This window comes from Heteronotia binoei, chromosome 8 (genome assembly GCF_032191835.1).
Source record: "Heteronotia binoei isolate CCM8104 ecotype False Entrance Well chromosome 8, APGP_CSIRO_Hbin_v1, whole genome shotgun sequence".
In the NCBI taxonomy this organism is placed as follows: domain Eukaryota; kingdom Metazoa; phylum Chordata; class Lepidosauria; order Squamata; family Gekkonidae; genus Heteronotia; species Heteronotia binoei.
The window spans coordinates 125,516,031-125,658,382 of NC_083230.1; the positions used below are offsets into that span (position 1 = coordinate 125,516,031).

The following is a 142,352-nucleotide window of genomic DNA, read 5'->3' on the forward strand; positions in this document are numbered from 1 at the left end:
GCCTTTCACCCTCCCCCCCTCGTGGAAGGAGGGAATGGCCTTTCTCCCTTCTGCCCCCCCCCAGCCTCCTTGACAGTTTCCTTCTCCCCCCAAAAAAACAACCATGGATGGAAGGAATGGCCTCTCTCTTCTGCTTCTCCCCCCCCCCCCGCAGGACTCCTTGGCCTTTCACCCTCCCCCCCTCGTGGAAGGAGGGAATGGCCTTTCTCCCTTCTGCCCCCCCCCGCCTCCTTGTCAGTTTCCTTCTCCCCTCCCCCCCCCAAAAAACAACCATGGATGGAAGGAATGGCCTCTCTCTTCTGCTTCTCCCCCCCCCCCCGCAGGACTCCTTGGCCTTTCACCCTCCCCCCCCTCGTGGAAGGAGGGAATGGCCTTTCTCCCTTCTGCCCCCCCCCCCCGCCTCCTTGTCAGTTTCCTTCTCCCCCCAAAAAACAACCATGGATGGAAGGAATGGCCTCTCTCTCTTCTAGTCCCCCCCCCCCGCAGGACTCCTTGGCCTTTCACCCTCCCCCCCCCATGGAAGGAGGGAATGGCCTTTCTCCCTTCTGCTCCCCCCCCCCCCAGCCTCCTTGTCAGTTTCCTTCTCCCCTCCCCCCAAAAAAACATGGATGGAAAGAATGGCCTCTCTCTTCTGGTTCCCCCCCCAAAAAAACATGGAAGAATTTTACCCTGCTTCTTTCTGTTCTCCTCTCCCCAGTCTCCTTGTACCTCCCCCCCCCATTTTGTGTACTTCTTACACCCTCCCCCCCATTGGACTTCTTGTCATTTCACCTCCCCCCACCACAAACATACACAGAGGGAAGGAATGGCTTCTCTCCCTTCTGGGCTCTTCCCTCTTCTCTCCCCACCCTCCCCGACTCCTTGTGAGTTTTCTTCCCCCCCAGATGGAAGAATTTTTCCCTGCTTCTTTCTGTTCTCCTCCCCCTTCACCACCCCTGGGTTCCTTGTCATTCTCCAACATGGAATACCCTTTGCCCCCCCCCCCTGGTCTTCTTGTCATTTGCCCCCAACATGAAAATTCCCCCCCCCCCCCAATTTTATGTGGTTCTTATTCTCTCCCTAGACTCTTTCTACCCCCCTCCCATTCTGTGTACTACTTCTACCTCCTCCCCCTCCCACTGCACTCCCTCTTGTCATTTGCCCCCAACATGGAAAAAAACACTATTTTAGGTGGTTCCTATTCTCTCCCCCCAGACTCCTTGTACCTCCCTTCTGTGTACTTCTTCCATCTCCCCCCACTGGACTTCTTGCCCTTTGCCCCCAACATGACCCCCCCCCCATTTTATGTGGTTCTTATTCCCCCCCCCCCCAACTCCTTGTACCTCTCCCCATTCTGTGTACTTCTTCCATTCTTTCCCCCCCACTGGACTTCTTGTCATTTCACTTCCCCCCCCCTCCCCAACGTGGAAGGAAGGAATGACCTCTCTTTCTCCTGATTCTTCCCTCCACCCCCTCCTTGTCGGTTCCCCCCAAGGTGGAAGAATTTATCCTGTTTCTTCTTTTTACTCCCCCCGCCCCTCAGGTTTCTTGTCATCCCCAACATGGAATGCCCTTACCCCCCTCCCCAATTCTGTGTACTTATTCTACCACGCCGGGCTTCTTGTCTTCATTTGCCCTCAATACGAAAGAATCTTTTAGAAACCCCATTTATGTGGTTCTTATTCTCCCTTGTCCCTTCCCATTCTAGTAATTCCTCCCCCCACTGGACTACTTGTCATTTGCCCCCAACATGAAAAAATCTCCCCCCCCCCCGCATACTGTGTATTTTCTCCACCCCCACCCCCTTTGGACTCCTTGTCCAACATGAAAGAATCTCTCCTCCCTCCCCCCATTTTATGTGGTTCTTATTCTCTCCCCTGGATTCCTTGTCATAGAACCATAGATTTGGAAGGGACCTCCAGGGTCACCTTGCCCCCTCCCCCAATGTACTTCTTCTGCCACCCCTCCTATCATTTACCCCAACATGGAAAAACCCTTTGCTCCCCTCCCCACCATTCTATGTACTCCCCCCCACACTGGATTTATTCTCATTTGCCCCCAACATGAAAGAATTTAACCCCCCCCCCCAATTTATGTAGTTCTTATTCCCCCCCGACTCTTGTCATCCCCCAACATGAAAAATCTTTTGGCCCCCCCCATTTTATGTACTCCCCCCCTACACACACACACACTGGACTACTTGTCATTTCTCCCAACATGAAAAACTCTAAAAAAACACCACCCCAAACCCATTTTATGTGGTTCTTATTCCTCCACTGAACTCCTTGTCATCCCTCAACATGAAGACCGCCCCCCCCCCCCGCCGTGTACTTTGCCTCCTTCCCACACACACTGGACTTTCTGTCATTTCCCCTAACATGAAAGAATCTCCCCACCCATCTTATGTGCTTCTTTAAAAAAAACAACACTCTATCATCCCAGTATGAAAAATTCAGCGTCCTCACCACATTCTGTGTACTTCTCCCCCACCCCTTTAGGGACTTCTTGTCATTTGTCCTCGATATAAAAGAATATCTCCCCACTTCTATATACTTCTTTTTATCCTTCCCCTTTTGTCATTCTCCCCTATCTAAAAGAATCTTCCCTCCCCCCCCCCCAGACTCCGTGTAATTTCTCCCTAACACAACAGAATCTCCCCCCCCCCCCGCGCCCATTCTGTGTTCTTTCTTTTTACACCTTCCCCTCGACTTCTTGTCATTCCCACCCCCTAATATTGAAAGAATCCCCCCCTCCATTCTGGAGCCTCCTTTTACCCCTCCCCCCAACCCCCCCCTCTTTTTTCCTCCCAATGTGAAAGACTGCTCCCCCTGTTCTTAGTTTTTACAGAGCCAGTACGGTGTAGTGGTTAAGTGCACAGACTCTTATCTGGTGTAGTGGTTAACTGAGTGGACTCTCATCTGGGAGACCCAGGTTTGATTCCTCACTCCTCCACTTGCAGCTGCTGGAATGACCTTGGGTCAGCCATAGCTCTCTTATCTGGAAGAACCGGGTTTGATTCCCCACTCCTCCACTTGCACCTGCTGGAATGGCCTTGGGTCAGCCAGAGCTCTCTTATCCGGGAGAACCGGGTTTGATTCCCCACTCTTCCACTTGCAGCTGCTGGAATGACCTTGGGTCAGCCAGAGCTCTCTTATCTGGGAGAACAGGGTTTGATTCCCCATACCTCCACTTGCACCTGCTGGAATGGCCTTGGGTCAGCCAGAGCTCTCTTATCTGGGAGAACCGGGTTGGATTCCCCACTCCTCCACTTGCAGCTGCTGGAATGGCCTTGGGTCAGCCATAGCTCTCTTATCTGGGAGAACCGGGTTTGATTCCCATTCCTCCATTCGCAGCTGCTGGAATAGCCTTGGGTGAGCCATAGCTCTCACAGAGTTGTCCTTGAAAGGGCAGCTGCTGCAAGAGCTCTCTCAGCCCCACCCACCTCACAGGTTGTCAGTTGGGGAAGGTAAAGGAGATTGTGACCACTCTGACATTCAGAGTATAGGGTGGGATATAAATACAATATCTCCCCCCCCCCCGCATTCTGCCCTCCCCCTGCAGCTGCCTAGCTTGCCTTTCCCTTCTCTCTCCGTCCAGCCCCGGTTTTTAATATCCTGCCCTTTTTATCCTCTCCCCACCTTTCTGCTTTGCTTTCCTCTGGGCCAAGGTCCTCCTGTGAACCATAGGGCAGGAGGAGGGGATTGGAACCTGCAGGCCACCGTACTACAGCCTTGGGGGTTTCCCCACTCCCTTTTTCGGGGCATGAACTTGCTTCTGTCATTTTTTCTGTTATTCTCCCGCTTCCCCTTTCCGCTTTAGGGCACTCTCGCCCAGAGATCTGGAGAGTTTTTTCATCTTTCTTTAGCAGCGACTCAGTCCCATTCCCCTCCTCCCGTATTGCTAGCCTTTCTCCCCAGCCCTTTTCTGCCTGCCTAGTGTCTTTCAGGGCATGTGGTTATATATTTTGGTCATTCCTGTCTTTGACAGCGGCCCCCGCCCCCACCCTTCTGTGCCCCTCTTTGCCAGCCCTTCTCTTCTATATTCCTCCCCCTGAAATGCCTCTGTCCTTAGAACATAAGAGAAGCCATGTTGGATTAGGCCAATGGCCCATCCAGTCCAACACTCTGTGTCACACAGTGGCCAAAACCCAGATGCTCTCAGGAGGTCCACCAACAGGGCCAGAACTCTAGAAACACCCCCCCAACACCAAGAAGGCATGAGAGAAGCCATGTTGGATCAGGCCAGTGGCCCATCCAGTCCAACATTCTGTGTCACACAGTGGCCAAAACCCAGATGCCCTCAAGAGGTCCACCAACAGGGCCAGAACTCTAGAAACACCCCCCCCCCCAACACCAAGAAGACATGAGAGAAGCCATGTTGGATCAGGCCAATGGCCCATCCAGTCCAACATTCTGTGTCACACAGTGGCCAAAACCCAGATGCCCTCAGGAGGTCCACCAACAGGGCCAGAACTCTAGAAACAACCCCCCCAACACCAAGAAGACATGAGAGAAGCCATGTTGGATCAGGCCAGTGGCCCATCCAGTCCAACACTCTTTGTCACACAGTGGCCAAAAAAACCCCAAGTGCCATCAGGAGGTCCACCAGTGGGGCCAGGACACTAGAAGCCCTTCCACTGTGCCACCCTCCAAGCACCCAGACTGAAGAGTGTCACTTGCCCCAGACAGAGAGTTCCAACGATAAGCTGTGGCTAATAGCCGATATCATCATCTTTGTAACCTCTTTTTTTTTAAAGTTTATTTTAAAAATTCCAAGTTATGCAGAACTTTGTTGGATGAAGTAGTATGAAGTAGGTTAATTCCATAGATAACAAAATTCTACTATGCATGAATTACCATGGTGTATATATAACAGTGTAGAACACCTTATTTAGCATTTAAGCTAACATCCATTTCGCCAGTCCATCAATAGATAAATAAGTAAATATCCTCTTAAGGATAAATTAACTGGGAATTGGGCTAGAATTTTGGACTCTTAAGCTAATAATGCCTTGCTCCATCGTAAGCCGAAAGGGAATATTTAAATAGAGAAAGAGGGGATAGCATAAGTTGGAAAGAATTTTATAGGGAGAGAAATTGTAACCTTTTTGAGCTGGAGTGTGCTGGTGCTGTAGTCTCGCTTTCCACCCCTCCTGGAATTCATCCAGGATCAGCACATTCCGACATTCCACCCAGAACCCCTTTGCTCCGTCTGAACAGGCCGTTTTGCCAGTTTACCCTCCTCCTCTGGTGTTCGTTACAAGCCACCCAGGTCCAAGAGGACAGGCAGGGTGTGGAAATGTTTCGATACAAGAATAGAGAATCCCGTTTGAAATCTTTGTGACCCCCCCCCCCCAAGCCTTCCCCTTGCCCCCTTATCGTTATTGTTAGGGGCTGTGCTTCACACAGCTGTGCACGGTTTGCTGTATGCTGCATTCTGCTATGTTGTTTCGCTTCAGTAAATGTGTCACGCTGTTTGTTTTAGCTCTGGGGTTTTTTTTTGTTTTTTGTATTTCTGGTGGCTTCCACAACCCAAAGCCCGCTTCGTTGTGTATTCCCGCCCTGTTGATTTTATTAACTTGGGCCCCAGCGCGAAAGGCAGGCTGTAAATAAGGTTTAAAAATCTAGATTCCCGGTGCCAGACGCCTTATTGCCTCCCGAAAGCCACCCCTTTCTCCTCCTTTAGCTGCTCTTCCCCCTGTGTTTTTTCTACTCAGGCTTTTGTGGTTGTGTAACCGCACTCTCTTCCATCACTTTTCCCCCCTGCTCCATTTCCAGTAGCCTCTTCTTTTGCCTCTGTTGCTGGTGTCCTGCTTACAGCCTCCTCCACCCCTTCCCTTGGCCCGTCTGGTCCCATAAACAGCACCCGTGCTCTCTTTACCACCTTCCTTTGCTGTCATGCCTCAGTGCCTGTGTTTCCTGTTTCTAGCGAAAGTCACTTCTCCCTGCAACCTCAGTGGCTCCTTTGAGGGATTTCTCACGAGGAGACACCCTTCTGCTTATCTCTCTCGATACAGAGAACGTAAGAGAATCCATGTTGGATCAGGCCAATGGCCCATCCAGTCCAACACTCTGTGTCACAAAAGAACATAACCGAAGTCATGTTGGATCAGGCCAATGGCCCATCCAGTCCAACACTCTGTGTCACACAGTGGCCAAAAAACCAGGTGTCATCAGGAGGTCCATCAGTGGGGCCAGGACACTAGAAGCCTTCCCACCTCCAGAAGTCCTCCCACTGTTGCCCCCGCCAAGCACCAAGAATACAGAGCATCAATTGCCCCAGATAGAAAATTCCATTTATACCCTTTGGCTAATAGCCTCTGATGGACCTCTGCTCCAGATGTTTATCCAATCCCTTCTTGAAGCTGTCTATGCTTGTAGCCGCCACCACCACCTCCAGATTAGAGTCTGCCATTCTTAACCATTGCGCCAAGCTGACTGAGGTCTTCTCCTGAGGTTACCTCCCAGCATTGGAAGTCGGAGGGTGACTTCCTCTAAACATGGAAGTTTCTTTAGTCACCATGGCTACCAGCCACTGATAGGTCTATCTTCCACAAATCCGTCTGACACCTCCCCCCCCCCGCTCCTTTAAAGCTGTCTATGCCTGTGTGGCCATCAGTACATCCTCCGGCAGCGAATTCCACACTTTAATCACTCTCTATGTAAAGAGGGATGTCCTTTTGCTTCAGCAGTGTAGTTGTATATGCCTTACAACAGAACCAGAGAATGGGGGCCACTCTTGTGTTCCTGATCTGTGTAAATGCGGTGTTTTCTTTGGAGATGGTGGCGGCTACAAGTATAACCAGCTTCAAGAGGGGATTGGATCAACATCTGGAACAGAGGTCCCATCAGTGACTATTAGCCACAGCGTATTGTTGGAACTCTCTGCCTGGGGCAAGTGATGCTCTGTATTCTTGGTGCTTGGGAGGGGCAATAGTGTGAGAACTTCTAGTGTCCTAGCCCCACAAGTGTACCTCCTGATGGTACCTGAGTTTTTTGGCACCTATGTCTTACAACAAAACCAGAGAATGGGGGCCACTCTTGTGTTCCTGATCTGTGTAAGTGCAATGTTTCTTTTTTCTTTTGGAGATGGTGGCGGATACAAGCATAACCAACTTCAAGAGGGGATTGGATCAACATATGGAGCAGAGGTCCATCGGTGGCTATTAGCTACAGTGTATTGTTGGAACTCTCTGTCTGGGGCAGTGATGCTCTGTATTCTTGGTGCTTGCGGGGGATCACAGTGGGAGGGCTTCTAGCGTCCTGGCCCCACTGATTGACCTCCTGATGGCACCTGGTTTTTTTGGCCACTGTGTGACACAGTGTGTTGGACTGGCTGGGCCATTGGCCTGATCCAACATGGCTTCTCTTATGTTATGCGACACAGAGTGTTGAACTGGATGGGCCATTGGCCTGATCCAATATGGCTTCTCTTATGTTCTTCTGTGACACAGAGGGCGTTTTCGCACTCACCTTCAAGTGGTGCGACCACCCTCCTCACGCCGGCGGATCTGCAGGGATTTCGCACCAGAAGCGCCAGCGCACCCAAAAGAACCGGCGACTTCCGTCGCGAAACCAGCTCAAACGTTTTCCTGCTTCTTGGCGGTTTCCCTTTGAGCTGGTTTCGCGACGGAAGTCGCCGGTTCTTTTGGGTGCGCTGGCGCTTCTGGTGCGAAATCCCTGCAGATCCGCTGGCGTGAGGAGGGTGGTCGCACCACTTGAAGGTGAGTGCGAAAACGCCCACTGTGTTGGACTGGATGGGCCACTGGCCTGATCCAACATGGCTTCTCTTATGTTCTTATGTGACACAGAGTGTTGGACTGGATGGGCCATTGGCCTGATACAATATGGCTTCTCTTATGTTCTTATGTGACACAGAGTGTTGGACTGGATGGGCCATTGGCCTGATCCAACATGACTTCTTTTCTGTTCTTGTGTTCCTTCCTCCAAAGGCATCACGCTGTTGGTGCCCTTCTCTCCCTCTTCCAGTCATCCCACTTCTCTGCTATTCCTTGTGTCTTGTTCCTTCCATCCTCTTGGTATCTTGATTCTCACCACCACCCCGCCCCACGTTTCACACTGTCCGGCACACCGGCCCAGTTTCTTGTTTCACCTCTTCCTGGCACTAGTCGGTCTGTAAGAGAACAGCCAGCTGACGCTTTCTGACCCTTTCTGTTGGCTCTTCCGGTTTCGTTGACAGATGAGCCAAACCACCCTATTTATATGCAGGGAGGGATTCGGGTTTCTTCAAATATTGACGCTTACTCATTTTTCTGTTGCTGCTTTGCTTTTTCCAGAAGCCTGGTGTTAGACGTTCGCGGGGTTTTTTTTGCTTCAGTTGTCTTGGTTGTGGGACACTAATAGTCTGTTTGGTTTCATAGGAGGCCGTTGGGTCTTAATCTGGTAACGGTGCGCTTTGATTGTGGTTCGTGCATAAAAATATTTCATAAAGCTGACCGTTTTCAGGAGCTCTCAGGAAGTGAGCATGTTACCAAGCAGAGAGTAACTTGCTGCTACAACTTCGTACTCCTGAAAGTAGCTTGCTTCTAGCTCAGGGGTGTCAAACACATTCGTTATGAGGGCCGGATCTGACATAAATGAGACCATGTCAGACCAGCCAATGTGTGTACCTATTTAAGATTAAGTATCAGAAATATAAACTTTATAAAGGACACACACAAACACAATTAAAAGATTTTTCTTTTTTTAAAAAATATGCTTAAAACATTACCACTTCTTGGTCTTAAAGATGCTTTCTTTGTATCTCTCCCATGTGATTCAGGGAACTGGGCAGAGGAAGCTCTGGCTCTTTCCTTCCTTCCCCAGGGGACCAGGAGGGGAAGGAGCCTCAGCCAATAGAAGGCAGAGAGGCTTGGCTCAGTAGCTCTGCTGTGCGATTGAGAGAGCCTGGCAAAGGGAGCTATGCCTCCCCCCTTCCTCCCCAAGGGAGGAGCCTCAGCCAATGGAGAAAATAGAGGCTTTGCTCTGTAGCTCCTGTGCAATTGAGGAAGCTTTGCAAAGCAAGCTGTGATGCAGAAGGAAGCAAGAGAGAGGGAGAAGGAAGGAGATGACAGCCAGTTGCTCAGGGACTGATAGGAGCCCTCTGTGGGCCTGATTTGGCCCCCAGGCCACATGTTTGACACCCGTGTTATCTAGCTGGTCTTTGTCTTTTCTGCCCTGGTGATTTCCACTTCTGTACAGCAGGATTCAAAGCCAGTCAAAGGCACCCTAATGAAGCCGTTATGTCAGAGGTTGTTGTCTTTGGGGAGGAACTAGATTTGAGTTTAGCACCTTGGAGCCCAAGAAGCTTTTTTTTTTAACAAAAAAAAATTATTTTGCGATATATTGAAAAGTATTCTACTATCAAAATCTAAATATAGTTCATCGATGCATTACACAATTTCTTACCCCTCCCACCCTCCAAATTGTGACCTCCGCCGGTATACAAAACAAATAAAAGACCTTTTAAAAGTAAAAATTCACATATATAGAATCTTAACTAAAAGTTATTATTTACTTAACTTTATCTTAACTCCAATATAACTACTATTCTTATTCTTTTACTCATTACTTCTTCTTAATCTTAAGCAACAGTGATCCATGCAACGGTCACCTCAAGGTTGGATTACTGTAATGCCCTCTACATGGGGCTGTCTCTGTGCCGAACCCGGAAGCTGCAGCTGGTGCAGAACGCAGTGGCTAGGCTGTTACTAGGGGTCCCGAAATGGGAGCACATACAGCCGGGGCTACGTGGACTGCACCGGCTGCCAGTTGTATACCGGGTTTGCTACAAAGTGCTGGTTATTACCTTTAAAGCCCTATATGGTCGAGGACCTGACTATCCCCGGGCCGAAGGAGGCAAAATTAAAGAGTACTCATACACGGGCCTTCTCCATTGCAGCTCCACACCTATGGAACCAGCTCCCGGAAGAAGTGCGGGCCCTGCGGAGCCTTGAACAGTTCCGCAGGGCCTGCAAGACCTTCCTCTTTAGGATGGCCTTTACCTGACTGAATGACTGATGGACTCGTCTTAAGTGATTCCGCCATCATACATACTTGCGTCTAATAGAATAGCACCAGAAATGTTAATTTTAAATTGGAATGTTTTAAGTTGAATGTTGATTTTAAAATTTGTTGTATAACTCCTTGTACAGACTGATTATGTTGTTAGCCGCCCTGAGCCTGCTTCGGTGGAGAGGGCGGGATATAAATAAAATGTTATTATTATTAATCCTCAATATTACAGGTTTAATCAGATAACCATAATCTATTCTTCTTTGCACTTTTAAAAATTCAGTTATTACTTGTTAAACATTAAACATATATTTCATAGTCCTTAAATCATCACTAAAAATTATTCAAATCTTAATCGTATCTTAACTCACATAAACTTACTATATAAACTCGCTACTAAAACAGTACTCAGTAATCACAGTCCTTTTTCTCTTTTAGAGTTCAGTTAATATTATCAAAAACTACTAAACGTCTCTTCACCTTCTATTGCATCTCCACATAGTTTTGAAATTTATTCCAATCTTCTTTAAAGTTCTCCAAATTATATTCTTTTAAGATTCTAGTAAGTTTGTCCATTTCACTCCAGTTAAGAACCTTTTAAGACCCAGTCCCACTTATCAGGTATTTTGTCTTGCTTCCACATTTGCGCATACAGTGTTCTTGCAGCTGAAAGCAAATACCACAGCAATGTCCTATCTTGCTTCGGGAAGCTTCTATTTGTAATCCCACCAGAAAAACATCCGGTGCTCTCTTGGCATTATAACCCAAGATTTTCGATATCTCTTGTTGAAACATAGACCAAAATTGTTTTGCCTTCTCACAAGTCCACCACATTTGGTAAAAAGAACCTTGCTATTTTTTACACTTCCAACACCTATCTGAAACGTCATTGTTCATTTTTGCTAGTTTTGCAGGTGTCATGTACCATCTATAAAGCATTTTCAAACAGTTCTCTTTTATGTTATAGCACGTTGATATTTTCATAGAGTTCTTCCATAGGTGTTCCCACGTCTCCATTTGTATTTCTTTGTTAAAATTTATTGAGGTTTTACCACCTCCTCTTCTGTAGACCATTTCAGTAATAGCTTATAGATCCTTGAAATCAATTTTTCATTTTCACCCAACAGCACTTTCTCCATTTCTGTTTTTTCACGTCTTATACCTGTACTTCTGAAATCTTTCTCTACCAAGCTTTTAATTTGTAAAAATTGAAACCAATCAAATTTATCTTTTAGCTCTTCCACCGACTTCATTTCTATTTTGCCTCCATGAAATTTTAGCAGTTGCTCATAGGTAACCCATTTCTCTTCCTGTGAACTTTGAGACAGCTTTATGACTTCAGTTGGCACTATCCAAAGTGGTTTCCTCTCATCACCATATTTACTATATTTTTTCCAGGTATTCAACAAAGTCCTCCTTATATATTGTTGTGAAACAAAACCATTCAACTTTTCCTTCCCAAAGTACATATACGCATGCCAACCAAAAACATTTCCATGGCCTTCTAATACCAATAGCTTTTTGATAATCAAAGTCATCCAGTCCTTAATCCATTATTGCATTATGGTATATATTATGGTATAACAATAAATCAGGTACTTGAAAGCCGCCTCTTTCTTTCACATCTGTCAGAATATTCATCTTAATTCTTGGTTTTTTACCCGCCCTAATAAATTCTGAAATCTTTCTTTGCCAGAGATGGAATTGTTTCTTATCTTTCACTATTGGAATAGTCTGAAAGAAAAACATAATTCTTGGTAGAACATTCATTTTAATTACGGATATCCTCCCCAACATGGATAAGTTCCATTTATTCCACTTTAGCATTATCCCCTTCAATTTTATGCCAGAGCTTTTCATAATTGTTCTTGTATAGATCAGTGTTTCTCATCGTAATCTCTACACCCAAATACTTTACTTTTGACACAACTTCACAACCAGTAGCATTTTGTAACTCCTCCTGTTTACATGATGACAAATTTTTACTAAGGATTTTAGATTTTTCATTATTAATATAGAAGCCTGCCAGCTCACCAAACTCTTTAATTTTTTTCAACAACGAAGGTGTTACTTGTAATGGATTTTCATTGATAAACATCTCGTCATCCGCAAACGCTCTATATTTGTAGGAAAAACCTTTCAACTTCAGACCCTCTATCTCATTATCTTCATCAATTTGAGTCAGTAAGACCTCTAGGGTCATTATAAACAACAGCGGGGATAGAGGGCAGCCTTGTCTTATACCTTTGCTGGTTATCATTTGTTCAGTCAAATCATCATTCACACAAAGTTTGACTTGTTGTTCTGTATAAATTGCTTTAATCATCATAAAATCAGCTCCTAATCCCATTTTTTCCATCACTGCAAACATAAAATCCCAATTAAGATTATCAAAGGCTTTTTCTGCATCTGCAAAAAATAAAGCCACCTCTCTTTCTGGGTGTTTTTCATAGTACTCTACAATGTCTATTACTGTTCTAATATTATCTCTTATTTGCCTTCTGGGGAGAAATCCTGCTTGTTCCTGTTGAATAGAAATGTTCAAATGCTGTTTGAGTCGTTCTGCTAGAATTCTAGCAAATATTTTATAATCATTCCGTAGTGAAATTGGTCTATAGTTTTTCATTCGTGGAATCTCTTTCCTCTTTCGGTGTAAGTGAAATTACAGCTTCTTTCCATGTATTTGGTACCCTCCCCTCTTGCCTGATACAGTTCATCAATTTTTGAAGTTTGGGTACTAATACTTCTGTCAAAACTGTATAAAATTTTGCTGAAAAACCGTCAGGACCCGGAGCTTTACCTGCTTTCATTGAACAGATTGCTGCTTCAATTTCCATTTTCTCAATTGAATCATTCAAAATTTTTTCCATGCTTTCACTTAAAGGTTTCACTTTTATTCTTTACTTCTTCAGCACTAGAGTTGATTTCTTTTCACTGCCTGTTATTAATTCCTTCATTGCCTTTAATAATCTTGTTTCCATAGCGTCCAATTGTTCTTGGACTTGTTTAGACATTTTCCCTTCTCCCACTGAGGCTGCTCTTAAACGTGTAACTCTAGATCCCATCTTCTGATCAGACATTTACTGTCTGCCCATTGCTTATAATGGGATCTTAGTTGGTCTCACCAATACACAATCCAATGGTTGCATTCAATAGATTGGAGCCTGCCCTTTCCAGCAAGGCCAAAATCGCCGTCCTAGGAGCCTCCTAGCTCCAGATATTAATTTTTAAAGTTCTTAAATTCCCCAAAATGGCAGCCGCAATGTTTTCAAGCCTGTTTTAAAAAGTTTTCCTTTCCCCCCTAGGGCTTAGTCTTTATTTCCAAATATATAGTCCAAACTGTTTCGCCATTTGAGGATGATTTGTGTTGGTTTTAAACGTTTTTATAGTCCAAATCCAGTTTATTTTTAATAAAACTTTGGCCTTTCTGTAATGGCCTCTCTATGGTTCCTGGTTCTGGAATATACCCAGATGTTTGGAGATTCCTCTTCTTTCGCCACTTGCTTCCTGACTCTCTGGCAATGAAGTCCTGTTCTCTATGATTGTAAATCTCACAATACTTGAAGGAGTCGTCACTTCCTGCTTCGTCATGAGAGTCTGCAGCTTTGTTATGGCTGCGGGTTTTTTTCAAAGCCACAAAAATTCCAAACAGCAAGTATTTTTCTGCACTTTACTGCTTTCTCTTAGCTCCAAAAATTCCTCCTTTACCCCCTTCCACTTCTCCTTAATTTCTTACTTTGACAAATGGTTCTGGATCTTAGCACGTTTCTTTGAACAGTCTTAATTTGCTCCCGGAGTGATAGATAAGAATCTTTAACCTTAGCGCCGTCTAATCTTGCTCATACTGTCCAGTTTTCCTTCAGAAGTTATTATAGTCTATAGAAGGCTGGAACCTTGATGAGTTTAAGTCAATTCAGTGACTCCAGAGATTCTTTGTAGACGATCTCTCATCGGGGGTTCTTCAAAGTCGGAAAAAAACCCCTCCTGGCGTCTCTCGTCAGCCAAAGTCTCTCCCCTCGAGATAACAAGCATGTCCTAGACAAGTTCCTTTATTGGAAACAGGTAGACAGCAGGCATTAAAATGCCTTTTATGTCCAAAACAAATAATAATAATAATAATAATATTTTATTTTTATATCCCGCCCTCCCCGCCAGGCGGGCTCAGGGCGGCTAACAGACATGGGAGACCCATGATTCACATAAAACAACATAATGGACATGGGAGTCCCATGATTCGCATAAAACAACATAACAATTTAAATATCAATTACAATTAAATATCAATTACAAATAAGTTATTTAAAATAGATAAAACATATAAAATAGGTGCTAAGTGCTGTAATCATGATGTACACAAGATGGCTGGGTGTCTGCTCATTAGTTAATCAGGTTCTATCGCGAAAGCCAACTGAAAGAGAAATGTTTTGCAAGCCCTGCGGAATTGGTTCAGGTCCCGCAGGGCTCGCACCATCTCTGGAAGGTCGTTCCACCAACGAGGGGCTATCACCGAGAAGGCCTGCTCGTACTGCCCCTCTGTGAGAGACAGGTCAGCTCACCATGTTCCAACTCCAGAAGCCCGCTTCTCTATCGAGCCCAAGAAGATTTTTGATGTGTAAGTTTCCGCAAGCTCAATGCTCAGGGCTTTGCTCTGTCGCTCCTGTGCAATTGAGCAAGCTTTGCAAAGCAAGCTGTGATGCAGAAGGAAGCGAGAGAGAGGAAGAAGGAAGCTGATGACAGCCAGTTGCTCAGGGGCCAGATAGGAGCCCTCTGAGGGCCTGATTTGGCCCCTGGGCCGCATGTTAACCTCACCTGGTTTAGTGGCATATGCCTTACAAGAGAACCAGATGGCGAATCTTTCCCCTGCTTGTGGACTCTGCACCTGTGGGTGTTTACCATATACAAGCTAACCAGTGGAAGCCACGGGAAAAGGCGGGTCACCTTGATCCCTCGACGCCTTGCACGTGTTCTGCTCACAAAATGGCATTTCCTCTTTCGCTACTGAGCCGAGATCTATCTGCTGTGTCTTTAGCACCCGTAACCGTCAACGCCCGGAGTGAAGAAACTGATCTTGATGAATGGTGGGTGGCAATTCATAGGAGGAAAGAAGAGCCATTGTTCCTCTCACCACTCGGGAGGAATAAATATGGCAGAACGAACGAATCCAAGCTTCCTGCGATTGCAGAGGCCAGCTGTTTTTCCTGCTTTTGTTCTCCTAAGCTTCGTTTGCACCAGACGGGGCAGAGCAGAGAGATTCCTGCGTTTGGGCCGTGAAACATGCTCTGCATTCCTCACTGACTTTTTTAGGCCCCCGGGTGGAATTCTGCTAAGAGCTGTGTGCATTTCCAGCGGTTTCAGCGCTTTTGCGGTTAGCCGTCGGATGCGGGAGTTGACAGGACGGCCGTTAATAGCATGCGGAATCTGCCCCGCCTGGGCAGATGGTTATGGGAATCCATTTTGCCGAGTGCATTAGCACAGGCCTGGTTTCTGGGATGTGGGGAATCGCCGCTTGCTGTCTTTGCAAGCGGCTGTCTAGAGTAAGCAGGTGACGCAAGAGCAGTCTGGTTCTCTCTCGGCTAGAATTCTCCACGTTTTGCGACGTGGGATGCCCGCAAGTGATGACTCTCCCATATTCTAAACAAACGTTGAGCATGACCTTATAATTCGAATGATATTTTTCTAGCTGGTAAAACTCTTGCATGTACTTCGCTGTCTGAAGCAGGGGGTCCCCAAAGCAACTCCCCGGGGGTACTGCGATGTCTGCCTAGCTTTTTCAGATAGTGGATGGGGCTCTTGCCGAGCACAGCTTCTGATTGGCTGTGCAGATTGGAATGGTGTCGCTTCGGTGGCCTCTGCTGCAAAAGTCTCAGCTTTATGATGTCACTCCTCACTCCAAAGTGTATAGCTTGTTATCCCTCTTCTTAGCTGCACTGCTGTCTGGGTGTGGAGCTCCTTCTCCTGCAGCAGCCATTTTGTGACACTGCCAAAGGTGCCCAAACCATGAAAAATGTTGGGGACTCAAGACTGAATTGCCATTTGGCTTATTGCCTCTTGTCTAGCAGATCTCAGCTGGGAGGACTGAGGGTGTGTTGACACTACACTAAATAATGCATTTAACATCTGCATTTTTGCTATTTTTACACAGCAAAATCTGGATGTAGAACACATTTAGTGTAGTGCAGAGAAGGCCAAACTGTGGCTTGGGAACCACATGTGGCACTTCCACACATATTATATGGCTCTTGAAGACCCCACTGCCCTGTTGGCCAGCTTAGAGAAGGCATTTGTCTTTTTAAATCACTTCTCCAAGCCAAGCTAGCTGGCAGCTTGGAGAATGCATTTAAAGTTAAAAGTTGCTTTCTTTCTACCTCTCCCTCCCTCCTCCCTATTCACTTTCCTCCCTCCCTGTCTTGCCGCTCTCAGACATTTGACGTTCATGTCCTGCGGCTCTCAGGCATCTGACGTTCATGTCCTGCGGTTCTCAGGCATCTGACGTTCATGTCTTGCGGCTCTCAGGCATCTGGCGTCCTTGTCTTGCGGCTCTCAGGCATCTGGCGTCCTTGTCTTGCGGCTCTCAGGCATCTGGCATCCATGTCTTGCGGCTCTCAGGCATCCGGCGTCCATGTCTTGCGGCTCTCAGGCATCCGGCGTCCATGTCTTGCGGCTCTCAGGCATCCGGCGTCCATGTCTTGCGGCTCTCAGGCATCCGGCGTCCATGTCTTGCGGCTCTCAGGCATCCGGCGTTCATGTCTTGCGGCTCTCAGGCATCCGGCGTTCATGTCTTGCGGCTCTCAGGCATCCGGCGTTCATGTCTTGCGGCTCTCAGGCATCCGGCGTTCATGTCTTGCGGCTCTCAGGCATCCGGCGTTCATGTCTTGCGGCTCTCAGGCATCCGGCGTTTATTCTGTGTGGCTCTTAATTTAAGCAAGTTTGGCCTCCCCGGTGTAGTGTGAATGCACCATTAGACTTGAGACTTTTCAAAGATGTGTAAATGCTGATGACACAATAGTTCTCCTTGATCAGCATTGCAGATGAGCATAACAAAGCAATGTGACCGAGGCACATGTTGCAGTAAAAGATGTTTTGTGTTAGGAAGTAGGTTGTGTACCTGGCACATAGTACAAGAGACCTGGTGCAACCCTGGAATCTCAAGCTTGCCCACAGAGTACACAGTGAGAGTCTCTCACCTTGCAGTTGTGAATCGGTGTGTGCAGGGGTGTCAAACTCATTTGTTATGAGGGCCAGATCTGATGTAAATGAGACCTTGTTGGGCCGGCCCATGTTGGTTTGGGCCAAGCCATTTCGGGCCATGTGCGTACCTATTTAAGATTAGGTAGCAGAGACATAAACTTTATAAACGACACAGTTAAATATATATTTTTAAAAAATTTTAAAACATGCTTAAAACATTAGGACTCTTTGGTCTTAAAGGTGCTTTCTTTGTATTTCTCCCATGGGATCCAGGGAACTGGGCAAAGATGCTCTGGCTCTTTCCTTCCTTCCCCAAGCAATTGGGGGGGGGGGGAACCTCAGCCAATAGAAGGAAGAGAGGCTTGACTCAGTAGCTTCACTCTGCAACTGAGAGAGCCTGGCAAAGCAAGCTTTTCCTCCCCCCTTCCTCCCCGAGGAAGGCGCCTCTGCCAATGGAGAAAATAGAGGCTTTGCTCTGTAGCTCCTGTGCAACTGACCGAGCCTTGCAAAGCAAGCCGTGATGCAGAAGGAAGCAAGAGAGAGGAAGAAGGAAGCAGATGACAGCCGGTTGCTCGGGGGCCTGATAGGAGCCCCCCAAGGGGCCTGATTCGGTCCCTGAACTGCATGTTTGACACCCCTGTGTTAGAGCTTTGGTCTCGGCTCTGGGAAACCCAGTTTTAAATCCCCACCCTGCCATGTTCACACACTGGGCGACTTTAGGGGTAGTCACACACACTTAGCCTATCCTGCCTCACAGGGCTTTTTTTGTGGCAGGAGCTCCTTTGCATAGTAGGCCACCCCCCCCCCCCCGATGTAGCCAATCCTCCAAGAGCTTACAGGGCTGTTCTTACACAGGAGGATTGGCTACATCAAGGGGGTGTAGCCCAATATGCAAAGGAGCTCCTACCACAAAAAAAGGCCGGCTGCCTCACAGAGTTATTGCGAGGATAAAATGGCGAACGGTGTAAGCTGCTTTGTCGGGAGTCCCCCTCAGGGAGAGAGGTGGGGGGTGTAAATGTTAGGGAAATAAAACAGATATTGGGGAGTTTGTTTTTTGGAATGCAGTCCCCCACACTTGAAAGCCATTCTGTCTAGGACAGAATGTTGGACTGGACGGGTCATTGGCCTGATCCAACATGGCTTCTCTTATGTTCTTATGTGACACAGAGTGTTGGACTGTGTGACGGAACCGGCCCGATTCTGCCTTCAGACCCGGTCCCGTCAGCTCCCTATTGAGTCGCCAACTCCTGGAGGGAGCTATTTCTCCTCCTGCCCCTTGGGCTCGCTGCCACCACCTGCTCAGTCTAGGGGTTCAGATTGAGAGGAACAGGACTCCCAATCCCCCTCTCCAGCTATGAGGCTAGGCCTCAAGGTCCTCTGCCACCCTGCACTTGGGTTTCACAGAGACCTCAGCACTTCTTTGGGGCACCCCTGGAGGATTGGCACCTTATCCAACTGCATGCCTTCCTCCTTGCCCAGGGCCCCCTTTATAACACAGCGTGGTCTAGAGCGGTTGGGGATCTATGTGGTACAGAGATGGACTGCCAGCATTTAAACAGTAAAAATATATTTATTTACAAGAGAAAAAGAAAGGAAAAGAAAAACAAAACAAAAACAGGTGCATTTAAAAAGTTAGCACAGCACCCGCACAGCACACAGCATAACAAAGAAAAGTTGATTATAAACGCATCCTGCTGGCCCTGATCTAAACATGCCCTGCCCTTTTGGATGACTTACTTTGTCTTACTGCCTGGAGGCCTCATTTTCCTGAGCAGGCCTCCCCCACAGGCAGGAGTCCACAGGCAAGCAACCTCTCTTCCAGAGCGCCAGCTGCAAACTAAAAACTCTTCCTGCTTAACACACATGCAAAGAACAAAGGCACTTCCTGCCTCTCTAGGAGACTTTCCCCCTAGAGTTGTTGGTTTGGCTCTGGAAGGGAGGGGGGGAGTGAGGGAGGCTACAAAGCCTGCTGAGGGATTTTACTGATCCCTGCCAATGAAGCACCAACACTCGTAAGATGGCGTTTCTCCACAGACTGGATGGGCCACTGGCCTGATCCAACATGGCTTCTCTTATGTGACACAGAGTGTTGGACTGGATGGGCCACTGGCCTGATCCAACATGGCTTCTCGTATGTTCTTATGTGTCACAGAATGTTGGACTGGATGGGCCACTCGCCTGATCCAACATGGCTTCTCGTATATTCTTATGTGACACAGAGTGTTGGACTGGAGGGGCCATTGGCCTGATCCAACATGGCTTCTCTTATGTGACACAGAGTGTTGGACTGGAGGGGCCATTGGCCTGATCCAACAGGGCTTCTCTTATGTTCTTATGTGACACAGAGTGTTGGACTGGAAGGGCCATTGGCCTGATCCAACGGGACTTCTCTTCTGTTCTTATGTGACACAGAGTGTTGGACTGGATGGATCACTGGCCTGATCCAACAGGGCTCCTCGTATGTTCTTATGTGTCACAGAATGTTGGACTGGACGGGCCAATGGCCTGATCCAACATGGCTTCTTTTATGACCTCTGCCTCTTTCTAAATAAGGGAGGCAGAGTGTTTGAAATCACTAGCAGACCAACGCATGATCTTTTAGGGTTCCTCCCCGTCACACAGCAGGGCCTTCTACCAGCTGTCACCACTTTGGTCAGGGTCTGTATGGAGGGCCCAGAGCACCTAGCCACCCTTGTTTTCCTTATTAATAAACACCTTCTAATTGTAACCAAGGAGACATGAGAACCCAGGCAGCACAACAACAAAAGGAAGTTAATTATGAGTGCTCTAAAACAGTAAGTGGATGATAAAGGTATAGCAAATATGAAACAGCAAAGGTTGCTGCAAAGAAACAAAAGCCCTGATGGGTTTAGCTAGACAGTCCTTACTCTAATACCAGAACTCACCACACTTCCCTTGGGGAAGGGATCTTTTCCTGCCGCGTATTCCAGAGAGCACTTCTTCTCTGCCTGCAGCCTTTCCAGGAAAGAACACACCCTGTTTGGGCTTGGCTCTTTTATGCTCTCTTCCCAGATCCCACCCGTCTCTGGGCTAGTTTCTCTCCAAAACCTTGCCACGCAATCAGAGGGACAGGAGGTATCCTGGGAAATGTAGGCTTTCTGTAATACTCTGAGGCAGGCTTCTCTAGAATCTGTAGGCCCAGGATCATGACACCCCCGTTCTACAGCGCTTCTTCTAAACATTTCCAGCTCACCTAGCATTGCAGCTGGTGGCAGTGGAATTGGATTTTGGAAGCAAACCCTGTTCTAGTTCCTCCAAGGAAGGAGAGCCCACCACCTCCCGAGGAAGCCTGTTCCTGACCGTTAGAGCAATTCCTTGGTGGAACAGGCGGGAGGTGGTGGACTCTCCTTCCTTGGAGGTTTTTCAACAGAGGCTAGATGGCCATCTGAGAGCAATGAGGATCCTGTGAATTTAGGGGGAGGTGTTTGTGAGTTTAGAGCGGTTCCTCCGTGGAACAGGCTTCCTCGGGAGGTGGCGGGCTCTCCTTCCTTGGAGGTCTTTCAACAGAGGCTAGATGGCCATCTGAGAGCAATGAGGATCCTGTGAATTTAGGGGGAGGTGTTTGTGAGTTTAGAGCGGTTCCTCCGTGGAACAGGCTTCCTCGGGAGGTGGCGGGCTCTCCTTCCTTGGAGGTCTTTCAACAGAGGCTAGATGGCCATCTGAGAGCAATGAGGATCCTGTGAATTTAGGGGGAAGTGTTTGTGAGTTTACAGCAGTTCCTCCGTGGAACAGGCTTCCTTGGGAGGTGGCGGGCTCTCCTTCCTTGGAGGTCTTTCAACAGAGGCTAGATGGCCATCTGAGAGCAATGAGGATCCTGTGAATTTAGGGGGAGGTGTTTGTGAGTTTACAGCAGTTCCTCCGTGGAACAGGCTTCCTCGGGAGGTGGCGGGCTCTCCTTCCTTGGAGGTCTTTCAACAGAGGCTGGATGGCCTTCTGACAGCAATGAGGATCCTGTGAATTTAGGGGGAGGTGTTCGTGAGCTTCCTGAATGGTCAGGGGGTTGGACTAGATGACCCTAGAGGTCCCTTCCAACTCTTATGATTCTAGTTCTTTTAGGAATCTACTCTGTCGCTGCACTTTGTTAGATCTACCATTATTTGTCCTCTTGCTTTATTTTGTTTCTGTCCCTCAAGGTAGCAGAATGGAGCGGTAGGTAAATTGCTGATGATTCATGGTGAATGGTGGTTGATCCGACATCTGAGTCCAGGCTGTAAAGCCCAGGAATAGTCCAGTTTGCTGGTATCTGAAACAAAACCTTCAAGAGCAACCGTCGCTGTGGTTTAAATGCAGCTGTCGGCTTGAGGGCTTGATGCTTTCCATCACGGAGCAAGTCCCGTTTCGCTGTGTAACCTAGCAGAGGCTCAGACGCGAGCAGCAAGTCATGAGCCCGAGAGCGGTTGTGGCCGGTGGAGCAATATCTGGGTTTGCAATCAGTGCCAGCTTCCTCCTTGCAGCTTCTTGAGTCTGCAGAATTTGACTTGAGGCCCAGCCTTTGAACTCTCCTTCATGGTGAAGGAGAGCAAGTGTATTCTTGGTGCTTGGGAGGGGCAGCAGCGGGAGGGCTTCTAGTATCCTGGCCCGACTGGTGGACCTCCTGATGGCACCTGGCATTTTTTGGCCACTGTATGACAGAATGTTGGACTGGATGGGCTATTGGCCTGATCCAACATGGCTTCTCTTACGTTCTTATGGTGGAAGCGAGCCCTCGCGCAAGCATGCCTTATCGCAGCTAGTGAGGCTGCTGGCTGGGTTAAAATTACCAGTCCCTCCTATATGGCTTGGGACCAAGTAATCTGACCACCTTCCCCATACGTTCCTGCCCAGCGGTTAAGGTCACAGGGAGAGGCCTTCCTGGCTGTCCACCAAAGAAGCTCCCCTGGTGGGCACACAAGACAGGGCCTTTTTAGTGGCAGCCCCATGATTATGGAAGAGCCTCCCTGGGGAGGTGTACTTGGCCCCTTTACTTCCAATGTTCAGGAGGCAGCTGAAGATGATGATGAACAGTGGAACAGGCTTCCTCGGGAGATGCTGGGCTCTCCTTCCTTGGAGGTTTTTCAACAGAGGCTAGATGGCCATCTCACAGCAATGCTGATCCTGTGAACTCAGGGGGAGGTGTTTGTGAGTTTCCTGCATTGTGCAGGGAGTTGGACTAGATGACCCTAGAGGTCCCTTCCAACTCTATGATTCTAAGAATTTCCTGACAGTTAGAGCGATTCCTCAGTGGAACAGGCTTCCTCGGGAGGTGGGGGGCTCTCCTTCCTTCGAGGTTTTTCAACAGAGGCTGGATGGCCATCTGACAGCAATGAAGATCCTGTGAATTTAGGGGGAGGTGTTTGTGAGTTTCCTGCATTGTGCAGGGGGTTGGACTAGATGACCCTGGAGGTCCCTTCCAACTCTGATTCCATGACTTTGGACCAGTCAGACACTGGCAGATACCTGCTTCACAGGGTCATGGAATTAAAAGTGGAAGACAGAAGAATGTAGTACGCAGTAAGCTGCTTTAAGTCGCCTTTAGGGAGAAAGGCAGACAGAAATTTAGATTCATTCATGCACCAATCTGAAATGCTGTCTGACAAGTTTGGGCTCTGGAAGAAAGGTCCTGTGCTTTTCAGCTGTGATGGAGATGGCCTTGGGCAAAAAGCTACACCTGGTGTTTTGCCCGTCTTATGGCACAGCATAAAAGCAATTTGGCTCCCCAGAAGGTCCTAGGTTTGATTTCCAGTTAAAATGGTCAAATCAAAGGGAAGACCTCTATCAAAGATGCTGGAGAGCTGCTGTCACCATTTGGAGCAGACCGTACCGACCTGGGGAGGTGAGCTGTCTCACCCTGTTACAGTTCATAAGAACATAGGAGAAGCCATGTTGGATCAGGCCAATGGCCCATCCAGTCCAACACTTTGCCACACAGTGACCAAAAAAACCAGGTGCCATCAGGAGGTCCATCAGTGGGACTAGAAGCTCCCACTGTCCCCCACCCCCACCTCAGCACCAAGAATACAGAGCATCACTGCCCCAGACAGAGTTCCAACAATACGCTGTGGCTTGTAGCCACTGATGGACCTCTGCTCCAGATGCTGATCCAATCCCCTCTTGAAGCTGGCTATGCCCGTAGCCGCCGCCACCTCCTGTGGCAGTAAATACCACGTATTAATCGCCCTTTGGGTGAAGGAGGACTTCCTTTTATCCGTTCTAACCCGACTGCTCAGCAATTTAATTGAGTGCCCACGGTTTCTCGTAGTGTGAGAAAGGGAGAAAAGTACTTCTTTCTCTACCTTCTCTATCCCGTGCATGATCTTGTAAACCTCCGTCATGTCTCCCCGCAGTCGACGTTTCTCCAAGCTAAAGAGTTCCAAGTGTTTTAACCTTTCTTCATGGGAAAATGTTCCAGCCCTTGAATCATTCTAGTTGCCCTCTCCTGGGCTTTTTCCAGTTCAGCTTTATCTGTCCACTGCAAAAACTGCAAAGTACACTGAGCCAAGTTCTGTTTCTCGTTTCCCCCTGTGCGTGGCACCTTCTGCTTAATAGAAGGAATGAGGAACCAGGGAGGGAACCAACCCATAATTTGTGGCAGCTGTTGCTTCATGAAATTGGAGTTCCGTCTGGGCTACTCTGAGGCAAGGCTTTCCCCTTCGACAGGACTGCCCCCAGGGGTGTCAAACTCATTGGTTATGAGGGCTGAGTCTTGACATAAATGAGACCTTGTGGGGGTGGGAGATGTGTGTCATAAAAATGTAATACCAGAGATGAAGGACCTTTATGAAGGACACAGATAAACACAAAGCTATTTTTAAAACAGGTCTTAAAGGTGCTTTCTTTGTATTTCTCCAGTGGGATCCAGGAAACTGGGAAAAGGAAGCTCTGGCTCTTTCCTTCCTTCCCCAGGGGACCAGGAGGGGGAGGAGCGTCAGCCAATAGAAGGAAGAGAGGCTTGGCTCAGTAGCTCTGCTGTGTGATTGCGGGAGCCTTGCAAACCACGCTGTTAGGCAGAAGGTAGAAAGAGAGGGAGAATGAAGCAGATGACAGCCAGTTGCTGGGGGGTGGGCCTAATTTGGCCCCCGGGCCGCATATTTTTATCTAAACCCCTCTTGAAGGTGGCCATGCTTGTGGCCGCCACCACCTCCTGTGGCAGTGAATTCCACATGTTAATCACCCTTTGGGTGAAGAAGTACTTCCTTTTATCCGTTTTAACCTGTCTGCTCAGCAATTTCATCGAATGCCCACGAGTTCTTGTATTGTGAGAAGGGGAGAAAAGTCCTTCTTTCTCTACTTTCTCCATCCCATGCATTATCTTGTAAACCTCTATCATGTCACCCCTCAGTCGACGTTTCTCCAAGCTAAAGAGTCCCAAGCGTTTCAACCTTTCTTCATAGGGAAAGTGTTCCAGCCCTTTAATCATTCTAGTTGCCCTTTTCTGGACTTTCTCCAATGCTATAATATCCTTTTTGAGGTGCGGTGACCAGTACTGCACACAGTACTCCAAATGAGACCACACCATCGATTTATACAGGGGCATTATGATACTGGCTGATTTGTTTTCAATTCCCTTCCTAATAATTCCCAGCATGGCGTTGGCCTTTTTTATTGCAAACGCACACTGTCTTGACATTTTCAGTGAGTTCTCTACCACGACCCCAAGATCTTTCTCTTGGTCATTCTCTGCCAGTTCACACCCCATCAACTTGTATTTGTAGCTGGGATTCTTGGCCCCAATGTGCATTACTTTGCACTTGGCCACATTGAACCTCATCTGCCACGTTGACGCCCGCTCACCCAGCCTCAACAGGTCCCTTGGGAGTTCCTCACAATCCTCTCTGGTTCTCACCACCCTGAACAATTTAGTGTCATCCGCAAACTTGGCCACTTCACTGCTCACTCCCAACTCTAAATCATTTATGAACAAGTTAATTTTTATATATATACACACACACACACACACACACACACACACACACACACACTGTGGCTAATAGCCACTGATAGACCTCTGCTAGATGGATCAGACTAGCCTGGGCTGTCCACGGTAGGATGGCATTGTTTCTACTCACTTTTAGAAACGCGAGCTGAGTTTCAGGTAGTTCGGCTCTCGCAGTTCAGTGTGGTTGGGTGAAGGGTTGATAGTTTGGCACATGGGCATTAGCTCTTGTCCATTATTCTAAATCAAGGGTGGCCAAACTTGCTTAATGTAAGAGACACATAGAATAAACGTCAGGTGTTGGAGAACTGCAAGGTGTGAGAGGAGGAAGGAAAATAGATGGGGGTGGGAGAGGTAAGAAGAAAGCGACTTTAAATACATTTTCCAAGCCAGCCAACAGGACAGTGGGGGCGTTGAGAGCCACACAGCACGTGTGAAGACCATAGATTTGTACCCCACCCTTCTCTCTGAATCAGAGTCTCAGAGCGGCTCACAATCTCCTTTTAGCTGCCTTCCCCACAACAGACACCCTGTGAGGTGGGTGGGGCTGAGAGGGCTCTCACAGCAGCTGCCCTTTCAAGGACAACCTCTGCCAGAGCTGTGGCCGACCCATTCCAGCAGCTGCAAGGGAAGGAGTGGTGAATCAAACCCGGTTCTCGCAGATAAGAGAGCTCTGGCTGACCCAAGGCCATTCCAGCAGCTGCAAGGGAAGGAGTGGTGAATCAAACCTGGTTCTCGCAGATAAGAGAGCTCTGGCTGACCCAAGGCCATTCCAGCAGCTGCAAGTGAAGGAGTGGCGAATCAAACCCGGTTCTCCCAGATAAGAGAGCTCTGGCTGACCCAAGGCCATTCCAGCAGCTGCAAGTGGAGGAGTGGGGAATCAAACCCGGTTCTCCCAGGTAAGAGAGCTCTGGCTGACCCAAGGCCATTCCAGCAGCTGCAAGTGGAGGAGTGGGGAATCAAACCCGGTTCTCCCAGATAAGAGAGCTCTGGCTGACCCAAGGTCATTCCAGCAGCTGCAAGTGGAGGAGTGGCGAATCAAACCCGGTTCTCCCAGATAAGAGTCGGCACACTTAACCGCTATGCCAAACCGGCTCCCGAGCCACAGTTTGACCACCCCCGTTCTAAAGAAATGAATGATGGTTGCATAATATGTTTTCCTAGCGCTTTTTTGGCCTTAAGCTGAGCAGAGAAGGTAGCGAGAGCTTCATTTGCTTGCGGAGATGGGCCGCTTACTTACACCACTATATATAGTCGTCTAATTGTGGGCTTGTTATAGTAATACATTAATCCAAAGTCACTGATTAGGTCAAGCAATTTACCAGCTGGTGTCTTTTCTTCCCGTCCGTCGTCTGTACTTTGGTCACCGGCTGGTAGGAACGGTCCATGGGAGCCCCTGTCTGATCCTATAAGGTAGTTTTCTGTCGGTTATCTGACCTCTTCTGTCTAAGTGACGCTTCATGGCACACTAGCTGGGACTTAGCTTTACTTAGTCTGTAAATCTTTTGCCTGGGCTGTGATGTCCCCACCGGCACCCAAATCCTCCAAGCAGACAAGAGCATATGAATGACCCTTCCTTTGGCAGAAAAGGTTGGGGGAAATCCACATACTTTGCCAGTTTGGTGTAGTGGTTAAGTGCGCGGACTCTTTATCTGGGAGAACTCGGTATGATTCCCCACTCCTCCACTAGAAGCTGCTGGAATGGCCTTGGGTCAGCCAGAGCTCTCTTATCTGGGAGAACCGGATTGGATTCCCCACTCCTCCACTTGCACCTGCTGGAATGGCCTTGGGTCAGCCAGAGCTCTCTTATCTGGGAGAAGCGAGTTTTTTTCCTCCACTTGCAGCAGCTGGAATGGCCTTGGGTCAGCCATGGCTCTCTTATTTGGGAGAACCGTGCTTGATTCCCCACTCCTTCACTTGCAGCTGCTGGAATGGCCTTGGGTCAGCCAGAGCTCTATCTGGGAGAACCGGGTTTGATTCCCCACTTCTCCACTTGCAGCTGCTGGAATGGCCTTGGGTCAGCCATGGCTCTCTTATTTGGGAGAACCGGGTTTGATTCCCCACTCCTCCACTTGCAGCTGCTGGAATGGCCATGGGTCAGCCATAGCTCTCTTTTCTGGGAGAACCAGGTTTGATTCCCCACTCCTCCACTTGCAGCTTCTGGAATGGCCTTGGGTTAGCCAGAGCTCTCTTATCTGGGAGAACCAGCTTTGATTCCCCACTCCTCCACTTGCAGCTGCTGGAATGGCCTTGGGTCAGCCAGAGCTCTTATCTGAGAGAACCGGGTTTGATTCCCCCCTCCTCCACTTGCAGCTGCTGGAATGGCCTTGGGTCAGCCAGAGTTCTCTTATCTGGGAGAACCGGGTTTGATTCCCCACTCCTCCGCTTGCAGCTGCTGGAATGGCCTTGGGTCAGCCAGAGCTCTCATAGGAGCTGTCTTTGAAAGGACAGCTGCTGTCGGAGCTCTCTCAGCCCCACCTACCTCACAGGATGTCTGTTGTGGGGGGGAGGGAAGGTATAGGAGATTGTGACCGCTCTGAATCTCAGCGTATAGGGCAGGGTATCAATCCAACATCTTCCTTTTTTGCTGTCAGCTGTCACCTTCTGACTGCAGTTGTTACCGGTATTCTTACCCCTCAGTTTTCGGCTCACTGTTGGAGGCATCGAGGAGCCGCGACACTCAGGTGGATTACTTGAGTATGCCATACTCCGAATGCACTTCTGTAGTGTTTAGCATCCCAGAGCGTAGAAGTAGGCCTACCACCCCCACCCCCCGATTATACGTGGCTGGCTGCCCTGATCTTTGCCTAATCCTGGCAGGTCTTCCTCTGTGTTAAAGCGGCTTGGTTTTATTGTGAAGTCTGGCCCAAACCGTGCCTAAGAGCTAGGCGTCTCAAGACACAGATGTGCTTGCTTTGGGTAGCATCAAAGCTTTCAACATGTTTGTTCAGGTTTCAGTCTTCCTGGATAAAGGTGGAGGAGCAGGCTGGCTCCATGGATAGAGACAGTCTTTAGCTGCAGCGGTTGATTTTTTGGGGGAAATCCGATCCTGGGTGAAATCTAGCTTTTCATGTTTCTGAGCCAAGAACGTGCGGGGCAGGTATCAACCGGTGGAATTGCATAACCTCAGCTTCGGATCGAGCTGCTTCTAATTCTTAGTGTGCCCTCTTGCACACATCATCGTGGAGACCTAATATTTTTTACTTGTTATTTATTAAATTAGGAGCCTCACAGTGCAGAGTGGTAAAGCGGCAGTTCAAACTCTGTTCACGACCTGAGTTCAATCCCAGCGGAAGCTGGGTTCAGGCAGCCAGCTCCAGGTTGACTCAGCATTCCATCCTTCCGTGGTCGGTCAAGTGAGTCCCCAGCTTGCTGGGGGGTAAAGATATTGGATTTATCTCCCGCCCTCCACTCTGAAGAGCCTCAGAGCGGTTCACAATGTCCTTTCCCTTCCTCCCCCACAACAGACACCCTGTGAGGTGGGTGGGGCTGAGAGGACTCTCACAGCAGCTGCCCTTTCAAGGACAACCTCTGCCAGAGCTATGGCTGACCCAAGGCCATTCCAGCAGGTGCAAGTGGAGGAGTAGGGAATCAAACCCGGTTCTCCCAGATAAGAGAGCTCTGGCTGACCCAAGGCCATGCTAGCAGGTGCAAATGGAGTAGTTGGGAATCAAACCCCGTTCTCCCAGATAAGAGAGCTCTGGCTGACCCAAGGCCATTCCAGCAGCTGCAAGTGGAAGAGGGGGGAATCAAACCTGGTTCTCCCAGATTAGAGAGCTATGGCTGACCCAAGGCCATTCCAGCAGCTGCAAGTGGAAGAGGGGGGAATCATACCCAGTTTTCCCAGATAAGAGAGCTATGGCTGACCCAAGGCCATGCTAGCAGGTGCAAGTGGAGGAGTGGGGAATCAAACCCGGTTCTCCCAGATAAGAGAGCTCTGGCTGACCCAAGGCCATTCCAGCAGCTGCAAGTGGAGGAGTGGGGAATCAAACCCGGTTCTCCCAGATAAGAGAGCTCTGGCTGACACAAGGCCATTCCAGCAGCTGCAAGTGGAGCAGTGGGGAATCAAACCCGGTTCTCCCAGATAAGAGTCCGCGCATTTCACCACTTGACCAAACTGGCTCTCAACGGCAGATAATAGGAGGAAGGAGGAAGTAATCCCAGTGGCTTACAAGCCATTCCACTTCCGTGGAGACCCCAAAATGCTTCAGTGTCACGTTTATTCCAAGCACGTCCTTGTAAAAGAGGTACAAACCAAAGTGATGGTCATTTGTGGTGTTTTCGCTTCAAAGATTAGAAGGGGCCGGACTCTGGGTGGGCGGCTAAGTCAACCACTTAAGAGAAATCCAGGGCTCTAGGATAGAAAAATTCAAGAGGTTATTGATTGATTGATTGGATTTCTATCCCTCCTTCCCTGCCGAAGCAGGCTCAGGGCAGCTCACAGCAATAAAATCTTCAAACAATTCATCCATTCTAGAATTTGACAGTTAAAACATTGCACAAATTAACCAATTAAAACAATTTTTAAAGCACTTTTGGTGCTGGTGTCGTTAATTTTTGGTGCCCTTCAGCCCTCTTGGGTATCCAAATTCAGTGACAGGCGAGCCGGAATAATGTCGTCTCGCAGGCTGTGGAACTGGGTTAGAGCCCGCAAGTCTCCTACTTCCGGGAGTTGGTCCCACCAATAGGGGGCCGCAGTCGAGAAGGCTCTCTCTCTGGGGGTCTTCAGTCTTGCCTCCCTCGGCCCGGGAATCAAGAATAAATTCTGTGTCCCAGACCTAAGTACCCTCTGGGAACATGTGGGGAGAGACAGTCTCTCAGGTAGACAGGTCCTCGGGCTTTAAAGGTAATAACAGCACTTTGTAGCGAATCTTGTACACTGTCGGCAGCCAGTTCAGCTCTCACAGCCCTGGTTGTATGTGGTCCCACACGGAGAGCCCCAGTGACAGCCTGGCTGCTGCATTCTTCATCGGCTGTAGTCTCCGGATGTTCGCCTTCCCGCGATGCACAAAGATAGACGGCGCGTACAGTCTCTTCTCCCCTCTCGCTCGATCTCTGGGCTTGCCGCTTTCGGCTCTGCGGGGAGGGCAAGACTGAAACCGGAGTCCAGCAGCCAAAGGGAGTGGAAAGAACCGGGCCTCTGGCTGGTTTTCTCCTTGCCTGCTTCTAGCCACACCCCTGCGCCTCTCCCTGCTCTGGGCAAGCCAGCCTCTGCAGTGTGTTGGCAGGCTGGCGCTGGACTCTGATCGGGACTGTTTGGGCAGAACTGCTGCGGTAGAAGGGTTTCCTCCTCACGGTGACGTGTGCCACTGGGCAAACGACTGGTCCGCAGAGCTGTCAGGCAAAAGACTTTCTCCAGACCGGCGGGTGGAGCAGGGAGGCGATCCCACGCCTCGTATAGCTGCAGGAGTTTGCCAGAAGGGGCAGTGAAATGCGTTGCAGCAGCTCTGTAAAAAAGGTCCGGCTGAAGAAGCAAGTTCTGTCCTTTGCCACAAGCTCCCTCAGCGCCGTTTGTTTGCGGAACCAGAAGTTTAGCCTGTGAGGCTTTTAGTTGGCTTGTGGGCCAGTTGGTAGCAAATAACTGTTGCAGGGTAACCGTTTTAATATTGCTCACGTCCAGGCAGTTAATGAATAATCTGTGTTACTCTTCTACCTTTTATGGGAGTCAAACCCAAATTTTCCAGTACTGCAGAAGAAGAAGAAGAATTGCAGATTTATACCCTGCCCTTCTCTCTGAATCAGAGACTCAGAGCGGCTCACAATCGCCTCACAGTGCAGAGTGGTAAAGCGGCAGTTCAAACTCTGTTCACGACCTGAGTTCAATCCCAGCGGAAGCTGGGTTCAGGCAGCCAGCTCCAGGTTGACTCAGCCTTCCATCCTTCCGAGGTCGGTCAAGTGAGTCCCCAGCTTGCTGGGGGGGTAAAGATATTGGATTTATATCCCGCCCTCCACTCTGAAGAGCCTCAGAGCGGCTCACAATGTCCTTTCCCTTCCTCCCCCACAACAAACACCCTGTGAAGTGGGTGGGGCTGAGAGGGCTCTCACAGCAGCTGCCCTTTCAAGGACAACCTCTTCCAGAGCTTTGGCTGACCCAAGGCCATGCTAGCAGGTGCAAGTGGAGGAGGGGGGAATCAAACCCAGTTCTCCTAGATAAGAGAGCTATGGCTGACCCAAGGCCATTCCAGCAGCTGCAAGTGGAGAAGTGGGAAATCAAACCCGGTTCTCCCAGATAAGAGAGCCATGGCTGACCCAAGGCCATTCCAGCAGCTGCAAGTGGAGGAGGGGGAATCAAACCCGGTTCTCCCAGATAAGAGAGCTCTGGCTGACCCAAGGCCATTCCAGCAGCTCCAAGTGGAGGAGGGGGAATCAAACCCGGTTCTCCCAGATAAGAGAGCTCTGGCTGACCCAAGGCCATTCCAGCAGCTCCAAGTGGAGGAGGGGGAATCAAACCCGGTTCTCCCAGATAAGAGAGCTCTGGCTGACCCAAGGCCATTCCAGCAGCTGCAAGTGGAGGAGTGGGGAATCAAACCCGGTTCTCCCAGATAAGAGAGCCATGGCTGACCCAAGGCCATTCCAGCAGCTCCAAGTGGAGGAGGGGGAATCAAACCCGGTTCTCCCAGTTAAGAGAGCCATGGCTGACCCAAGGCCATTCCAGCAGCTCCAAGTGGAGGAGGGGGAATCAAACCCGGTTCTCCCAGATAAGAGAGCTCTGGCTGACCCAAGGCCATTCCAGCAGCTCCAAGTGGAGGAGGGGGAATCAAACCCGGTTCTCCCAGATAAGAGAGCTCTGGCTGACCCAAGGCCATTCCAGCAGCTGCAAGTGGAGGAGTGGGGAATCAAACCCGGTTCTCCCAGATAAGAGAGCCATGGCTGACCCAAGGCCATTCCAGCAGCTCCAAGTGGAGGAGGGGGAATCAAACCCGGTTCTCCCAGTTAAGAGAGCCATGGCTGACCCAAGGCCATTCCAGCAGCTCCAAGTGGAGGAGGGGGAATCAAACCCGGTTCTCCCAGATAAGAGAGCTCTGGCTGACCCAAGGCCATTCCAGCAGCTCCAAGTGGAGGAGGGGGAATCAAACCCGGTTCTCCCAGATAAGAGAGCTCTGGCTGACCCAAGGCCATTCCAGCAGCTGCAAGTGGAGGAGTGGGGAATCAAACCCGGTTCTCCCAGATAAGAGAGCCATGGCTGACCCAAGGCCATTCCAGCAGCTCCAAGTGGAGGAGGGGGAATCAAACCCGGTTCTCCCAGATAAGAGAACTCTTAGTTAAGCAAGTTTGGCCACCCGTGCTTTAGAATCAAAAGAGTTGGAAGGAGGAAATTCACAAATACCTCTCCTACCACACACACACACATCCCCAGCGACCCCTTCTCCATGCCCAGAAGATGGGAAACCCCCCTCCCTCCCAAAAAAACCCCAAATCCTCCAGGATCCCTGGGAAAACTGACCTGGAGAAAAATTCCTGCCTGACCCCAAAGTGGCCGCCAGTATTTCCCTGGGCGTGTAAGGAAGGACCACAAGAACGAAGCCCTGATGCGACCCTTCCTGCCCTTCTTCTCATGACCTTCCTAAGTTCACAGAATTAGCATCGCTGTCAAGTGGCCATCTAAGCCTCTGTTTTAAAACCTCCAAGGAAGGAGAGCCCACCACCTCCCGAAGAAGCCTGTTCCACTGAGGAACCCCTCTAACGGTCGGGACGTTCTTCCTAAGGTTGAGGCGGAAACTCTTCTGATTTAATTTCAACCCCTTGGTTCTGGTCTGCGGTTCTGAAAACAACTCTGCACCGTCCTCTATGGTGTAGAGGTCCATCAGTGGCTATTAGCCCATTATCGGTTACATATGAAAATATATGAAGCTGCCTTCTACTGAATCAGAGCCTCGGTCCATCAAAGTCAGGCTTGTCTACTCAGACTGGCAGCAGCTCTCCAGGATCTCAAGCTGAGGTTTTTCACGTCTACTTGCCTGGCCCCTTTTTAGTTGGAGATGCCGGGGGATTGAACCTGGGACCTTCTGCTTACCAAGCAGATGCTCTACCACTGAGCCACCGTCTCTCCCCTGACTGGTAGTGGCTGCCCAGGGTCTCAAGCGGAGTTTTTTCACGTCTACTTGCCCGGGCCCTTTTTGGAGATGCCGGGGATTGAACCTGGGACCTTCTGCTTCCCAAGCAGATGCTCTACCACTGAGCCACCCTCTCTCCCCTCACCAGCAGTGGCTCTCCAGGGTCTCAAGCTGAGCTTTTCCACACCTTTTTGCCTGGACCCTTTTTAGTTGGAGATGCCGGGGATTGAACCTGGGACTTTCTGCTTACCAAGCAGATGCTCTACCACTGAGCCACCGTCCCTCCGTGTGCACTATGGCCTGATTGTCTTCCGCCTGAAATTGAGTGATTTTATTGTTTTAATTGTTTCATTGGTTCAGTAGTTTATTTGCTTCTGATCTATAGCTTGTTTGTTGTTCAAGTCTATCGTGACCCGCCCTGAGGCTGCTCGCGAGATGGGGCAGACTAGAAATTAACATGAATAACTTTTTAAAATGTCTCTTCCGCAGGAATGCATCCTCTCCGGCATTATGTCGGTGAACGGAAAGAAGGTCCTGCACATGGATCGCAATGCGTACTACGGCGGGGAAAGCGCGTCTATCACCCCCCTGGAAGATGTGAGTACGCCCGTTTGCTCCGAATGCATTCTGCTCGGCCTCGTTGGGAACCCTTTCAGTTGTAGCAGACTTGTCGCCCGTAGCAGAGCTGTCGAGAAGCTCCTTTTTTCCTGGAAGTTCTCTAAATTGGGTGTGTTTCCTTTGAGCAAGTCTAGCTGATGGGCGGGATAGAATTTTTTCCCAGCAGTACGGGTTTGTGCAGATCACAGGTCTAACGGCCTTCTGGAGAGTTAGTTTGGTATGTGGTTAAGTGCGCAGACTCTTATATGGGAAAACTGGGTTTGATTGCCCACTCCTTCACTTGCAGCTGCTGGAATGGCCTTGGGTCAGCCGTAGCTCTCGCAAAGGTTGTCCCTGAAAGGGCAGCTTCTGGGAGATCTTTCTCAGCCTCACCCACCTCACAGGGTGGATCTGAAAGCCAGTTTGGTGTAGTGGTTAAGTGCGTGGACTCTTATTATCTGGGAGAACCGGGTTTGATTCCCCACTCCTCCACTTGCAGCTCCCAGATAGCTCTGGCTGACCCAAGGCCATTCCAGCAGGTGCAAGCGGAGGAGGGGGGAATCCAACCCGGTTCTCCCAGATAAGAGAGCTCTGGCTGACCTAAAGCCATTCCAGCAGCTGCAAGTGGAGGAGTGGGGAATCAAACTCAGTTCTCCCAGATAAGAGAGCTCTGGCTGACCCAAGGCCGTTCCAGCAGCTGCAAGTGGAGGAGTGGGGAATCAAACCCGGTTCTCCCAGATAAGAGAGCTATGGCTGACCCAAGGCCATTTCAGCAGCTGCAAGTGGAGGAGTTGGGAATCCAACCCGGTTCTGCCAGATAAGAGAGCTCTGGCTGACCCAAGGCCATTCCAGCAGCTGCAAGTGGAGGAGTGGGGAATCAAACCCGGTTCTCCCAGATAAGAGAGCTCTGGCTGACCCAAGGCCATTCCAGCAGCTGCAAGTGGAGGAGGGGGGAATCCAACCCGGTTCTGCCAGATAAGAGAGCTCTGGCTGACCAAAGGCCATTCCAGCAGCTGCAAGTGGGGAAGGGGGGAATCACACCCGGTTCTCCCAGATAAGAGAGCTCTGGCTGATCCAAGGCCATTCCAGCAGCTGCAAGTGGAGGAGTGGGGAATCCAACCCAGTTCTCCCAGATAAGAGAGCTATGGCTGACCCAAGGCCATTCCAGCAGCTGCAAGTGGAGGAGTGGGGAATCAAACCCGGTTCTCCCAGATAAGAGAGCTCTGGCTGACCCAAGGCCATTCCAGCAGCTGCAAGTGGAGGAGTGGGGAATCAAACCCGGTTCTCCCAGATAAGAGAGCTCTGGCTGACCCAAGGCCATTCCAGCAGCTGCAAGTGGAGGAGTGGGGAGTTAAACCCGGTTCTCTCAGGTAAGAGTCTGTGCACTTAACCACTACCCCAAACTGGCTCTGGACTGCATTCCCCTTTGGTTTTTAGTGATATAAAACTTGGAAAGTAACCATAAACAGGAAGTGGGGAGTGGTTTAGAATTCTGATTGACTATCTTGAATAGGTTTTTCTCTTCTCGCGCAACACTTTTTCAGCATCTTTGCTGTTAATTTTGCAGTCAGAACTGAGCTGTGATTCTTTTTGCAACCCCTCTGGGTTTTTTCGAAGTTCCTTGCCTCCACCTTTGTGGAGAAGACCTCAGTGTGGAAGGCACGGTCTGTGTAGCCCTGCTATGATACCTCTGCCCCGCCCTTTCCACTTATCGGTGCTCTGCCCTCATTGGACGACTCCTTTGTCTTTCAAGCTATACAAACGGTTTAATCTCCCGGGATCCCCGCCGGAGTCGATGGGCCGAGGACGAGACTGGAACGTGGATCTGATTCCCAAATTCCTGATGGCTAACGGTGAGTGGCTGAGAGCTTAGTCTGGAGGGCTGCTGCCTGTCTGAGTGCACAGTGCTGACCTTGATGGACTAGGGTTCTGATTCCATAGAAGATGGCTTTGTGCATTCTCTCCCGCTAGTTAAAAACAAGTCATGTCGGACTAACCTGATCTCTTTTTTTGAGAAAGAGACTACCTTGCTGGATCACGGGAATGATGTAGACGTCGTTTATCTTGATTTCAGTAAGGCTTTTGATAAGGTTCCACATACTATCCTTGTTGATGAGTTGGTAAAATGTGGTTTGGATCCTGTTACCCTTAGGTGGATCTGTAACTGGTTGACAGATCGCACCCAAAGAGTGCTTGTGAGTGGTTCCTCATCCTCTTGGAGAGGAGTGACATGTGGAGTGCCTCAAGGATCTGTCCTGGGACCTGTTTTGTTCAACATCTTTATCATTGATTTGGATGAAGGAATAGAGGGATTGCTTATTAAATTTGCAGATGATACTAAATTGGGAGGGGCTGCAAACAGAAGAAGATAGAAACAGGATACAGAATGACCTTGACAGGCTGGAAAACTGGCCTAAAATCAATAAAATGAATTTTAACAGGGATAAATGTAAAGTTCTGCATTTAGGTAGGAAAAATCCAATGCATGGTTATGGGATGGGGGAGACTTGTCTTAGCAGTAGTCTGTGCGAAAAGGATCTAGGGGTCTTAGTGAATCATGAGTCAACAGTGTGATGCGGTGGCTAAAAAGGCAAAGGCAATTTTGGGCTGTATCAACAGAAGTCTAGTGTCCAGATCACGTGATGTGATGGTATCGCTTTACTCTGCTCTGGTAAGACCTCACCTGGAGTCTTGTGTTCAGTTTTGGGCACCACATTTTAAGAAACATATAGACAAGCTGGAACAGGTCCAGAGGAGGGCAGCGAAGTTGGTGAGGGGATCTGGAGACCAATTCATATGAGGAAAGGTTGAAGGAGCTGGGCATGTTTAGGCTGGAGAGGAGGCGGATGAGAGGTGATAGGATCATCATCCTCAAGTTCTTGAAGGGCTGTCATGTAGAGGATGGTGTGGAGTTGTTTTCTGTGGCCCTGGAAGGTAGGACCAGAACCAATGGGTTGAAATTATATCAAAAGAGTTTCCGGCTCAGCATTAGGAAGAACTTCCTGACCGTTAGAGCGATTCCTCAGTGGAACAGGCTTCCTCCTCGGGAGGTGGTGGGCTCTCCTTCGTTGGGAGGTTTTTAAACAGAGGCTAGGTGGCCATTTGACAGCGAAGATCCTGTGAATTTAGGGGGAGGTGTTTGTGAGTTTAGAGTGGTTCCTCAGTGCAACAGGCTTCCTCGGGAGGTGGTGGGCTCTCTTTCCTTGGAGGTTTTGAAACAGAGGCTAGATGGCCATCTGACAGCAATGAAGATCCTGTGAATTTGGGGGGAGGTATTTGGGAGTTTCCTGCATTGTGCAGGGGGTTGGACTAGATGACCCCGGAGGTCCCTTCCAACTCCATGATTCTAAGCCTCTCTCCTTTGCAGGCCAGCTGGTTAAGATGTTGCTGTACACCGAAGTTACCCGCTACCTGGACTTCAAGGTGATCGAAGGCAGCTTTGTCTACAAGGGAGGAAAGATTTACAAAGTTCCATCGACTGAGGCGGAAGCCCTGGCCTCCAGTGAGTAGACACCTTTTCTGGCACTCACCAAATGTTCTTTGAAGAGTGTGTGGGCCTAGGTGGGCTTTTTGCCCCACAAGGCTTCTGACTGGCCACTGAAGATTTGATCGGCTGTGCAGATTTTTTAACAACGTTACTTTGGCAGCAGCTGCCACCACAACACAGAGATCTGCACTGTGGGACTTGAAGGAGGCTGCAGCTGCCATTTTGTGACTGGCTCCGCCTCCCACAGCAGCCATTTTCTCTCTGCTCCTATCGTGTTAAAAGTTAGAATTTTTCAAGTGGGAAAAGCTTGGGGACCCTTGTAAAAGGCCGGGCATTCTGCCTAACTCAAACAGGGCACAGTATCTTATTCCAAGACACTGTAATGCTGGACAACACGTCCAATTACCCTGTCAGATGACACAGGGGAAGCCATTGAAATCCAGAAGCATTAACACAATTTCAACAGGAAGGAAGAGAGTTTAAAAAATGAATAAGGCATGGCTTCCAGTCCTGATAAACACAAAACGCTCTGCCTCTTACAACAGCACTACGTATAAGATTAGAATTTCAACAGTCAATCTGTATACAAAAGAACCTCCTCAGGAAAGCTTCATATACAAAAGAACCCCCTCAGGGAAGCTCCTCCATTAGCATGTCACAGCCTGGGAAGCTCCTACAAGATAATATCAGCCTTACCCCACCTTTCTGAGTAGATATAAATTACTTGCTTGCCATCTTCTTGACCCAGAGAGAACTCCAGTTTTCTGGGTTATACCTCTAAGGACGCCAGTCAGAGTTGCTGGTGAAACTCAGGCCTACAATGCCAAGACCATGGCCATACAGTCCAGAAAATCTACAACAACTAATTCTGTTTAGCGCTTCACATCTTGATCCCATGCAGTGGGTCTGGGGAATAGAAGTCACAGGCCTAGCTCGCACAAATGCATTTAAATCCCGTGCATCAGATCGCTGGTGTTTTGAGCCTCTTGGTGGTGGTGGGGGGCACGTCACAGCGTTCAAGCAGCGTCTTCCCTTCTGAACACCTCCACAAGGAACGTGCTCCGAGCTGATAATTTCCCGGCCCTGCAGGTCTGATGGGCTTGTTCGAGAAGCGGCGTTTCCGCAAGTTCCTGGTGTATGTCGCCAACTGCGACGAGAACGACGCCCGCACCTTCGAAGGGGTCGACCCCAAGAAGAACACCATGAGGGACGTCTACAAGAAGTTTGACCTGGGCCAGGACGTGATTGACTTCACCGGCCACGCTCTCGCCCTCTACAGGACTGACGAGTAAGTGGCTGTGTTCCCTGGGGCAGCTGTCCGTGCGGGACCAAGTTCAAACTTGCGGGAGCTCCTCTGAGGCCCAGGCGTTAGCAGGGGAAGTGACTGGCAGGGCTCTGTAGCAAACAGAAGCAAGACCTTGAGTCCATGTGGCAGGCTGTTCCAGGCTGTTTCGAAGGCCCTTCAGGCTTACCTGGGGAGCACAGAACCTCAAATGTTGTGTGTCTGGTTTGCCCACAATACGGTTGCCAGTCCCCAGGTGGGTTTATAAGCACTCTACAAATGCTGTGAATGGTTTCTATAATGCATTCGTAATCATTCCATGCAATATGCAGATATATTCTCCAGAGGGTGTGGCCTAATATGCTAATATTACGGGATGTGGTCTAATATGCTACTGAGTTCCTGCTGGGCTTTTTCTACAAAAAAGCCCTAGACCTAGGCATTTGCCTAGGGCAGCGGGCCGGGTGTGTGCGTGCGTGTGCAGGTGTGCCAGATTAGGCTCTCCCCACATGACTTCAAATAGAAAAACAATTCTTTGCATTAATTTTGCTGGCCTGAATCATTCTCCCTCGGCGGAGCACTGTTTTTTAAGTTGATAGTTTTTTTATGGCCCGCAAATGATGTTATAAATATCCATTTGGCTCTTGGCAGAAAAAAGGTTTCCCACCCCTGTTCTAAGGACTGAAACGGTCCACCTCCTTTTAAAGAAACGGTCCCAATATAGTCCATTCCGTGCGTCTATTTGTGATGCCGGCTATAGTTTACAAGACAGCAACTTTTTCATCAAGAAGTGAACGTCGGCATCACAAATAGATGCACGGAATGGACTACATTGGGACTGTTTCTTTCCATATCCAAAAGAACCTCCTCAGGAAAGCTCCTCTGTTAGCATGTCACAGCCCGGGAAGCTCCTACAAGATAATGACTCAGCCTTACCCCACTCTTCATTATTTGAGCCCTAGCCCACCTTCATTATTTCAAATAGAGGCAAGGAATTTAAAAGGTGTGTTCTCCCTTTAAATGTGATGGCCAGAACTCCCTTTGGAATTCAGTTGTGCTTGTCACACCCTTGCTTTTGGCTTCACCCCCAATGTTTCCTGGCTCCACTCCCAAAATCCCCTGATATTTCTTGAGTCGGACTTGGCAACCCTAACCCCTCCTGTATCCACTTCCTGCTTTTTAATCTTCATAGCTGAGGAATAGCTTGGATGGTGTTTCTGGCTCCAGAAGGGATAGGTGCAATAAAGAGTGCAAGCCCGCTGCCCTAGTGGGGAAGGTCTGTGTGAGAAAGGCAGCGTTCTCAGGATAAAGACGTTGTGGCCCCGCAAGCCCTTGTGGGAGTGGGGGGAAAGAATAGGGAACATAAGAACGTAAGAGAAGCCATGCTGGATCAGGTGAATGGCCCGTCCAGTCCGACACTCTGTCACATAAGAACATAAGAGAAGCCATGTTGGATCAGGCCAGTGGCCCATCCAGTCCGACACTCTGTGTCACATAAGAACATAAGAGAAGCCATGTTGGATCAGGCCAGTGGCCCATCCAGTCCGACACTCTGTGTCACATAAGAACATAACACAAGCCATGCTGGATCAGGCAAATGGCCCATCCAGTCCAACACTGTGTCACATAAGAACATAAAAGAAGCCATGTTGGACCAGGCAAATGGCCCAGCCAGTCCAACACTCTGTGTCACATAAGAACATAAGAGAAGCCATGTTGGATCAGGCCAGTGGCCCATCCAGTCCGACACTCTGTGCCACATAAGAACATAAGAGAAGCCATGTTGGATCAGGCCAGTGGCCCATCCAGTCCGACACTCTGTGCCACATAAGAACATAAGAGAAGCCATGTTGGATCAGGCCAGTGGCCCCTCCAGTCCAACACTCTGTGTCACATAAGAACATAAGAGAAGCCATGTTGGATCAGGCAAATGGCCCAGCCAGTCCAACACTCTGTGTCACATAAGAACATAAGAGAAGCCATGTTGGATCAGGCCAGTGGCCCATCCAGTCCGACACTCTGTGCCACATAAGAACATAAGAGAAGCCATGTTGGATCAGGCCAGTGGCCCCTCCAGTCCAACACTCTGTGTCACATAAGAACATAAAAGAAGCCATGCTGGATCAGGCAAATGGCCCATCCAGTCCAACACTGTGTCACATAAGAACATAAAAGAAGCCATGTTGGATCAGGCAAATGGCCCAGCCAGTCCAACACTCTGTGTCACATAAGAACATAAGAGAAGCCATGTTGGATCAGGCCAGTGGCCCATCCAGTCCGACACTCTGTGCCACATAAGAACATAAGAGAAGCCATGTTGGATCAGGCCAGTGGCCCATCCAGTCCGACACTCTGTGTCACATAAGAACATAAGAGAAGCCATGTTGGATCAGGCCAGTGGCCCATCCAGTCCGACACTCTGTGTCACATAAGAACATAAGAGAAGCCATGTTGGATCAGGCCAATGGCCCATCCAGTCCGACACTCTGTGTCACATAAGAACATAAGAGAAGCCATGTTGGATCAGGCCAGTGGCCCATCCAGTCCGACACTCTGTGTCACATAAGAACATAAGAGAAGCCATGTTGGATCAGGCCAGTGGCCCATCCAGTCCGACACTCTGTGTCACATAAGAACATAAGAGAAGCCATGTTGGATCAGGCAAATGGCCCAGCCAGTCCAACACTCTGTGTCACATAAGAACATAAGAGAAGCCATGTTGGATCAGGCCAGTGGCCCATCCAGTCCGACACTCTGTGTCACATAAGAACATAAGAGAAGCCATGTTGGATCAGGCCAGTGGCCCATCCAGTCCGACACTCTGTGTCACATAAGAACATAAGAGAAGCCATGTTGGATCAGGCCAGTGGCCCATCCAGTCCGACACTCTGTGTCACATAAGAACATAACACAAGCCATGCTGGATCAGGCAAATGGCCCATCCAGTCCAACACTGTGTCACATAAGAACATAAGAGAAGCCATGTTGGATCAGGCAAATGGCCCAGCCAGTCCAACACTCTGTGTCACATAAGAACATAAGAGAAGCCATGTTGGATCAGGCCAGTGGCCCATCCAGTCCGACACTCTGTGCCACATAAGAACATAAGAGAAGCCATGTTGGATCAGGCCAGTGGCCCATCCAGTCCGACACTCTGTGTCACATAAGAACATAAGAGAAGCCATGTTGGATCCGACACTCTGTGTCACATAAGAACATAAGAGAAGCCATGTTGGATCAGGCCAGTGGCCCATCCAGTCCGACACTCTGTGTCACATAAGAACATAAGACAAGCCATGCTGGATCAGGCAAATGGCCCATCCAGTCCAACACTGTGTCACATAAGAACATAAGAGAAGCCATGTTGGATCAGGCAAATGGCCCAGCCAGTCCAACACTCTGTGTCACATAAGAACATAAGAGAAGCCATGTTGGATCAGGCCAGTGGCCCATCCAGTCCGACACTCTGTGCCACATAAGAACATAAGAGAAGCCATGTTGGATCAGGCCAGTGGCCCATCCAGTCCGACACTCTGTGTCACATAAGAACATAAGAGAAGCCATGTTGGATCAGGCCAGTGGCCCATCCAGTCCGACACTCTGTGTCACATAAGAACATAAGAGAAGCCATGTTGGATCAGGCCAGTGGCCCATCCAGTCCGACACTCTGTGTCACATAAGAACATAAGAGAAGCCATGTTGGATCAGGCCAATGGCCCATCCAGTCCGACACTCTGTGTCACATAAGAACATAAGAGAAGCCATGTTGGATCAGGCCAGTGGCCCATCCAGTCCGACACTCTGTGTCACATAAGAACATAAGAGAAGCCATGTTGGATCAGGCCAATGGCCCATCCAGTCCGACACTCTGTGTCACATAAGAACATAGGAGAAGCCATGTTGGATCAGGCCAGTGGCCCATCCAGTCCGACACTCTGTGTCACATAAGAACATAAGAGAAGCCATGTTGGATCAGGCCAGTGGCCCATCCAGTCCGACACTCTGTGTCACATAAGAACATAAGAGAAGCCATGTTGGATCAGGCCAGTGGCCCATCCAGTCCGACACTCTGTGTCACATAAGAACATAAGAGAAGCCATGTTGGATCAGGCCAGTGGCCCATCCAGTCCGACACTCTGTGTCACATAAGAACATAAGAGAAGCCATGTTGGATCAGGCCAATGGCCCATCCAGTCCGACACTCTGTGTCACTTAAGAACATAAGAGAAGCCATGTTGGATCAGGCCAGTGGCCCATCCAGTCCGACACTCTGTGCCACATAAGAACATAAGAGAAGCCATGTTGGATCAGGCCAGTGGCCCATCCAGTCCGACACTCTGTGCCACATAAGAACATAAGAGAAGCCATGTTGGATCAGGCCAGTGGCCCATCCAGTCCGACACTCTGTGTCACATAAGAACATAAGAGAAGCCATGTTGGATCAGGCCAGTGGCCCATCCAGTCCGACACTCTGTGTCACATAAGAACATAAGAGAAGCCATGTTGGATCAGGCCAATGGCCCATCCAGTCCGACACTCTGTGTCACATAAGAACATAAGAGAAGCCATGTTGGATCAGGCCAATGGCCCATCCAGTCCGACACTCTGTGTCACATAAGAACATAAGAGAAGCCATGTTGGATCAGGCCAATGGCCCATCCAGTCCGACACTCTGTGTCACATAAGAACATAGGAGAAGCCATGTTGGATCAGGCCAGTGGCCCATCCAGTCCGACACTCTGTGTCACATAAGAACATAAGAGAAGCCATGTTGGATCAGGCCAGTGGCCCATCCAGTCCGACACTCTGTGTCACATAAGAACATAAGAGAAGCCATGTTGGATCAGGCCAGTGGCCCATCCAGTCCGACACTCTGTGTCACATAAGAACATAAGAGAAGCCATGTTGGATCAGGCCAGTGGCCCATCCAGTCCGACACTCTGTGTCACATAAGAACATAAGAGAAGCCATGTTGGATCAGGCCAATGGCCCATCCAGTCCGACACTCTGTGTCACATAAGAACATAAGGGAAGCCATGTTGGATCAGGCCAATGGCCCATCCAGTCCGACAATCTGTGTCACACAGTAGCCAAAAAAACCAGGTGCCATCAGGAGGTCCACCACTGGCGCCAGGACACTAGAAGCCCTCCCACTGTTGCCCCTCCAGCACCAGAATATAGAGCATCGCATGCGCCAGACAGAGAGTTCAAACAATACCCTGTGGCTCGTAGCCACTGATGGGCCTCCAAAGCATTTGGGCCACAGCTCTTCATTTGCCGTTTTGCTGATGGAGTCTTTCCCTTTCAGCTACCTAGACCAGCCTTGCCTAGAAACCATCAACAGGATCAAGCTGTACAGCGATTCTCTGGCCCGATACGGCAAAAGCCCCTACCTGTACCCGCTCTATGGCCTGGGGGAGCTGCCCCAGGGATTTGCAAGGTGAGAGACGTGCCTCCGCTTGGAGGGTTTACGGATGCCTCTAAAACATCTGTTAGCTGCCGTTATTCCATATGGAGCTCAAGGAGGGCTTACAAGATAGATAGAAATTGTGTGTGCCTTAAATACTATAAGGAAGGGGGAGGGTTTGCCAGCAGTGTTCTCTCTATGCTGAGTTGGGGAGAGCCAGCTCACAGCTTTTTAGACTCTGGCTCGCACATTTTTGTCTCGGCTCAGGAGAAATGGCCCTAGCGCAGGCTAATTGATGCAGGAGCTCACAACTGGAGAGCCAGTTTGGTGTAATGGTTAAGTGCGTGGGCTCTTATCTGGGAGAACCGGGTTTGATTCCCCACTCCTCCACTTGCAGCTGCTGGAATGGCCTTGGCTCAGCCAGAGCTCTCTTATCTGGGAGAACCGGGTTTGATTCCCCACTCCTCCACTTGCAGCTGCTGGAATGGCCTTGGCTCAGCCAGAGCTCTCTTATCTGGGAGAACCGGGTTTGATTCCCCACTCCTCCACTTGCAGCTGCTGGAATGGCCTTGGCTCAGCCAGAGCTCTCTTATCTGGGAGAACCGGGTTTGATTCCCCACTCCTCCACTTGCAGCTGCTGGAATGGCCTTGGGTCAGCCAGAGCTCTCTTATCTGGGAGAACCGGGTTTGATTCCCCCTCCTCCACTTGCAGCTGCTGGAATGGCCTTGGGTCAGCCAGAGCTCTCTTATCTGGGACAACCGGGTTTGATTCCCCACTCCTCCCCTTGCAGCTGCTGGAATGGCCTTGGGTCAGCCAGAGCTCTCTTATCTGGGAGAACCGGGTTGGATTCCCCACTCCTCCACTTGCAGCTGCTGGAATGGCCTTGGGTCAGCCAGAGCTCTCTTATCTGGGACAACCGGGTTTGATTCCCCACTCCTCCACTTGCACCTGCTGGAATGGCCTTGGGTCAGCCAGAGCTCTCTTATCTGGGAGAACCGGGTTTTGATTACCCACTCCTCCACTTGCAGCTGCTGGAATGGCCTTGGCTCAGCCAGAGCTCTCTTATCTGGGAGAACCGGGTTTGATTCCCCACTCCTCCACTTGCACCTGCTGGAATGGCCTTGGGTCAGCCAGAGCTCTCTTAACTGGGAGAACTGGGTTTGATTCCCCACTCCTCCGCTTGCAGCTGCTGGCATGGCCTTGGGTCAGCCAGAGCTCTCTTATCTGGGAGAACCGGGTTTGATTCCCCACTCCTCCACTTGCACCTGCTGGAATGGCCTTGGGTCAGCCAGAGCTCTGGCAGAGGTTGTCCTTGAAAGGGCAGCTGCTGTGAGAGCCCTCTCAGCCCCACCCACCTCACGGGTGTCTGTTGTGGGGGAGGAGGGTAAAGGAGATTGTGAGCCGCTCTGAGACTCTTCGGAGTGGAGGGCGGGATATAAATCCAATATCTTCTTCTTCATCTTCTTTTAATGCCAGTAGCTCACGAAGTTGAATTTTTGCTCTCAGGATTCCACAGCCGAGAGGGAATATTGTTGGTGAGATCATCTTTTCCAGGGGTCCATGTCAGATGTTATACCAGGGTAGCTCTTTCACACACATTATACCATGTCAGATGTTATACCAGGGTAGCTCTTTCACACACCAGGGTAGCTCTTTCACACACAAACAGTAGCTCTTTCACACACATTGTGTGGCTCTTGAAGTCCCCGCTACCCCATTGGCTGGCTTGGAGAGAAGACATTTGCCTCTTTAAACCATTTTGCCAAGCCATCCAGCGACTGGGAGAATGCATTTAAAGTTAAAGTTGCTTTCTTTCCACCTCTCCTCTCTCCCTTGTGGCCCTCAAACGTCTGATGTTCGTGTCTGTGGGCTCTCAAACATCTGACGTTTATTCTACGCGACTCTTCGATTGTGCCCATTCGGCCGCTCGTTTTGTATAGCGTCTACACTTGTTACCGTGCCGAAGTCTCTTCCGAGTCTCTTCCAACATGATGACCCTGTGGATTAATGTCTTCCAGAACGTCCTGAAGGTTTAACAGCCTGGACAGACTATTGTCAAGCCCTGACAAATATATATCTCAAGCCCTTGCTTTCGTTGGCCAGGTTAAGTGCCATCTACGGAGGCACCTACATGCTGAACAAGCCGATCGAGGAGATTGTCGTGGAAAACGGCCAAGTGGTTGGAGTGAAATCAGAAGGGGAGGTACAGAAACTCTTTGTGACTTTTCCTGTCTCCTGCAAACCTGCGTCAGCCCTTCCCCTGAGGTCTAGTAGGCAGCTCTGAAAAGTGGTTGAGTGCAAAGAATCCCCCTCCCCCCCCCCCCACACACACTGCTTGCAGAGAAGTCACCTGGTCACATTCCGCCTGCCCAGTAGAAAAATGAAGAGAAATTATTCTGGTCTCCCTGATGCGGATTCCTACATTGGATAATGACACCACTTTTCAGAAAGGTGGTGTCTTTGCAAGAAGTGACATGTGTTTTGGCCATACTAAGTGCAGCCAGGAAGCTCGTTTTGTTGAGGGTAGCCCGGAGGCATAATGGATGCGATCTGTCTGCTTCTACCCTGGAGCCTGGAGCATATCTTTGGGCAGACAAGTACCAGGTAGGCTGTACCCCCTGGCTCTTCTTTTGAGCTTACCTAGCTGGCTCTCAAAACAAATACTGGGTGAAGTAGAAAATGGGCTGAGACAGCCAAAGCAGGAAAGCCTTTTGGGGATATTTAAAAGCCTTGTGATGTCATGTGACTTCTTTTACCTGCCACTCTCTCCCCCACCCCGATGTGGCAGAGCCTATTGCTGGTTGCCTGCTTTGTTGAGAGGTATCCAGGAAGCACGGCTGCCTGGTCTGTTGAATTGCTACCGCTCCCTGACATTTTCTGGCTGGCTCTACCCTCCTGCGGCAGCCATTGTGCAGGTTGGCTCCGCCTCCTGAGGCAGCCATTTGGCGATTGCACCCCCCCCCCCCCCAGTCTCCGCCAAAACTCCAAAAGCTCAAAAAGGGTTTGGGGACCTGTAGCGAACCCTGTGGGTTGCCGCCTTACTCTGCCACCACTCCGGATTTATGGTCCCTTGGGCAGGCCCTGAGTAACCTCCCAAGCCCAACCAAAAAGGCCCCTTTTAGCCTTCTATACCAGGCCGACTGCCTGTTCCTCACTCTTACCTCATAGCGAGGGCTCCTTCTCTCAGCCACGGATTGTCCTCTCGGCGTGACTCTGTGAGAGAAAAAGAACGCAGTTCCACAGCCCACAAGGTTAGCTTAAGTATCAATCCCCTCACGCAATCCCTGGGCATTGATTGGTTACAGCGGGCGCCGAGCCTTGTGGGGGGGATTGTAGGCTGCGTCTGCTTTCTACTCCCACGCTGGTCTCTAGGCCTCGGCCTCCCCAGGCCTCGTCTCACAGATCACGACGGGGACCCCCCGTTCTAAAACCTCGCCGCGTCTCGTTCCTCAGATAGCCCGCTGCAAGCAGCTCATCTGCGACCCCAGCTACGTCCCAGACAAAGTCAAGAAAGTGGGGAAGGTCATCCGGGTCATCTGCATCCTGAGCCACCCCATCAAGAACACCAACGACGCCAACTCGTGCCAGATCATCATTCCCCAAAATCAGGTCAACAGGAAGTCCGGTGAGCCTGGCCCCTGGCGATTCGGGGTTTTTTTTGAGGAGGCGGGGGCTGCAGCCTGTCTCTGGGGGTCTTTCTGAGGTTGTAGATGAGACTTCGATGAGAGCCAGCCTGGTGTAGTGGTTAAGTGCATGGACTCTTATCTGGGAGAACCGGGTTTGATTCCCCAATCCTCCACTTGCAGCTGTTGGAGTGACCTTGGGTCAGCCATAGCTCTCGCAGGAGTTGTCCTTGAAAGGGCAGCTTCTGTCAGAGCTCTCTCAGCCGCACCCACGTCACTGGGTGTCTGTTGTGGGGGAAGGAAGGTAATGGAGATTTTAGGTTTGATTCCCCACTCCTCCGCTCGCAGCTGCTGGAATGGCCTTGGGTCAGCCAGAGCTCTCGCAGGAGTTGTCCTTGAAAGGGCAGCTTCTGGGAGAGCCTTCTCAGCCCCACCCACCTCACAGGGTGTCTGTTGTGGGGGAAGAAGATAAAGTGTAAGCGGCTTTGACTCTGATCCAGAGAGAAGGGCAGGGTATAAATCTGCAATTCTCCTCCTCCTCCTCCCTCTTTTCCTTCTCTCTTCTTCTCCTTCTCTTCTTCTTTTCCTTCTCTCTTCTTCTCCTTCTCCGGGATGTCCTGGTAGGGCCGCTCGTGGGACTGGGGGCAAAGGCAGCTCCTATTAGTCACCCTCCTGTTGGTCCGTCGCAGCTCAAATAAGCCAGAGCTGACTGATCCTGTAAAAACTGATCCAAGCATCAGATGTTGTGGACTGTAGCCCGCTTTTAAACTCTTCTTTCCTGGTGTTTTTGTTAAAGTTATGACACTCTTTCCCTACACTTCGGCGTCCTCAGTACGGAGCTCCACTTCCATTTTGGGGTTGGCTCCACCTCCTGCGGCTGCCATTTTGTGGCTGCGTCCCCCAGCTCTGGTCAGAATTCCAAAGGCGCCGTGGGCTCGAAAAGGTCGGGGGACCCCCGCCCCGGGTGGTAAAACGTCGCCTGGTCCCCCTGCACTCGTAGCGCTGTAGATAAAACGGAGGATCCTTAATAGAGTCCCTGCGATCTTCTGGTCTGTTTCAGACATCTACGTCTGCATGATCTCTTCCGCGCACAACGTGGCGGCGCAAGGGAAGTACATCGCCATCGTGAGCACTACGGTGGAGACCAACGACCCCGAGAAGGAGATCAAGCCCGCCTTGGAGCTCCTGGAGCCGGTTGAGCAGAAGTAAGCACCCACGCGTCGCCCCACGCCTTGTCCCTTGCCTGCAGCCCGTTTCCAAGCTGGCCTCGTTTGCGTGGCATGGGAGAGATTGGGGAAGGAGGGAGAACACAGCAGGCGTGGGTTTGGTCATATATGCAGGCTGCCATTATAGCTCTGCTTGCTTCAAGGCCGCTTCCATGCATTCACCTTTCCTCCTTTGTTCCCCAAGAGCAGGAGAGGGGCCAAACTGTGGCTCAGGAGCCACACGTAACTCTTTCGCACATATTGCGTGGCTCTCGAAGCCCCCACCACCCTATTGGACAGCTCGGAGAAGACACCTCTCTCTTGGAGAGCCAGTTTGGTGTAGTGGTTAAGTGTGCGGACTCTTATCTGGGAGAACCGGGTTTGATTCCCCACTCCTCCACTTGCAGCTGCTGGAATGGCCTCGGGTCAGCCAGAGCTCTGGCAGAGGTTGTCCTTGAAATGACAGCTGCTGTGAGAGCCCTCTCCAGCCCCACCCACCTCACAGGGTGTCTGTTGTGGGGGAGGAAGGGAAAGGAGATTGTGAGCCGCTCTGAGACTCTTCGGAGTGGAGGGCGGGATATAAATCCAATATCTTCATCTACCTCACAGGGTGTCTGTTGTGGGGGAGGAAGGGAAAGGAGATTGTGAGCCGCTCTGAGACTCTTCGGAGTGGAGGGCGGGATATAAATATCTTCTTCTTCTTTAAGAAGACGACGACATTGGATTTATATTCCGCCCTCCACTCAAGAGTCTCAGAGCGGCTCACAATCTCCTATATCTTCTTCCCCCCACGACAAACACCCTGTGGGGTGGACGGGGCTGAGAGCTCTCTCCCAGAAGCTGCCCTTTGAAAGACAAGCTCTGTGATAACTATGGCTGACCCAAGGCCATTCCAGCAGGTGCAAGTGGAGAAGTGGGGAATCAAACCTGCGACGGAGGTTTCCCCACCCCTGTCATAGGGACTATTTTCTAGAAATATGGACTAAGTAGTGATTGTGTCACAAAATTCCCGCCCCAAATGCAGTCGCTCGGAATGTATCTGTCGTGGTGCTTAAATCACCCAGGAGCCCTTGACACCTTTTGCTGATTCTGCGGTTAGGCGTGGATCGCTAAGATTTTTTAAAAATGGCACAGATCTGGGGTGCAAGCTGAGACGACTCGCTAACGCTGGTGCGATCAGACAGGGGAAATCTTTTTTGGCCCGTCGTCAAGCATTTAGGACCGGATTTTATGCTGTGGCGCACAGTGTTAAAGCTGCAGTTCTGCAGTCCTAAGCTCTGCTCACGACCTGAGTTCGATCCCAGCAGAAGCTGGGTTCAAGTAGCCGGCTCGAGGTTGACTCAGCCTTCCATCCTTCCGAGGTCGGTCAAAGGAGTCCCCAGCTTGCTGGGGGGGAAGCGTAGATGACTGGGGAAGGCAAGGGCAAAACACCCCGTAAAAAGTCTGCTGTGAAAATGTTGTGAAAGCAACGTCACCCGAGTCGGAAACGATTGGTGCTTGCACAGGGGACTACCTTTACCTTTGGGGCAAGAGCCCTGTGGCACAGAGTGGTAAAGCTGCAGTACTGCAGTCGGAGCCCTCTGCTGACGACCTGAGTTCTATCCCGGCGAAAGCTAGTTCAGGTAGCTGGCCCAAGGATGACTCAGCCGTCCCTCCTTCCGAGGTCGGTCAAATGAGTGTAGATGACTGGGGAAGGCAATGGCAAACCACCCCGTAAAAAGTCTGCCATGAAAACGTTGTGAAAGCAACGTCACCTCAGAGTCAGAAACTACTTCTGCTTGCACAGGGGACCTTTCCTTTATCCTCTATCAAAAAAGCCCGACAGTAAGTCACAGCAGGACGGGATACCCACGACTCACCAACTACTCCCTGATGTTGTATGGCTGTCCACTTTAAATCCAAAGAGCATTTGCTGCTGTGTTGGATAAAAATGTACGTCTGACCATGGCCCTAAAATGACTTTCTCCCCTCTTCTAGGTTTGTTAGCGTCAGCGACCTGTTTGCACCGACCGACCTGGGCAGAGAGAGCCAGGTTTGTATGACTTGCCGGAAAGCTGCGTTGGAACCCTTTCTGGGCTGGAGGGGTGTTCGCAACTAAAGATTTGACCCAACCCCTCCGTCTCCCTCTTCTCCCCAGATCTTTATTTCCCGCACCTACGACGCCACCACCCACTTCGAGACGACCTGCGACGACATCAAAGATATTTACAAGCGGATGATGGGCGTAGACTTTGATTTTGAAGAGATGAAGCGGAAGAAGAACGACATCTACGGCGAGGAGGACCCGCAGTAGTGTGGGGGGGCGGGTGCGGGTGCCGGAGCCTTAATCCGGGCTCTCGATCGGCTGGCAGGGGTGCGACGCGCAGAGGAACTGAAGCGAAGGCCCCGTCTGAAATTCAATATTGTAAGGCCTGCTTTTTTTGGGTTTTTTTTTTTTTGTAATCCTGTCTCCGAGACTGAAAGGAAAAACAAAACAAAATGAGTCCTTCACTGGCAAAAACGCTCTCTCCCTCCCCCCCTCGGATGTAATCACGTGTCAATTCTTTAAAAGGAAGGCCGCTGTGTCAAAATTGGCCGACGCTGACCCGCTTTCCCGATCCCTAACTTTGGCGAAAGATCAGCCCCCGTTAAAACGTCTCTCGCTGATCTCGGGTCGAGGACGGCTCAGACGCCCGCGTCGCTTTCTGTGACCCCTTCTCCTGCCCCTTTCAGTCTCTGCTTCTGTCCAAGTTGCGGCCACCCACTGCCCCCCCCCCCCCGCCCAGCCATGGGTGCACGGAACCCATGAATAGCCTCTAATTGGGGGTGGGGTCTCATCCCACACAGCCTTTTCCCATCCGGTCTTAACTTCATGGCAAGCTGTCATTACGGCCAAAGTCCACAGCAACTGTAGCCTTTGTGGTAGGATTTCTCCCTAGCACACTCCGCCTTTTTCCTTCTCCTTCCCCCCCACTAAAAGCTTCTCAAACTGTTTACATCTGTCGGGAAACGGCCTCTCTTTTGTGTTTTCGGAAGCGATACTAATAAATCGGTGCGAGAACAAAACACCTCCAAAGCAGGCCCAGCTGTGTATGTCTGTGTTTGCAAGTTTTAACCCTACTCCTTTTCTTCCCACCCCTACCCCTACCCCACCTCCCCCCCCCCCCCCCCCGCACCATGCGTGGCTTCTCAGGTGGACCAAACTGCACTGCAGTATTGATTTGACGGAGCCGGGCTTCCCGTCCGGGGAAGGCTCCAGATGACTTCTGTACTGCCAAGTAAAGCCAACTTTCTGGAAACCGAGTTCCGTGCTGTGGTCTGATTCACTCTGGATGCATCCGGCTGACCCGTGTTTCTACCTGGTTGGTGGGGGGAGCGCGGAGTGTACAGTTCTGGTCACCGCACCTCAAAGATATTATAGCATTGGAAAAAGTCCAGAAAAGGGCAACTGGAATGCTTCCAGGGTTGGAACACTTTCCCTATGAAGAAAGGTTAAAACGCTTGGGGCTCTTTAGCGTGAAGAAACGTTGACTGCGGGGTGACAGGATAGAGGTTGACAAGATGATGCATGGGATGGAGAAAGTAGAGAAAGAAGTCCTTTTCTCCCTTTCTCACATTGCAAGAACTCGTGGGCACTCAATGAAATTGCTGAGCAGTCGGGTTAGAGCAGATAAAAGGAAGTCCTTCACCCAAAGGGTGATTAACACATGGAATTCACTACCACAGGAGATGGTGGCAGTTACAAGCATAGCCAGCTTCAAGAGGGGATTGGATCAATATATGGAGCAGAGGTTCATCTGTGGCTATTAGCCACAGCATATTGTTGAAACTCTGTCTGGGGCAATGATGCTCTGTATTCTTGGTGTTTTGGGGGGGGGGCACAGTGGAAGGACCTCTAGCCCCACTTGTGGACCTTTTGTGGCCACTGTGTGATACAGTGTTGGATTGGATGTTCCAACATGGCTCCTCTTCTGTTCTTATGTGACACACAGTGTTGGACTGGATGGGCCACTGGCCTGATCCAACATGGCTTCTCTTCTGTTCTTATGTGACACAGAGTGTTGGGCTGGAGGGGCTACTGGCCTGATCCAACATGGCTTCTCTTCTGTTCTTATGTGATACAGAGTGTTGGACTGGATGGGCCATTGGCCTGATCCAGCATGGCTCCTCTTCTGTTCTTATGTGACACACAGTGTTGGACTGGAGGGGCCACTGGCCTGATCCAACATGGCTCCTCTTCTGTTCTTATGTGACACAGAGTGTTGGATGGGCCACTGGCCTGATCCAACATGGCTTCTCTTCTGTTCATATGTGACACAGAGTGCTGGAATGGATGGGCCACTGGCCTGATCCAACATGGCTTCTCTTATGTTCTAATGGAGGCGGAGCCAAGGGTGGTGGTCAGGGGTGGCCCCTTGGTCAGCTGCTTGGAAGGTCAACACCATAAAAAAGTGGCAACAGTCTAAAGCAGAAAACAACAGCAACTGTGTACAAAACACACCATAAAAATATATACAAAGTAATTCTATGTTTGTTTTCAGTAATACCAAATACATGGTATATCAGAAAGTTTCACAAAAGGAAAGGATCCACAATATTTCAATATCTAGTGCAGGGTTGGGGAACCTTCGTCCCGAGGCCGTATGTGGCCCTCACAGTCACTTGGTGTGGCCCTCGGGGATTGCTGGGCCGAACCGAGCCATGTGGCAGCCTCCCTGGGGCCTGGCTGGCCAGCGAGGATCGTGGGGCCCAGCCGCGCAGTGCAGCAGCCTCCCCAGGGCCAGGCAGGGATGACAGGGCCCAGATGTACAGTGCGGCAGCCTCTCTGGGGCCTGGCTGGCCAGCCAGAATTGCTGCAGGGCCTGGAAAAGTTATTGTCACCGTTCAGTTTGCACTTGATTATCCCAGAGGGTGTGGCCTAATATACTAATGAGCGTGTGACCTAATATGCTAATATTAGGGGATGTGGTCTGATATGCTACTGAGTTCCTGCTGGCCTTTTTCTAGGAAAAGCAAAGCCCTGGACCCATGCATTTGCCTAGGGCAGCAGGCTGGCACACCACCCCACATGACTTCAAATAGAAAAATATTTGCATTAATTTTGCAGGCCTGAATCATTCTCCCTCGGCGGAGCACCGTTTTTTAAGTTGATAATTTTTTATGGCCCGTGAATGATGTTATAAATATCCATATGGCCCTTGGCAGAAGAAAAGGTTCCCCACCACCGGTCTAGAGAATGTCCAGTCCTTCTCCCTTCTTCAGTCCTGTGTGGTATCCACATTCCTTACAAATCCTGGCTCCAAAGGTGATGTTCCCTTATGTGCCCATCAGCTTGGGTCACATTTCGCATACAGTGCTTCCTCGAAGAGCCCATCCGCTCCATTTTTCTGTTTGACGTCAACGAAGACCACTGGATCGAATTTCCAGTTCCGCAGGGCCTGCAAGACCACCCTCTTTCGATTGGCCTTCACCGACTAAGGGGGAAACCGCTAATGAAATTCGCCATCTGAATAACACCACCAGTATGTAAATTTTATTAAATGTATTGATTTTAGAGTTTTAGTAGAATTTTAATTAATGTGTGAATTAGTTTGCCTAAATACCTTGTAAAGCTAATGTATTGATTGTGTTGTTAGCCGCCCTGAGCCTGCTTTGGCGGGGAGGGTGGGATATAAATAAAATTGATATATGATATGATTGGAGCCAGCATTTGTAAGGAATTTGGATGCCACACAGGACTGAACAAGAAGGGAGGAGGACTGGACAGTCTCTAGACATTGAAATATTGTGGGTCCGTTTCTTTTGTGAAACTTTTTGATACACTGTGTATTTGACATTACTGGAAACATACACAGACAACAAGAATTACTTTGTATATATTTTTATGGTGCCTTTTGTACACACTTGCTGTTGTTTTCTGCTCGGAAGATCAAGGCCGAGTAGAGCCAAGCATTCCGAGGTCAGTTCTTCTGAAGCTGAGTCGTGCCGGTGTGGTGCGGTGGTGAAGCGTGCAGACTCTTTATCTGGGTGAAGCGGGTTGGATTCCCCACTTCTCCCCTTGCAGCTGCCGGAATGGACTTGGGGCAGCCACAGCTCTGGCAGAGGTTGTCCTTGAAAGGGCAGCTGCTGTGAGAGCCCTCTCGGCCCCACCCACCTCACAGGGTGTCTGTTGTGGGGGAGGAAGGGAAAGGAGATTGTGAGCTGCTCTGAGATTCAAAGAGAAGGGCGGGATATAAGTCCAATATCATCATCTTAGAGAGTCAGTTTGGTATAGCGGTGAAGTGGGCGAACTCTTATCCGGGAGAACCGGGTTTGATTCCCCCCCAAAAAAGAGAGCTCTGGCTGTCCCAAGGCCATTCCAGCAGCTGCAAGTGGAGGAGTGGGGAATCGAACCTGGTTCTCCCACGAAAGAGTCTGTGCACTTAACCACTACACCAAAATAAAGTGCACAACTGTATCCTCTCCAAGCCATTCCCACCCCCACCCCCGGTTCGTGGAAAAATTGTCTTCCGCGAAACCAGTCCCTGGCTCTTATGGTGCTAAAAAGAGAGCTTGGGGACTTCTGGTCTAGAGTGCTGCTGATGCAGTCAACTCGGCAACAAACCAAGTGGCAACACAGTATGTTCCGGGAAAAAAGCAACAGCAACTGTATATATAACGAATAAAGAATTTATAAACTTATAACGAAACGTCTCTGTCCTTCAATGATACCTCGTGCACAGTTACAAAATCTGTTTCCAAAGGGAGTCGATTCCGCAATCGGAAGTATTTTCATCAAGTTCTCTTAAGGTTTTCCGGCACCCATGCAGAAAAGTTCATCTGAAACATACAGTCACGGTCTTTCACCATTTACCATGTGGAATCCAGTTCCCTTAAAATATAGATTCCAAAGGCTTCTTTCTTTCTTCTCCTTACGTGCCCCTTGACTAAGAAGAAAAAGATGATGATATTGGATTTATATCCCGCCCTCCACTCCGAAGAGTCTCAGAGCAGTTCACAATCTCCTTTATCTTCCTCCCCCACAACAGACACCCTGTGAGGTAGATGAAGGTATTGGATTTATATCCCACCCTCCACTCTGAATACTCTCAGAGTGGCTCACAATCTCCTCCCCCCCCCCCACGACAGACACCCTGTGAGGTAGATGAAGATATTGGATTTATATCCCTCCACTCCAAAGTGTCTCAGAGCGGCTCACAATCTCCTTTCCCTCCCCCCCCCCACGACAGACACCCTGTGAGGTAGATGAAGATATTGGATTTATATCCCGCCCTCCACTCCGAAGAGTCTCAGAGCGGCTCACAATCTCCTTTCCCTTCCTCCCCCACAACAGACACCCTGTGAGGTAGATGAAGATATTGGATTTATATCCCGCCCTCCACTCCAAAGAGTCTCAGAGAGGCTCACAATCTCCTTTACCTTCCCCCCCACAACAGGCACCCTGTGAGGTGGGTGGGGCTGGAGAGGGCTCTCCCAGCAGCTGCCCTTTCAAGGACAACCTCTGCCAGAGCTATGGCTGACCCAAGGCCATGCTAGCAGGTGCAAGTGGAAGATCTTGCACGGAAATACTTTTTCATAGAGCCATTCTGTTCTGTAGCATCAATCGACGTCAAGCTAAGACTTCTTCATGTAATTCCTATTAGGCACATGCTCAATTTACACTAGGCACAAGCTGAAAGAGCTTGTGCTTAATGTGAATTGAATGAAGAAGTCTTAGCTTGACGTCAGTTGATGTTACAGGACACAATGGGTCTAGTTCGAAAATCACTTTGGTGTGGTGGTTAAGTGCGCGGACTCTTATCTGGGAGAACCGGGTTTGGTTCCCCCCTCCTCCACTTGCAGCTGCTGGAATGGCCTTGGGTCAGCCAGAGCTCTCTTATCTGGGAGAACCGGGTTTGATTCCCCACTCCTCCACTTGGAGCTGCTGGAATGGCCTTGGGTCAGCCATAGCGCTCTTATCTGGGAGAACCGGGTTTGATTCCTCACTCCTCCACTTGCACCTTGGGTCAGCCAGAGCTCTATCTGGGAGAACCGGGTTTGATTCCCCACACCTCCACTTGCAGCTGCTGGAATGGCCTTGGGTCAGCCAGAGCTCTCTTATCTGGGAGAACCGGGTTGGATTCCCCACTCCTCCACTTGGAGCTGCTGGAATGGCCTTGGGTCAGCCAGAGCTCTCTTATCTGGGAGAACCGGGTTTGATTCCCCACACCTCCACTTGCAGCTGCTGGAATGGCCTTGGGTCAGCCAGAGCTCTCTTATCTGGGAGAACCGGGTTGGATTCCGGACTCCTCCACTTGCAGCTGCTGGAATGGCCTTGGGTCAGCCAGAGCTCCCTTATCTGGGAGAACCGGGTTTGATTCCCCCCTCCTCCACTTGCAGCTGCTGGAATGGCCTTGGGTGAGCCAGAGCTCTCTTATCTGGGAGAACCGGGTTTGATCCTCCACTTGCAGCTGCTGGAATGGCCTTGGGTCAGCCAGAGCTCTTATCTGGGGGAACCGGGTTTGATTCCCCACTTCTCCACTTGCAGCTGCTGGAATGGCCTTGGGTCAGCCAGAGCTCTCTTATCTGGCAGAACCAGGTTTGATTCCCTCCTCTTCCACTTGCAGCTGCTGGAATGGTCTTGGGTCAGCCAGAGCTCTCTTACCTGGGAGAACCCGGTTTGATTCCCCACATCTCCACTTGCAGCTGCTGGAATGGCCTTGGGTCAGCCAGAGCTCTCTTATCTGGGAGAACCGGGTTTGATTCCCCACTCCTCCATTTGCAGCTGCTGGAATGGCCTTGAGTCAGCCAGAGCTCTCTTATCTGGGAGAACCGGGTTTGATTCTCCACTCCTCCACTTGCAGCTGCGGGAATGGCCTTGGGTCAGCCAGAGCTCTCTTATCTGGGAGAACCGGGTTTGATTCCCCACTCCTCCACTTGCAGCTGCTGGAATGGCCTTGAGTCAGCCATAGCTCTCTTATCTGGGAGAACCGGGTTCGATTCCCCACTCCATTTGCAGCTGCTGGAAAGGCCTTGGATCAGCCAGAGCTCTCTTATCTGGGGGAACCGGGTTTGATCCTCCACTTGCAGCTGCTGGAATGGCCTTGGGTCAGCCAGAGCTCTTATCTGGGGGAACCGGGTTTGATTCCCCACTTCTCCACTTGCAGCTGCTGGAATGGCCTTGGGTCAGCCATCGCTCTCGCAGTTGTTCTTGAAAGGGCAGCTGCTGTGAGAGCAGTCTCCAGCCCCACCCACCTCACAGGGTGTCTGTTGGGGGGGGGGGAAAGGAAAGGAGATTGTGAGCCGCTCTGAGACTTTGGAGTGGAGGGCGGGATATAAATCCAATATCTTCATCTACCTCACAGGGTGTCTGTTGCGGGGGAGGAAGGTAAAGGAGATTGTGAGCCGCTCTGAGACTCTTTGGAGTGGAGGGTGGGATATAAATCCAATATCTTCATCTACCTCACAGGGTGTCTGTTGTGGGGGAGGAAGGTAAAGGAGATTGTGAGCCGCTCTGAGACTCTTCGGAGTGGAGGGCGGGATATAAATCCAATATCTTCATCTACCTCACGGGGTGTCTGTTGTGGGGGGGAAGGTATTGTGAGCCGCTCTGAGACTCTTCGGATTAGAGGGCGGGATATAACTCCAATATCTTCATCGTCGTCTTCTGCATAGGAATTAGAATACCTTAAGAGAATTGGATGAAAATACTTGTATCGTGGAATCGACTCCCTTTGGAAATAAGATTTTGTAACTTTGTGTGAGGTATCACTGAAGAACAAACAGACTTTTCTATATTGGTTTAGAAATTCTTTATTGGTTCTATACACAGCTCCGAAGGGCAAACCCAGAGCCGGAAAGGTAGCAGAAGAAAGTCCAAAGTTTGCTCTCCGGCATTGGGTTGGGTTTTGGCGACTTCCGGATCGAGTCAGCGCCTTTTTCCCCCATCCGTTTTTATTTATAAAGATTAGTTTACAAAAACGGCTTCCCGCGCGAAGCCTCTTTCGCTTTTGCTCGCGTTAGTGCTACGATCTATCCCGAAACCTTTATTGCAAATACCATAACTAGGACACGGGGGGGTGGAAGGAGGGCCGACTTGTAAGGAGACGGCCGGGGGAAAGAGTTCTCCTCCTCAGCGGTTAGTAACTAGGGAAGGAAAAGAGCGTTGATTGCACGGTAACAACATTAAATATTTTGATGTACAAAAAAAGAAGAGACCCGTCCCTTGCACGCCTGGGAACGGTTCCTGCGCAAGAACAGCCGCTCCACAGCAGTGGGGGCTTGTCCAGGAAAATTTCCAGGGGAGGGGCGGGGGGTGTCGCGCCCGTTGCGTACCACCAAGACTATGAAAGGCTGGTTGCAGTTGTGAGTGTTGAACCTTCAAGTAAACAGGTGTGTATTTTTTTTTTCCTATGACAAGTTTAGCTGCGCGACGCAAGTGTTCGACCGTCGTCATCCGACAACTAATTCGTTTAAGAAATAGCTGTCGGAGGGTCCACGTCGTGGTTAAATAAGTCTTCCGAAAAGCTCATAAATAAAATAGCTGTCGTCCTCTTCATGGAATTGGAGGGGGGAGGCAAAAGAAAGGGAGGAACGATGTCCTTGCCGCACCTCCGTGGGGCAGTTTGTACAGGGCTGGACTGGAAGGAAACCAAAACCAAATCCATCTCTTCACGGGTTTTTAAAAAGAAAGAAACGAGCTTCGCTTGCTCTGAGTCCAGTCCCGGGATCGGGGAAGGGTCAAAGAGTCGTCGTGGTTATCTGAAACGAAAAAGAATATTTGTCGCCGACAATGCTCCCTGTAGCATGTGGAGTCTTGTGAGCAAAAATTCTGCTTTGTGAGCTCCTGCAGAAACTAGCTTCCTCTGGGGCCATTTTCCCTGAGCTAAGACAAAACTGTGTGAGCCAGAGGCTAAAGAACTGTGAGCTAGCTCACACAAACACAAACTGAGCTAGCTACCACAAACTGTGAACTAGTTCACACAATGTGGAGTCTTGTGAGCAAAAATTCTACTTTGTGAGCTACTGCATAAACTAGCTTCTTCTGGGGCCATTTTCCCTGAGCTAAGACAAAACTGTGTGAGCCAGAGGCTAAAAAACTATGAGCTAGCTCACATAAACACAAACTGTGAGCTAGCTCACGCAAAATCTGGAGTCTTGTGAACAAAAATTCTACTTTGTGAGCTACAGAAGAACATAAGAGAAGAGCCGGTTTGGTGTAGTGGTTAAGTGTGCGGACTCTTATCTGGGAGAACCAGGTTTGATTCCCCACTCCTCCACTTGCACCTGCTAGCATGGCCTTGGGTCAGCCATAGCTCTGGCAGAGGTTGTCCTTGAAAGGGCAGCTGCTGTGAGAGCCCTCTCCAGCCCCCCCCCCACCTCACAGGGTGTCTGTTGTGGGGGAGGAAGGTAAAGGAGATTGTGAGCCGCTCTGAGACTCTTCGGAGTGGAGGGCGGGATATAAATCCAATATCTTCTTCTAAATCCAATATCTTCTTCTACTGCATAAACTAGCTTCTTCTGGGGCCATTTTCCCTGAGCTAAGACAACACCATGTGAGCCAGAGGCTAAAAAACTAAGCTGGTTCACGCTAACTCAGCTTAGAGGGAATACTGGTCACCGATAGAACTATGAGAAGTTTCTGAACTGACCCTCGGCATCAGGCTGCAGGGGGGGGGGGGGAACCTTGCTGAAATAGCAACTCTCGGACATGTTTTGCCCCCTAGCATTTCCCCTCCTGTGCGAGAGGGAGGAATCCTTCCCTTTCCTCTGAGCAGAGGGCTCCCTACAAAGGAGGGGAAAGATGAGTTCTTGAAACAGGCAGCCAGCCGAGGCCACATGTCCACACCAGAGACGGGAAACACCCTGCCACTGAGCATGGAATTCACTGCCACAGGAGGTGGAGGCGGCTGCAAGCACAGGCAGCTTCAAGGGGATTGGAGAAACATCTGGAACAGAGGTTCATCGGGCTGTTAGCCATAGCATGTTGTTGGTTGCGGCAGTGATGCACTGTATTCTTGGTGCTTGCGTGGGGAGGGGCGCACAGTGGGAGGGCTTCTAGTGTCCTGCCCCCACTGGTGGACCTCCTGATGGCCCCTGGGTTTTGGCCACTGTGTGACACACAGTGTTGGACTGGATGGGCCATTGGCCTCATCCAACATGGCTTCTCTTATGTTCTTCTGTCTAGGGCAGTGATGCTCTGTATTCTTGGTGCCTGGGGCAGGCAACAGTGGGAGGGCTTCTAGTGTCCTGGCCCCACTGATGGACCTTCTTATGGCTTTTGGGTTTTTGGGCCACTGTGTGACAAAGAGTGTTGGGCTGGATGGGCCATTGGCCTGACCCAACATGGCTTCTCTTATGTGACACAGAGTGTTGGACTGGAGGGGCCACTGGCCTGACCCACAAGGCTTCTCTTATGTTCTTATGTGACACAGAGTGTTGGACTGGATGGGCCATTGTCCTGATCCAACATGGCTTCTCTTATGTTCTTCTGTGACACAGAGTGTTTGGACTGGATTGGCCAATGGCCTGACCCAACATGGCTTCTCTTATGTTCTTTTATGACACAAAGTGTTGGACTGGAGGGGCCATTGGCCTGATCCAACAAGGCTTCTCTTATGTTCTTATGTGACACAGAGTGTTGGACTGGATGGGCCATTGGCCTGATCCAACATGGCTGCCCTTATGTTCTTCTGTGACACAGAGTGTTTGGACTGGATGGGCCATTGGCCTGACCCAACATGGCTTCTCTTATGTGACACAAAGTGTTGGACTGGATGGTTTATTGCCCTGATCCAACATGGCTTCTCTTATGTTCTTACGTCTGGGACAGTGATGATCTGTATTCTTGGTGCTTGTGGGGGGCGGCACAGTGGGAGGGCTTCTAGTGTCTTGGCCCCACTGATGGACCTCCTGATGGCCTCTGGGTTTTGGCCACTGTGTGACAGAATGTTGGACTGAATGGGACATTGACCTGATCCAACATTGCTTCGCTTATGTTTTTATGGCCCTGCTGGTGGACCTCCTAATGGTCCCTGGGATTCCGCCACTGTATGACACATAGTGTTGGACTGGATAGGCCACTGGCCTGATCCAACATGGCTTCTCTTATGTTCTTATGTGACACAGAGTGTTGGACTGCAGGGGCCACTGGCCTGACCCAACATGGCTTTTCTTATGTTCTTTTATGACACAAAGTGTTGGACTGGAGGGGCCATTGGCCTGATCCAACAAGGCTTCTCTTATGTTCTTCTGTGACACAGAGTGTTTGGACTGGATGGGCCATTGGCCTGACCCAACATGGCTTCTCTTATGTTCCTATGTGACAGAGTGTTGGACTGGATGGGCCATTGGCCTGATCCAACATGGCTGCTCTTATGTTCTTCTGTGACACAGAGTGTTTGGACTGGATGGGCCACTGGCCTGACCCAACGTGGCTTCTCTTATGTTCTTATGTGACACAGAGTGTTGGACTGGATGGGCCATTGGCTTGATCCAACATGGCTTCTCTTATGTTCTTATGTGACACAGAGTGTTGGACTGGAGTGGCCACTGGCCTGACCCAACATGGCTTTTCTTATGTTCTTTTATGACACAAAGTGTTGGACTGGAGGGGCCATTGGCCTGATCCAACAAGGCTTCTCTTATGTTCTTCTGTGACACAGAGTGTTTGGACTGGATGGGCCATTGGCCTGACCCAACATGGCTTCTCTTATGTTCCTATGTGACAGAGTGTTGGACTGGATGGGCCATTGGCCTGATCCAACATGGCTGCTCTTATGTTCTTCTGTGACTCAGAGTGTTTGGACTGGATGGGCCACTGGCCTGACCCAACGTGGCTTCTCTTATGTTCTTATGTGACACAGAGTGTTGGACTGGATGGGCCATTGGCTTGATCCAACATGGCTTCTCTTATGTTCTTATGTGACACAGAGTGTTGGACTGGAGTGGCCACTGGTCTGACCCAACATGGCTTTTCTTATGTTCTTTTATGACACAAAGTGTTGGACTGGAGGGGCCATTGGCCTGATCCAACAAGGCTTCTCTTATGTTCTTCTGTGACACAGAGTGTTTGGACTGGATGGGCCATTGGCCTGACCCAACATGGCTTCTCTTATGTTCCTATGTGACAGAGTGTTGGACTGGATGGGCCATTGGCCTGATCCAACATGGCTTCTCTTATGTTCTTATGTGACACAGAGTGCTGGACTGGATGGGTCATTGGCCTGATCCAACATGGCTTCTCTTATGTTCTTATGTGACACAGTGTTGGACTGGATGGGCCACTGGACTGATCCAACACGGCTTCTCTTATGTTCTTATGTGACACAGAGTGTTGGACTGGATGGGCCACTGGCCTGATCCAACATGACTTCTCTTCTGTTCTTATGTGACACAGAGTGTTGGACCGGATGGGCCACTGGCCTGATCCAATGTGGCTTCTCTTATGTTCTTAAGCCCTCAGTGGGTGGGGCTGTTTCCTGCCCCATATCCTGTTGCCCACCACTACTCCTGTGGCAGTGAATTCCACGTATGGAGCATTAAAGTGTGCTAGGGTAAAGATTCCCCGATACTCGGAGATCTCAAGGTATCTAAGAGAACCTGCTGGTGGGAAACATCTGGCATGCTACCGAATACAATGGATATTTCTGTAGCTGTGCTCTGTCCGATTGCAGATAAGATTGAAAGCACCTCACCGTGAAGGAAACAATCTAATAAGCTAATATTAACCAAACTTGTTATACTTGGGTTCATTTTAGTGAGGTGCTTTTAACCTTGTCTTCATTCCACCGTGGTCCCTTCTTTCTTTCCTGTCTGCTCCCAGGGCAGAATGGGATGACCTAAAAGCCAGGCTGAGCTTGTCTTTTGAGGGAGACGCCCGTGGGCATCACCCTGACCTCTTGTGACAAACAGTGAAGAACTCAGCCCCCCCCATGCTGTTCTCTCAAGGACCACCAGGTGGCAGCGCTTTAGGCGACCAGCTCAGCATGACACAATCGACCCGATAAAAGGTAAAAAAGAGAGGCCGTGAGCAGAGCTCTCGGTGGGATCTTTTTCCTCCCAATGAAACCAGGGCTTTTTTTTTTTTGTAGCAGGAACTCCTTTGCCTATTAGGCCACACTCTCCTGATGTAGCCAATCCTCCAGGAGCTTGCAGCAGGCCCACCAACTCACCCCAACCAGCCAAGAGCAACCTGATGCAAGAAAAGGAGAGCCCCGTGTGAGGGAGGCCTGCTTGGGCTGGCTAGAGCTCAAGCAGGCCTCGCTCGCCCGGGGCTCCCCTGGGCCACCCTCAGCCCCAGTCAAAAGGCCAGCAAGCCCCACCCGCTGTCTAAAATCATGTAAAGTGGCGAAAGGGTGGTGTGGGCTTCTCCAGGGGTTAATGAGGGCTGCTGAGGGTGTGGCAAAGCCCCTGATGGATGGCTGCCCGCTCTCCTAATCTCCTGGGGATTGTTATGCAGCTGCACTGACAATTTGATGGACAAGGTAGGTGGGGAGGAAGAGGGGGAGCCCTCAGAAAGGTTCAGGCGCTGCGCTCCTCTGAGCGCCTGCTGAATCTGAGGTCTGCTCCTTACCAATAGTTGCTTCTGCAGGGCGTGGCCGAGTCTTGCGCCATCGTGATGAAAGTCTTTACATCCAGCACCAAGATCCCTTTGCTCTCGAAGGCTTCTCTGCTGGCGCTGGGGTTTTCTGGATGGAGGAAAGGAGGAAGGGGGGGAATTACTGAAGTACAGAATCGGGTAGGCCAGGGCCAAGAAGCGACAGGAAGACACCTAGGCCAGGGGCGCTGAACTCGTGAGGGACGGATCTGACGTTTAGGTCTCATTTATCTCGTCGGGCCAGGCCGCATATGCAATAAAATATAATGCCAGGTATAAACTTGATAAAGGACACAAACACAATTGACAATTTTTTAAAAAACTTAAAACATTAGCACTCCTTGGTCTTAAAGGTGCTTTCTTTGCATTTCTCCCAGGGGATCCAGGGAGCTGGGCAAAGGAAGCTCTAGCTCTTTCCTTCCTTCCCCAGGGGACCAGAAGAGGGAGGAGCCTCAGCCAAGAGAAGGAAGAGAGGCTTGGCTCAGTAGCTCTGCTGTGTGATTGAGAAAGCCTGGCAAAGGGAGCTATGCCTCCCCCCCCCTTCCTCCCTAAGGGAGGAGCCTCAGCCAAGAGAAGGAAAAGAGACTTGGCTCAGTAGCTCTGCTGTGTGATTGAGCAAGCCTGGCAAAGCAAGCTTTGTTGCAGAAGGAAGCAAGCTAGAGGGAGAAGGAAGCAGACGACAGCCAGCTGTTCGGGGGACAGATAAGAGCCCTCTGGGGGCCTGGTTTGGTCCCCAGGCCGCATGTTTGGCACCCCTGGTCTAGGCAGTCATGCATACCCTCGTGGGCTGCCAGGAAGGTCAGTTCCCTGGTAGGGTTGTCAGGCCCCCACTGGCCAATGTTTGTGTGTGTCTGTGGGGGGGGGGGGGGATGGTGCCAAAACGGGCAAGGGGTGTCAAAAACATCCCAACACGCTGATGTCATTCCCTGGGAATGGAAACTTGCCCAGTGAAGGAAAAGATGGAGGGAGGAAACAAAAGAAGAATAGGAAGAAGAATTATCTCTGGAAAAGGCTGAGCTGGAGAGAGGCTGCAGCAGGAAAGCTCCCTCATCCAAAGAGGGGTGAGCGAGCTGGAAGTAGAAGGCAGGAACCATGTGGGTTGTCTCTGGAAAAGGCTGAGCTGCAGAGAGGCTGCAGCAGGAGAGTTTCCTCATACAAAGAGGGGTGAGGGGGTTGGAAGCAGAAGGAAGGAACGTATGGGTGGGGGAGCAGTCAAACTTAGTTCCTGGAGAGGAAAGGATTGTCGGCTCTCCCAAGATAGCTGCAGCAACACCACCACACGCTCACACCCTACTCCTGATTCCTGCCATTATTTTCCGCATCCCTCTAGCAAAGGGAAGGATCGCACAAGAACTGTGGCCCAGGCCAGGAAAATGTGTCGAGACAAAGCGGCTTCCTTACCTGTCAGAAAGACAGCCAGTCGAGCGCTGATGTGCTGCACCTGCAGGTTCAATAAGCAGTTCAGATACTCGGATCTTGGGACAGATCTGGAGTCGCACCGATGGTAGTGAAGAAATTCAGCAAAATTGGCTCCTTGGCAGGACCGCAGGATTGAGTCCTTGGAGCGTGCTGCAGGGTCCGCCCTGCGAGACAAGAGTGAGCCGAGAGGTCAGCCCAGAAAAGCTCTGCCCCCCCCCCCCTCAAAACACACACCCTTCCCAGGCTGGTGAGATTTCTTAGAAAGGGCATCAACCACGACTTCAGGCATGGATGGAGCAAAGAACAGAAGAGAAGCCATGTTGGATCAGGCCAATGGCCCATCCAGTCCATCACTCTGTGTCGCATAAGAACATAAGAGGAGCCATGTTGGGTCAGGCCAGTGGCCCATCCAGTCCAACACTCTGTGTCGCATAAGAACAGAAGAGAAGCCATGTTGGGTCAGGCCAATGGCCCATCCAGTCCAACACTCTGTGTCACATAAGAACATAAGAGAAGCCATGTTGGATCAGGCCAGTGGCCCCTCCAGTCCAACACTCTGTGTCACATAAGAACGTAAGAGAAGCCATGTTGGATCAGGCCAGTGGCCCATCCAGTCCAACATTCTGTGTCACATAAGAACATAAGAGAAGCCATGTTGGATCAGGCCAGTGGTCCCTCCAGTCCAACACTCTGTGTCACATAAGAGAAGCCATGTTGGATCAGGCCAGTGGCCCATCCAGTCCAACACTCTGTATCACAGTGGCCCAAAAAATTATATATACACACACATACACACTGTGGCTAATAGCCACTGATGGACCTCTGCTCCATATTTTTATCTAACCCCCTCTTGTGTAGGATGTTTCTCAAAAAGCCATGTTTAGCCCTGACCTGGATAACCCAGGCCAGCCCGATCTCATCAGATCTTGAAAGCTCAGCAGGGTCAACTCTGGCAAGTCCTTGGATGGGAAACCTTGGAATACCAGAGCCAGGAGGCAGGGGCAGGCTTTGTTCAGCCACCTCTCTGAATATCCTCCAGGCCCCCAGTAGGGGTCAGTCAGTCAGGGGTGACCATGACCTTCAGGTGCATAAACAAACATACACACATTTTTAAAAAGGCCATGTTTATCCTTGCTTGGCAGTAAAACAGCAGCTACATTTCCAGGGCCAGAGGGAAGGAGGAGAGAATGGGGAGGGACGGTGGCTCAGTGGTAGAGCATCTGCTTGGTAAGCAGAAGGTCCCAGGTTCAATCCCCGGCATCTCCAGCTAAAAAGGGTCCAGGCAAGTAGGCGTGAAAAAGCCTTCAGCTTGAGACCCTGGAGAGCGGCTGCCAGTCTGAGTAGACAAGACTGACTTTGATGGACCAAAGAGGGTCTGATTCAGTATAAAGCAGTTTCATATGTTCATAGAATCATAGAGTTGGAAGGGACCTTCCTAATGTTGAGCTGGAAACGCTTTTGATTTAATTTCAACCCATTGGTTCTGGTCCTACCTTCCAGGGCCACAGAAAACAATTCCACACCATCCTCAATATCAGGGTTTCCCAAACTCCCCCCCCACCCCCCACCCCCCCCCCCGTGGCCCAGTTATTTTTACATTTCTCCTTCATGGCCCACTAAAATTTGGGGGTGGAGCCAGGAGACAGAAAATGATGTACAAACAAGCCTAAAACTCTTGCAATATTTTGCTTAGGAAAGGTAGGAGAATAGTGGGATTTTGCAATGCAATTGTAAAAATAAAACATTAAGAAAAAGCACAAGGACCACACAGCAGAAAAATATAAAATATAAAATGCTCTCAGCCTGGGAAAACATGAAATGGCAGGGCATTTAAAGCTCCCCCCCCAGTCTACTCAGATTAGCAATGGCAAGGCGGGAAGGAAGGAAGACTGGGGGAAAGACTGACTGACAGAAAGAGAGAGAGAAGGAAGAAAGATGGGAAAAGACGAAAGAAAGAAAAAGACAGGAAGGGAGGGAGGGAGAGTTGGAAACAAATATAGAAAAAAAGGAAATAGGAAGGAGGGAAAGAGTGGAAGAAAGGAGGGACAAAAAGAAGAGAAAAGGAAAAGAAATGGGAGCAGCTTACCTTTAAAACTGCTCACTCTTGGTGGGAAATCTGGCCACGGAGCCCTCAACGCCGGGCTGCAAGACCTCCAGTCCCCTGGCTGCTCCCCCGCATCGCACCTCCCACTCCCCCAGGTCGTGCACCTCCGCATCTCCTTCTCCCTCCCTGGGGAAGGGTAGGAGAAGGAGGCGTGTGACCCGGGGGAGGGAGGTGCAATGCGGGGGGAGCGGCGGCCAGGGGACTGGAGGCCCCGTGGACTGGCGTTGAGGGCTCCATGGACCAGTGCAGGGTCACGACCCTGCCTTTGGAAAACGCCGCTCTATATGACAGCCCTTCAAGGACTTGAAGATGGTGAGCGTATCACCTCTCAACCGCCAGGCTAAACATCCCCAGCTCCTTCAACCTTTCCTCGTAGGACTTGGTCTCCAGACCCCTCACCATCTTCGTCGCCCTCCTCTGGACCCCTTCCAGCTTGTCTATATATATGTTCATACGTTCAATGGAGGTGAAATCACAGCCTGGGGCTGGTTTCCTTCTATGGAGCTACAGAAGAAGGCTACCGGCTCCCAACAGCATCCGCTTGCTGGAGAACGGAAGCTGGCTGGCGGTCGAGAGCTGGAAATTCTTACCTTGCGCTGTCTCTCAGTTTCTTCGTCTCTTTGTGGTGAAGGAGCCACCTCCACTTCCGGTGGCTGTTGAGCAGCTCCAGGCTTTTGACCACGTCCTTCAGCTCCCCTGCGGAAAGAGTACCAGTTAAGTTGGTCCAAAAGATCAGTACGGAAAGGGGGGCCTTTGGACCTCCTGCCCCAAGGGTGATATACTTGATATACTCGGTGCTCTCTGAGTAGTTTGGTGCAGTGGTTAAGTGCTTGGACTCTTATCTGCGAGAACTGGGTTCGATTCCCCATTACTCCACTTGCAGCCGCTGGAATGGCCTTGGGTCAGCCAGAGCTCTTGCAGGAGTTGTCCTTGAAAGGGCAGCTTCTGTCAGAGCTCTCTCAGCCCCACCTACCTCACAGGGTGCCTGCTGTGTGTGGGGGGAGTGGGGAGAAGATAGGGGAGATTGTGAACCGCTTTGAGACTCTGCGATTCAGAGTATAGGGTGGGATTTAAATGCAATATTCTTCTTACTGTAAGCTCCAAGAGGATTGGCTACATCAGATGTGTGTGGCCTAATATGCAGAAGGAGAAGGGAGGAGGAGAAGGGAGAAGAGGGAGGAGGAGGAGAAGGAGAGAAGGAGGAGAAGGGAGGAGGACAGAAGAAGGGAGGAGGAGAGAAGAAGGAGAAGAGTCTTTCTCACCTGTGGTCATGGACTCCAGCACTTGGTCGTCAGACACCACAAAGCCCCCACTGTGGAAGAGCTCTTGGTAGGTGTGATCCAGGATATCCTCGGGGCTGTCCACGCCAGCGAACGTCACATTGTGGAAGTGCTTCAGGCGCAACAAGGAAGGAACCTGTTCGAGAGACAAGCGTTTCTCGAGTGTAAGGCCTGTCAGGTTCTAACCCTAAAGGTGGGGTTGCAGGGGATTTGGGATTCCACCTAGTCCACCTGCATTTATAGTCTCTGCAAGGAAGAAACGTCTCTGGGGAGTTTGCCTTTTCCCTATTGCTTGTTCCCAGAAGCCGGGAGTCAGAGGTAAGGATTACAACAACTGGAACCGGCTTATATAGAAAGAGCTGCAAAAAAGGCCAGAAGCAATAATACTATCACACTGTAAGCGTGTAACTGCGTTTTTGTTTAGTGCAAAATAAGACAAGGGGACACGTATTGTTTGAAAACCCCCACAAAAGTCACTGCGTCAGTCTCTCACTGGCCATCGCCTCTTCAAAATAAACTGTAGAGGTAGGCGGAGTCTTGTGGTGTTCCGTTCGTGATTTAGACAGAATAAGGAACCGCTTATCGAAGGAATCCTCACAGTTTCGCTTATCAAGTTCTTCGTCAGCCTTTTCTCCCGACGTTACACTTAGCCTTTTCACCTGGGGGTCATCTGCCATGGCCCAGTAAGCCGGGACGCCGGCAGCGAGTCCTCCAGGTGGTAGGTGTTACATTAACGAGCTCTATCTGCCCGGGTTTGACGGTAGAGTTTTCCTTCTCTTAGGCTGGCGAGGTTGGTGGGCCCAGCCTGCCCATCCGGTTATACCGCCGGACAATTCGGTCACACCATGATGTAGCAAACTCTGTGAAAAACGGGGGGGGGGACCAGCGAGAAGGTGTTGCTACGGATGCAGTAATGCAGGAGAGGCCATTGCAGTGACCATCTGCCAGGCATAGCCAGACAGTGACCACGCGGCGTTCACTACACCGGGAGAGGAGAGGCTATGTATTGCGCATACACTTTCCCTCTTCGTTCGCGAAGCCAAGCCAAGAGAAGACACAGAGCCACAGTACTTTCTTCTATAACACAAATCAACGCATGCTCTCAACATCTGCTATCGACTCTACAGAGGTAGGCTATCTCCACCCATGCAGGTCTCGTGGTGCGTAATAAATGAACGTGCCTGCGCATGTTTGACTCCAGTTGGTGAGCAATGCCTGGCAACCAGCAGGAGGGCAGCGTCAGGCTTCATTTTGGGCAGGAGCTCACAAGAACGGAGCTCCGGAATCTCTACATTTTATTGTGCTCTTTCTTTCTTTCTTCGAAGAAGACGACTGTAGAGTTATACCCCGCCCTTCACTCTGAATCAGAATCTCAGAGCGGCTCACAATCTCCTTTATCGTCTTTCCCCATAACAGGCACCCTGTGAGGAGGGTGGGGCTGAGAGAGCTCTCCCAGAAGCTGCCCTTTCAAGGACAGCTCTGCCAGAGCTATGGCCGACCCAAGGCCATTCCAGCAGCTGCAAGTGGAGGAGTGGGGAAACAAACCCGGTTCTTCCAGATAAGAGCCCGCGTACTTAACTACTACATCAAACTGGCACGGACTCCCATAAAATACCTTACCCCTCTCCCCATCCATAAAATACCTGCTTCTGAGCTCCACTGTTCAAGCCCCCTGTGAGAATTTTGCTGAACTCTAAGATTTGACAAACTTTCTAATATTTTTCCCCATCAAAAAATGGGAAAATAACCCAAACCTATAAAGCAGACAGATGGAAATCTTCCTCATGCCACTATGGCCACATAGGAGAAAGTTATGGCTGCCAGAAATGCCACACTGCAATGGGCATTTGAGAGTGCCAAATCATAAGAACGTAAGAGAAGCCATGCTGGATCAGGCCAATGCCCACCCACCACCCCAGTCCAACACTCTGTTATACAGGTGCCACCAGGAGGTCCACCAGTGGAGCCAGAACTCCGGAAGCCCTCCCACTGTTGCTCCACCTCCCCCAAGCACCAAGAATACAGAGCATCACTGCCCCAGACATAAGAGAAACCATGTTGGATCAGGCCAGTGGCCCATCCAGTCCAACACTCTGTGTCACACAGTGGCCAAAAAACCCAGGTGCCATCAGGAGGTCCACCAGTGGGGCCAGGATACTAGAAGCCCTCCCACTGTGCCCCCCAAAAACACAAAGAATACAGAACATTACTTGCCCGAGACAGAGAGTTCCATCAATGCCCTGTAGCTAACAACCACTGATGGACCTCTGCTCCATATGTTTATCCAATCCCATGAGAACATAAGAGAAGCCATGTTGGATCAGGCCAATAGCCCATCCAGTCCAACACTCTGTGTCACAGAAGAACACAAGAGAAGCCATGTTGGATCAGGCCAATGGCCCATCCAGTCCAACACTCTGTGTCACAGAAGAAGACAAGAGAAGCCATGTTGGATCAGGCCAATGGCCCCTCCAGTCCAACACTCTGTGTCACATAAGAGCACAAGAGAAGCCATGTTGGATCAGGCCAATGGCCCATCCAGTCCAACACTCTGTGTTACACAGTGGCCAAAAACCCCAAGTGCCATCAGGAGGTCCACCAGTGGAGCCAGGATACTAGAAGCCCTCCTACTGTGCCCCCCCCCCAAGCACCAAGAATACAGAGCATTACTTGTCCCAGACATAAATACATAAGAGAAGCCATGTTGAATCAGGCCAATGGCCCATCCTGTCCAACATTCTGTGTCACACAGTGGCCAAAAAACCCAGGTGCCATCAGGTGGTCCATCAGTGGGGCCAGGACACTAGAAGCCCTCTCACTGCTGCTCTCCCCCAAGCCCTAAGAATACAGAGCATCCCTGCCCCAGACAGAGTTCCACCTATACGCTGTGGGTGAGAGCCACTGATGGACCTCCTCTCCATATCCCCAACCTTCTCCAGGACTACTTATTAGGAGATAACCTCTCAGGGAGAGGCAAGCTTTTAGGGGTTTTCGAGAAAAGAAACACCCTAGGATTTTTCTATCGGGAAACCGCTTTGCATCTGCAGAGCTTACTTTGTGAATGTGCAGAAAGATGTCCTCGTTTCTAATGATCACCACCAATCTGTCCGTCTCGGGGTGGCTGTCCGTGCAGAAAACCTGAGGGTCTGCTTCCGTGTGGCCCCCTTTTTTCAATAGGGTCTGAAACAACATTTACAAAATCAAATATTCCGTTAAAAAAAACAACTGACCGACAGCCTTGGTTACCAAGAGATTTGCAGCTGGCACTAAAAAACAAATAGCAGAGCTGTGAATGTGTCCCCAAGCAGTGACCAAAACCCACAAATGGAGACAAGGTGACAGCTCGCGACTCGTGAGCCGGGTGTCTGTTTTCGCGCACAAAAGGTCCAGGGTCAATCCCACGTATCTCCACTTAAGTAGTAAAGATTCTGGTTCGCCTGAGACCTGGGACAGACCTGGCCAGTCAGAGGAGATCACCTCACAAACACCTTCCCCTAAATTGTTTGTGAGGAAACTCACAAACACCTGCCATGTTGGGCCAGGCCATATGTGTACCGATTTAAAATTAGATAGCAGAGAGAGAAACTTTAAAAAGGTTACAGACAAACATAAGGTTTTTAAAAAAGAAGCTTAAAACATTAGCGCTCATTGGAGGCTCTGGCTCTTTCCTTCCTTCTTCAGGGGACCAGGAGGGGGAGGAGCCTCAGCCAATGGAGGAAATGGAGGTTTTGCTCTGTAACTCCTGTGCGATGGAGCGAGCCAGGCAAAACAGAAGGAAACAAGAGTGAGGGAGAAGGAAGCAGAAGACAGCCAGTTGCCTGGGGGCCTGATAGGAGCCCTCCTGGGGCCTGATTTGGCCCCTGAGCCAGATGTTTGATACCCCTGCCTTAGTCCATCCATGAAGAGCTGGGGACTCCATGTGCTGCCTTGTTTTCCACCGCCATGAGCCTGAATGGTCAGTTCTTGGATGGGTGGGAGGGAAAAAGGAAAAAGGAAAGGTCCCCTGTGCAAGCACCAGTCGTTTCTGACTCTGGGGGTGACGTTGCTTTCACAGCGTTTTCACATCCGGTTTTCCCAGATAAGAGAGCTCTGGCTGACCCAAGGCCATTTCAGCAGGTGCAAGTGGAGGAGTGGGGAATCCAACCTGGTTCTCCCAGATAAGAGCTCTGGCTGACCCAAGGAGAGCCAGTTTGGTGTAGTGGTTAAGTGTGTGGACTCTTATCTGGGAGAAGCGGGTTTGATTCCCCACTCCTCCACTTGCACCTGCTGGAATGGCCTTGGCTCAGCCAGAGCTCTGGCAGAAGTTGTCCTTGAAAGGGCAGCTGCTGGGAGAGCCCTCTCCAGCCCCACCCACCTCACAGGGTGTTTGTTGTGGGGGAGGAAGGTAAAGGAGATTGTGAGCCGCTCCGAGACTCTTCGGAGTGGAGGGCGGGATATAAATCCAATATCATCTTCTTCTTCTTCTTCATTCCAGCAGGTGCAAGTAGAGGAGTGGGGAATCAAACCCGGTTCTCCCAGATAAGAGAGCTCTGGCTGACCCAAGGCCATTCCAGCAGGTGCAAGTTGAGGAGTGGGGAATCAAAACCGATTCTCCCAGATAAGAGACCTCTGGCTGACCCAAGGACATTCCAGCAGGTGCAAGTGGAGGAGTGGGGAATCAAACCCGGTTGTCCCAGATAAGAGAGCTCTGGCTGACCCAAGGCCATTCCAGCAGGTGCAAGTGGAGGAGTGGGGAATCAAACCCGGTTCTCCCAGATAAGAGAGCTCTGGCTGACCCAAGGCCATTCCAGCAGGTGCAAGTGGAGGAGTGGGGAATCAAACCCGGTTCTCCCAGATAAGAGAGCCATGTTGGATCAGGCCAAAGCCATTCCAGCAGGTGCAAGTGGAGGAGTGGGGAATCAAACCCGGTTCTCCCAGATAAGAGAGCTCTGGCTGACCCAAGGTCATTCCAGCAGGTGCAAGTGGAGGAGTGGGGAATCAAACCCGGTTCTTCCAGATAAGAGAGCTCTGGCTGACCCAAGGCCATTCCAGCAGCTGCAAGTGGAGGAGTGGGGAATCAAACCCGGTTCTCCCAGATAAGAGAGCTCTGGCTGACCCAAGGTCATTCCTGCAGGTGCAAGGGGAGGAGAGGGGAATCCAACCCGGTTCTCCCAGATAAGAGTCCGCACACTTCACTTCACCACTACAGCAAACTGGCTCTTCAGCTGCCCATATTGCCTCTACCAGGGCCAGGATCTTTTCAGTCCTGGCCCCGACCTGGTGGAATCAGCTCCCTATGGAGATCCAGGCCCTACCTGGCTTGTTAGCCTTTCGTAGGGCCTGTAAAAGAGCTGTTCCGCCAGGCTTTTGGATGAGGCAGCGAGCGTCTGTTTGTTAGATCAACTGACCTCCCCTGCTGTACCATTCTGTTGTATCATCTTGCTATACCAGGGATGGCCAACGGTAGCTCTCCAGATGTTTTTTTTGCCTACAACCCCCATCAGCCCCAGGCAGCATAGCCAATGGCTGGGGCTGATGGGAGTTGTAGGCAAAAAACTTCTGGCGAGCTACCGTTGGCCACCCCTGTGCTATACTATTAACTAAATATTACAACCAGTTTTATTGTGATTCTATTGTGATTTCATTACTACCTATATCGATGTACTCCACTCTGAGCCCCTATGGGGGAATGGGTGGAATATCGGTAAAATAATCATAAAAAGGTAAAGGTAGTCCCCTGTGCAAGCACCAGTAGTTTTCGACTCTGGGGTGACGTTGCTTTCACAACGTTTTCACGGCAGACTTTTTACAAGGCGGTTTGCCCTTGCCTTCCCCCAGTCATCTACACTTTCGCCCCAGCGAGCTGGGGACTCATTTGACCGACCTCGGAAGGATGGAAGGCTGAGTCAACCTCGAGCCGGCTACCTGAACCAGTTTCCTCTGGGATCGAACTCAGGTCGTGAGCAGAGGGCTCCGACTGCAGTACTGCAGCTTTACCATTCTGCGCCACGGGACTCTACCACGGGACTCTTTTGACCGACCTCGGAAGGATGGACGGCTGAGTCAACCTGGAGCCGGCTACCTGAACCAGCTTCCTCTGGGATCGAACTCAGGTCCTGAGCAGAGGGCGCCGACTGCAGTACTGCAGCTTTACCACTCTGCGCCATGGGACTCTACCACGGGACTCCTTTGACCGACCTCGGAAGGATGGAAGGCTGAGTCAAACTGGAGCCAGCTACCTGAACCAGCCTCCTCTGGGATCGAACTCAGGTTGCGAGCAGAGGGCTCCGACTGCAGTACTGCAGCTTTACCACTCTGCGCCACAGGACTCTACAAATAATAATAATCAATAACGACAACAACAAATGCTGCCTTGTTAAAACAGTAAGTTGTCCTGTTACTCGTCCCATATGCTTGGTTTGATGGCTAATGGCCACGTGCCTAGAATAATTCCTGAAAACGTGTTTCATACGGGGAGAATCTTGCCATCAAGTTGAAGACATCTTTGGCCAAAGCTTTGTTTCCAAACTGGGAAGTCATCCATTCGTCCTGTCTTTCTACGGTTTTCAAATCTGGGATCCACCCTCAGACACACCCACTCTCCTCACCCATCGTCTTCTCCTCTCCAGTGGATACTCCCCTCAAACACACACCTTTTCCATCCATGGAATACTGTTTATATATACTAACACTAACCATGGCTCCCTATAAGCCAAAACTGGAAATTTAATTTGCAGATGATGATTACAAAGGGAAACCTACTTTCGATAAACCAAATTTCATGTTATCACATTACCGGCAGTGTTCCCTCTAAGCTCAGCGTAAGCTAGCTCACAGATTTTTAGCCTCCAGCTCACACATTTTTGTCTTAGCTCAGGAACGATGACCCCAGAGCATGCTAAGTTATGCAGCAGCTCACAGCTTTAATGCCAGAAGCTCACAAAGTTGCTCATAAGACTCTTGCAGCTTAGAAGGAACAAATACCGGACTACATCATAGAGGATGTGGAATTGTTTTCTGTGGCCCCGGAAGGTAGGACCAGAACTAATCGGCTGAAATTAAATCAAGAGTTTCCATCTCAACATTAGGAAGAACTTCCTGACCGTTGGAGCGGTTCCTCAGTGGAACAGACTCCCTTGGGAGGTGGTGGGCTCTCCTTCCTTGGAGGTTTTGAAACAGAGGCTGGATGGCCATCTGACAGCAATGAAGATCCTGTGAATTTAGGGGGAGGTGTTTGTGAGTTTCCTGCATTGTGAAGGGGATTGGACTAGATGACCCTGGAGGTCCCTTCCAACTCTATGATTCTATGATTCATAGTTAAAGAAAAAAAGAGGCAAGAATTTGTACCAGAGGATGGTCAGGGGAGAAGACAGGCATTAAAATGTCTTGCATATCAAAGATCTGTTACGAATTTTTTAAAAAACGAACATTTTACCTTTATTCTCCCAAAGAAGGGATCGTTGTCCGTTTCCACCAGGTAGAACGAGTAGGGTTTTTTGCATGCCTCTTTGGCAACGTTTTTAAGTCTGAAATGTAGTGAGTTGCACAAGTCATCGAAGAGGTACTCGTAGGAAGTCACCCTTCCAGGCAAGGACTGGCCTATTTTATCCGGAACATCTTCTGAGGTAGTTTTGGGATCTTGCCCTTTTTTGCTCGTCCGCTTATCGTCCAATGTCATAACCCTGCTCAGCTCGGCAAACTCGTCCATAATGACCGAGATGTCACCTTGGCGATCTTTTAGCTTATTATTGTACGTTAGCTTGTTGAGGTGGAAAGGGGCGAGCCGTTCCTGTCCCTTACTTCGGAAGCTAGCAGCTTTACTAAAGGAGTCCCGTGGAGGAGGAGGAGGGTCAACGGAGTCGTCTGGCATGCTGGTTCTCGGGTACCAGCGCTCAGAACTCCGCCTTGCACTCGAATTCAGAACAGTGATCAGAAGCGGGCTTCTGTTCCAGGGTGGCAGATTCAAAACAGGACTTTCGGGTAATGTTTTGGCTATTACCTGAGTTGCAAACTCTTTCGCAAAAAGATTGCTGGAGGTAGAAAGTTGTGGCTGCTTCTTTTTTAGGATATGCTTTAGCTTATAATGGAAACGCAAACACTCCATATCTAATATGCTCTGGATGGGGTCGTCCAAAACTCGCCAAGTCCTACTCAAGGAGTTTATTAATCCCGACTCTTCCACGAAGCTGTCGCCCCTCTTGGAGGAGTGGAAAGTTCTGGTTTTGTCCTTGTGCCTCTTGGTGATGGAAAAGTTGATATAATCTTTCAGTGGTCCCTGCTCGCCACCGGGTTTGAAAGTGGGCAGGGTAGGCCTATCATCCCTTCGGGACGTAGAAGGCCAATCAAAGCATTCAGCCTCAGTTTCAACCTCCCAAATCCTTGTCGTTTTCCCAAAGTACACCCAATTGCCACTCGTACTGACCTCTTCTTCTGGACTCAAATCACAGACATGAGTAGCCCCTCTAGAGTCAGCAGATCTTGTAAAACAAGTGCTCACAGATAGATTTCTGCGGTCTTGATCATCATCTGCTGAAAGAGATTCCACTTTCCTATTTGTATTAGGACCTAAGACTCTGGTAGGCAACTCTGCCCGTTCATTGGCCAACTGTATATCCATGGCATCTTTAGGATCCCCCCGTTTTTGTCCTTCACTGGTGCCTCTAAGCAAAGGGGAATCAGATTCTTCTGGTGGATACTCGACCAGACATTCTTCTGGAACACGAACCAAGTTTTCTACGTTCCCTTCACTGAGCAGCCCACCCTCCCACGCCAAAATCGATGCTTCATGGCTCGCAGGTCCCAACCCAACTTGTCCATACAACATGGGAGTAGCGGGATCACTGTTCTTTGAAGAAACCGCTGTTTCAGCTGACTGGAATTTTCCGTCGAGACGTGGGGTGCCCAATTTTGTCCCATTTGTGCAACTTATAAGGACATCCGTGGCAATCAAAGCAGCTTCGTTCTCTTCAGACGGCTCTCTTTCAGCCCCAGCTGCTTCATGGGAGCTTAGATCTTGAGACTCTGCCTCCTGATTAACGAAGATGTTCTGCTTCTCTAAAAGTTCATCTACCACCAGTTCGGGGTCACAAGTGGTGAGATGGTCAGCTGTAGAGCTCTCGTTGTCACTCTCAGGAGGGGTCACGTACTCCAGGGCCATGGAACCGATCCAGTTTGAGCCCGAGTCTTCGTTAGAACAGGCTCCTTCTCTCTCTGCTTTCAAATTGCTCACGGTGTCAATCAGTTCATAAAGGAAGGACTTGATCTCTTCAGGCACAGCAGCTGCAGGTTGGTTGAGCTTATCATCACAGGCTTTTTCTTCCACAGCAGATGCATTTCCATTATTCCTGTTTTCATCATTAGGCTCTGTGCCTTTCCAGTTATCTCCAAACTCGGTGCCATCCAACCCCATGTGCTGGATTTTTTCATCTTCTACAGCATCATTCAGTAATTCTGACATCTGCCCGGTCTTCTGTTCCCCTTGAACAACTTGGTGACTAGCTTCCAACATATCTGTATCAGAAACATTCACATCTTCCTCTTCCCGGTCAGTGCAGGAACCCTCATCTGAACTTATCGGCTCGGGAAACACAGGACTTGGGGCTGATGCAGCGGTGTCTTCTCGGTTGTCAGCCAACGTTGCGGCTTCATCAGGACTGCTTTGATTGGCCGAATGATTCTGTGATGGAGCTGAACCAAGCGAATTGAGGATTCCCTTTTCCTCCCGGGGAACACAAGAGTTCCCAGTGAGACCCAATAGTTCAGAAGATGGAAGATTTTTGGCTGATGCAAGAGAATCACTTTGGTTCCGTACAGATTCTTCTTCAGTTGGCTTGCTATTCTGTACTTCATGCAAGTCACAAGCCAACTCAGCCGGAGAGACTTCCTCCTGGGACTCAGCTTCAATTAAATTCATCTGATTTGGAGATACAGGACATTTGGTTGACATTGCAGAGTCTTCCTGGTTCCCTAGCAACTCTGATATCTCACCAGGCCTCAACTGATGGACAAGATTAGTTTCCTGCAAAGCTGAATTGGCCTGGCTGGTTTCTCTGCCTCCCTCGGAAACACCATCTAGATCAAACGGGTTTGAAAACGTCTGACTTTTCCCTAACGCAAGAGAATCTTGGCTCCCTACAGAATCCCCTTGAATTAACAAATCATTCTTTATTTGGTTCAGTTCAGCAGCTTGAAGAGAAAGTGAATCTGCTAGACAGGTTTCTTTGTCTTCCTGAGCAATGCCGGAGTGTTCAACCGGATCTGTTTGGTTTGGAGATATGGGAAGTTTGGGTGATTCAACAGCGCCTTCAATCATTGCAGATTCAGTCACGCCATCAACAGTGACTGGATGGAAAGGAACAGTTTGCGGTGGACACAAATCAGCCGGGTCATCTCTTCTATTGTCTTCAGAAACACAGAAACCCTCAACGGAATCCATCTGAGTTAGAAATGCAGCTTTGCTGGCTACACTTGCAGGGTCTTGTTGGGCCCCTGGTGATTCTGTTATTATTTTGGGAGTAGATTGCTGTGCAAAATTTGCAGTTGGCGACGCCACTAAAGTTGTCGAGCTGTCATCAGAGGATGACGCATCACACAGGTAGGTCTCTTCGGCAACACAAGTCTCGTGGGCAAGTTCCGTGTTATCTTGATCCGAATCCACATCTCGTGGCTCTGCGTCGGCATCGTTGCTATCCGAAAGAGCGAGGGTGATGTATTCCAGCTCCACGTTCTCACCGTCTATGTCCTCCTCATCCTCTGCAGGAAACACCTGCACATCTTCTCCTTTACACAGATGTTTGTCTTTCCCATTCTCTGCGTTTGTCTCTATCCACGTCGCTCCGGAAGTATGTGGCGACTCGATACTGCTGATTTGGCAGCTATCCTCCTTCTCAGAAGAGGAGGAGGCACTGTTTACTTCCAGCTTCTCCGTGGAAATGGCGCTCCCAGTGCTTGTTACCCGTTGTGTGTCTTTCGTGGTCTCTGGCGGTTCGGGAAGTGTAGAAGCGGAGGTGCTTTGGGAAACTTCCGCCGAGTCGACTGCTTTCGCATCCGCCTCCGCGCCAGGACTCAAGAAACCTCCACCTTGCTCGTTTGAAGAGCCATCGCTCAGGCTGCGAAGAGAGATAACGGGTTCCAGAAAGATTTCCTCCTCAGCTTTCTTTTTGGGCATCTGGAAATGTCCAAAGTTTCAAAGATTAAGAGAGACAGAAAGAGACACGGGCAGAATCCTAACAACTTTCAGATCAGCAAACTACCTCCTCAGAGAGCCTTATACTCCCCCAGTAACAACTTATTAGTGATCCCTGGTCCCAGAACCGTCTGGCTGTCCACAATCAGGGCCAGGGCCTTCTCAGCCTTGGCCCCAGCCTGGTGGAACTCCCTGTCTAGTGAGATCTGGGCCCTGCAGGACATGGTTCAATTCTGAGCATACAGTTGAGGACAGCAATGGTTAGAGCAGGGGTGTCAAATTCGTTATGAGGGCCGGATCTCACATAAATGAGGCCTTGTTGGGCTGGGCCATGTATGTCATAAAACGTAACGCCAGGAAGCAGAGATGCAAACTTTATAAAAGGTGCTTTCTTTGTATCGCTCCCGTGGGATCCAGGGAACTACGCAAACGAACCCCTGGCTCTTTCCTTCCTTCGCCGAGGAGACCAGGAGAGGGAGGAGCCTCAGCCAATAGAAGGAAGAGGGGCTTGGCTCAGTAGCTCTGCTGTACAATTGAGAGATCCCGGCAAAGCAAGCTCTCCCTGCCCTCCCCTTCCTCCCCAAGGGAGGAGCCTCAGCCAATGGAGAAAATAGAAGTTTTGCTCTGTAGCTCCTGTGCAATTGAGCAAGCCTGGCAAAGCAAGCTGTGATGCGGAAGGAAGCAAGAGAGAGGGAGAAGGAAGCAGAGGACAGCCAGTTGCTCGGGGGCCTGATAGGAACTCTCTGGGAGCCTGATTTGGCCTGAGCCCTGTGTTTGACACCAGATTTTTAAATTGTGCAGAAATCTTCCAGAGTCAGGGGCCAGCTGTGTTGGTCTGCAACAGAACAGCTTGACTTGAGTCCAGTCGCACCTCAGAGACCGCCCAGATTTCTGGGGCATGAGCTTTCCAGAGTACAAACTTCATCTGTCAGATACAAGCACTGAGTCCTGCAAACTCACACCCCAAAAAGTCACTGTTCCAAACCCGGCCCGATGGCTTTCTACTCCAATCCGCCAGCCATGCTCCGTTTGGCCAGGCAGACGGCAAAACCAGGCTAAATCAAACGCTATTTGTGAGCCATGGCATTTAAGTTCAGCAGGCTCACTGCTCAAGCACAGGACTGTCAAACATCCGGTCTGGGGGCTGAATCAGGCCCCTGGAGGGCTCCTATCAGGCCCGCAAGCAACTGGCTGTCCTCTGCTTCCTTCTCCCTCTCTCTTGCTTCCTTCTGCATCACAGTTTGCTTTGCCAGGCTTGCTCAATTGCACAGGAGCTACAGAGCAAAGCCTCTAAATTCTCCATCGGCTGAGGCTCCTCCCTTGGAGAGGAAGGAGGGAAGGCGGAGCTTGCTTTGCCAGGCTTGCTCAGTTGCAAAGGAGCTACAGATCAAAACCTTAATTTTCTCAATTGCCTGAGGCGCCTCCCTTGGGAAGAAAGGGGGAGAAAGAGCTTGCTTTGCTAGGCTATCACAGTCACTCAGTAGAGCTCCTGAGCCAAGCCTCTCTTCCTTCTATTGGCTGAGGCTCCCCCTCGGTCCCTTGGGGAAGAAAGGAAAGAGCCGGAACTTCCTTTGCCCAGTTCCCAGGATCCCATGGGAGAAATACAAAGACAGCACCTTCAAGACCAGTAAGTGCTAACGTTTTAAGCATATTTTAAGGTTTTTAAAAAAATAAAATAAATTTTTTTATTGTGTTCTTCTGTGTCCTTTATAAAGTTTATATCTTTGCTCTCTAATCTTAAATAGGCACACACATAGGCTGGCTTGACAAGGTCTCATTTATGTCAGATCTGGCCCTCAAAACAAATGAGTTCAACACCCCGCTTAGCATGTTAGCTAATGGTTGAGTTACAGATCTACTTACTGCAAGAGGAACACCAGAAGCTGCCTTATAATTAGGGAGTCAAAGAACTGCTCTACCAAGGTCATTACTGCCTATGTTGACTAGAAGAAGAACTGAAGAAGAACTGCAGATTTATACCCCGCCCTTCTCTCTGAATCAGAGACTCAGAGCGGCTTGCAATCTCCAATGTCTTCTCCCCCAACAGACACCCTGTGAGGGGGGTGGGGCTGAGAGGGCTCTCCCAGCAGCTGCCCTTTCAAGGACAACCTCTGCCAGAGCTATGGCTAACCCAAGGCCATTCCAGCAGGTGCAAGTGGAGGAGTGGGGAATCAAACCCGGTTCTCCCAGATAAGAGAGCTCTGGCTGACCCAAAGCCATTCCAGCAGGTGCAAGTGGAGGAGGGGGGAATCAAACCTGGTTCTCCCAGATAAGAGAGCTCTGGCTGACCCAAGGCCATTCCAGCAGGTGCAAGTGGAGGAGGGGGGAATCAAACCCGGTTCTCCCAGATAAGAGAGCTCTGGCTGACCCAAGGCCATTCCAGCAGCTGCAAGTGGAGGAGTGGGGAATCAAACCCGGTTCTCCCAGATAAGAGAGCTCTGGCTAACCCAAGGCCATTCCAGCAGGTGCAAATGGAGGAGTGGGGAATCCAACCCGGTTCTCTCAGATAAGAGCTCTGGCTAACCCAAGGCCATTCCAGCAGGTGCAAATGGAGGAGTGGGGAATCAAACCCAGTTCTCCCAGATAAGAGTCCATACATTTAGGAAAGGAAAGGTCCTCTGTGCAAGCACCAGTCGTTTCCGACTCTGGGGTGACGTTCCTTTCACAACTTTTTCACGGCAGACTATTTACGGGGTGGTTTGCCATTGCCTTACCCAGTCATCTACGCTTTCCCCCCAGCAAGCCAGGGACTCATTTTACCGACCTCGGAAGGATGGAAGGCTGAGTCAACCTGGAGCCGGCTACCTGAAAACCCAGCTTCCACCGGGGATCAAACTCAGGTCGTGAGCAGAGCTTAGGACTGCAGTACTGCAGCTTTAACACTCTGCGCCACGGGGCTCTTACCCACACACTTAACCACTACACTAAACTGGCTCTTCAGTAATGACCTTGGTAGACTAGGGGTAGATCTCCAGGGTCTCATGTCTTTCACTTCACCTGCTAACGCAGGGGTGGGCAAACTACAGCTTGGGGGCCACATGTGGCATTTTTACACATATTGTGTGGCTCTTGAAACCCCCTCCACCCTGTTGGCTGGCTCAGAGAATGCATCTAAAGCTGAAGTTGCTTTCTTTCCACCTCTCTCTCCCATCTATTTTTTCCTTTCTTCCTCCCACCCCCTTCCATTCCTTCCTTCCTTCCCCTCTGCCTCCTCCCTTCCTTCCTCCCTCCCTTCCTTGTGTGGGGTCCCTGCCTCCCCCCTGCTGGGCTTACGCTTTCGCCCCCACCCCAGTCTTCATCACCGCCATCCCCCTTTTGCTTAAGGGGCGATTTAACCCTCCCTCCCAAAGTGCATTTTTAAAAATCTTTTCAGGTTTTTTTTCTGCAAACCTGGGGAGTCCCAAAAGAAAACCGTGGCCAATGCTCCCTCTAAGCTGCGGAGTCTTGTGAGCAAAAATTCTACTTTGTGAGTTGCCGGCATTAATGTTGTGAGCTCCTGCAGAAATCGGTTTGCACTGGGGCTGTTTTCGCTGAGCTAAGGTGAAAACGGGTGAGCTTGAGGCTAAAAAACCCCATGAGGTTTGCTCTGGGGCCGTTTTCGCTGACCTAAGATGAAAACAGGTACATATGAACATATGAAGCTGCCTTATATTGAATCAGACCCTACTGGGTCCATCAAAGTCAGTCTTGTCTACTCAGACTGGCAGCGGCTCTCCAGGGTCTCAAGCTGAGGTTTTTCACGCCTACTTGCCTGGACCCTTTTGAGTTGGAGATGCCAGGGATTGAACCTGGGACCTTCTGCTTTCCAAGCAGATGCTCTAGCACTGAGCCACCGCCTCTCCCTTTAGCTTGAGGCTAAAAAACACTGTGAGGTTTGCTCTGGGGCTGTTTTCGCCGCGCTAAGACGAAAACGCGTGAGCCGGAGGCTTAAAAACTGTGTGCTAGCCGTACAGGATGTCTGTAGCAAATTGTCTTCAAACCCGAACTGTTGGAAAGGGTGTGGGGGAGATAGATACTCTAAAACAACCCTGGCGGGACTGCCCCATAATCAGTTCATTTTGGAAATCAGTGACTAACATTGCTATGGAAATGATAGGATTTGACATCCCTTTCTTGCCAGAAACTATTTTACGTAATATTTGGCTTAAGAAACCTTGCTCCACCCTGAAATTAGAATAACTTTCTATATTGTTGATGGCAGCCAATATTAATGTAGCCCAACGCTGGAAATCTGATAGGTGTCCCGCTATTCGTAAGTGGTTTGAAAAAGTCTGGGATCTGTTGATCCAAGATAAACTGTCGTCGTGTATTCTGAGATATGAAAATCCATTAATAGTTGATACTTTTGTGGTTTGCCTTTCATATATAAACAAAAAACCCTCGGTCAGCCCGTCTATCCCAAAGAAATACCTTGATTTTATATTATATTAAATGACAAACGCTCTAATAGGCTTTGTTTATTTCTTCCTGAATTATTGCATTTGTGTTAATTATAATGTTGCTCTTTAATTTATAAATGTTTTTGAGGTTAGCCTGCTGTTATGGTTATTGGATACAGTGTGTCAATTTTTTGGAAAAATAAAAATTGTGAGTTATAAAAAACCAAGTGCGTTAGCTCACACTAACTCAGCTTAGAGTATATGCCCTGGAGGTCACTTTGTTCAGCCTCCCAGGATAGGCTAACTGTCCCCGGCCCAAAAAATTCCCGTCTTGCCTCTACCAGGGCCTTTTCTGTCCTGGCCCCAACCTGGTGGAATCAGCTCCCTATAGAGATCCGGGCCGTACTTGGCTTACTAGCCTTTCGTAGGGCCTGTAAAACGGAGCTGTGCCGCCAGGTCTTCGGGTGAGGCATCTGCCCATAAGAACACAAGAACATAAGAGAAGCCATGTTGGATCAGGCCAATGGCCCATCCAGTCCAACACTCTGTATCACATAAGAACATAAGGGAAGCCATGTTGGATCAGGCAAAGGGCCCCTCCAGTAACCTTTCTTCATAGGGAAAGTGTTCCAAGCCTGTAATCATTCTAGTTGCCCTTTTCTGGACTTTTTCCAATGCTATAATATCCTTTTTGAGGTGCGGTGACCAGAATTGCACACAGTATTCCAAATGAGACCGCACCCATTAGATTGGTCGGCCTCCCCTACCATATAGCCTACTGCGCTGATTCACCGCACTGTTCCAGCCGCACCATCTCATCAAAACTGTTCTGCCAAGAGAGCCAGTTTGTTGTAGTGGTTAAGTGCGCAGACTCTTATCTTGGAGAACCGGGTTTGATTCCCCTCTCCTCCACTTGGCACTTGCTGGAATGGCCTTGGGTCAGCCATAGCTCTAGCAGGAGTTGTCCTTGAAAGGGCAGCTGCTCTAAGAGCTATCTCTGCCCCACCCACCTCACAGGGAGTCTGTTGTGGGGGGAGAAAATATAAGAGATTGTAAGCTGCTCTGAGTCTCTGGTCCAGGGAGACGGGTGGGGTATAAATCTCCAATTCTTCTTCTTCTTTATCTGGGAGAACCGGGGTTGATTCCCCACTCCTCCACTTGCACCTGATGGAATGGCCTTGGGTCAGCCAGAGCTCTGGCAGAGGTTGTCCTTGAAAGGACAGCTGCTGTGAGAGCCCTCTCCAGCCCCACCCACCTCACAGGGTGTCTGTTGTTGGGGGGGGGAGGTAAAGGAGATTGTGAGCTGCTCTGAGACTCTTTAGAGTGGAGGGCGGGATATAAATCCAATATCTTCATCTACCTCACAGGGTGTCTGTTGTGGGGGGGGAGGTAAAGGAGATTGTGAGCCGCTCTGAGACTCTTCGGAGTGGAAAGCGGGATATAAATCCAATATCTTCATCTTCTTCTTTATGGAATAATTGTAATTGCTTTTATTAATGTATGATTTTAACGTGATTGTTATTTATGTTGTGCTCCGCCCTGAGCCCCTACGGGGGAATGGGCGGAATATAAACAAACTAATAATAATAATAATAATAATGATGATGATGATGATGATGATGATGATGATGATGATGATGATGAAAGAGACCACGGCCCCTGAGAACCTGGAAAATGGTCGCAGCCGGCCTACTAAAACCTCACCTTATCAAAGGCCTGAGGCACACCTGCCAGGTCACCGGCCAAGGAGCCGACTGGCCCATCGTTCAAAGGCAGGTCGCTGGCTTCCGCAAGGTCCACGAGGGGAGACTCATTCTCTACGCAGTTTGTCGAGGACAGCTCGTTACAAGACAGCGGCTTCTCCACGGCGGAATTGGCTCTTCTGTCGACATTCTCGGGCGCCTGGTAGGCCTCGGGGTTCGCCGAACGCTTCCCCGCGTCGCAGAACCCCTCGCTGTCGTCGTCGTCGTCGATGAGCTCCAAAGGATCCACGACGCTGTTCAGCGACACGTATTTGGCTGGGTTGCTGTGCTCGACCACCTTCCTGGCCGTCGGGGATCGGAAGGGCTTGCTGTAGAACAAGGCCACCCACATGTGAAGGATCAGCTTCATGTCTTCCATGTCATCCGACACGTTCAGGTCCCACGGCCTGGAGGAAAAGCAACGGGAGGGAAGGAGGGAGAGGGAGACAGACAGATATTGTTCTTAAATTATAATACCACTCAGAAAATCGGATTAATTAAATCTTCTTAATAGCTCAAAGAGCCCCGTGGCGCAGAGCGTTAAAGCTGCAGTACTGCGGGCCTAAGCTCTGCTCACGACCTGAGTTCGATCCCGGCGAAGGCTGGTTCAGGTAGCCAGCTCCAGGTTGACTCAGCCTTCCCTCCTTCCGAGGTCGGTCAAATGAGTCCCCAGCTTGCTGGGGGGAAAGCGTAGATGACTGGGGAAGGCAAGGGCAAACCACCCCGTAAAAAGGCTGCCGTGAAAAATTTGTGAAAGCAACGTCACCCCGGAGTCAAAAACGACAGGTGCTTGCACAGAGTGTTGAACTGGATGGGCCACTGGCCTGATCCAGCATGGCTTATCTTATGTGACACAGAGCGTTGGACTGGATGGGCCTTTGGCCTGGTCCAACATGGCTTCTCTTATGTTCTTATGTGACACAGAGTGTTGGGCTGGAGGGGCCATTGGTGTGACCCAACATGGCTTCTCTTATGTTCTTATGTGACACAGAGTGTTGGACTGGATGGGCCACTGGCCTGATCCTACATGGCTTCTATTATGTTCTTATATGACAGAGTGTTGGACTGGATGGGCCATTGGCCTGATCCAAAAGAGCTTCTCTTATGTTCTTATTTGACACAGAGTGTTGGACTGGATGGGCCATTGGACTGATCCAACAGGGCTTCTCTTATGTTCTTATGTGACACAGAGTGTTGGTCTGGATGGGCCATTGGCCTGATCCAACAGGGCTTCTCTTATGTTCTTATGTGACACAGAGTGTTAGACTGGATGGGCCATTGGCCTGATCCAACAGGGCTTCTCTTATGTTCTTATGTGACACAGAGTGTTGGACTGGATGGGCCACTGGCCTGATCCAACATGGCTTCTCTTCTGTTCTTATGTGACACAGAGTGTTGGTCTGGATGGGCCATTGGCCTGATCCAACAGGGCTTCTCTTCTGTTCTTATGTGACACAGAGTGTTGGACTGGATGGGCCGTTGGCCTGATCCAACATGGCTTCTCTTATGTTCTTATGTGACACAGAGGGTTGGACAGGAGGGGCCATTGGCCTGATCCAACATGGCTTCTCTTCTGTTCTTATGTGACACAGAGTGTTGGTCTGGATGGGCCATTGGCCTGATCCAACAGGGCTTCTCTTCTGTTCTTATGTGACACAGAGTGTTGGACTGGATGGGCCGTTGGCCTGATCCAACATGGCTTCTCTTATGTTCTTATGTGACACAGAGGGTTGGACAGGAGGGGCCATTGGCCTGATCCAACATGGCTTCTCTTATGTTCTTATGTGACACAGAGTGTTGGACTGGATGGGCCATTGGCCTGATCCAACATGGCTTCTCTTCTGTTCTTAAAGTGGCTTACAATCTCCTTCCCTTCCTCTCCCCACAATAGACACCCTGTGAGCGATGTTCCCTCTGATCTGCAGAGTCTTGCGAGCAAAAATGTTGTGAGCTACTGGCATTCAAGTTGTGAGCTACCTGCAGAGAAGTTGCGAGCTCCTGCATAAATGAGTGTGCTCTGGGGTCCTCCTTCCTGAGTGAAGACAAAAATGTGTGAGCTGGAGGCTAAAAATCTGTGAGCTGGCTCACGCTGACTCAGCTTAGAGAAAACACTGCCTGTGAGGTGGGGCTGAGAAAGCTCTGAGACAACTGGGACTGCCCCAAGGTCACCCAGCGGGCTGCATGGGCAGCAGAAGTGGGGAGTCAAACCCGTTTCTCCATATGAGAATCCACCACTCCTAACCACTACGCCGAACAGGCTCTCTCTCACCAAACTGGCTCTCAAAGACACCACAAAGCCAGACCTGTCAGTCCAGAACACGACCGAGAAGACGACAATGACCTCCACCTTGGATTCAGTAACTTTCCAAACCGGGGGGCGAAACCCACTCACCCGTGTACAGCCCGAACGATCGTTTTCTCTAACGAATTGTTCGTGTATTTGCTATCGACGTTGAAGAGGTATTCGGCCTCCCACTGGCAAGTCACTCGGACTAACTTGTCGCAAAAGGTCACACGGCGGGACTTGCCGAAGTCCTCCTTCGGCCGTGCGGTCATGATGGCAGAACGCGAGAACGGTAAGAAGGTCCGAAACTGGTTGTGCGGGTGGCAAATGTTCTGCTGGTGCCGGAAAGGCAGGACTTTCCCGACGAGGGGTCCCGACTTGCTGCTTTTCACCCCATTCTTGGAGCTGGGGGGACTCGGCGTCCCTCGCCAAGGGAGCTGCTTTCGTGAAGGCTCGGACGAGATGGGCGAGGCGTAGGAGTGCTCGGTGGAGATCAAAGAGGGCACGCTCAGGTTCAAAAAGGTTCGAGTCTCTGTTCGTAGTGCCGGATGGGGTCTCACGCTCTTCCTTTTGCCGGAGCCTACGCAGCCCCTCTCTTGAGGGCCAGAAGGGGAATCCATGCTTCGATTGGGTTGTACGGGGACTGCGCAGGACCGCTGAGGACTCCTGCCGGGAAGGGAAGTGCCTTTCAGTTTCACGTTGATCCTGTGATACTCGTGATCGGAAGCCTTCTGGGAAAGCTTCTCCCTCTGTGGTTGCCGCCGCTCCCGCGACGGGCTACGAGACGCCCCGGATCGGCCGGCGTCGGCGAGCAGTGGCGAGTCGCAGGAGCTGAGTGCAAGGTCGGCCAACATGTTCAAGGCGTGGGAATCGCATTCATCTCTCCTAAGGGGCGGAGAGGCATCCCGAGAAGCTGATCTTTCGCCGGAAGGAGCATTCTCGTCCCCGTGGATTTCCGACTCGGCCATGTCCGTATCGCGATGGATGCACTTCTCCTTTACTGCACGAGAAAAGTCAGGGAATCAGCGTTAGAACGGGCTTCTAGAATTGCTCCATACAGAACAAACAGGAAGCTGCCTTGTACTGAATCAAAATCATAGAATCAAAGAATCATAGAGTTGGAAGGGACCCCCACAAAGTCATCTAGTCCAACCCCCTGCACAATGCAGGAAATTCACAAACACCTCCCCTTAAATTCACAGGATCTGAATTGCGGTCAGATGGCCATCTAGCCTCTGTTTAAAAACCTCCAAGGAAGGAGAGCCCACCACCTCCCAAGGAGGAAGCCTGTTCCACTGAGAAACCACTTCAATGGTCAGGAAGTTCTTCCTAATGTTGAGCCGGAAACTCCTTTGATATAATTTCAACCCATTGGTTTTAGTCCTACCTTCTGGGGCCACAGAAAACAATTCCACACCATCCTCTAGATGACATATCACCATATAGAAGATGGGTGGCCGGCCGTGTTACTCTTGTCTGTAATGGGAAAAAAGTGCAAGAGCTTCCGTGAGTCACTTAAGCATAGTAGCCTGCAACACTTCCCCAAATCTACAAAACCTTGTACCAGCCTTCACACTGGCATTTGTCTAAAAGTCAAAGAATCATAGAGTTGGAAGGGACTCCCAGGGTCATCAAGTCCAATCCCCTGCAAAATGCAGAAAACTCATGTATCTCCCCACCCCTAAGTTCACAGGATCAGCATTGCTGTCAGATAGCCATCTAGCCCCGGTTTAAAAACCTCCATGGAACTCTGTGGAGTTCTTATCTAAAAAAGTCTGTGTGTTTCGTGAGTCACTCATGAAAGCTCATCTCCTGCCACAAATTTCGGTAGCCTTTAAGGCGCTACTGCAGCCCCGTGGCGCAGAGTGGTAAAGCTCTGCTCATGGCCTGAGTTCGATCCCGGCGGAAGCTGGGCTAGGTGGCTCAAGGTTGACTCAGCCTTCCATCCTTCCGAGGTGGGTAAAATGAGTACCCGGCTTGCTGGGGGGAGGGGGGGGAAGTGTAGACGACTGGGGAAGGCAATGGCAATCCCGGCGGAAGCTGGGTTCAGATAGCCGGCCCAAGGTTGACTCAGCCTTCCATCCTTCCAAGGTGGGTAAAATGAGTCCCCAGCTTGCTGGGGGGAAAGTGTAGATGACTGGGGAAGGCAAGGGCAAACCGCTCCGTAAAAAGTCTGCCGTGAAAACGTTGTGGTGCAACATCACCCCAGAGTCGGAAACGACTGGCGCTTGCACAGAGGACTGCGGGGTTTTTTTAAGGCGCGACTGGACTCTTGCGTTTTTCTGCTTATACTGAATCAGACCCTTGGTCCGTCAAGGGAAGTGCTGTCCACTTAGACTGGCAGTAGGCTTTCCAGGGATTCAGGTAGAGGGCTTTAGCATCATCTGCCATCTGATCCTCTTGAACTGGAGATCTCAGGGATTGAATCTGGGGCCTTCGGAATGTCAAGCAAATACTCTAAACCAGGGTTGTCTAACTCATTTGTTTGTTATACGGATCTTTCTACCATATGTGGGGGACTTGCGAAAAGGCGAAACAATTTTGGCAAATGATTCAGCAAGAGATTTCGAAAGTTTTGGGATATAATATTAAAAAGACACCAGACATCTTTTTTTGTCGGGATTACAAATGGAAACATTTCAAAAACAGGATAGAACGATAATTTGGTACATGCTTTCAGCTGCATGGACATTATATGCGCAAATGTGGAAACAAGACAAAATACCAGAAATGTGGGAATGGACTTTGAAAGTTACGCATTGGAGTGAAATCGACAAACTTACAAGAATCTCAGAAGAACAAGATCTAGAGAAGTTTAAAAATGAATGGGGAAAGTTTCAAAAGTATACTGAAAAACAATGGAATGTTAAAGGACATTTGGTGATCTTTGACAATGGTTAATTTTTCTAGGTATATATATGGATTACAGTTTTTAAAAAATGGGATTATTGGATTATAACTTTTTCGTGTCCTTGTGAATGCATAAGGTGGACTATCATGAAGATGGACTACAATTATAGCTTTTGGTATTTTTTTTTATGAAGAAAGATTCTTTAATAGATAGAGTTTATTACCTTATAACAAATTAAATAAAATAGTATTAGGGAGTTGTCTGTTAAGGGGGTTGGCACAGCCGGGGGGTCACCAAAAGCGGGGGTGGGGGTGGAGAAAATGTTATATATGTGTATTAACTTTTAATCACAAATGATAATATGCTACTATAATATATTGCATTATAATAAATTGTTTTAAATTAAAAAAAAACTCATTTGTTATGAGGGCCGGATCTGACATAAATCCTGTCAGGCCGGGCCGCGTGTGTACCAGTTTAAGAAAAGGTAGCAGAGCTATAAACTTCATAAAGGACGCAAACAAACACAAGTAAAGATCTTTTTTTAAAAAAGACTTAAAACGTGCTTAAAACGTTAGCACTTGCTGGTCTTAAAGATGCTTTCTTTGTATTTCTCCCATGGGATCCTGGGAACTGGGCAGAGGAAGCTCTGGCTCTTCCCCACTTTCCCTAGGGGACCAGGAGAGGAAGGAGAAAATAAAAGGTTTTGCTCTGTAGCTCCTGTGCTGTTCAGCAAGCCTGGCAAAGCAAGTTGTGATGCAGAAGAAGAAGATGAAGATATTGGATTTATATCCCGTCCTCCACTCTGAAGAGTCTCAGAGCGGCTCACAATCTCCTTCCCCTTCCCCGCCCCCACAACAGACACCCTGTGAGGTAGATGAAGATATTGGATTTATATCCCGTCCTCCACTCCAAAGAGTCTCAGAGCGGCTCACAATCTCCTTCCCCTTCCCCGCCCCCACAACAGACACCCTGTGAGGTAGATGAAGGTATTGGATTTATATCCCGCCCTCCACTCCAAAGAGTCTCAGAGCGGCTCACAATCTCCTTTATCTTCCTCCCCCACAACAGACACCCTGTGAGGTAGATGAAGATATTGGATTTATATCCCGCCCTCCACTCTGAAGAGTCTCAGAGCGGCTCACAATCTCCTTTATCTTCCTCCCCCACAACAGACACCCTGTGAGGTAGATGAAGATATTGGATTTATATCCCGCCCTCCACTCCAAAGAGTCTCAGAGCGGCTCACAATCTCCTTTACCTTCTTCCCTCGCAACAGACACCCTGTGAGGTAGATGAAGATATTGGATTTATATCCCGCCCTCCACTCCGAAGAGTCTCAGAGCGGCTCACAATCTCCTTTCCCTTCCCCGCCCCCACAACAGACACCCTGTGAGGTAGATGAAGATATTGGATTTATATCCCGCCCTCCACTCCGAAGAGTCTCAGAGCGGCTCACAATCTCCTTTACCTTCCCCCCCACAACAGACAGCCTGTGAGGTAGATGAAGATATTGGATTTATATCCCGCCCTCCACTCCGAAGAGTCTCAGAGCGGCTCACAATCTCCTTTCCCTTCCTCCCCCACAACAGACACCCTGTGAAGTAGATGAAGATATTGGATTTATATCCCGCCCTCCACTCCAAAGAGTCTCAGAGCGGCTCACAATCTCCTTTACCTTCCTCCCCCACAACAGACACCCTGTGAGGTGGGTGGGGCTGAGAGGGCTCTCACAGCAGCTGCCCTTTCAAGGACAACCTCTGCCAGAGCTCTGGCTGACCCAAGGCCATGCCAGCAGGTGCAAGCGGAGAAGTGGGGAATCCAACCCGGTTCTCCCAGATAAGAGAGCTCTGGCTGACCCAAGGCCATGCCAGCAGGTGCAAGTGGAGAAGTGGGGAATCCAACCCGGTTCTCCCAGATAAGAGAGCTCTGGCTGACCCAAGGACATTCCAGCAGCTGCAAGTGGAGGAGTGGGGAATGAAACCCGGTTCTCCCAGATAAGAGAGCTCTGACTGACCCAAGGCCATTCCAGCAGGTGCAAGTGGAGGAGTGGGGAATCAAACCCGATTCTCTCAGATAAGAGTCTGCACACTTAACCACTACACCAAACTGGCTCTCCAAGAAGCAAGCAAGAAGGAAGCAAGAGAGAGGGAGAAGGAAGTAGACGACAAGCCAGTTGCTCAGGGGTTTGATAAGAGCCCTCCGGGGCTCCGATTCAGCACCCAGGCTGCATGTTTGACACCCCTGCTCTACATCACTGAGCCATGTCCCCTCCCCCACCTGCATAAACAGACACGTGAAGGTTATCACCCATTTTGTCAGCCTTTACTCACCCTCTACACACAAATGGCATGTGGCGAGAACTGATGTAGGTTGAGAAGAAAGCTAACCCATGTGGGTGAAACTACGGCACATACAAGACGCTGTGTTACGATCCTGGGCCTAGTGAGGCCAACAGGCTCCAGGAAAGCCTGCATCAAGAGCGGCTACGGGGCCTACATTTCCCAGGATCCCTTCTGTCCCTATGATTCGGTGGGCAGAAATTTTGGAGGGAAAACCTGCCCAGTGGAGAACGGAGGGGTGGGACCTGGGAGGATAGAATAAAAGGCCTAGCTAGAGAGGGAGGAGTCTTCTCTCAGAGTTGGAGAGAGGGCTGCAGCAGGAGAGTTCACTCATCCAAAGAGAGGTGAGTCAGTTGGAAGGGAAGGCATAATTTGTCACATCAGGGCTTTTGTTTCTTTTTATACCACCTTTACCTGATTTTCCATTTTCATTGTTGCACTAAATGTTTTACAAACCACTTGTTTGTTCTTGAGCACTTATAATAAAATTATTGTTGTTAATACTGCCTGGGTCTGTACCAGTGTTCCCTCTAAGCTGTGTGAGGTAGCTTAGTTTTATGCTCTGTCTTCTTGGTGTTTGAGGAGGGGGCACGATGTGAGGGCTTCTGGAGTTCTGGACCCACTGGTGGACCTCCTGAGGGCACCTGGATTTTGGCCACTGTGTGACACAGAGTATTGGACTGGATGGGCCATTGGCCTGATCCAACATGGCTTCTCTTCTGTTCTTACGTGACACAGAGTGTTGGACTGGATGGGCCATTGGCCTGATCCAACACGGCTTCTCTTATGTTCTTATGTGACACAGAGTGCTGGACTGGATGGGTCACTAGCCTGATCCAACATGGCTTCTCTTCTGTTCTTACGTGACACAGAGTGTTGGACTGGATGGGCCATTGGCCTGATCCAACATGGCTTCTCTTCTGTTCTTATGTGACACAGAGTGCTGGACTGGATGGGTCACTAGCCTGATCCAACATGGCTTCTCTTCTGTTCTTACGTGACACAGAGTGTTGGACTGGATGGGCCATTGGCCTGATCCAACACGGCTTCTCTTATGTTCTTATGTGACACAGAGTGCTGGACTGGATGGGTCACTAGCCTGATCCAACATGGCTTCTCTTCTGTTCTTACGTGACACAGAGTGTTGGACTGGATGGGCCATTGGCCTGATCCAACACGGCTTCTCTTATGTTCTTATGTGACACAGAGTGTTGGACTGGACGGGCCACTGGCCTGATCCAACACGGCTTCTCTAATGTTCTTATGTGACACAGAGTACTGGACTGGATGGGCCATTGGCCTGATCCAAGATGGCTTCTCTTATGTTCTTACCTGTTAGACTCTTGTTAATCTTCCCTGCCTTCTTCACCTCCATGCTCTTATGGCTGATCAAGAGCTTTGGCCTTTTCTGTTCAGCATCAGGTGCTTCGGAAGAGGATGTGGCTCTCGTCACAGGTTCGTGCCTCGTTCTCTGCACAAATTCCGCCGACAACACCTCTGCGCCTGGGAGAAAGAAAGGCTGTTTGAGGGAAGGGAAGGGGTAACCCAGCACTGCTATGCGATTTGGTGCCACTGTGCGAGGTGCTGTGCAGAAGGATCACAGCAGTGATGTAGCCCCTACACCCATGGTGTCAAACATGTGGCCCAGGGGCCAAATCAGGCCCCCGATCAATCGGCTCTTGTCTGCTTCCTTCTCCCTCTCTCTTGCTTCCTTTTTCATCTCAGCTTGCTTTGCAAGGCCTGCTCAATCGCACAGGAGCTACAGAGCAATGCCTTGATTTTGTCCATTGGTTGAGGCTCCTCCCCCTCCTGGTCCCCTGGGGAGGGAGGGAAAGAGCCAGAGCTTCCTTTGCCCAGTTCCCTGGATCCCATGAGAGAGATACAAAGAAAGCACCTTTAAGACCAACAAGTGTTAATGTTTTTAAGCATGTTTTAAGTTTAAAAAAAAAAATCTTAAGTCGGATTTGTCTGTGTCCTTTAAAAAGTTTATACCTCTGCTACCTAATCTTAAATAGGTACACACATGACCCGGCCCCAGAAGATCTCATTTATGTCAGATCTGGCCCTCATAACAAATGAGTTTGACACCCCTACCCTACGTAAACACAGATTGTCAGGCTCTGGAGATATCCTTGAGATAGTACCGCCCTAACTAGGGTCGTCAGGTCCGACTCGAGAAATAGCTGGGGACTTTGGGGGCGGAGCCAGGAGCAAGGTTGTGACAAGCATCACTGAACTCCAAAGGGAGTTCTGGCCGTCGCATTTAAAGGGACCGCGCACCTGTTAAAATGCTTTTCCTCAAGTGGAAAGAATGGAGGATAGGAGCATCTTCTTTTGGGGCTCATAGAATTGGACCCCCTACGCCAATCTTTTTGAAACTTGGAGGGGCTTTTGAGGAGAGACACCAGAGGCTGCGCTGAGAATCTGGTGCCTCTGCCTCGTTTAAATGCTTTCGCGTGCGTGCGCCCAGCTTATGGTCTCGAGACTGCGAGACTATAATCAGTTCCGCAGGGCCTGCAAAACTGTCCTTTTTCAAATGGCCTATAAGATGGAATCCTGAGGTGACACCAAGCCATCTGATATATATACGTATACACCGCGATGTAGGGTAGCACCTTTAACTGTAGTGGTTTTTTAATTAATTTATTAATGTTTTTATTGTATTTTATTATATAACGTATTGTTATAATCATGGTTCATTCCAGGTCTTGTAAGTCGCCCTGAGCCTGCTTTGGCGGGGAGGGCGGGATATAAATAAAAATTTATTATTATTATATTATTATTATTATTATTATACCCAGAATTAGACTTTGTTGGTCTTAAAGGGGCCACTGGACTCCCACTTTGTTCTGTTTATCTTATTACAGATACTAACCCATCGTCCGCTATATTCTAATGCAGGGGTCCTCAAAGTACGGCCCGCGGGCCAGATGCGGCCCGCTGAGGATGTTTATGCGGCCCACCGGGTTATGGCAAAATCAGACCAGAAGTGACGTTCGACCTAAACTCACGTTAGCAACGCACACTTCCGGCACTGGGCTGAGGCGGCGGAGACAGAGTGTGAGGTGATACCGAGGTGAGGTGAGTTCCCAGGCCGGGGTGTGTGGTGTGGGGAAGGGAGAGAGATGCAGAAGACGGAGAACTGACGGCCCGCGGCCTTGTACAGTAACGGCAGTCCGGCCCTCCAACAGTCTGAGGGACAGTGAACTGGCCCCCTATTTAAAAAGTTTGAGGACCCCTGTTCTAATGTATTCTTTTCTTCTGTTGGCAGTCTATTAATATTGCTGTAACTTCTTGAGATCCTAATGACCTCCATTTAAACCCACAACTAAGAAGCCAGAACGACACCCAGATTTATGGCACTTGACCTATGACATGTCTGCTTTTTATCACCCTCCAACTGTTGTTACAGCCTAGTTCATGACACTAAGCAAACCAACACAGACCGCAATTTGGGATTCTTTTAATCTGCTAAAAACATTCCCATGACTACATAACCAACTCACTGCCCACTTTCTCTACATTTAAAGATGGCTTGCCATTCCATTTTGTCTGATGAAGTCTGCTTAAGAGCATACGAAAGCTTACATTCTGAATAAAACTTACTCGGTCTTAAAAGTGCAACTTGTCCAGAAGAAGACGACTGCAGATTTATACCTCGCCCTTCTCTCTAAATCAGAGAGCAGCTTACAATCTCCTATACCTTCTCCTCCCACAACAGACACCCTGTGAGGTGGGCGGGGCTGAGAGAGCTCTCCCAGCAGCTGCCCTTTCAAGGACAACGCTTGCAAGAGCTATGGCTGACCCAAGGCCATTCCAGCAGCTGCAAGTGGAGGAGTGGGGAATCAAACCCGGTTCTCCAAGATAAGAGAGCTCTGGCTGACCCAAGGCCATTCCAGCAGATGCAAGTGGAGGAGTGGAGAATCAAACCCGGTTCTCCAAGATAAGAGAGCTCTGGCTGACCCAAGGCCATTCCAGCAGTTGCAAGGGGAGGAGTGTTGAATCAAACCCGGTTCTCCAAGATAAGAGAGCTCTGGCTGACCCAAAGCCATTCCAGCAGATGCAAGTGGAGGAGTGGAGAATCAAACCCGGTTCTCCAAGGTAAGAGAGCTCCGGCTGACCCAAGGCCATTCCAGCAGTTGCAAGGGGAGGAGTGGGGAATCAAACCCGGTTTTCCCAGATGCAAGTCCGTGCACTACTGCTACACCAAACTGGACTCAAACTTTTGTTCTATTGTTTTGGACCCACACTCCTGCCCACCCGAATCAGTTTTGAGTCGGTTGCGGAAAGCCAGAATCCAGAATACGCTTACGATTGGTGTAGAGCTCACCTCTCTTCCTTTTTAGGGGATACTGAAGGTTTTTTAATTTCAGGGTGGGTTCTCCGGAATCCGTCGAGGACCTCTGCATTTTGGAAGACGCAGACGAGAGATCCAGCTGCTTCTTCTTCTTGGATTTCTTCTGCTTCTTGCTGTTCTCCATGATGCAGAGGACTTTCAGAGGGGCCCACTTCTTCCTGGTGCTCATCCCCAGGAGCCGGCTAGATTTCCTTTTGCAGCGCTGCAAGTTCCGCTCGCTCACCCGGATGGCCTTTCCGGCACCCTCCACCCCGAGAGCGGTCAATTCCGACAGTCCCGACCTTGTGGTTTTGACGAGCTGGACGGACCTCTCGCGGGGCAGAGGGCTCGAATTCGAACCCAAAGAGCCACCCGACTCGCACGCTCTGTTACCGGCAGGAGGCCGAGAATCGGTGCTGCAACGAGCCGCCGCCGACATTTCCAGCGTGTAGTTCTGGGGGTTCGACAGGTAGCGCTGCAAGCGCGAGAACGAGTTCGGGGAGCACTTTTCAGACACGGCTTCGAGGTCGGACTTCTTTAAGAACTCGTCGAAGGAGAGCGAGAGTTTCTCCGAGTGGGTAAAGGAAGGGAGCAAATTCTTATCGAGCGTCGCCACCTCTTGGACGTACCGCTGAACCAGCACTCCGGGAGGCACCCGCTTTTCGCGATCTTTGGCCGCCTCCGCCAATGCGTAGCGAAGAGCCGGCAGAAGCGAAGTGACTCGCGAAGATCTCTCGTCCGCCCCGCGGTCGCATCTCAAATCTTTTGCTGCCAGGGAGAAAAAGAATGAATGAAGAAGAAGATGAAGAAGAAGAAGATATTGGATTTATATCCTGCCCTATACTCCGAAGAGTCTCAGAGCGCCTCGCAATCTCCTTTACCTTCCTCCCCCACAACAGACACCCTGTGAGGTAGATGAAGATATTGGATTTATATCCCGCCCTCCACTCCAAAGAGTCTCAGAGCGGCTCACAATCTCCTTTCCCTTCCCCCCCCCACAACAGACACCCTGTGAGGTAGATGAAGATATTGGATTTATATCCCGCCCTCCACTCCAAAGAGTCTCAGAGCGGCTCACAATCTCCTTTCCCTTCCTCCCCCACAACAGACACCCTGTGAGGTAGATGAAGATATTGGATTTATATCCCGCCCTCTACTCCGAAGAGTCTCAGAGCGGCTCACAATCTCCTTTCCCTTCCCCCCCCCCACAACAGACACCCTGTGAGGTAGATGAAGATATTGGATTTATATCCCGCCCTCCACTCCAAAGAGTCTCAGAGCGGCTCACAATCTCCTTTCCCTTCCTCCCCCACAACAGACACCCTGTGAGGTAGATGAAGATATTGGATTTATATCCTGCCCTCCACTCTGAAGAGTCTCAGAGCGGCTCACAATCTCCTTTACCTTCCCCCCCTCCCCACAACAGACACCCTGTGAGGTAGATGAAGATATTGGATTTATATCCCACCTCCACTCCGAAGAGTCTCAGAGCGGCTCACAATCTCCTTTCCCTTCCTCCCCCACAACAGACACCCTGTGAGGTAGATGAAGATATTGGATTTATATCCTGCCCTCCACTCTGAAGAGTCTCAGAGCGGCTCACAATCTCCTTTACCTTCCCCCCCGCACAACAGACACCCTGTGAGGTAGATGAAGATATTGGATTTATATCCCACCTCCACTCCGAAGAGTTTCAGAGCGGCTCACAATCTCCTTTACCTTCCTCCCCCACAACAGACACCCTGTGAGGTGGGTGGGCCTGGAGAGGGCTCTCACAGCAGCTGCCCTTTCAAGGACAACCTCTGCCAGAGCTATGGCTGACCCAAGGCCATGCTAGCAGCTGCAAGTGGAGGAGGGGGGAATCAAACCCGGTTCTCCCAGATAAGAGAGCTCTGGCTGACCCAAGGTCATTCCGGCACCTGCAAGTGGAGGAAGAGGGAATCAAACCCGGTTCTCCCAGATAAGAGAGCTCTGGCTGACCCAAGGCCATTCCAGCAGCTGCAAGTGGAGGAGTGCGGAACCAAACCCCGTTATCCCAGATAAGAGTCTGCACTACACCAAACTGGCAATGGGCGCAGATTTATTTATTTTTATAAGCCTCTATGCATGCACAGCTGCTTTAAATCAAACGGAGGACCAAATTCTACAATTTGGCACGACTGTACATGCTCTCAGGCGGGTAGCCGCCTTGGCTGGAAGCAACAGAATAAAGTTTGTCCAATGGCACTTTTACAACAACAGGATGCCACTGTCCTTAAACTCTGTATGTGCTCTTCCTCTTTGATAAAAAAATGTAATAAAAACAAGGACTGGAACAAAATCTTCTGAATAATCCCGGATACGATGTATATCGCCAATTACTCTAGTGATTGTGTTCATTAAGAACATAAGAGAAGCCATGTTGGATCAGGCCAATGGCCCATCCAGTCCAACACTCTGTGTCACATAAGAACATAAGAGACGCCATGCTGGATCAGGCTAATGGCCCATCCAGTCCAACACTGTGTGTCACATAAGAACATAAGAGACGCCATGCTGGATCAGGCTAATGGCCCATCCAGTCCAACACTGTGTGTCATGTAAGAACATAAGAGAAGCCATGTTGGATCAGGCCAATGGCCCATCCAACACTCTGTGTCACGTAAGAGAAGCCATGTTGGATCAGGCCAATGGCTCATCCAGTCCAACACTCTGTGTCACATAAGAACATAAGAGAAGCCATGTTGGATCAGGCCAATGGCCCATCCAGTCCAAAACCCAGGGGTCATCAGGAGGTCCACCAGTGGGGCCAGGACACTAGAAGCCATCCCAGTGTTGCCTCCCCAAGCACCAAAAAGACAAAAGTATTGCTGCCCCAGACATAAGAGAAGCCATGTTGGATCAGGCCAACGGCCCATCCAGTCCAACGCTCTGTGTCACACAGTGTCCAAAACCCAGGTGTCTACAGGAGGTCCACCTGGGGGCCATAATTCCAGAACCACCACCCCCCCCCCACACACACACACACACTGCGGCCCCGTGAGCACCAAAAAGACAGAACATCATCACAGTTACTAATGTGTTGCACTACCTGCTAGGCGCGTTGGCCTTGGGGACGAGATCACAAACAAGGCCTGAAGACGCGGACGTTCCTCAGGGACAGAATCTGTGGAGGTGGGGGGAAGAGGCATAGAGTTAAGGATGGTCCTTCCTCCAAAGAACACGGGGCGACAGCTATCATTCCTCTCATAGCCGCCCCGAGCTGTTCGTTTTGGCCTTATAACAACCCTGTGGAGTGTGTCAAGTGGAGACAGCTTGATCTGCCTGTGGTCACAAGGTGAGCTTCATGGCAAAGAGTGTGGATTTGAATCTTAATTCTTCAGTCCTGACTCCAGCACTTTAAAACCCAGGTCTGCAGCCCGTTTGAGCCTAAACACACCTTTAGAATTCCGACCCAGTGTAACTGGTGCAGCCACAAAATGGCTGCCACAAGAGGCGGAGCCGGCCACAAAATGTCTGCCGCAGCTGACCTTCAGTCAAACAATGAAGATCCCTTGTGCAGCAGTTCTTGCCAAAGCAATATTTTTTTTTAATGATCTGCCCAGTGAATCAAATCTCCACTGGCCAATCAGAAGCCCTGCCGGCTAAAAGCCCCACCTGAACCCACCCACTTTTAAAAAAACCTTGGTGAGTGCCAGGAAAGGTATCCTCGGGCACCATGACACTCACAAGCAAAATGTTGGGGACCTCTGTGCTAAGTGCTATGGATCTTCCATAGGGCCAGGGCTTTTTCTGTAGCAGGAATTCCTTTGCATATTAGGCCACACACATCTGATGTAGCCAATCATCCTCGAGCTTCCAGTAGGCCCTGTACGAAGAGCCCTGTAAGGAATTCTAGCAGGACCTCCTTTGCCTATTAGGCCACGCCCCCCTGATGCAGCCAATCCTCCTGGAGCTCTCAGTAGGCCCTGTACGAAGAGCCCCGTAAGGAATTCTAGCAGGACCTCCTTTGCCTATTAGGCCACACACCCCTGATGCAGCCAATCCTCCAAGAGTTTCCAGCAGGCCCTGTACGAGGAGCCCTGTAAGGAATTCTAGCAGGACCTCCTTTGCCTATTAGGCCACGCCCCCCTGATGCAGCCAATCCTCCTGGAGCTCTCAGTAGGCCCTGTACAAACAGCCCTGTAAGGAATTCTAGCAGGACCTCCTTTGCCTATTAGGCCACGCCCCCCTGATGCAGCCAATCCTCCTGGAGCTCTCAGCAGGCCCTGTACGAAGAGGCCCGTAAGGAATTCTAGCAGGACCTCCTTTGCCTATTAGGCCACACACCCCTGATGCAGCCAATCCTCCAAGAGTTTCCAGCAGGCCCTGTACGAGGAGCCCTGTAAGGAATTCTAGCAGGACCTCCTTTGCATATTAGGCCACACACCCGATGCAGCCAATCCTCCTGGAGCTTCCAGCAGGCCCTGTACAAAGAGCCCTGTAAGGAATTCTAGCAGGACCTCCTTTGCCTATTAGGCCACACACCCCTGATGCAGCCAATCCTCCTGGAGCTTCCAGCAGGCCCTGTACTAAGCTCCAAGAGGATTGGCTACAGCAGGGGTGTGTGGCCTAATATGCAAAGGAGTTCCTGCTCCAAAAAAAAGCCCCGCATAGGACACATCTCTGGGATATAGCTTCTACTAATCTGCTGCCGGCTTCAGCCTTACCTTTTTCTTTTGCCAAGACGGATGAAGCCAGCAAGATGAAAAGCCCGCGTTCATTCAGGTATCTGACCAGAGCCTGCAAAACACACAGAAGGGCAGGTGAGCATCATTATCCTACTTCTTCTGTTTAGAAGCCAAATAGCTGGGACCTGGGACCAATCCATCAAACCCGATTCTTACTTATTGACATCTTATTGATATACGTGATATTAAAATGCATAGAAGTATTTCTCTGTCTCCAAAGAACGTGAGGAAGAATATACGAGGGGTCGCTTTGTAGAAAAATAGGCAGTGGAGCTCCTCCAGAGATCGTTATGCAGCTGCATTAATAGGAGAGGGGCGGTGGCTCAGTGGCAGAGCATCTGCTTGGTAAGCAGAAGGTCCCAGGTTCAATCCCCAGCATCTCCAACTCAAAAAGGTCCAGGCAAGTAGGTGTGAAAAACCTCAGCTTGAGACCCTGGAGAGCCACTGCCGGTCAGGGGAAGGACAGTGGCTCAGTGGTAGAGCACCTGCTCAGTAAGCAGAAGGTCCCAGGTTCAATCCCCGGCATCTCCAACTCAAAAGGGTCCAGGCAAGTAGGTGTGAAAAACCTCAGCTTGAGACCCTGGAGAGCCACTGCCGGTCAGGGGAAGGACAGTGGCTCAGTGGTAGAGCACCTGCTCAGTAAGCAGAAGGTCCCAGGTTCAATCCCCGGCATCTCCAACTCAAAAGGGTCCAGGCAAGTAGGTGTGAAAAACCTCAGCTTGAGACCCTGGAGAGCCACTGCCGGTCAGGGGAGGGACAGTGGCTCAGTGGTAGAGCATCTGCTCGGTAAGCAGAAGGTCCCAGGTTCAATCCCCGGCATCTCCAACTGAAAAGGGTCCAGGCAAGTAGGCGTGAAAAAGCTTAGCTTGAGACCCTGGAGAGCCGCTGCCAGTCCGAGTAGACAATACTGACTTTGATGGACCGAGGGTCTGATACAGTATATGGCAGCTTCATATGTTCATATGCACCTACTATTCAATCGACAAGGTGGGGAGGAGGGGGAATCTTCAGAAAGGTCCAGGTGCTGAGCTCCTGCTGAATTCAAGGCCTAGCCAGGTACCCTCACACAACAACTCTGTGAGGCTAACCTACCTCACAGGGCCGTTGTGTGAGGATGCAATGCAGTAGGCCTCATGTACGGAGAGCCAGTTTGGTGTAGTGGTTAAGTGCGCGGACTCTTATCTAGGAGAACCGGGTTTGATTCCCCACTCCTCCACTTGCAGCGGCTGAAACGGCTTTAAGTCAGCCATAGTTCTCACAGAGCTGTCCTTGAAAGGGCAGCTGCTGTGAGAGCTCTCTCAGCCCCACGCACCTCACAGGACGTCGGTTGTGGGAGAGGAAGGGAAAAGAGATTGTGAGCAGCTCTGAGACTCTGAGATTCAGAGTGAAAGGTGGGATATGAATCCAGTATCTTCGACTTCATCACCATCTTTCCTATGGTCTCAAGAAGCATGCTTCTAGTGCACAAAAGCTTACATTGTGAATAAAACTTTGTTGGTCTTAAAGATGCCACTGGATATACACCCAACTCTGTTCTATTGCTTCAGACCAACCCAGCTGCCCATTTTGATCGGTGCAGAATGTGGTTTCACTTGCAGTACTGACAGAGGCTGGACGACCCGAAAAGCCTCTTTACTTTCGTTTTCAGCTCTGCCTACAATTGCAGGGCTGGGAAATACAGAAGCCTCTTTTTACTTTCGTTTTCAGCCGTACGCCAGCTAAGACTCAAAAACAAGTCTCATAACTGCATTAGGTTCTCCTTGGAGTCACTGACACCTCTCCTTTCAAACTGCCTTCTATATTTATTTTCAGTTAACCCTCCCCTTCCCTTCTTTCCAGCTGCCTCGCCAATTTCTTCTGTGTTAATTTTCTGCAACAAGCTTAGACCGAGTTATGCGACAATCTCTGGGCACAATCCATGCAGAGTTTAAAACACCTCCCACAAACACATGAAGCTGCCTTCTACCGAATCAGACCCTCGGTCCATCGAGCCACATTACCTTGGAGAAACGTCGACCGAGGGGTGACCTGACAGAGGTTTACAAAATTATGCACAGAATAGAGAAGGTAGAGAAAGAAGTACTTTTCTCCCTTTCGCACAATACGAAAACACATGGGGGCTGAGCAGTTGGGTTAGAATGGATAAAAGGAAGTCCTTCTTCACTCAAAGGGTAATTAACATGTGGAATTCTCTGCCACAGGGGGTTGTGGCAGCTACAAGCATAGCCGGCTTCAAGAGGAGATTGGATCAACATCTGGAGAAGAGATCCAACAGTGGCTATTAGCCACAGCGTATTGTTGGCTCTGTATTTGTAAATGCTTGGGAGGGGCAACAGTGGGAGGACTTCTAGTGTCCTGGCCCCACTAGTGGGCCTCCTGATGACACTGGGTTTTTTTGGCCACTGTGTGACACAGTGTTGGACTGGTTGGGCCACTGGCCTGATCCAACATGGCTTCTCTTATGTTCTTATGTGACACAGAGTGTTGGACTAAATGGGCCACTGGCCTGATCCAATATGGCTTCTCTTATGTTCTTATGTGACACAGAGTGTTGGACTGGATGGGCCACTGGATGGGGCTCTTTAGCTTGGAGAAACGTCTACTGCGGGGTGACATGATAGAGGTTTACAAGATTATGCATGGGATAGAGAACGCAGAGAAAGAAGTATTTTTCTCCCTTTCTCACAATATGAGAACTAGTGGGCATTCAATGAAATTGCTGAGCAGTCAGGTTAAAACGGATAAAAGGAAGTACTTCTTCACCCAAAGGGTGATTAATATGTGGAATTCACTGCCACAGGAGGTGGGGGCAGTGACAACATAGAGGGGTGGCATGTTAGAGCTTTACAAGATTATGCATGGGATGGAGAAAGTAGAGAAAGGAGTCCTTTTCTCCCTTTCTCACAATACAAGAATTTGTGGGCATTCAATGAAATTGCTGAGCAGTCGGGTTAGAACGGATAAAAGGAAGTACTTCTTCACCCAAAGGGTGATTAACTTGTGGAATTCACTGCCACAGGAGGTGGTGGTGGCTACAAGCATAGCCAGCTTTAAGTGGGGATTAAATAAAAAATATGGAGCAGAGGTCCATCAGTGGCTATTAGCCACAGTATATATATATATGTGTGTGTGTGTGTGTATATACATATACACACACACATATATTGGCCACTGTGTGACACAGAATGTTGGACTGGATGGGCCATTGGCCTGATCCAACATGGCTTCTCTTATGTTCTTACGTGTCTCTTACATTAAGCAAGTCTGGCCACCTCTGGCCTAAGCTGTTGTTAAAAAATTATCACAGAATAAAATACATGAGACAGCTGGAAAGAAGGGAAGAGCAGAGAGGGTTGAGAATAAATATAGAAGGCAGTTTGAAAGGAAGGGTGTCAGAAACACCGAGGAGAACGTAACTGCAGGCGTGAGATCTGTTTGCAAGTTTAAGCTGGAGCACAACTAAAAACGAAAGTAAAAAAATAGGCTTCTGTACTTTTCCAGCTCTGCAGCTGTCGGTACGGCTGAAAACGAAAGTAAGGTAAAAAGAGGCTTCTGTATCCTCCGGCAGCTCTCAGTACGGAGCAGCGGTGTTGGATTCATTTGCTATGAGGGCCGGATCTGACATAAATAAGACCTTATAGGCTGGGCCATGTTGGGCCGGGCCATATTTAGACCTATTTAAGATTAGGCAGCAGAGATATTAACTTTATCAAGGACACAGACAAACACAATTCAAGATTTATTTTTATTTTTTAAAAACTTAAATTACAACATGCTTCAAATATTAGCACTTGTTGGTCTTAAAGATGCTTTCTTTGTATCTCTCCCATGGGACCGAGGGAATTGGGCAATGGAAGCTCTGGCTCTTTCCTTCCTTCCCCAGGGGACTCTTGCTTCCATCGACATCACAGCTTGCTTTGTTAGGCTTGCTCAACTGCATGGAGCTACAGGACTAAACCTCTATTTTCTCTATTGGCTGAGGCTCCTCCCTCAGGGAGGAAAGGATAGCTTGCTTTTCCCAAGCTCTCTCTATGGCGCAGCAGGGCTACTTATCCAAGCCTCTCTTCCTTCTATTGGCTGAGGCTCCTCCCCCTCCGGGTCCCCTGCAGAAGGAAGGAAACAGCCAGAGCATCCTTTGCCCAGTTCCCTGGATCCCCTGGGAGAAATGCAAAGAAAGCACCTTTAAGACCAGCGAGTGCTAATGTTTTAAGCATGTTTTACTTTAAGCTGTTTAAAAAAACCCCTTAAAAATAATAATGATACATTTTATTTATATCCCGCCCTCCCCACCGAGGCAGGCTCAGGGCGGCTAACAGCATCGATCAATATAACAGATTATTCTTATTTATTTATTTATTTATTTATTTATTTGTTATTTGTATCCCGCCCTTCCCACAAGTGGCTCGGGGCGGCTCCCAACAGTTATATAATAATTTATTTATACAAGAGCCAGTTTGGTGTAGTGGTTAAGTGTGCGGACTCTTATCTGGGAGAACCGGGTTTGATTCCCCACTCCTCCACTTGCAGCTGCTGGAATGGCCTTGGGTCAGCCAGAGCTCTCTTATCTGGGAGAACCGGGTTTGATTCCCTACTCCTCCACTTGCAGCTGCTGGAATGGCCTTGGGTCAGCCATAGCTCTGGCAGAGGTTGTCCTTGAAAGGGCAGCTGCTATGAAAGCCCTCTCAGCCCCACCCACCTCACAGGGTGTCTGTTGTGGGGGAGGAAGGTAAAGGAGATTGTGAGCCGCTCTGAGACTCTTCGGAGTGGAGGGCGGGATATAAATCCAATATCTTCTTCTTCTTCTTAAACAGTAGGCAACAATTAATTAAAATTCTAAAAACAGTAAAACAATACAATTAACATCTTGGTGCTATCCCGACAGATGGCAAAATCATTTAAGCAGTCTCTCAGTTTTGGTGTTTCTCTGTGTCCTTTATAACGTTTATATCTCTGCTACCTAAGCTGCAATCGGTACACGCATCGGCTGGCTCAACAGTATCTCATTTATGTCAGCTTGGGCTCTCATAACAAACGAGTTCGACACCCCTGGTTTAGGGCCTTGAAGGCCGGTACCAGAACCTTAAACCTGATCTAGTACTCATCTTGGTCCCAGTGCAGCTGACAAAGCACTGGTTGGATATGTGCTGTGAATGGGGTCAAGGGCAGCCCTGCGTAGAGTGTGTTACAGCAGTCTAGCCTGGAGGCGATCGTTGCATGGGTTTTTCGGAAGCAATTTAACAGAAGCCATATTTTATGATTCGTCAGCTGCCTTCAATATTGGATTTATATCCCACCCTATACTCTGAATCTCAGAATGGTCACAAAATCCTTTACCTTCCCCCCCCCCTCACAACAGACACCCTGTGAGGTGGGTGGGGCTGAGAGAGCTCTCTCAGAAGCTGCCCTTTCAAGGACAACTCGGTGAGAGCTATGGCTGACGAAAGACCATTCCAGCAGGTGCAAGTGGAAAAGGGGGGAATCAAACCTGGTTCTCCCAGATAAGAGAGCTCTGGCTGACCCAAGGCCATTCCAGCAGCTGCAAGTGGAGGAGAGGGGAATCAAACCTGGTTCTCCCAGATAAGAGAGCTCTGGCTGACCCAAGGTCATTCCAGCAGCTGCAAGTGGAGGAGAGGGGAATCCAACCCGGTTCTCCCAGGTAAGAGAGGTCTGGCTGACCCAAGGTCATTCCAGCAGCTGCAAGTGGAGGAGAGGGGAATCCAACCCGGTTCTCCCAGGTAAGAGATGTCTGGCTGACTCAAGGCCATTCCAGCAGCTGCAAGTGGAGGAGTGGGGAATCAAACCCGGTTCTCCCAGATAAGAGAGCTATGGCTGACCCAAAGCCATTCCAGCAGCTGCAAGTGGAGGAGAGGGGAATCAAACCCTGTTCTCCCAGATAAGAGAGCTCTGGCTGACCCAAGGCCATTCCAGCAGCTGCAAGTGGAGGAGAGGGGAATCAAACCCGGTTCTCCCAGATAAGAGAGCTATGGCGACCCAAGGCCAGTCCAGCAGCTGCAAGTGGAGGAGTGGGGAATCAAACCCAGTTCTCCCAGATAAGAGAGCTCTGGCTGACCCAAGGCCATTCCAGCAGCTGCAAGTGGAGGAGTGGGGAATCAAACCCAGTTCTCCCAGATAAGAGAGCTATGGCTGACCCAAGGCCATTCCAGCAGCTGCAAGTGGAGGAGTGGGGAATCCAACCCGGTTCTCCCAGATAAGAGAGCTCTGGCTGACCCAAGGCCATTCCAGCAGCTGCAAGTGGAGGAGGGGGGAGTCAAACCCGGTTCTGCCAGATAAGAGAGCTCTGGCTGACCCAAAGCCATCCCAGCAGGTGCAAGTGGAGGAGTGGGGAATCAAACCTGGTTCTCCCAGATAAGAGAGCTCTGGCTGACCCAAGAACATTCCAGCAGCTGCAAGTGGAGGAGTGGGGAATCAAACCCGGTTCTTCCAGATAAGAGAGCTGTGGCTGACCCAAGGCCATTCCAGCAGCTGCAAGTGGAGGAGTTGGGAATCAAACCCGGTTCTCCCACATAAGAGAGCTCTGGCTGACCCAAGGCCATGCTAGCAGGTGCAAGTGGAGGAGGGGCGAATCAAACCCGGTTCTCCCAGACAAGAGAGCTCTGGCTGACCCAAGGCCATTCCAGCAGGTGCAAGTGGAGGAGTGGGGAGTCAAACCCGGTTCTCCCAGACAAGAGTCCATGCACTTAACCAGACTAGCCACTGGCCTTGATTCTGAATATCTTTATTCTGCACCAGACAAGCTTCCAAAAATTGAACAAACGGCGCTATTTTGCAAAGAACTTTCCTTGGATAAGGATTTTCAAAATACACATCCCCACCCACCCCCCAACCCCCAAAATACCACCCAATACAACTGTTTCCCCCTGGCACCAAAACACTCACCAGGTCTTTTTCTTTCAAGTTTTCTATTAACTGATTCGCTTTGGGCTCATTTTGATCTGTTTCCACATCGTATAAACTGAAGAGAATGCCTTGGGAATGTACTGCAAAGAGACACAGCTTGGGTGAACATAACTGTTTCACGAGATGCTTTCTTACTTAGTTGGAAGGGACCTCCGGGGTCATCTAGTCCAACCCCCTGCACAAGGCTGGAAATTCGCAAACCCCTCCCCCTGAGTTTACAGGATCCTCACTGCTGTCAGATGGTCACCTAGCTGCTGATTAAAAAATCTCCAAGGAAGGAGAGCCCACCACCAAGGCCTGTAGACACAGGAGGGGCAGGGGGGGCCCGGCCACTCTATTTAACCCCCCCCCCTTTAGGGCCCCTCTGTTGGACCCGAGGAAAAGGGAAGGAGAGCCCGCATGCAAGAGAAAGAGAAACAGGGAGAGAGAGCGACTGCAAGGGGTACAGCGAGAGAGCAGCAGAGGGAGAGAGAAACAGGGAGAGAGAGCAGCAGAGAGAGAGCGGCAGAGCAAGAGAGCGTGCGACGGCAACGGGGACAGGGAGAGCGCGGTAATAGAGAGAGAGAGAGAGAAACAGAGAGAGAGAGAGCGCAACTGCAGTGGGGACAGGGAGAGAGCAGCAGCAGAGAGAGAGAGAGCAGGAGAGAGAGTGACTGCAGCAGGGACACGGAGAGAGCAGCAGAGAGAGAGAGAGCATGTGACTGCAGCGGGGACAGGGAGAGAGCAGCAGCAGAGAGAGAGCAGGAGAGAGAGAGCAACTGCGGCGGGGACAGGGAGAGATCAGCAGAGAGAGAGAAACAGTGAGAGAGAGCGGCAGAGAGAGAGAGCATGTGACTGCAGCGGGGACAGGGAGAGAGCAGCAGCAGAGAGAGAGAGAGCAGGAGAGAGAGTGACTGCAGCAGGGACACGGAGAGAGGAGCAGAGAGAGAGAGAAACAGTGAGAGAGAGTGGCAGAGAGAGAGAGAGAGCGCGTGACTGCAGCGAGGACAGAGAGAGCAGCAGAGAGAGTGAGCAGGAGAGAGTGCGACTGCAGCGGGGACACGGAGAGAGCAGCAGCAGTGAGAGAGAGCGGCAGAGAGAGTGCGACTGCAACGGGGACACAGAGAGAGCAGCAGAGAGAGAGAGAGCAGGAGAGAGAGAGCGACTGCAGCAGGGACACGGAGAAAGCAGCAGAGAGAGAGAGAAACAGTGAGAGAGAGCGGCAGAGAAAGTGCGACTGCAACAGGGACAGGGAGAGAGCAGCAGAGAGAGAGAGAAACGGAAAGAGAGAGCAGCAGAGAGAGAGTGCGAGACTGGAGCGAGGACAGGGAGAGAGCAGCAGCAGAGAGAGAGAAAGAGGGAGAGAGCATGACTGCAACGGGGACAGGGAGATATCTGAAGAAGTGGGCAGCTGCTGTGAGAGCTCTCTCAGCCCCACCCACCTCACAGGGTGTCTGTTGTGGGAGGAGAAGAGATGGGAGATTGTAAGCCGCTGTGAGTCTCTGATTCAGAGAGAAGGGCGGGGTATAAATCTGCAGTCGTCTTCTTCTTCGTAACACTCAGACCGTGTCACCTATGCTGTTTTGTTGTGGTCCTTACAACAAACCTGCACGGTCGAACCCTTATTTCCCAGAGTTTGTATGCTGGGCGGCAGAGAGCAAGAAAGAGGATTGCTCAAGGCTGTGATTCCAACCGTAAAGAGAAGGGATTTGAACCTGGCTCTTACCCACAGTGTAACACCAGCACTCAACGACTCATGCAGCGGCACAGCACGCGGTATCCTCAGACGCACGCCCTCTACACAAACACTTTTTTAATATATAAAGGAGGAGATGGCTCTTTTCAGAGCATACCTGGTTTTAAAATTGTACCTTTGTCGTTTGCATAATTGTTCTTCCCAAAGGCAACTGCAGGCAGCTTCTTCCTCAAGTCCGACACGGCCACGACGTACCTGGCTTCGAGCTTGGCTGGCCTAGCGGAAGAAGGACAGAAAAGGTGGGCTCTGGAACATTCCTGTCTGCACCCACTCCCCGCTACAATGTTCAGGCTCCCTGGAAACCATTAAGGGTCGAAACCCTTTCCCTATGAAGAAAGGTTAAAACGCTTGGGGCTCTTTAGCTCGGAGAAACGTCGACTGCGGGGTGACATGATGAAGGTTTACAAAATTATGCATGGGATGGAGAAGGTAGAGAAAGAAGTACAATACGAGAACTCGTGGACACTCAGTGAAATTGCTGAGCAGTTGGGTTAGAACTGATAAAAGAAAGTCCTTCTTCACCCAAAGGGTGATTAAAGCGTGGAATTTGCTGCCACAGGAGGTGGTGGCGGCTACAAACATTGCCAGGTTCAAGAGGGGAATGGATAAACATCTGGAGCAGAGGTCCATCAGTGGCAATTAGCCACAGCATATTGTTGGAACTCTCTGTCTGGGGCAATTTTTATTTTATTTTTTTATTTATTTATTTAGAATTTATATCCCGCCCTTCCCACGAGTGGCTCAGGGCGGCTTGATTGATGCTCTGTCTTCTTGGTGCTTGCGGGGGAGCACAGTGGGAGGGCTTCTAGTGTCCTGGCCCCACTGATGGACCTCCTGATGGCGCCTGGGGTTTTTTTGGTCATTGTGTGACACAGAGTGTTGGACTGGATGGGCTATTGGCCTGACCCAACATGGCTTCTCTTATGTTCTTATGTGACACAGAGTATTGGACTGGATGGGCCATTGGCCTGACCCAACATGGCTTCTCTTATGTTCTTATGTGACAGAGTGTTGGACTGGATGGGCCACTGGCCTGATCCAACATGGCTTCTCTTATATGACACAGAGTGTTGGACTGGATGGGCCACTGGCCTGATCCAACATGGCTTCTCTTATGTTCTTATGTGACACAGAGTGTTGGGCTGGATGGGCCACTGGCCTGATCCAACATGGCTTCTCTTATGTTCTTCTGTGACACAGAGTGTTGGACTGGAGGGGCCACTGGCCTGATCCAACGTGGCTTCTCTTATGTTCTTATGTTTTTAAGGCAGCTTCCTGGCTACTTCCTGACCTAACTGGGATGTCGGGGGACCAAGTTGCCTTATCCTGAATCAGTCCATCAAGGTCAGTAGTGTCTACTCCGGGGGCAGCCAAACTGTGGCTCAGGAACCAAATGTGGCTCTTTCACACACGTTGTATGGCTCTAACAGCCCCCCCCACACCCCATCTGCTGGCTTCGAGAAGGCATCTCTTCTCTGAGCCAAGTCAGTCAGTGGCTTGGAGGATGCGTTCAAAATTAGATACTTCTTAAATTAAGACACTTCTTAACATAACGTCTACTTTGCTCGTGGAACTCACTGCCACAGGACGCAGCAATGGCTAGGGCTGCCAAGCCTCCGGTCCGGGCGGGGGTTCTCCCTCCCAGAAGGTTCCCAACTTGCCAACCCACTCTGGGCTGGTGGGGGGGAACTTCCCCTGATGTCGCCAGCGCGATGACGTCACCCGTGAGTAATGTCATCGCACCAGCCAAGTCGCGCACCGGCCTCTCGAGGCGTTTCCAGGGAAACTCTATGGTTTTCACAGATGCTCTTACATTTTGGGAGGGAAAAACTCTATGGTACCTATTGTTTTCTCAGAAACGCCTAGAGTGGCTGGCGCACGACATCGCTGGCAAAATGACATCACTCGCAGGTGATGTCATTGCACTGCATGCGCAAAGCACGCATAAAACAAGTCCCCTACCAGAGGCTGGGGGGGACTTGGCAACCCTAGAAACGGCCACTAGTCCAGCTGGCTTTAAACAGGGTACAGACAAATTCATGGTGGAATAGCTATTATTCGGTACACCTAAATATTATTCGGCACACCTCCATATTCCAAAGTAGTAAACCTGTGAACTGTAGTTATTGGAGCAGGGCAACAATCGGGGTTGGCCTTTTGCCCTGTGTTGTCAAGGTCCCGGACTCAATGGACTGTTGATCTGAGATAAGCGAGCTCTCCTGAGACAAGATCTAAACCAGGGGTAGCCATACTCACTTAATGTAACAGCTACGTAAAAACAAAGATGTTTGAGAACCGCAAGGAAGGACGGAAGGAAAATAGATGAGGGAGGGAAGGAGAGGTGGAAAGAAAGCAACTTTAACTTTAAATGCATTCTCCAAGGTGCTAGGCAAAATGAGTTAAAGGGACAAATGCCTTCTCCAAGCTGGCTGATGGGGCAGTGGGGGCATCGAGCGCCTCAGAATAAGTGGGAAAGAGCCACGTGTGGCTCCCGAGCTGCAGTTTCGCCACCCCTGACCTAAACAATGGACTTCCCAGTCTGTGCTCTCGCAGCTCAGAGATGTAAAAAAAAACCCACATTTGAAACTCATTCGAGCCACAGTCTCAACAAGCAAGCCAGTTTTCTCTCAACAGCCCCTTCATATTGCCTCAGCGAGATCAACACCAGCCTATCTTGCAGGACTGAGGTAACGAGAACTCCACCCCACGAGTTGCTCTCCGGAAGAAAGCAGAAACAAACTTCTACTCACAGCTGGGCTGGGATGGTGCCACTAAACGGCGAGCGGAGGGCCAGGTCGCACACTCGCTGGTCCCGAATGAAGAGCTGTCCCGTCCAGGCACGATACAATGCTAAACGTTTTACACACCACCGGAGACAAAAATCACAGAGACGCATGAATACACGAGGAAGGTGTCAAGCAATGGTGATTTCAGGGCGTGTGGCCTAATATGACTTCCTACTGGCCTTTTTCTACAAAAATAGCTCTGGTTGAATGAAAAACAGTAAAAAAGAAAATACAACATATTTGAAGTATTCTAAAAAATAAATAAATTTCTGGTATACCAAAAGATCACTTTTGGTCTTCGGGAAGCAGTTGAAACAAATTTTATTTAGAACTGCATTTGATGACTTTAGTTTTACTTATTTACTAGTAGCCCTAACTGGAGATTTTTTTAAAAAATTAATTACTGTTTTATTCACACTGTAAGCTGCCTTTTGATCTGCAAGGTTGCATAGATATATTCTAAATAACTAAATGAATAATTAAATAAAACACTTATACAGACAGAGTCTTACGAGTGATGGCACCTTGGCCTCTTGCTTCTGATAGCTTTGATATGTAGCCTTCACCATTAGGGTCAAGGTAAACCATTTTGGGCCGCCATAATGGAAGTGTCTGCCCACCTGACCTAGTAAACAGGCAGGGGATGCTGGCCACCAGTTCTTTTGGTAGGGCTTCTGCTTCTCCAAGATTTCCCTTCTTTCCTCAGACACTATTCCAAAGCATCCACAGATACCTTTCCTGGTGTCCGCTAATTGTTTTTAGAAATTGAGCTTCTGCTTGAAATGTTGAAGAGTTACATTAAATGTATGCATAACCTTGCTGGCATTTTGTGGGTGGCTCTGCCTCTCGTGGCAGCCGTTTTGTGGCTGGCTCCATCTCCTTTGGCAGCCATTTTGTGGCTGACTCTCATCTCCTCTGGCAGCCATTTTGTGGCTGGCTCCATCTCCTCTGGCAGCCATTTTGTGGCTGACTCTCATCTCCTCTGGCAGCCATTTTGTGGCTGGCTCCATCTCCTCTGGCAGCCATTTTGTGGCTGACTCTCATCTCCTCTGGCAGCCATTTTGTGGCTGACTCTCATTGCCTCTAGCAGCCATTTTGTGGCTGGCTCCATCTCCTCTGGCAGCCATTTTGTGGCTGACTCACATCACCTCTGGCAGCCATTTTGTGGATGTGCCCACCACTCTGTGTTAGATTTCAAAAAGTGTTCACAAGCTCTAAACCAAGGTTGTTGAACTGATTTGTTATGAGGGCCGGATCTGACATAAATGAGACCTTGTCAGGCCAGGCTATGTGTGTCACAAAATGTAATGGCAGATATAAAGGACACAGACAAACACACCCACTCAGCCTAATCTGCCTCACTGGCTTGTTGAGCCTCAGCCAACAGAAAGAAGAGAGGCTTGGCTCAGTAGCTCTGCGGAGCAGTTGAGGGAGCCTGGCAAAGCTAGCTCTCCTTCCCCCACTTCCTCCCCAATGGAGGAGCTTTGCTCTGTAGCTCTGCGGTGTGACTGAGCAAGCCTGGCAAAGCAAGCTGTGTTGCGGAAGGAAGCAAGAGAGTGAAGAGAAAGCAGATGACCGTGAGTTGCTTGGGGTCCTGATAGGAGCCCTCTGGGGCCCTGATTTGGCCCCCGGGCTGCATATTTGACACCCCTGCTCTAAAAGTTTGGGGACCCCTGACCTACCACCTCCCCATTTTCTCCTGACAATCACTGAGCCTTCCATATCCCTCCCTGCCTTAGACACGGAGGGATAACCCCGACTCATCTCTTCTACAACTTTTACATAAACGCGTTATTACAGCAAGAAATGAGACTTTTTTTTTTCAAAAGTCAAAAGGAAACATACCGACCCAGCAAAGGATAGCCTCACCTGTTGTCTTACATTCAGCTCTACAGAAAAGAAAAAAGGGGAAAGAGGGGAGAGAATAAAACAGCTTAAAAATGGAGCAACAAAGTAAAAGCAGAAATGCTTTCTCTCTTTTTTTGTAGAATCGCTCAAAGCGGCTTACAAGTTCTTGCGGGTTAACGGCGACATTCTTTTACGCTTTGCAGTCTTGACGGACGACTGTCACATAAGGGCAGGCTGCCGAGGAAGCTCAACGACTCTAGCCCCGGAAAATTCATACAAGTTCTGAAAGAACAAAAAACAGGACACCTTTATCGTATTTATTTATATCCCGCTTTACAAAGTTCGTCTCAACTATCAGGCTTGGCTCAGTAACTCTGCTGTGTGATTGAATCAGCCTGGCCACGGCAGCTCTCCCTCTCCCCCCTTCCTCTCCAAGAGAGGAGCCTTAGACAACGGAGAAAACAGAGGCTTTTGTTCTGTAGTTCCTGTGAAATTGAGCAAGCCACCGCTCACTTCTTCAGAAACCTTCTTTAAGGTGCTTCTGGACTCTCGCTCTTTTCTACAGCTACAGACAGATTAACGCAGCTGTCCCTCTTGCTAGTGAGGTTTAAGCAAGAGCAGTGATATAGCCCTGACCGTTATAGCCCACGCAAGTCTGATCTCATCAAACCTTGGAAGCCCTGGTTAGCACTTGGAGGGGAAATAGATAGATTTTAGACAGACTTTATTTACGGCAAAAGCCAACATTTAAACCAAAGGGATAGCGATACATATCCATAAGAACCATCTGTAAAAACATGATAAAAATATTATAACATTATTAAAATTAAAAAATGCACAGAAATGGCCATTAAAACAAACGCGCGGCATTTTAAGGTAATTTTCTCGTCCTAAAGGCGAACCAACCAAATTTAGCTATTTTAAGAGTAACTGCAGGATATTTGCCCTCCAGGGGATCTTTAAATTGGCATATTTTTTGACTTCTAGCAGGGGGAGTAATCCTGGAAGGCAGAAGGGATTCCCTAGGCTTATTGTACACCTTGCAATCATAAAAGACATGAACTAATGACTCTATGCCAGAGGTGGGGAACCTCTGTCCCGAGGGCCGTATGTGGCCCTCGAGGTCACTTGGTGTGGCCCTCGGGGATTGCTGGGCCGAACCGAGCCATGTGGCAGCCTCCCTGGGGCCTGGCTGGCCAGTGAGGATCGTGGGGCCCAGCCGCGCTGTGCAGCAGCCTCCCCAGGGCCAGGCAGGGATCACAGGGCCCAGATGTACTGTGTGGCAGCCTCCCTGAGGCCTGGCTGGCTGGCCAGAATTGCTGCAGGGCCTGGAATAGTTACTGCCACAGTTCAGTTTGCACTTGATTATCCCAGAAGGTGTGACCTAATATGCTAATGAGTGTGTGACCTAACATGCTAATATTAGGGGATGTGGTCTAATATGCTACTAAGTTCCTGCTGAGCTTTTTCTACAAAAAAGCCCTGGACTTACGCATTTGCCTAGGGTGGCAGGCCGTGTATGTGTGTGTGTGTGTGGGCCAGATTAGTTTCTCCCCACACGACTTCAAATAGAAAAAGAAGATTTTGGATTTATATCCCGCCCTATACTCTGAATCTCAAAGTCTCAGAGCGGTCACAATCTCCTCTACCTCCCCCCCACACACACACACACAACAAACACCCTGTGAGGTAGGTGGGGCTGAGAGTGCTTTTATAGCAGCTGCCCTTTCAAGGACAGCTTCTATGAAAGCTATGGGCTGACCCAAGGCCATCTCAGCAGGTGCAAGTGGAGGAGTGGGGACTCAAACCCGGTTCTCCCAGATAAGATTCCGCGCACTTATCCACTACACCAAACCGGCTCTCAAACAATCATCTGCATTAATTTTGCTGGCCTGAATCATTCTTCCGCGGAGGAGCACTGTTTTTTAAGTTGATCATTTTTAATGGCCCGCGAATGATGTTATAAATATCCGTATGGCCCTTGGCAGAAAAACGGTTCCTGGTCTATGCTATCATTACAGCAAGGGCACCTAGGAGCTTCATAGAGGATTTTCCTGTATCTACCCTCTGTAACTGCAGAAGTGAAGGCGTCCCACCTGGTAAGGGAGAATATCCTTCTGTATTCCAGTTTGGTGCAGTGGTGAAGTGTGCGGACTCTTATCTGGGAGAGCCGGGTTTGATTCCCCACTCCTCCACTTGCAGCTGCTGGCATGGCCTTGGGTCAGCCATAGCTTTGGCAGAGGTTGTCCCTGAAAGGGCAGCTGCTGTGAGAGTCCTCTCAGCCCCACCCACCTCACAGAATGTCTGTTGTGGGGGGGGGAAGCTAAAGGAGATTGTGAGCCGCTCTGAGACTCTTCGGAGTGGAGGGCGGGATATAAATCCAATATCTTCATCTACCTCACAGGGTGTCTGTTGTGGGGGCGGGGAAGGGAAAGGAGATTGTGAGCCGCTCTGAGAGTCTGTCCTTGAAAGGGCAGCTGCTGTGAGAGCCCTCTCAGCCCCACCCACCTCACAGGGTGTCTGTTGTGGGGGAGGGAGATAAAGGAGATTGTGAGCCGCTCTGAGACTCTTGAGTGAAGGGCGGAAAATAAATCCAATGTCTTCTTCAAAAATCATGGTTTTCTAGGTGAAACAAATATGGCACGGGAGATACGAAACGGCTCTATAAAGGTGCACCATTTTTGAGAGTTATTTAAGTCAGTTTGGTCTGGCAGCATCTAATATCCTTTGTGTCACCCTCACCCTTGCCTTATCGTATGCCATGTCACTAAGGAATTGACATGAAAGGCCATAAAAGGGAAGTCCTTCCTCTATCGCTTTCAGCCACGGGGGCTCTATAATATCTTGACGGATTAAGCCGGACAAGACCTTCGGGAGACGACCAAGGTTGCTAAGCCGAGGCAAGCAATGGGAAATCACGCCTGACCATTTCTTGCCTTGAAAACCTTACGGGGCCACCACGAGCAGTTGCAAATCGATGGCACGTTCCACCATTGGACGGCCCAGGCTAATCTGATCTTGTCAGATCTCAGAAGTTAAGCAGGGTTCGCTCCGGTTCATCTTTGGACGGGGAACCAACAAGAAGTCCAAGGATGCTACTCAGAGGCAGATAGGGGCAAGCCACCTCTGAATGTCTCTTGCCTCAAAAACCCCATAAGGAAGCGGTCCCCAACCTTTTTGGCACCAGGGACTGGTTTTGTGGAAGACAATTTTTCCACGGACCGGAGGGTGAGGTGTGGGGGGGGGGCCGGCGATGGTTTCGGGATGATACAATTGTGCACTTTATTTTGGTGTGGTGGTTAACGGCGTGGAGAGAACTGGGTTTGATTCCCCCCTCCTCCACTTGCACCTGCTGGAATGGCCTTGGGTCAGCCAGAGCTCTCTTATCTGGGAGAACCGGGCTTGATTCCCCACTCCTCCACTTGCACCCGCTGTAATGGCCTTGGGTCAGCCAGAGCTCTCTTATCTGGGAGAACCGGGCTTGATCCCCCACTCCTCCACTTGCACCCGCTGTAATGGCCTTGAGTCAGCCATAGCTCTCTTATCTGGGAGAACTGGGTTTGATTCCCCACTCCTCTACTTGCACCCGCTGTAATGGCCTTGGGTCAGCCAGAGCTCTCTTATCTGGGAGAACCGGGCTTGATCCCCCACTCCTCCACTTGCAGCTGCTGGAATGGCCTTGGGTCAGCCAGAGCTCTCTTATCTGGGAGAACTGGGTTTGATTCCCCACTCCTCTACTTGCACCCGCTGTAATGGCCTTGGGTCAGCCAGAGCTCTCTTATCTGGGAGAACCGGGCTTGATCCCCCACTCCTCCACTTGCAGCTGCTGGAATGGCCTTGGGTCAGCCATAGCTCTCTTATCTGGGAGAACTGGGTTTGATTCCCCACTCCTCTACTTGCACCCGCTGTAATGGCCTTGGGTCAGCCAGAGCTCTCTTATCTGGGAGAACCGGGCTTGATCCCCCACTCCTCCACTTGCAGCTGCTGGAATGGCCTTGGGTCAGCCAGAGCTCTCTTATCTGGGAGAACCGGGCTTGATTCCCCCCTCCTCCACTTGCACCTGCTGGAATGGCCTTGGGACAGCCACAGCTCTCTTATCTGGGAGAACCGGGCTTGATCCCCCACTCCTCCACTTGCAGCTGCTGGAATGGCCTTGGGTCAGCCAGAGCTCTCTTATCTGGGAGAACCGGGTTTCATTCCCCACTCCTCCACTTGCAGCTGCTGGAATGGCCTTGGGTCAGCCAGAGCTCTCTTATTTGGGAGAACCGGGTTTGATTTCCCACTTCTCCCCTTGCAGCTGCTGGGCTGGGGTGTCACCAGTATGCTGATGACACCCAGCTCTATCTACTGATGGACGGCCGGCCGGTCTGCGCCCCGGAAAATTTGGACCGGGCATTACAGGCCGTGGCTGAGTGGCTCAGACTGAGTGGGCTGAAGCTAAATCCTACGAAGACAGAGGTCCTTTGCTTGGGTCGCCGCGGCCCGGGGGGGGGGGGATCCCCCTGCCAGCTTTTGACGGTGCGCTGCTGATGGCGGCGGACAGAGTCAGGAGCTTGGGGGTGCTGTTGGAGCCTTCCTTAAAGATGGAGGCTCAGATAGCGGCCGCTGCCAAGTCCGCATTTTTTCATCTTAGGCGGGCAAGGCAGCTGGCCCCCTTCCTGGAGCGCGACGACCTAGCAACAGTGATCCATGCTACGGTCACCTCGAGGTTGGACTACTGCAATGCCCTCTACATGGGGCTGCCCCTGTCCCGGACTCGAAAGCTGCAGCTGGTGCAGAATGCCGCGGCCCGGCTGTTATTGGGTCTCCCAAAGTGGGGACACATTCGGCCGGGTCTTCGGACTCTGCACTGGCTTCCAGTGATGTATCGAGTCCGGTACAAGGTGCTGGTTATTACCTTTAAAGCCCTATATGGCCTGGGACCTGCCTACCTGAGGGACCGTCTCTCCCCATACGTTCCCCAGAGAGCACTGAGGTCAGGAACACAAAATCTCCTCTCTATCCCCGGGCCAAAAGAAGCCCGCCTGAAAGTCACTCGAGATAGGGCTTTCTCCGTTATGGCCCCCACTTGGTGGAATCAGCTGCCGGAAGAGGTGAGGGCCCTGCGGGACTTGGCTCAATTCCGCAGGGCCTGTAAGACGACCCTCTTCCGGCTAGCTTACACCTAGCCGGGATGGAACTTGACGTAACTGGCCTGCCATCTGTTTATATAAAATGATATGTTATTGGTTTTAAGCTGCATTGTTTTTATGAATTGAAATGTATTGGTTTTAATGTTTAAATGTGAAGTATTTAATTGTTTATATTTAAATTGTTAAATTGTTATTGTTGGAAGCCGCCCTGAGCCACTCCTGGGAAGGGCGGGATACAAATCCCGAATAAATAAATAAATAAATAAATAAATAAATGGCCTTGGGTCAGCCAGAGCTCTCTTATCTGGGAGAACCGGGCTTGATTCCCCACTCCTCCCCTTGCAGCTGCTGGGAGGGCCTTGGGTCAGCCAGAGCTCTCTTATCTGGGAGAACCGGGCTTGATTCCCCACTCCTCCCCTTGCAGCTGCTGGGAGGGCCTTGGGTCAGCCAGAGCTGTTGCAGAGTTGTCTTTGAAAGGGCAGCTGCTGGGAGAGCTCTCTCAGCCTCACCCACCCCACAGGGTGTCTGTTGTGGGGGAAGAAGATAAAGGAGATTGTGAGCCTCTTTGAGATTTGGAGTGGAAGGCAGGATATAAATCCAGCATCATTGCTACTAATAATACTACTATGTAATATATAATGAGATAACTACTACTACTACGACAATGTAATCTATAATGAAATACTTATAGAACTCATGGCCCGGTTGCAAACAGGCCGTGGACCAGTACCGGTCCACAGACCGGGGGAAGGGGGGGGGGTTGGGGACCCCTGCCATAATTCAGCTGCAACTTGACACCAAAGAAAAAGCTCAGATCATCGGGCCTCTCCAAGAGGTCAGCAAGGCTTGACAATGCCACCAGCCCAGAGGGCCATATGCGTCAAACGGCTAGACCTCAAACGCCAGGAGTTTTCTGAATCCCCCCCTTTAAAGCCAACTAAACCGGAGACTCCCTAGAGCGACTCCCGAGGTCACAGGCACACCTCGCACGGCTGCCGGGGCCGTCAGAGGGGGAAACAGCCGGAAAGGTGCTTCTAGACATCACTAGGAAGGAGATCTTCTAGAACGTTGCCAGCTAGAATCTTGAGGCCTGCGAGGTTGACTTCATATTAGCCCAGAATCCCAACTGCCGTTTCAATGCTGAGCCCACAACCAGGAGCTCATTTGCATATCAGGCCACGCCCCCTGATGCAGCCAATCCTCCTGGAGCTTACAGCAGGCCCTGTACGAGGAGCCCTGTAAGGAATTCTAGCAGGACCTCCTTTGCCTATTAGGCCACACCCCTCTGATGTAGCCAATCCTACTGGAGCTTGCAGTAGGCCCCGCACAAAGACCCATGTAAGGAATTCTAGCAGGACCTCCTTTGCATATTAGGCCACACACCCCTGATGTAGCCAATCCTCCTGGAGCTTACAGTAGGCCCTGTACGAAGAGCCGTGTATGCAGGGCTCGCTTTGTAGCAGGAGCTCCTTTGCAGATGTAGCCAATCATCCAAGAGCTTACAGGGCTCTTTTTACAAGGCCTACTCAAAGATCTTGGGGGACTGGCTATATCATGGGGGTGTGGCCTAATATGCAAAGAAGCTCCTGCTACAAAGTGAGCCCTGCCTCTATGCTCTTGGAGGATTGGCTCCATTGGGGGGGGGGGGCATGGCCTAATATGCAAAGGAGTTCCTGTTACAAAAAAAAAAAAAGCACTAGCCACAATCAATGCTCCCTCTAAGCTGTGGAGTCTTGCAAGCAAAAATTCTTATTTGTGAGCTACTGGCATTAAAAGTTGTGAGCTCCTGCATACGTTAGTTTGCTCTGGAGCCATTTTGCCTGAGCGAAGACAAAACTGTGTGTGCCGGAGGCAAAAAACATGTGAGCTAGCTCACACTAACTCAGCTTAGAGCAAGGGTGTCAATAGGGTTGCCAAGTCCAATTAAAGAAAAATCTGGGGACTTTGGGGGCGGAGCCAGGAGACATTGGGGGTGGAGCCAGGAACAAGGATGTGACAAGCATAATTGAACTCCAAGGGAGTTCTGGCCATCACATTTAAAGGGACAGCTCACCTTTTTAAATGCCTTTCTTCCATAGGAAATAATTAAGGATAGGGGCACCATCTTTTGGGGCTCATAGAATTGGACCCTCTGGTCCAATCGTTTTGAAACTTGGGGGGGTATTTTGGGGAGAGGCACTAGATGCTATACTAAAAATTTGGTGCCTCTACCTCAAAAAATAGCCCCCCCAGAGCCCCCAATACCCACAGATCAATTCCCTATTGGAATTGTTCTCCATAGGGAATAATAGAGTGCCTAGTAGACATTTCCCTCCCCCCCACTAAAGGGGGGGAGGGCCTCCATACCAGGGAATCCCCCCTCCCTGCCCCCTCCCTCTCTCACACACACAAAATACTTACTGGGTCTTCTTCCCTCTGCCTGCTGTGAAAACGAAAGCAAAGAAAGGGAGGGGCCGTTCTCCGAAGCCCTTCCTGTTTCCTCCTTCCTGCCCAGCCTTAAAGGGGCAGACATTTACAAACTGCTCAGGATCTCTTCACCAACATGAACCCTACAGGTATGTTCTCCCCCCCCTCCACCCCCCCCCCCCCGCTTCCTGATTTCTGGAGACCGGGGGATGAAGCTGCGAACCCAGAAGTCTCCCGCCAAAGCAGGGGGTTGGGAAGCCTAGGTGTCAAACATGTGGCCCGGGGTCCAAATCAGGCCCCTGGAGGGTTCCTATCAGGCCCCCAAGTAACTGACTGTCATCTGCTTCCTTCTCCCTCTCTCTTGCTTCCTTCTATCTAACAGCTTGCTTTGCCAGGCTAGCTCAATCACACAGCAGAGCTACTGATCCAAACCTCTCTTCCTTCTATTGGCTGAGGCTGCTCCCCCTCCTGGTCCCCTGGGGAAAGAAGGAAAGAGCCAGCGCTTCCTTTGCCCAGTTCTCTGGATCGCACAGGTGGGGAGGGGATACAAAGAAAGCACCTTTAAGACTAAAGAGCGCGAATGTTTTAAGCGTGTTTTATTTTATTTTATTTCAAAAATATTTAATTGTGTTCGTCTGTGTCTTTTATAAAAGTTTATATCTCTGTTATCTCATCTTAAAATAAATACACACGTGGCCCGGCCCGACAAGGTCTCATTTATGTCAGATCCGGCCCTCATAACAAATGAGTTTGACACCTGGGTTAACGGGGACACTGGCGACATTCCCTCCAATGAACATCACTCCAAAAAAGGAGAAACGTTCAGGAACGTTCTGGACAGTGTTTGCTGGTTTTTGGAACAAAAAAAAAAATTCCTACAGAATAGGCAAAAGAGAAAGTTCTGAATGGGATGGAACCTCTTTCGTAACAATTAGATAGACTTTCAGAAGACCATCTAGAAGACCTAGGAATACTGGATGATACTTATTTGAAACTATGTATAAAAGTCAGCGAACGAATGCCAAAGTCTGTTAGTTTTGCGCAGCATTAATGTTTGTGATCTTCATATGTTTATCATTTAAAACGATTTGAAAAAAGAAAGGGGTTCTAAGCCAAGCACCGGGGTCTTGTCATAAGAACATAAGAGAAGCCATGTTGGATCAGGCCAGTGGCCCATCCAGTCCAACACTCTGTGTCACACAGTGGCCAGAAAAAATTATATATATATATATATATACACACACTGTAGCTAATAGCCACTGATGGACCTCTGCTCCATATTTTGATCGAAACCCCTCTTGAAGGTGGCCATGCTTGTGGCCGCCACCACCTCCTGTGGCAGTGAATTCCACATGTTAATCACCCTTTGGGTGAAAAAGTACTTCCTTTTATCCGTTTTAACCTGCCTGCTCAGCAATTTCATCGAATGCCCACGAGTTCTTGTATTGTGAGAAAGGGAGAAATCCTTGTCCTGGATCAGGCGCAGAACAACAAGAAAGAGCCAATGAAATAAATCCAAAATACCAGATTTCTGTTACTGAAACAAGGGATTAAAAAGCAAGGCTGGGCACGTTCCTACACTGCAAAATGATACGATCGGGATGTGAATGAACGCGGGGTCAATCCAGGAAGCGGCTTCAATGCATTTGTTTACTTTACGCTGTTCGCTAAGCGTTGATTCTGTGCCTGGGCTGTGAAAAATCACACTGCAATGAACTTTAAACTCACTGCTAAGCAAAAAGCAGTGCTCGAGTCTTCAGGCGCAATCAAACTCCCTCGTGCAGCCAACGCCGAAAGCAAACTGAAACTAAAAGCGCTCCTAAGTCAAAGGTCTGATTTTAAAGGCGAAATGGCCCAAGGGAAAAAGCCTTTGCCCATGGGGTTTGCTCTCGCACAGCAGTGTTTAAACTGGGCTGCTACACCAGTTGCCAACCTCCAGGTGAGGCCTGGAGGCCTCTCACAACTACATCTGGTTTGATTGCAGAAAGCATTTTCCCTCTAAGCGGAAGGAAGCGCTCTATAGGTCCAGGCAGGAGGTGACTTTAAGGCAGGGGCGTCAAACATGCAGTTCGGGGGCCGAATCAGGCTCCGGAGGGCTCCTATCAGGCCCCCGAGCAACCGGCTGTCATCTGCTTCCTTCTCCCTCTCTCTTGCTTCCTTCTGCATCTCAGCTTGCTTTGCTAGTCTTGCTCAATCGAACAGGAGCTACAGAGCAAAATCTCTATTTTCTCCATTGGCTGAGGCTCCTCCCTTGGGGAGGAAAGGGGGAAGAATAGCTTGCTTTGCCAGGCTCTCTCTATTGCACAGCAGATCTACTGTGCCAAGCCTCTCTTTTTTCTATTGGCTGAGGTCCCCTCCCCCCCACCGCCAATCCCCTGGGGAAGGAAGGAAAGAGCCAGTTTCCTTTGCCCAGTTCCCTGGTTTCCATGGGAGAGATACAAAGAAAGCATCTTTAAGACCAATGAGAGCTAACGTTTTAAGTATGTTTTAAGTTTTTTAACAATTATATTTGTTTGTGTTCTTTATAAAATTTATATCTCTGCTACCTAATCTTAAATAGGTACACATACAGCCTGGCCCGACATGGCCCAGCCCAACAAGGTCTCATTTATGTCTCATTCCTCAGTGGAACAGGCTTCCTCGGGAGGTGGTGGGCTCTCCTTCCTTGGAGGTTTTTAAACAGAGGCTAGGTGGCCATCTGACAGCGATGAAGATCCTGTGAATTTAGGGGGTGGTGGTATTTGTGAGTTTCCTGCATTGTGCAGGGGGTTGGACTAGATGACCCTGGGGATCCCTTCCAACTCTATGATTCTATGAGTTAGAGCAGTTCCTCAGTGGAACAGGCTTCCTCCTTGGGAGGTGGTGGGCTCTCCTTCCTTGGAGGTTTTCCAACAGAGGCTAGATGCCCATCTGACAGCAATGTGGATCCTATGAATTTAGGAGGAGGACTTTGTGAGTTTCCTGCATTGCGCAGGGGGTTGGACTAGATGACCCTGGGGATCCCTTCCAACTCTATGATTTTATGTCAGATTTGGCCCCCACAACAAAACAGTTTGACACCCCTGCTATAGGTCAAGGCAGCAGCTGACTTTGAAGAGTCGCTGCCAGTCTGAGTAGACGTTGATGGGCCGATGGTCTGGTTCAGCAGAAGGCAGCTTCACAGCATGATACCTCCCCTCCCCAAACCCTGCTTCCCCAACGCCCCACTGCTAATTCTTCAGGAATTTCCCAAGCAACCCTAACGGCTACCTATGCAAAGCGGAGGCTGCATCAGGTTTAAATCAAGCCCAATGCATTGCCCTGGAGAAACCCCTTGACTCACAGAAGCCTACTGAAGTCTGCAAATATTTCAGTTTTACCTTCTTCTGGTTAGAGAGCAGGGAAACACACAAACGCAGCGGTCTCTTCACGTTCTCTCTTGGTATTGCCAGCTGTTTCCTTTTGGTCGGAGAAATCCTTGTCCTGGATGAGGCACAGAACAACAAGAAAGAGCCAATGAAATAAATCCAAAATACCAGATTTCTGTTACTGAAACAAGGGATTAAAAAACAAGGCTGGGCACATTCCCACACTGCAAAAATGATACGATTCTGCATTCTGACGCTCCAAATTCAACACTGAGAGAAAGCTGGATGGTGCGATCTGAATAAACGATGCTAATTAAGTCATCGTACTCCAGCAAGATCCAGTTTGGTGTAGAGAGCCAGTTTGGGGTAGTGGTTAAGGGCGCGAATTCTTATCTGGGAGAACTGGGTTTGATTCCCCACTCCTCCACTTGCAGCTGCTGGGATGGCCTTGGGTCAGCCACAGCTCTAGCAGAGCTGTCCTTGAAAGGGCAACTTCTGGGAGAATTCTCTCAGCCCCACCCACCTCACAGGGTGTGTGTTGTGGGGGAAGAAGATAAAGGAGATTGTGAGCTGATCATAGACTCTGATTCAGAGAGAAGGGCAGGGTATAATTCCAGTATCGTCGTTGTCTTCTTCTAAGTGTAAGGATGTGTCTGACTTTTCTATCTCTAATTTCTCCGGTCCTCCGGAAAGAATTACCCAGTATTTATTTGCTCACGAATCTCCCAGAATGACTAGTAGCTGAATATTTGACTATTGTACTGCATATTTCAAGGCAAAGATTCTGAATATTTGACCAATTTTGCGTCTATGCACCGCTTCTCTATAATATTGTTTTAACTACCCTTTGGACAGCATAACGTTTACTGGATTTTATCCATTCTGATCCTATCTGTACTTCTTTTTCACTCTTTCATGCCATTAAAGGTTTTTTGAATTTGAAGGATGCGTCGCTAGCAAACGAGATCGAGTTAATTCATGCTCCATCACTATGCAGAGATGTGAAAAATGGACAATGAAGGCAGCCGACAGGAAGAAAGTTGATTCATTTCAAATGTGGGGTTGGAGGAGAGCTTTATGGATACTGTGGACCTCCAAAAAGAAAAATCAGTGTCCTGTACATCAAATCAAACCTGAACTCTACCTAGAAGTTCCACTGACTAAGCTGAGGCTTTTGTACTTTGTACAATGGGAAGACTTCTACTGTCCTGGCCCCACTGATGGACCTCCTGATGGCACCTGGTTTTTTTGGCCTCTGTGACACAGAGCATTGGACTGGATGGGCCATTGGCCTGATCCAACATGGCTTCTCTTATGTTCTTAAGCCGCAGCTAAAAGGAAGCCTGGTCATAATTCTCCGATTCCAACTCTAAATCTGAAACGTTTCGCATTTGTTGTGTAACTGATTCCTGTCAGCGAAGGAAAATGTGGTTAGTGCCTCCACGGGGCTGAGAAGTTGAAAGCGAAACTGAACGAAAACGAGGCAAGAACGAAAGTATTCTGCACCGGCTCCGACGCAGACACCAGAAGACAAAAAGAAACTACAGGAATGAACAACGGAGGCAACAGCTTCAGCTGTTTTAAACTCCTCAGAGGTAAGCCCCTCCGTTCTTTAATTTCATTTTATCCCTCAAGCAGCAAGGCTGTACTCCGCCCTGATTTATTTTGCCAAACGCAAGCTTGTTCCACTCGATTTTTAACCATATCTCTTGTTGCTCCGAAAATATACTTAGCTGGTTCTTCACCAGCGGTCGTATCGTTATCAGGAGTCTGTAAGTCTAACGCCGTGCACGAAGCAAGACGTGAATTATTTTTATTACAAAACACTAATAAACTGTGCCCTTTGGTTCACAAATCAGATACGTTGCAGCTTCCTCTTCCTTGAGATAACCATCCATTTCCTTTATGTAGGAAACACCCGTTACAAAATTATCTGCATTTCGGCCAGATAGAAACAGATAATCATTCTGCATACATAGTGTTCCTATTTTTTGTGGTTGTGGAAATGTAGCACAAAATGGAACAGAGGACCCTAGCGAAGGGAACTACGCCATGCACGGAACACAAAATAACTCTGCTCACTCATGTATTTAAAAAAACAAACAAACAGAAAAGACCCGTTTGCATCGAGGCAGAACCACTTTCTAAAACCCAGAAGACGGAGGAAAGGTGCAAGCCGGGGCTGAGCAAAGTCGCAATCAGGTCTAGATGGGAAGAGACGCTTTCTAACCCAGGCAGAAAGAAACGGTGGGGTCCAAGTTTCTGGATAAATGCACCTCTATTTATTTTGTCAATGGTGGTAGCAGCAAAGAGTTATGTGTGTGTGTGTGTGGGGGGGGGTGTTTGAGGTGGAATAAAGACCTGGGCCCGCACATTAAATTCCCAAATCTCTGCAGGGTAGAAAGCAAGTGTCTGCAATCCCATTTTAAAACCCTCCTCTCCTCCACGGTGAGTTATGCTAGGCCAGAGTTGGCTAAACTGTGGCTCAGGAGCCACGTGTGGCTCTTTCACACATATTGTGCGGCTCCTGAAGCCCGTCACTGCCCCGTTGGCCGGCTTGGAGAAGGCATTTCTCTCTTTAAATCACTTCTCCAAGCCAGCTGGTGGCATGGACAATGCATTTGAAGTTAAAGTTGCTTTCTTTCCACCTCTAGCTCCCCCCCCCCAACTATTTGCTTTCATTCCACCTTTCCTTCCTTCTTTCCTTCCTGTCTTGTGGCTCTCAGACATCTGATGTTTATTCTATATGGCTCTTACATTAAGCAAGTGAGGGAATCCATAAGTCTAATAGTAACTCATAGAGAGCCAGTTTGGTGTAGTGGTTAAGTGTGCGGACTCTTATCTGGGAGAACCGGGTTTGATTCCCCACTCCTCCACTTGCAGCTGCTGGAATGGCCTTGGGTCAGCCAGAGCTCTCTTATCTGGGAGAACCGGGTTTAATTCCCCACTCCTCCACTTGCAGCTGCTGGAATGGCCTTGGGTCAGCCATAGCTCTCTTATCTGGGAGAACCGGGGTTGATTCCCCACTCCTCCACCTGCAGCTGCTGGAATGGCCTTGGGTCAGCCAGAGCTCTCTTATCTGGGAGAACCAGGTTTGATTCCCCACTCCTCCACTCGTAGCTGCTGGAATGGCCTTGGGTCAGCCATAGCTCTGGCAGAGTTGTCCTTGAAAGGGCAGCTGCTGTGAGAGCCCTCTCCAGCCCCACCCACCTCACAGGGTGACTGTTGTGGGGGAGGAAGGTAGAGGAGATTGTGAGCCGCTCTGAGACTCTTCGGAGTGGAGGGCGGGATATAAATCCAATATCATCTTCTTCTTCTTCAAGTTTGGCTACCCCTGTGCTAGGCTAAAAGAAAGTGATAGATCCAAGGGCACCCAATCAGATTCAAGGCTGAGCGGAGGCGATCTTAACACACAATACTTGCTGGAAAAAGTTATAACGCACAGTTAAGACGTTCCATAGAGTTCATAGCGTAAACACATAATCTATCAGTCCCCGTGTTCTACCTGAAATGCCGATGAGAAAAAGAAGAATTGCAGATATATACCCCGCCCTTCTCTCTGAATCAGAGGCTCAGAGCGGCTTACAATCTCCTATATCTTCTCCCCCCACAACAGACACCCTGTGAGGTGGGTGGGGCTGAGAGAGCTCTGGCAGAAGCTGCCCTTCCAAGGACAACCTCTGCCAGAGCTCTGGCTGACCCAAGGCCATTCCAGCAGCTGCAAGTGGAGGAGTGGGGAACCAAACCCAGTTCTCCCAGGTAAGAGTTCACACACTTCACCACTACGCCAAACTGGCTCTCTATGAGTTACTATGGGTTCCCTCACTGGCATGTCGTAGTTTGCACCGCCCCCGTGGCTGCTGCAGGAGGCGGAGCCAATCACAAAATGGCTGTTGCAGGAGGCGGAGCCAACCCCAAAATGGCCGTTGCAGGAGGTGGAGCCAATCACATAGCCAGAGGAAGTTCATGTGCGGGTTGAGGAATAATTTTTAAAATACACAGGAAAGTAAGAGAAAATAAAAACCAATACTGTGTTGTCAGCTGCCAACAAACCAACAATATTTTTATCTGCAAGTTGATCAGATCTCCAATGGTTAAGAAGAAGCTGTAGGCTCCAGAAAACATGTTGGTGGGTTGGGGACCTCATCTGAAACACAATGGGAGTGAATCAACAAACCCAGATTTAACTTTACTTCCCTATAAGAACATAGGAGAAGCCATGTTGGATCAGGCCAGTGGCCCCTCCAGTCCAACACTCTGTGTCACATAAGAGAAGCCATGTTGGATCAGGCCAGTGGCCCATCCAGTCCAGAACTCTGTGTCACATAAGAACATAAGAAAAGCCCTGTTGGATCAGGCCAATGGCCCATCCAGTCCAACACTCTGTGTCACATAAGAACAGAAGAGAAGCCATGTTGGATCAGGCCAGTGGCCCCTCCAGTCCAACACTCTGTGTCACATAAGAACATAAGAAAAGCCCTGTTGGATCAGGCCAATGGCCCATCCAGTCCAACACTCTGTGTCACATAAGAACATAGGAGAAGCCATGTTGGATCAGGCCAGTGGCCCATTCAGTCCAACACTCTGTGGCCAAAAAACCAGGTGCCATCAGGAGGTCCATCAGTGGGGCCAGGACACTAGAAGCCCACCCACTGTTTCCCCCTCCCCAAACACAAAGAATACATGAAGAAATCCACAAAGGAACTTTGGTGATTTTTCAAGACAGGCAAACCCAGGAGACCAAACGTTCTAAAGTCCCCCAGGTCCAGAACGGCAACAATTTCTGATGCTCTGTGGTTAGCCGTGTACACACACTGCCATAATGAACCCTCCAAACTAATTCCCTTTGCAGTATGCCAATTAGCACCCTCTGTTTACAGACAATGTTGTAATGAGAAAGCATCCGACAACCGAAAGCCTTAACCTGTCAGCAATTTCTATCCTCCAACAAAAGAGTTGCAGTGAATCAGTGCTGTGAAATCTCTGAAAGGGCAACGGTGGGATATGTGAAGCTGCTTTATACTAAATCAGACCACTGGTCCATCAAGGTGACAGCTGGCAGCTTGGAGAATGCATTTAAAGTTGCTTTCTTTCTACCTCTTTCTCACTTGCCTGCTTTCCTTGCGTCTCTCAAACATCTGAAGCTCATGTTTTGCAGCTCTCAAACATCTGACGTTTATTCTATGTGGCCACCCCTGCGACAGGGTCTCATCAGCTGAGGTCCATCTTATCACTTACAACCTTATCCTAACTGGAGACACTGGGAACTGAACCTGGGACCTTCTGCATGCCAAGCAAATGCTGTGCCACTGAGCCACAGCCCCACTTCATGGCTCTCCAGGGTCTCGGGCTGAGGTCTTTCCCATCACCTCCTGCCTGGTCCTTTTAACTGGAGATGCTGGGGATTGAACCTGGGACCTTCTGCATGCCAAGCAAATGCTGTGCCACTGAGCCACAGCCCCACTTCTTGGCTCTCCAAGGTCTCAGGTGGAGGTCTTTCCCATCACCTCCTGCCTGGTCCTTTTAACTGGAGATGTCGGGGATTGAACCTGGGACCTTCTGCGTGCCAAGCAAATGCTCTACCACTGAGCCACAGCCCCACTTCATGGCTCTCCAGGGTCTCAGGCTGAGGTCTTTCCCATCACCCGTTGCCTGGCTCTTTTATCTGGAAATGCTGGGAATTGAATCTGGGACCTTCCCCACTTCAATGCTCTCCAGGATATCAGGCTGAGGTCTTTCCCATCACTTCCTACCTGATCCTTTTAACTGAAGATGCCGGGGATTGAACCTGGGACCTTCTGTCTGCCAAGCAGATGCTCTACCACTAAGTCACTGGCCCCTCCCATGAATGCAACTGTCAACTGTAACTGTAACTGTCTTATACTCAATGAGACCCTTGGGACCGTCAAGGTTGGTCTTATCTACCCATCATCTACCTGATCCTTTTAACTGGAGATGCCAGAGATTGAACCTGGGACCTTCGGAATGCTGAGCAGATGCTCTACCACTGAGCCACAGCCTTACATCATGGCTCTCCAGGGTCTCAGGCAGAGGTCTTTTCAGTCATCTTCTGCCTGGTCCTTTAACTGGAGGTGCCAGGGATTGAGACCGCAACTTTCTGAATATCAAGCAGACGTTCTACCACTGAGCTGTGCTCCCCAAGGAGAGTCAACGGCTGTGTGTTTTAGAAGAAGAAGAAGAAGATATTGGATTTATATCCCACCCTCCACTCCGAAGAGTCTCAGAGCGGCTCACAATCTCCTTTACCTTCCTCCCCCACAACAGACACCCTGTGAGGTGGGTGGGGCTGGAGAGGGCTCTCACAGCAGCTGCCCTTTCAAGGACAACCTCTGCCAGAGCTATGGCTGACCCAAGGCCATGCTAGCAGGTGCAAGTGGAGGAGTGGGGAATCAAACCCGGTTCTCCCAGATAAGAGTCCGCACACTTAACCACTACACCAAACTGTAGTTCAGTTTTACTGAACTAACAGACTATTTCCTTAGAATTGTCATCATCTAATTGAAGGCCAGAACATTACTTACTGGGAATGCTCATTCCAAGCAAAAATATTCCAAAAGGAAGCCTAAAACCTGCTGTTCCAGATGCAAAAAGAAAAGCACCAAGGTTCGATGGAATGTTAATGTACACCAGGGGTGTCAAACATACAGCCCTGGGGCCAAATCAGGCCCTCGGAAGGCTCTTATCAGGCCCCCGAGCAAATGGCTCTTGTCTGCTTCCTTCTCCTTCTCTCTTGCTTCCTTCTTCATCTCAGCTTGCTCTACCAGGGGCTTGCTCAATTGCACAAGAACTACAGAGCAAAATCTCAAAGCTTCCTTTGCCCAGTTCCCTGGATCCCCTGGGAGAAATATAAAGCATGCTTTATTTTAAGGTATGTTTTAAAAGTTTTTTTTTTGTCGTGTTTGTCTGCATCCTTTAAAAAGTTTACATCTCTGCTTTTGTTGTTCAGTTGCACAGTCGAGTCCGACTCTTTGCGACCCCATGAACAAAGTCACACCAGGCCCTCCTGTCTTCCACCATCCTTCGAAGTCTGCTCAAATTCATGTTTGTGACATCAGGAACGCTGTCCAGCCATCTCCTCTTTTGCCGTCCCCTTCTGCTTTTGCCTTCTGTCTTTCCCAGCATCAGGATCTTCTCCAGTGAGTGCTCCCTTCTCACTGGGTGGCCAAAGTATTTGAGCTTCAGCATCTGACCTTCCAGGGAACAGTCTGAGTTGATTTCCCTTAGGACTGACTGATTGGATCTTCTTGCAGTCCAAGGGACTCTCAAGTGTCTTCTCCAGTGAGTGCTCCCTTCTCCTTTGGTGGCCAAAGTATTTGAGCTTCAGCATCTGACCTTCCAGGGAACAGTCAGGGTTGATTTCCCTTAGGACTGACTGATTGCATCTTCTTGCAGTCCAAGGGACTCTCAAGTGTCTTCTCCAGTGAGTGCTCCCTTCTCCTTTGGTGGCCAAAGTATTTGAGCTTCAGCATCTGACCTTCCAGGGAACAGTCAGGGTTGATTTCCCTTAGGACTGACTGATTGGATCTTCTTGCAGTCCAAGGGACTCTCAAGAGTCTTCTCCAGTAAGTGCTCCCTTCTCATTTGGTGGCCAAAGTATTTGAGCTTCAGCTTCAGCATCTGACCTTCCAGGGAACAGTCAGGGTTGATTTCCCTTAGGACTGACTGATTGCATCTTCTTGCAGTCCAAGGGACTCTCAAGTGTCTTCTCCAGTGAGTGCTCCCTTCTCCTTTGGTGGCCAAAGTATTTGAGCTTCAGCATCTGACCTTCCAGGGAACAGTCAGGGTTGATTTCCCTTAGGACTGACTGATTGCATCTTCTTGCAGTCCAAGGGACTCTCAAGTGTCTTCTCCAGTGAGTGCTCCCTTCTCCTTTGGTGGCCAAAGTATTTGAGCTTCAGCATCTGACCTTCCAGGGAACAGTCAGGGTTGATTTCCCTTAGGACTGACTGATTGGATCTTCTTGCAGTCCAAGGGACTCTCAAGAGTCTTCTCCAGTAAGTGCTCCCTTCTCATTTGGTGGCCAAAGTATTTGAGCTTCAGCTTCAGCATCTGACCTTCCAGGGAACAGTCAGGGTTGATTTCCCTTAGGGCTGACTGATTGGATCTTCTTGCAGTCCAAGGGACTCTCAAGAGTCTTCTCCACCACCACAGCTCGAAAGCATCTATTCTTCTGCGCTCGGCCTTCCTTATGGTCCAGCTCTCACAGCCCTACATTGCTACTGGGAATACCACCGCTTTAACTATGCGGACTTTTGTTTGCAGGGTGACGTCTCTACTTTTTATTATACTGCCCAGGTTCGCCATAGCTGTCCTCCCAAGGAGCAAACGTCTTTTAATTTCATGGCTCCATGAAAGTAGCAGATCTCTGCAACCCATTCTTAAATAGATGTACACACAGCTTGGGCCGACATGTCCCGGCCCAGCCCCATTTATATTACATCTGTCCCTCATAACGGATGAGTTTGACACCCCTGGTGTACACCATGCTCAGAAACCCTACTGCCATTTTCAGGCCGTACGAACAGTAGCCCGATACAAGAACGCAGGTGCCGAAGCCTTTTCAAACGTGGGGACAAAGGGCACTGCTTAATTTCCACAAGCCTGGTGGTTAGTAAGTGCAGAAACAGGGTCGGACCAGTGAGAGGTGGCAGTTCAGATTTAAGAGCCAAGGCGGCGAAACAGGCTCGACGAGTTTGTTCTCGGAAGTTTCCGAGACCTGGGGCCCTTTCTCAAACGCAAGACGTTGGCAGAACTGTCTCCGCCCCCCTGCCTCTCCCCCCCCACCACCACCCCCCGAGCCACCATGTTTATCCTGCTGTTAGCAACGAGGCCTTCTTTCTGACAATATCTTGGTACGGGTTACACTTTCCCCAAGCTGCTCTACAGATGCTGGATTGCATTGACGAATGCCGAATGTTTTTATGCCACCTCTCCTGGAAACCTGCCCAGGGCGGCTGACCAAACAAAGTGAGCATTCTTACAAAGAAGCCATTGATTCCTTGGAAACCCCACGTCAAGAATGCTCGAGTCCCAGAGGACGTTCATTCGCAGCAGTAGAAAAAGAGCAAAAAGTCCAGTAGCATCTTAAGGGCGAACAAACTTTGCCGCGAGGCAGGCGCGTCCGTGAATCACTGCTCCCTTCTTCAAATTCCGGAAGATATCGGAGGAAGTAAGCAGTGACTCACAAAAGCTGCTCCCCTGTCACAAACGTTATTCATCGTTAAGGCAGGGGTGTCAAAAGTACGGCCCGGGGGCTGAATCAGGCCCCACATTTGTCTCTTTACATCACTTCTCCAAGTCGAGCCAGCTAGTGGCTTGGAGAACGCATTTAAAGTTGCTTTCCTTCCGCCTCGCCCCCTCCCCATCTATTTGCTTTCTTTCCAGCTTTCCTCCCTTCCTGTCTCGCAGCTCTCAAAACATCTGACATTCATGTCTTCCGACTCTCAGACATCTGACATTGATTCTATGCGGCTCTAATGTTAAGCAAGTTTGGCCACCCCTGCTTTAGACGGAGCACTGTGTCTGGGGCAGTGATACTCTGTCTTCTTGGTGCTTTGGGGGCAACAGTGGGAGGGCTTCTGGAGTTCTGGCCCCACTGGTGGACCTCCTGATGGCACCTGGGCTTTGGCCACTGCGTGACACAGAGTTGGACTGGATGGTCCATTGGCCTGATCCAACTTGGCTTCTCTTACGTTGATACTTATGCTTTACTCCAGTTCTGTATTATTGTTGTTGTTAGGGCTTTTTCTGAGTAGGAACATGTTAGTCCCATTAGACCACACACCCCGACACCAAGCCGGTCGGAACAGCGTTTCTCCCATGGGAGAAAAAGAGAAAGCACCTTTAAGAGCGAATGCTGTTTCAAGCAAGTTTTAAGAGTTTTTTAAAAATCTTTAATTGTGTTTGTCTGTGTCCTTTATAAAGTTTATATCTCTGCTACCTAGTCTTAAATAGGTGCACACATGGCCCGACCCGACATGGCCCGGCCCAACAAGGTCTCATTTTTGTCAGATCCGGCCCTCATAACAAATGAGTTCGACACCCCCGATGCTGCAGTCTTGTGAGCAAAAATTCTACTTTGTGAGCTACAGGCATGGAAGTGGTGAGCTGCTGCATAAATTAGTGCGCTCTGGGGTCATCCTTCCTGAGCTAAGACTCAAAGGTGTGAGCTGGAGGCTAAAAATCTGTGAGCCAGCCCACGCTAACTCTGCTTAGAAGGAACAACGGACAGGGTTTAACCCCCCAAAGCGTTTGAACCTCATTACTGTGCTCAGGAAGAGACCATCTAATCCTCCAAATTAAATTAGTCCTTAAAAATCCTAGGCCTCATATTTTTATTCACAGCCTGATCTTCCTCGGGCTTACTCAGGACCAAGGCCATTGGGTTATTGCCAAACATGTGTAAGGCTGTGGATTTTTCCCATTATTTGATGGGGTTTATCTGATCCTTTGCTAACTCTATATTAAGAGTCTCGGCAGAGGTACCCAACTCAGAAGAAGCCCACCACACCCTTTCTGGCACTTCCCAAGTGTTTTTTCAACAGTAGATCTTTAAAGAAATGTTGTTTTGGCAGCAGCTGCCACCCCTGCGGAAGACAGTGGATTTATATCCCGCTCTACGCTCTGAATCTCAGAGTCATGGGATCATCAACAGAAGAAGAAAGATCCCGCCATATTAAAATGTATAGCACCACAAAATGTTTTAAATGTATTTTATTGGTTTTAAATTGTTTTATAGAACTGATTGTTAGCCGCCCTGAGTCTGCTTGCGGAGAGGGCGGGATATAAATTTAATGTAAAAATAAATAAATAAATAACTAGAGTCTCAGAGCGGCTCACAATCTCCTTTATCCTCCACCCCCACAACAGACACCCTGTGAGGTAGATGAAGATATTGGATTTATATCCCGCCCTCCACTCCGAAGAGTCTCAGAGCGGCTCACAATCTCCTTTACCTTCCTCCCCCACAACAGACACCCATTAAGGTAGATGAAGATATTGATTTATATCCCGCCCTCCACTTCGAAGAGTCTCAGAGCAGCTCACAATCTCCTTTACCTTCCTCCTCCCACAACAGACACCCTGTGAGGTAGATGAAGATATTGGATTTATATCCCGCCCTCCACTCCGAAGAGTCTCAGAGCAGCTCACAATCTCCTTTACCTTCCTCCTCCCACAACAGACACCCTGTGAGGTAGATGAAGATATTGATTTATATCCCGCCCTCCACTCCGAAGAGTCTCAGAGCGGCTCACAATCTCCTTTACCTTCCTCCCCCCACAACAGACACCCTGTGAGGTAGATGAAGATATTGGATTTATATCCCGCCCTCCACTCCGAAGAGTCTCAGAGCAGCTCACAATCTCCTTTACCTTCCTCCCCCCACAACAGACACCCTGTGAGGTAGATGAAGATATTGGATTTATATCCTGCCCTTTACTCCAAAGAGTCTCAGAGCGGCTCACAATCTCCTTTATCCTCCTCCCCCACAACAGACACCCTGTGAGGTAGGTGGGGCTGAGAGAGCTCTGATAGAAGCTGCCCTTTCAAGGACAGCTCTGCACGAGCTACAGCTGACCCAAGGCCATTCCAGCAGCCGTGAGTGGAGGAGTGGGGAACCCGATTCTCCCATATAAGAGTCCGCACACTTAACCACTACATCAAACTGGCTCTTCACTGTGTGACTGAAAGTGAGCTGCGGCAGTCGTTCCGTGGCTGGCTCCGCTTCCTGCAGCAGCCATTTTGCGGCCGCAGCCACCTTGCTGTGTCAAAATTCCAAAAGGTAATTCAGACTCAGAAAGAATGGGGACCAGTAGACTCCTCTGGACCAGCCCTACTGCCAGGAAAGCTGGTTATAACACAGCAACTCAAAAAACCCTTTCCGCTGTCATTACTTAGCCCACAAAATAGCTCCCTACCTTGACTTGGTCCCTCTGGCCACGCAGATTCACAACACAGTGCCCTAAAGACTAGACTACTGTAATGCACTCTACATGGGTCTGCCCTTGAAGTCAACTCCAGCTGGGACTGAATGGATAGTTTTTAAAAAATATTTATTCTATGTGGCTCTTACACTAAGCAAGTCTGGCCACCCCTGCCCAATACTGTCCAGTTACATTTTTTGTACTGTGCCATCCACCTAGTGCCTCAGCAACAAAGAGGAAGGAAGGAAGGAAGGAAGGAAGGAAGGAAGGAAGGAAGGAAGGAAGGAAGGAAGGAAGGAAGGAAGGAAGGAAGGAAGGAAGGAAGGAAGGAAGGAAGGAAGGAAGGAAGGAAGGAAGGAAGGAAGGATGGATCATAAGAACATAAGAGAAGTCTTTTATCCGTTTTAACCTGTCTGCTCAGCAATTTCATCGAATGCCCACGAGTTCTTGTATTGTGAGAAAGGGAGTCCTTCCTTCCTCCCTCCCTCCCTCTTTGTTGCTGAGGCACTTTCTCACAATACAAGAACTCCCGCCATACCAAAGTTGTACAGCACCACAAAATGTTTTTAAAATGTTTTAAATTGTATTTTACTGTTTTTTTAAATTGATTGTTAGCCACCCTGAGTCTGCTTGCGGAGAGGGTGGGATAGAAACTGAACGTAATAAAATAAATAAAGAAATAGAAGTAAATGTTGCCAGAGAGAATGGTCTTAATAGCACCTCAAAATGGTGTGCCCTCGTAGATCCAGTTAATAGAATAGCAACTCGCGCCATAGTTATACCAGCTGGAAAATTTTGAGGATTTTTACCCTCATGAGGTGGGACGCCCTCCCTTCTGCAGTCTTGGAGGGCAGATATAACAAAATCCCTTTTGAAGATCGTTATGTGCCCCTGCTGTAATGAAGTGGTAGAATCTCTAGTGCATGTCCTGTATGACTGCAAGGTGTACAACATTCACTGTGAAAGCCTTCCTTTTCCTGCCATCTTGCCTACCGCTCTTAATCCAAAAATGCAACAACTGAAGGATCTTCTGAACGATAGGAACCCTAGGGTTATACTCTAATTAGTTCAATTTGGCTGGCTTGCCACTAGAACTAGAAAGTCACTCGTAGCTCTGAAGGGTAATAGCCAGGCATTTTCTTTCTCTCTCTCTCTCTCAGTTGGTAGTTTTTAAAATGTTTAATCCCATCATAAACAGTATGTATGTTTTATAATCGAATGTGGCAATCTTACCTCGGTTCTCTCAGCACAATTTATATGGGTCACTGTAACCAGCATTGGTTTTATCTGTATTGTTTTTGCTGGCTTCTGCTGTGAATAAGCTTGAACTTAATACGTGTTTTAAATAAGAGTATCTGGCTAGGAATGTTTTGCTGTAATGACAGTTACTCTTTAATTTTTACAAGGTCTAAAAACGTGGGGGGGGGGCTGAATTATTCAAACGGCTTTTCTATGCAGGTAACAGAGTCGCACTCTACTAACCAACTCACAAAGTTACTTGGAAAAAATTCTTACAGACTATGTGTAGTTCATGTGGATAGCCGTGTTGGTCTGAAGCAGCAGAACAATGCTTGTGTCCAGTGGCACCTTTAAGACCAGGGGTGTCAAACATGTGGTGCAGGGGCCGAATCAGGCCCCCAGAGGGCTCCTATCAGGCCCCCGAGCAACTGGCTGCTTCCTTCTCCCTCTCTCTTGCTTCCTTCTGCATCTCAGCTTGCTTTGCAAGGCTTGCTCAATCGCACAACAGAGCTACAAAGCAAAGTCTCTGTTTCTTTACTGGCTCAGCCTTCTCCCTTGGGGAGGAAAGGGGGAAGGCAGAGCTTGTTTTTCCAGGCTCTCTCAATCACATAGCAGAGCTACTGAGCCAAGTCTCTCTTCCTTCTATCGGCTGAGGCTCCTGCCCCTCAGGAAAGAGCCCGATCTTCCTTTGTTCTGTTCTCTGGAACCCATGGGAGAAATACAAAGAAAGCAACTTTAAGACCGACAAGTTTATATCTCTGCTACCTAATCTTAAATAGGCACACACATGGCCCGGCCCAACATGGCCCAGCTCGGCAAGGTCCATTTAAGTCAGATCCGGACCTCATGAGTTCGACCAACAAAGTTTTGATTCATGAACAGATACAGGAGATATTTTAAGTTACAATGAAACCCCCCAAAGCACGCCATTACGTGTTACCAAGCCACATCACAAGAAGCAGTGAACTACTCAAACATAGGGTACCCGTGGCAAGGGTGGAATTTACATCTAAATCGAAAGCTGAAAAATGTCCAGAATTGACAGAGTGGAAAAACAAGTTAACCGAGTATGCAACAAAAGCAAAACGAACAGCTTATTTGCATAATAGATCAAATTTAGGATTTCTAGAAAAAGAGAGTGTGTTGTTGTTTTTTTACTATATAGCTCAAGCCTAGGATCGAATGCCAAAAGCGGAGAATGATCAAGAGGTAGAATCAAATAATATCAATTTGTCAGGATGAATGCTAGACATGAATTACAGAAGAAAAGACAGAAAATAGATTTTTAAAAAGTGAAAATTTAGAGTATATACGAGGATCCAGCAGTTACAACAGATAGAAAAAGGGAGGTCAGTAATAATATAACAAATTGCTCATGAATGATGGTCTGTTTCTTTATCCAAGCTTATGTTTTTGCTCATATGAAGCTGCCTTCTACTGAATCAGACCCTTGGTCCATCAAAGTCAGTATTGTCTTCTCAGACTGGCAGCGGCTCTCCAGGGTCTCAAGCTGAGGTTTTTCATACCTATTTGCCTGGACCCTTTTTTTGGAGATGCCAGGGATTGAACCTGGGACCTTCTGCTTCCCAAGCAGATGCTCTGCCACTGAGCCACCGTCCCTTTCATGCTCATGAAAGACCACTGTTTATGTGCAAATGTAAGTGTATTGTGTGCGTGTATTGTTTGTTTCTGTAAAAAAAATATTAAGACGACCAACCAAGTTTCATTCAAGGTATAAGCTTTCATGTGCATGCACACGTCTGTATCTGAAGAAGTGTGCACACACATGTAAGTTTATACCCTTAATAAAACTTTGTTGGTCTTAAAGGTGCCACTGGACTCCAACGTTGTACTACTGGGTATAGCTTGCTGAAACTCAGATCCAACTAAGGAGTGCTGCATTGTTTAATGCAGGGGTGTCGAACTCATTTGTTACGAGGGCTGGATCTGACATAAACGAGATCTTGTCGGGCCGGGCAGGCAGCAGAGATATAAACTTTATAAAGGACGCAGACAAATGCAATTAAAGATTTTGTATGCCTCCCACGTGATTGAGGGAAC

The 142,352-nt window shown here is 49.7% G+C and overlaps 2 protein-coding genes across 2 annotated transcripts in view; one reads left to right on the forward strand and one right to left on the reverse strand.

Moving 5' to 3' along the window:
* Positions 1-52,048, forward strand: part of GDI2 (GDP dissociation inhibitor 2) — a 52,579-nt gene extending 531 nt beyond the window's left edge. The window contains exons 2-11 of the mRNA XM_060246018.1: positions 33,657-33,764; positions 35,518-35,617; positions 37,132-37,266; positions 38,341-38,539; positions 43,842-43,973; positions 46,045-46,144; positions 47,395-47,566; positions 48,625-48,769; positions 50,747-50,801; positions 50,907-52,048. Of these exons, the coding sequence (XP_060102001.1) occupies positions 33,657-33,764; positions 35,518-35,617; positions 37,132-37,266; positions 38,341-38,539; positions 43,842-43,973; positions 46,045-46,144; positions 47,395-47,566; positions 48,625-48,769; positions 50,747-50,801; positions 50,907-51,062 (1,302 nt within the window). The 3' untranslated portion in view covers positions 51,063-52,048. The remainder of the gene's footprint in view (positions 1-33,656; positions 33,765-35,517; positions 35,618-37,131; positions 37,267-38,340; positions 38,540-43,841; positions 43,974-46,044; positions 46,145-47,394; positions 47,567-48,624; positions 48,770-50,746; positions 50,802-50,906) is intronic.
* Positions 52,049-64,291: 12,243 nt separating this feature from the next.
* TASOR2 (transcription activation suppressor family member 2) lies at positions 64,292-116,413 on the reverse strand. Its single transcript, XM_060244463.1, has 17 exons — positions 116,383-116,413; positions 116,244-116,263; positions 114,339-114,438; positions 111,704-111,804; positions 109,833-109,933; positions 102,915-102,987; positions 101,297-101,371; positions 98,221-98,994; positions 95,223-95,393; positions 88,806-89,697; positions 86,376-86,820; positions 76,543-80,274; positions 72,183-72,308; positions 69,111-69,264; positions 68,439-68,544; positions 65,727-65,908; positions 64,292-64,416 (listed from the first exon to the last, which is right to left on the reverse strand). The coding sequence occupies exons 1-17, from the start codon at positions 116,406-116,408 to the stop codon at positions 64,298-64,300; spliced, it is 7,197 nt and encodes a 2,398-aa protein (XP_060100446.1). The 5' UTR covers positions 116,409-116,413; the 3' UTR covers positions 64,292-64,297.
* Between the last annotated feature and the right edge of the window lie 25,939 nt (positions 116,414-142,352).

Excerpts from the sequence above, each read along its gene's own strand:
- TASOR2 (XM_060244463.1), bottom strand. The coding sequence starts at position 116,408 with ATGTCGCCGTTAACCCGCAAGAACTT. Across the intron at positions 116,264-116,382 it reads CCGTTAACCCGCAAGAACTT|AGCTGAATGTAAGACAACAG; the intron begins GTAAGCCGCTTT and ends TCTTTTCTGTAG. Across the intron at positions 68,545-69,110 it reads GCTGGAGTCCATGACCACAG|GGGAGCTGAAGGACGTGGTC; the intron begins GTGAGAAAGACT and ends CTCTTTCCGCAG.